Source organism: Labeo rohita, chromosome 4 (genome assembly GCF_022985175.1).
Source record: "Labeo rohita strain BAU-BD-2019 chromosome 4, IGBB_LRoh.1.0, whole genome shotgun sequence".
Classification (NCBI taxonomy): Eukaryota; Metazoa; Chordata; class Actinopteri; order Cypriniformes; family Cyprinidae; genus Labeo; species Labeo rohita.
Genome location: NC_066872.1, coordinates 31077117 through 31207599, shown reverse-complemented (window position 1 = coordinate 31207599; position 130483 = coordinate 31077117). Strand labels below are relative to the sequence as shown.

Genomic DNA, 130483 nt, shown 5'->3' with positions numbered 1-130483 from the left:
TCTTCGCTTGTGGAAGGATCAATAGCACATTATCCACTCCTTCTAATGTTCCAGGAAACCTGAAGCATTTTTTCAATAGGCAGAAAACACCTCCTCTGAAGTTAGGCTGTATGTTTACACACATCATTAGTTTGAGAGGGGTACATATTTAATTCACCCTTTGTTTACATCTAAGATTTCTTTGTTGTATTTGATAAAAACACAGTACAAACAGCACTATTCTAAAATCGTATTACAATTTATAATAACTGTTTTCTATTCAAATATGTTTTAAAATGCCGTTTATTTCTGTGATGGCATTTTCAGCATCATTACTCCAGTCTTCAGTGTCACATGATCCTTCAGAAATCATTCTAATATGTTGATTTGTTTACTAATGGATTCATTATATTATCAATGCTGAAAACTGTTTTTGCCGCTTAATATTTTTGTGGTATTTTCTTTTAGAAATCTTTGATGAATTGAAGGTTTACTCAACAGCATTTATTTGATATTTCTTCTGTAACATTATAAATGTCAATCTTAATTTGATCAATCCGATGTGTCCTTGCTAAATAAAAGTATTCATTCATTTCTTTCTCTCTTTCTTTCTTTTAAATCGTACTTACACCAATCTTTTAAATGGTGGTGAATCACAGTTCTAAAAAATATATTAAAGGAGTAGTTCACTTCCAGAATAAAAATTTCCTGATAATTCACTCAGATGTTAATGTCCTTCTTTCTTCAGTTGCAAAGAAATTACGTTTTTTGAGGTAAACATTTCAGGACTTTTCTCCAGTATAGTGGACTTCAATGGGAGGCATCAGGTTGAAGGTCCAAATTGCAGTTTTAATGCAGCTCCAAAGAGCTCTACACGATCCCAACCGAGGAATAAGGGTCTGATCTAGCAAAACGACAGGTCATTTTTCATGAAAAATACTAATTTATATACTTTTTAACCACAAATGCTTGTCTCGCACTAGCTTGACTTCATTACGTAGTCATGTTGGAAAGGTCACTCGTGATGTAGGCGGCCCAGTGTTTACAAAGCGAACGTGCAAAGAAAGTCAAACACCCTTTGCAAAATAAGGTGAAACAACGATGTTGGATGATTTTGAAGTTTGAGGAGAAAATGAGAATGAGAAATGAAATTTTTCACCCTAACTTTCCTTTTTAAACCGAAGCACACACACTTTAAACAACAATTTGTTGAGTCAACTTAAAATAATTTGTTACCTGGCTGCCTTAAAATGTTAAGTTCAGTCAACTCAAAAAAAGTTTATGCAACCTGAAATGTTAAATTATACTAAGTGACAACTTAGATATTTGAGTTGATTCAACTTAAAATTTGAAGGCAGCTGGGTTACCCATCTGTTAAGTTCAACAAACACAAACATCTAAGTTGTTACTTAGTACAACTTAACATTTCAAGTTGACTAAACTTATTTGAGAAGGGAATGCACCTCACGATCTACATAAGTGCGTCTATGTTCACGCAAATCATTTGCGATCCAGCTTCACTTACAGCAGAGGTGAGCATTTTTTTATGAATCTGCGCAATCACCTTTCCTAATAACGTGCTAGTTAGCAAGTTTCATGGCTAAACATGCTAAATGCGGCTAAAGTAAACAATCTTTCAAAGCAGCAAAGAGAAGAGAGGGGCGGGGTGAGCAGAGCTCATTTGCATTTAAAGGAACAATTCATCAGAATGGGATGATTTTTGCAGAGCTCATTTTGCCAGGGTAAAAAGGGTGTTGTTTTACACAACCATTGAGAATTTTTAACCAAAATATATTATAGACTTTTCATTAAGACTCTAAAGAATCATATCAACTTGTGGAAAATGGGCATCCGATGACCCCTTTAAATGTACTTCATTGACTGTCAATATTTATTAACTCAAACACAACATTATTTATTCTATTCAAAGCTTAAATATAGCTTCACTCTGTATTAGTTATATTTTCAATGTCTCTCTTTCTCAGGATGTGTGGTTTCACTCTGCCAGTTATTATGATTATTATCGTGAAATCTGTCCTTTAAACTTGATTGTTGGGAACTTTAGTGTCGACTGTGGGAATTTGTATTACGAATCTGATCCAGAATTCACTACATTTACCACCTTACAGGTGGAAAATGATCTACAGGTGAACATTAAGGTGAGTTTAGGGATACAGTGAATTTAACATCAGTGCACATCGGCATGTGAAACTCATAACCTCCAAACCATACTCTCTGTTTCTCAGAAAAGGGCAGATAGGTTGAATTTGAGTATGAGTGAGGTGAATGTGACGGGTCAACAGGGAGATCAGCAGTATCAGTGTGTTTTGGAGAAGATTGAGACCTATACTGTTATCTGTAAGATTAAAGGAGAATCTGGAGCCGTCCTAGAACTGGACTCACTCTACGTAAGTGTGTTTTTAATATTTTTGCATATGTTAAATTTACGGGAGAGAAAATCTCCTGTTTTCTTGATAATTGCTGCTAATCCTACACTGTTTAATGAAGATTAACATGAATCTTTATCAACTTTATGATATATTTTATTTTGAGTATTTCTTTGATTATAATTTCAGATCAGCGTTGGGAATTTTTATATTACCCTAAGTGGAGAAAGACCAAAGGAGTTGGAATTTTTTTCTTTAGTCTTTTCTTTAATATTCTTATTCTTTTTTCTTATCTTTTTCATTTTGTTATTCATTTTTCGTGTTTAACATAATATCCAATCTGTTTTTCCCATTAAGTGGCCAGTCCAACTCAGATATATACAAACATAAAGCCTTTATAAGTGTAACTGTGCTGTAAAGTTCTGTTTATATATAAGTCAGAGTAATATTCCTCTTATCTCATCTGGCATCCTTCTGACTGGTCACAAAAACCTACTGTTGAGCTGATCTCCAAACAGCAGATGGCGCTTTATGCTTACATATTATGATATGCTGTAAAAACATATGATATGCCATTCAAAGTTCCTACAGAGGACTGGTCTGTTATGTAGCACTGTGGTAAAATGATTTTGTATTAGAAGGCTTTGATTGTATCTTTTTTATTGTTCTCTTATTAATCTGATATTTTGATGTTATACTGTGAAACAAGGTATAATTAAATAAACATTTTCCATTATAATTTCAAAGGCCTATTGAGATTATTAAATGATTTAACTCAGCTATTAACCCTTTTAGGCATATTATTGGAATTGGTAATACATTTTACTACCAAAGTAACTCCTAATATATATATAATACAGAAAAGTGTTACTATATTAGACAGCAGTGCCATTATTGTAATACATTTTCAGTCTCCAACACGCTACTTTCAATAACACATACATACACATAAATGGCTGCAAAAATCACCCTTGTTCAATAGAGAAACTGCATGTACAACAAAAGCTCCTGTGTGCTACCTTACTAGTGCCTACAAAACAATCCAAATTTTACAAAGTGGAAATATTCCTTCTGAAAGGGTGATAAAAGAACACAAAATGAGCGGCAGAACAAAGAAAAACACCAAAATTCAATGCCTGCTCAGAATCTTTCTATGGCACATGATTCATTTAATGTTATACATAGTTTCTCTATTATTCTGCTAATAGAGTCACTGCAAATTACCTTTGAAAAGACGAACTGCTTCAAAGAACTCAATTTACCATAATTATTCTAGCAGAAAAGCATCACTAGTGCACTGATGATAGAGCCCACAAATACACAGAGATGCACACTCATACAATTACAGCTCATGCTTTGAGACACAATCCATCAGACAGTGATAAAAATAAAAGTATGGAGAGACTGCTATCGCTATAGCAACAAGATGAGCCGCATTCCTGAGTTCTTCGCTTGTGGAAGGATCAATAGCACATTATCCACTCCTTCTAATGTTCCAGGAAACCTGAAGCATTTTTTCAATAGGCAGAAAACACCTCCTCTGAAGTTAGGCTGTATGTTTACACACATCATTAGTTTGAGAGGGGTACATATTTAATTCACCCTTTGTTTACATCTAAGATTTCTTTGTTGTATTTGATAAAAACACAGTACAAACAGCACTATTCTAAAATCGTATTACAATTTATAATAACTGTTTTCTATTCAAATATGTTTTAAAATGCCGTTTATTTCTGTGATGGCATTTTCAGCATCATTACTCCAGTCTTCAGTGTCACATGATCCTTCAGAAATCATTCTAATATGTTGATTTGTTTACTAATGGATTCATTATATTATCAATGCTGAAAACTGTTTTTGCCGCTTAATATTTTTGTGGTATTTTCTTTTAGAAATCTTTGATGAATTGAAGGTTTACTCAACAGCATTTATTTGATATTTCTTCTGTAACATTATAAATGTCAATCTTAATTTGATCAATCCGATGTGTCCTTGCTAAATAAAAGTATTCATTCATTTCTTTCTCTCTTTCTTTCTTTTAAATCGTACTTACACCAATCTTTTAAATGGTGGTGAATCACAGTTCTAAAAAATATATTAAAGGAGTAGTTCACTTCCAGAATAAAAATTTCCTGATAATTCACTCAGATGTTAATGTCCTTCTTTCTTCAGTTGCAAAGAAATTACGTTTTTTGAGGTAAACATTTCAGGACTTTTCTCCAGTATAGTGGACTTCAATGGGAGGCATCAGGTTGAAGGTCCAAATTGCAGTTTTAATGCAGCTCCAAAGAGCTCTACACGATCCCAACCGAGGAATAAGGGTCTGATCTAGCAAAACGACAGGTCATTTTTCATGAAAAATACTAATTTATATACTTTTTAACCACAAATGCTTGTCTCGCACTAGCTTGACTTCATTACGTAGTCATGTTGGAAAGGTCACTCGTGATGTAGGCGGCCCAGTGTTTACAAAGCGAACGTGCAAAGAAAGTCAAACACCCTTTGCAAAATAAGGTGAAACAACGATGTTGGATGATTTTGAAGTTTGAGGAGAAAATGAGAATGAGAAATGAAATTTTTCACCCTAACTTTCCTTTTTAAACCGAAGCACACACACTTTAAACAACAATTTGTTGAGTCAACTTAAAATAATTTGTTACCTGGCTGCCTTAAAATGTTAAGTTCAGTCAACTCAAAAAAAGTTTATGCAACCTGAAATGTTAAATTATACTAAGTGACAACTTAGATATTTGAGTTGATTCAACTTAAAATTTGAAGGCAGCTGGGTTACCCATCTGTTAAGTTCAACAAACACAAACATCTAAGTTGTTACTTAGTACAACTTAACATTTCAAGTTGACTAAACTTATTTGAGTTGACTAAACTTAAAATTTTAAGGCAGCAGGGTAACAAATTATTTTAAGCTGACTCAACAATCATCTCGGATGACATGGGGGTGAGTAAATTATCAGGAAATTTTTATTCTGGACGTGAACTAATCCTTTAAGCAGCACATCTGTTTTCAGCATTTCTAATAATAATATATTTATAGAGCTCCAAATCAGCATTTTAGAATGATTTCTGAAGGATCATGTGATGCTGAAGACTGGGGTTATGATTTTGCAAAAACATTTTTTAATGGTAGTATATGATTACGGGAATATACTGATTAAGGTTTCATGTCTGCAAGAGAAACGCATCAGCTGGCAAGCCCTTCAAGGAACTCGAGCATCATTCACAGAAACATACTGCGCTCACACACACACACACACACACACAGACATAAATGCTCCCCTCAATCACAACAAGAAGCAGTCCTAAACTCTCAGAAATTAACCCTGCTGAGGCTTTTGGGAAAAGGGCATCTGCTTCCAATAAGCCCTGGTTAATACTTGTTATCTGCACATTCAGGGGTATGGAGATTTCTCAGAATCCTCGTCTGAACCGCCCCTCACAGATCCCACTCACAGACACAGCACCACAGCTTGTCACCACGTCCCTGAGCAGAGCCCAAAAGATTTACGTGCAGGAATGAAAACAGATATGGAAATATTTATTAAACTGAAAAATAATTATGGAATGACTGTAAATAGGTTTTATAAGCCTAACTAAACAGCGCTTGTGACGGCAGAGGACAAGGTGTTCTGTTTTTGTTGGAAGGACTGTGCATTTTAATGAGCTCGTTCACCAAGAAAGAGATCTTATTAAAGTAATACTATTTTCACATTCTTCTATAATTATGAAGACTTTCCGTTCTGAGCAAATTATATTTTTTTTATCTCCTATTCTTGTCATATAAACCATTTTCCACATGGGAACTCCACTCAATATAGGTGATTTTTAGTCACCATAATAAGCAAAACCTGACACACAAACACACATCTCACTTGTTAATTCACCTCTCCTATTTGTGTATGTGTGTATTAGGGTCATAAAACCTAACAGCCTAAACAGTTCACACAGGTGGCTATTCACCCTCTGGCAAACACGACAGGTGACAGCTCTGTGCAAAGGTATTCTGTTCAGCTCTTTGCACACAATCCGTGAGCAAACATTCTTGGAATTAAATGCTTCGTTAGATATATAGAAACAATCTGTGAAATCATTTCCACAAATTCAAATGAACCGTACTGCAGTGCTTCTGTTAGGCTCAGTTCAATATGGAGTCGATTCCCTCTGCCTGACTAAATACAAGTGCCAAAAGCATATGAAGACAGTAATCAGAGAAAGACTAAACTGTAAGGCAAACAAACCGGCTTCCCCAATGCTAATTTAGACTCAATAAATCTCATGTGACAAGGTGAGCTGAAGCGAAAGACTGAAAGGGAGTGAGAAACAATAGATCAGTTAAAGCACTGGAATTTTTGGAGGAAAAGTATGACATAAAATAGCCATGGATGACAAAAATGCTCCACATTAACAATTTGATAACTCTAGTCTCTTTTTATAAATATATATACATACACTGCTGTTTGAAAGTTTGGGATCAGTAAGATTTTTAAGATTTTTTTAGTCTCTTATGCTCATCAAATTTGAACAGAAATACAGAAAAATGTAATATTATGAAATATTGCAATTCAAAATAGCGTTTTTCTATTTTAATATACTTTAAAATACAATTTATTTCTGTGATGCAAAGCTGAATTTTCATCATCCATTACTCCAGTCTTCAGTGTCACACAATCCTTCAGAAATTATTCTAATATGCTGAATTATTATCAACGCTGCCTAATTTTTAGCTGCCTAATTTTTTTGGGGGACAGGTGATACTTATTTGTTTGATTCTTTGATGAATAAAAAGCTAAAAAGAACAGCTTGTATTCAAAATAGGAATTTTTTTTAACACTGTAAGTCTTTCACTTTTTGTCGTTTTGACAAATTCTTACTGAATAAATGTAATTTCTTTCAAAGAAAGAAAGAAAAAATGACTGACCTCAAACTTTAAACGGCAGTGTATACTGTTACAAAAGATTTTCATTTTTCAATAAATGCTGTTCTTTTTAACATTTTATTCATCAAAGAATCCTGAAAAAATATCACAGATTCTAAAATAAATATTAGGCAGCACTATTTCCAACATTAAAAATTTTGCATATTAGTATGATTTCACAATATTACAATTTTTCAGCCTTGACGAGCAGAAAAGACTTAAAACATTAAAAATCGTACTGATCCCAAACTTTTGAACAGCAGTGTATAATATAATAAAATAAATCATTCATGCTCCAGTCAATGCTTCACATTAATTCAATAATTATTAGAGTTTAAAAACATGGTTCAGTAATGAATGTAGACATAAACCTACAACTTAATAAGACTACAAAAAAAGGAACAGTCTGCTTATTTGAATGGCTGAACACCCAGTTTAGTCACAATCATTAAAACTAATAAATAATTTTACACTGTTGGCATTTTCATCTAATTTATGTCATTTACTGTGATTTGGAGCGCGATTAACCGAGGCTTTTCTGCGAATTCTCTTGATGATTGCAATGTGCAGCCATTTTCATTCAAGCGTTATCTGTACTCAAGTATCACGTGCAAGGCATGTTGCAAGTCTTAGGATAATGTCATTAAGATTATACTGATAATAATACAATGATACCATGGTAAGTGCATAAGTACCGTCCCTGAGTTAGCAAGCATTTTGACAGCGAGAAAGGAAGAGAGAGAGAGAAAGAGAGAGAGAGTATGCATCAGAAGGGGAGGAGCCGCTGATGGGTGATCCTACTTGTCTGGCGTTCTGCCACTTCGTTCTAATCACCACTTCCTAGAAATCCATTTCCTGGTGTGTGGAATTCTGGGAAGCCTGCTGTACTGTAGGTAATCCCAGAGAAATTCCTCTCATCTCTCATCTCCTTAGACCATGAAAGGAGACACTCTCCTGCCCTCACTCAGTGCACATCAAGGTTAAGTGTGCGTGCATGTGTGTGCATGTGTGTGTGTGTGTGTGTGTGTGTGCGCTGCTACCAGGAAGGCAGATGCCCTTCTGGGAACACATCTTTTGTTGCTGGTGGCAAAAAGTGGTGTTTCAGGAGGGAAAAGAGAACGTTTTTTTATTCATTATGCTCCGTCTATATGGTTTCAACCAAGCACAGTGATGTTGAGAGAAAAAGAAAAGAGAGACAAATGAGAATGAGCAAAGACAATTCTAACCACATGACAACCAAAACTATTAGTTCACTTAAAAATTACATAAACTGTAGTTATTTTTTGCACACCCATATGTTGTTCCAAACCAGATGCAGCGCAAAAGGAGAAATGTTGAACAATGTGCTAGTTGCTTTTTCACATCATTATAGTGAATGGGAAAGTTTATAATGCGAAAGCATTATAAACATATCATAAATAAAACATGAGCTGTATTCCAAGCCTTCATATATTAATATAGTTTTGATTGAGAGACAGACTGCAAGTTTACAGAAGTTAGAACGATTCAGTATGAATCGTCCATGCTAGTTTTATGAATCAAATTAGCTGAAAAACTTGGCTGAAAAGAATGACTTGTTTACATCAGACATTGCTGCTTCTCTCATGAATATTTTCTTTAAATAATGACCCAAAGCTATCACGTTGACTACTTTCACAATGTTTTACAGTGTTTTTGAATCCTTTTTTTCCATGGGGCACAAAAGGTGACATTTTTTATTCCATCGTAGTAGACTGGAGCTTTCAAACTTTAAAAGGGATGCAAAAGTAGCATAAAATGATCATAAATAATATTCATGAGCTGTAGTCCAAGTCTTCTGAAGTCATAGTCAATTAATAAAGAGTTTTTGAAATTTGTGAACAAATTGTTAACATACGTTTTGTGAACCAAATCTACCGATTCATTAAAAAGATTCAAAAGAGTCAAAAGAATGTCTTGTTCTTAAATCAGACATTGCTGTTTCTTTCATGAATATTGTCTTTAAATAATGACCAATAGCTATCATGTTGACTACCTTCACAACATTTATAGTGCTTTTGAATCATTTTTTCCATGGAGCACAAAAGGTGAAATTTTTTAATAATTTGCACATCACTGTTTTTCACTCCATTACAGTAAATATGGACTGGAGCTTTCAAACTTCAAAAGGGATACAAATATAGCATACAATTATCATAATATTTATGAGTTGCAGTCCGAGTCTTCTGTAGTCATATGTTAGTCAATTAATATGGAGCTCTTGAAATTTGTGAACAAACTGTTAACATCCGTTTTGTGAATCAAATCAACCGATTCATTAAAAAGATTCAAAAGAGTCAAAAGAATGTCTTGTTCTTAAATTAGACATTGCTGCTTCTTTCATGAATATTGTCATTAAATAATGACTCAAAGCTATCATGTTCACTACCTTCAAAACTTTTATAGTGCTTTTGAATCCTTTTTTCCCATGGAGCACTGATGGTAAATTTTTTAGTAATATGCATGTCATTCTTTTTAACTCATTTACAGTAAATAGGGACTGGGGCTTTTAAACTTCAAAAGGGATATAAAAGTAGCATAAAATGATCATAAATAATATTCATGAGCTCTAGTCCAAGTCTTCTGAAGTCATATGATAGTCAATTAATAAAGTGTTCTTGAAATTTGTGAACAGACTGTTAACATCCGGTTTGTGAATCAAACAGATTCATTAAAAACATTCAAACGAATCAAAAGAGTCAAAAGATTGACTCGTTCTTAAATCAGACATTGCTGCTTCTTTCATGAATACCGCCATTAAATAATAAACCAAAGCAATCATGTTGACTACGTTTAAAACATTTATAGTGCTTTTGAATCATTTTTTTCCCATGGAGCACTAATAGTAATTTTTTTAGTAATGTACTCATCACTCTTTTTCACTCATTTACAGTAAATAGGGACCGGGCCTTTTAATCTTCAAAAGGGATGCAAAAGTAGCATACAGTTATCATAAATAATATTCATGAGCTGTAGTCCAAGTCTTCTGAAGTCATATGATAGTCAATTAATAAAGTGTTTTGAAATTTGTGAATCAAATCTACTGTCATTAAATGATTCAAAAGAGTCAAAAGAATGACTCGTTCTTAAATCAGACATTGCTGCTTCTTTCATGAATACTGTCAGTTAATAATGACCCAAAGCTATCATACAGACTACTTTCACAATATTTTACAGTGCTTTTGAATGTTTTTTTTTTTTCATCGAGCACAAACTTTAATTTTTTTAATAATGTGCACATCGCTCTTTTTCACAATTATAGTATATAGGGACTGGAGCTTTCAAACTTCATAAAAGTAGCATAAAATTATCATAAATAATATTCATGAGTTGCAGTCCAAGTCTTCTGAAGTCATATGATAGTCAATTAATAAAGAATTTGTAAAAATGTGTGAATGAAATCTACCAATTCATTAAAAAGATTCAAATTAATCAAATGAGTCAATCAAAAGAATCAAAAGAATAATAGCTTACAAACTTCTTCCATGAATATTTTCAGTCAATAATGGCCCAAAGCTAGTATATTGACTATTTTCATATTTTTATGATGCTTTTGTGGTATTTCTTGATGCTTGAAAGCTTCAGGCCCCATTTATTGTAATTGCATGAAAAAGGGCAATCATCACATTCCTCAAAATGTTTCCATTTTTCCACAGAAGATAGAAAATCATTTGAGTTTGGAATGACATGAGCTTGAGTAAATGTTGACACAATGTTGATTTTCGATGGACTATCTCTTTAAGAAGTGCATGTGTGTGTGAGAGAGAAAAAGAGAGAGCGAGTGACTGACAGTGAGAGTGACGCTGGTAAAGCCATAAGGCGATGTGTTAAAGGTGTTATGTAAGTCTGTCTGCTCACACTCCAGCCTGCACTCTATGTTCACTGCTCACACACTCCATTTCTGCTCCTTTAGTTAAAAATAGCTGCTAAAGGTTAACCGTTGTGCATTATCATCAAGCTCAGTGCTGACCCACCGTGCTGCAGAATCAATGCTGTGTTGTTGCTTTCATCTCATATGCCGAGAGCCATGTGGATCTGCTCGCGTCGGCATAAACGCGTGGCTCATGCCAGGCTCACTGAAATCTGTTTCTGGACATATGGTGCTTTATTATCAGCTTGTGTTTGTGTGTGTGTTGCATGTCTGATCACACGAGTGTGGGAACACAGTGTCCAGTTGTGCTGCACTTAGTGTACCGAATCGAATAAACAACTGTCAATCAGAGGACGCACACACAGATAAAAAGATAGTTTTAGGGCTACTTTAAGATTTAGTTTCTCCTAGACAGCAGTAAGAATAAATAGTGAAATATATGGAAGCCTGTTTTCACCACTGAATAAAAAATAAAAAAGGCAATTGCGACTTTTGATCTCACAATTCTGACCTTTTTTCTCAGAATTGTGAGATATAAACTTCACAGACAAGGCTTAAGCCTAGTCCTAGATTAAAATGTAAGTCTGAGCTGTGTCAACTGAAAGAAATTTGCACTGAATGATCTTAAAATATATTAGTGCCTTCGTTTTGTTTTAAAATGCACGCCAGTAATGTTTTTTTCTAAGCATGTTTATAAAAATTACTTAAATGTCCTAATTGAACTATGGCCTAATCCTGGTTTAGTCTAAGCCCTGTCTGTAAAACCAGGCCATAAAGTCACAATTGTGACTTCTTTCCTCAGAATTCCTTGACATAAACTCACAATTGCAAGAAATAACGTTAAAAATCAAAATCAGATTTTTTTTTTGCAGGGTTGTGTTTCGCAATTCTGATTTTTTTCTCAGAATTGTGAGATATAAACTCACAATTGCAAGTTATAAAGTCCAATTTTGAGAATTCCTCAGAATTGTGTGATATAAACTCCAGTTGCGAGATTAAAACTCACAATTATGACTTTTTTTCTCTCAACTGCAGGTTGTATCTCACAATTATGACTTTTTTTTTTCTTTTTTTTTTTAGCAATTCTGACTTATTTTCTCATAATTCAGATTTTTTTTCTCAGAATTGTGAGATATAAACTTGCAATTGCAAGTTCTAAAGTCCAGTTTTGAGGGTGGAAAAAAAGACAACTCGCTATTGCGAATTTATATCACGTAATTCTGATTTCGCAATTGCGAGACATAAAGTCACAATTCTGACTTTTTTCCTTAGAATTGTGTGATATAAAGTCACAGTTGCGAGATTAAAACTCGCAATTCTGACTTTTTTTTTCTCTCAACTGCAGGTTGTATCTCATGATTCTGACTTTTTTTTTCCCCCGCAGTTCTGACTTATTTCTTGTAATTCAGATTTTTTTCTCAGAATTGTGAGATATAAACTCTCAGGGAAAAAAAAGACTGATATGTTCTCAGAATTGTGAGTTTATCTTTTCTTTCTGAGAAAAAAAAAGTCACAGTTCTGAAAAATAAAGTAAAAATTATGAGATATAAACTCGCAATTGTGACTTCCGACTTTTTTCCTCAGAATTGCGTGATATAAACATAATTGTGAGAAATAAAGTCAGAATTGCAAGATCAAAATTCACAATTCTGACTTTTTATTTCAATTTTGAGGGGGAAAAAAGACTGATGAGTTTATATCGCGCAATTCTGACTTTATAACCTGCAATAGTGAATTTCCATAATTCAATTCTGACTTCATTTCTCAAAAAAATCTGAATTACTAGAAAAAAAGTCAGAATTGCGAGATACAACCCACAACTGCGAGAAAAAAAGTCTGACTTTTTGTGACTTTATATCTCACAATTGTGACTTTACATCTCACAATTCTGGCTTTATAACTGGTAATTGCGAGTTTATATCTCACAATTCTGACTTTATTTCTCAGAATTGCGAGTTTATATTTACAATTTTGAGAAAAAAAAAGTAAATTGCGAGATGTAAACTTGCAATTGCGAGAAAAAAGTCAGAACTGTGAGATAAAAAGTTGCAATTACCTTACATTTTTTATTCAGTGCTGGATCTATCTTATATACTTTTTATGTTTATTTAATTAACAGCATGAATTAGCTCCTTTAAAGCTTTTTTTATAACAACTTCTAGACAGTAATTTGACGAATTGTCTGTTACAGCTCTTTTAGTTACTATAATTTTTTCTTATAACTTTAAACTCCTACTCTCATCTATTTTTAGACAAAAAATGTCAAATATTTTCAGAGCAAAAATGGTCAGACTTCCAAATTTCTTGAAGAAAGATATTATTTATGTTATATCAATACGTGAATGTTTCTCTATAGTCAAGCCTTCCTAGTGAATCTCAACATGTCATATAGCATTCAAATACCTGGATCAGCAAAATCGGAGTTGCTGTAAAACATGATTTACTAGGCTGGATTACAGTATCCGAACAGCCATAATTGTAGGCCACACTAGACAGACAAAGAAACGGGCAGGATATGGAGAGACACCTCTCAGCTATGTCATTTAGGGGCAAGTTAGTGGCCAAACGCACACACATTCACACAATACCCAGAGATGTTGTGGCTCTGGGACACAGTCTCACGGGAATACACACCGTTCCCTTCACACAAACACCCAGAGCGCACAGTGGCCACATTGACCCCTAGCGTAAATGCTAAGTGTCTCTCTCACACAAACACACATGCAAAGGATATGAACGTCAAGACCCCACCCGCTTATTACTGTGCGAGCAAAAACAACCACAGCTTAAGAATAACAGGACGTGAATTGAAGGGAGGAATCAGAATCTGTGAACACGACTGTAAGGAAACAAGGGAGGTTCCACTGTCTGGATCAACATGGGGAAAAAATGTTTATCGAATTAAAATGTAAAAATCAAACCTCCGGAATAAGGAAAAAACAACATTTATAAAAAAATTGAATTTACAGTGCAACTGCCAAATTCTTACACTCTTTGTGATTATGTTAGTTTTGTATATTTTTGAAGTATTTTTAGTGACCATCAAGAAGTCACTACTTCTACTAATAGTTATTTTTATTATTATTAATATGCATATTTTTCTTTTTTAATATGGCACAATATGACATTACATATTAAAGGAGAAGTTAAGTTCCAGGACAAAAATGTACAGATAATTTACTCACCCCCCTGTCATCCAAGATGTTCATATCTTCCTTTCTTCAGTCGTAAAGAAATTATGTTTTATGAAGCAAACATTTCAGCATTTTTCTCCATATAATGGACTTTATTGGTGCCCTTGAGTTTGAACTTCCAAAATGTAGTTTAAACGCAGCTTTAGAGGGCTCTGATCCCAGCCGAGGAATAAGGGTCTTTTCTTAAAAAAAGATCTTCCAAAAATATTTACAATTTATTAACCTCAAATGCTTGTTTTGTCTAGCTCTGCGTGAACCCTGTGCATTCCGGGTCATTACAGTTAGCGTTACTGAAAAACTCCCATCTCATTTTCTCCTCCAACTTCAAAATTGTCCTACATCACTGCAGAACTACCGACCCAGTGTTTATAAAGTTACCGTGCAAGGAGGGTCAAACATCCTTTACAAAGAAGGTAAAACAGCAATGTATGACGATTTTGAAGCTGGAGGTGAAAATGAGTTTTTCTTAAACCAGAATACACAGAGTTCATGCAGAGCTAGACAATGTTTGAGGTTAAAAAGCGTATAAATTGTCATTTTTTTTAAGAAATTAACTGATCGCTTCACTAGATAAGACCCTTCTTCTTCAGCTAGGATCGTTTAGAGCCCTTTGAAGCTGCATTTAAACTGCATTTTGGAAGTTCAAACTCACGGGCACCATAGAAGTCCACTATATGGAGAACATTCCTGAAAATTTTTCATCAAAGAACATAATTTCTTTACGACTGAAGAAAGAAAGGCATGAACATCTTAACAAGGGGGTTAGCAAATTATCTGTAAATTTTTGTTCTGAAAGTTAACTTTTCTTTTAAAAAGCACATGATATGTGTGATGATGTTTTCTTGGACATTAAAATTTTTGACAACCTTACCTACTATAAATGCTAATCTGTAGAGCCTTATGAAACCTGTTTTATTTTTTCACAAATTCTGTTTTATTTTATTTATTTATTTATTTTTTCCCATTTTCTAGACTGTTTTAATAGTTAAATAAAATTGTATTAATCAAAAAGCATGTCTAATTAATTGAAATCATGAAACTTACAATATTAAACCATTTTATTAAAAGTTTAACAAAAATTACATTTAAATCCCCTATTATTAATATTATTAATATTATTATTATTATTTTTCCCCAAATACATTTTTTTCATCACTTTTTCTGGATTCAATTTTAATAGTTTTATTAAATACTAATAATCAAAAGCATCTCTAATTAATTGATTTTATAACAAAAAAATACTGTGTTGTGTATTTATATTTTTCTGCTAAATAAATTCTGGTAAATATTTTCCGGTTTAATATTCACAGACACTAGTCCACATCGCATTTTGATCTAAGTGTACTGACCTACTTTTGATGTATCCTGCCAAATTCCATGAAATTCCGCATTATACAGTAAATTCCATTTTTATGACCGTATTCCACAATTACGTCCATATTTTCCACAACACGGAAATCATAGGGCCCTAAATCTGATATTTTAAAGACTTGACCCTAATAAACCCTCTGGGTGATGATGTTGTTTCATGTTTTATAATCACATAACAAAAAAAAGTGTCTTCTTTTGGCAAAATGCCATTATGCTTGCACAACACTAATTATGCAAGAAAGTTTTTGTTGCTGTTGTTGTTTTACCCAAATATTAATAATATTTTTATAACAAATAGTTTCACTACTTATTTTTTTAAAGAAACAACAAAAAGTAATTTTGATAAATTATTAAATATGCTTTTTTTAAAAAAAAAATTCAGCCTTGTAATTAGTAATTTATTTAGAATGAATTTAATAATCTTTAAACGGTTATTCCAGACATTTTATGTGGTTTATTTAAGTCATTGTCTGTATGAATTTTACATGTTTGATGTATTTACATTTATAGATCCATTACACTACACCCACAAAAAGCCCTGTCAGGTCACATGGAAATAGCATAAAATACAGGAGTAATGCTCACAATATGATAAGATGTACTAGCAAGGGTTTCTAAGAGGACAAGGCCACTGATGAATAACATGCTTATAAAATGCATAGTTTAGCATTGTGTCTACTGCATATAAGTAGCGTGGTATGCATTTCCGAGAAACATCTCTGTCGTGTATTAGGCTCAAAACAATAGCTACAGCGCTCACAGCTTATGTACAAATCTCAAGAGGATTATTTTCGTTGTTTAACATGGCACACATGGGCATAACAGCTGATTGCATAATACATTCAAATCCTAGTGACTGTTTATCGCTTTATTTAGCATACAGTGTATCTATACTGTACTGTATGGTTTGTTGTATATTGGCATGATTTACTGATGGCTGCTTTTGCAAAATAACTTGATTCACAAAATAGCTTAAAATAAACCTCAATCTGGTAAAGGGGAAACTCAACATTTTTCTTATCTTCTACTCAAGACTTCTTCCAATCAGATTGCTGCCTTTTACCACACAATCTTACAAAGACACAAAATCTCCCTTTACCTCAGTTTAATGTCTTTGAAACTGACATCTGTGCAAACACTGTGTGGCCTGAAACGCTACACTGCCGAACACAGGGGTGAGATCACTTCCACGGTAATGCTCAGAGTCAGATGACTGGGGAACGGCAGTCTAAATCTAAAGCTCAGACACGACTCTTTGTTCTTGCATTCATTCACTGCAGCTGTTAGTCTAGCTTTAAGGCTATACAATTTAACAGAGCAGCATAATGTTGAACAAGCTATGTCTGATCTTACTGGCAGCCAGAAAGATTATAAGTAGCAGTGACGTACCTTCTGTTGTTCTGTCCATCTGAAAAAAAATAAAAAATACAGTGGTGGTGTCAGTGTGAATACCATAGCGTTTTCATACATACAATACAATGATGGGCTATTTGACTGGTACTTCAATGTAGACACTACTTCAAATAAATAGTTACATGTCCACAACAGCACATGTCCAAAGAACTTACTTCTAAGGATAAGATGAGGGAAGATGTCTCTTATAAGAACAATTTTTGAGCGAGATGCTAACAGTCTAATCAGAGTCAATGATCTATGCTAAGCTATGCTAAAAGTGCTACCGCCAAACCCAGAGATCGGCTGAATGGATTTGAAAACGGTAAAACTCAACAGTTTAACTCTAGGGGAGTTGGACAACGAGCCTATTTTCAAAAAAACTGGAGTGTTCCTTTAATCTGCGGAGGATGATGATGATGCATCACCCAATGTGTTATTATAGAAAATAAATATAAACATTTGCTAATTTAAAATATTAAAAATCTTACTGTTCAAAAACTTTTGACTGGTAGTATGTCATAACAGCAACGATGTGATAGCAAATTTGATGATTTCAATTAATTAACCTATAAGTTTTAATAAAACCATGACTTTTACTCCATAAATCCCTTTACCAAATAGGCCCTAGACACAAAACCTTCGATATTCAAAATACAATGTCATAGATCAAGACCAATATTTTAATTAATAATTTTTAAACTGACTAAATCTCATAAATAATGATATGACAAAATCAAAAATAGCCTAGCCATTTATCAAAAGTGCTGAGATGAGAATTATGTGATCTATGGTAAAAATATGTCATCTATGGTCAAAAAAAATAAATAAATTAGGTGGCATGTCTAATAATAACTGTATGTGTGGTCTATCTATTTACAGGTGCATCTCAATCAATTAGAATGTTGTGGAAAAGTTCATTTATTTCAGTAATTCAACTCAAATTGTGAAACTTGTGTATTAAATAAATTCAGTGCACACAGACTGAAGTAGTTTAAGTCTTTGATTCTTTTAACAAAAACCCACCAATTCACTCTCAACAGATTAGAATATGGTGAGATGCCAATCAGCTAATCAACTCAAAACACCTGCAAATGTTTCCTGAGCCCTCAAAACGGTCTCTCAGTTTGGTTCACTAGGCTACACAATCATGGGGAAGACTGCTGATCTGACAGTTGTCCAGAAGACAATCATTGACACCCTTCACAAGGAGGGTAAGCCACAAACATTCATTGCCAAAGAAGCTGGCTGTTCACAGAGTGCTGTATCCAAGCATGTTAACAGAAAGTTGAGTGGAAGGAAAAAGTGTGGAAGAAAAGGATGCACAACCAACCAAGAGAACTGCAGCCTTGAGAGGCTTGTCAAGCAAAATCGATTCAAGAATTTTGGTGAACTTCACAAAGAATGGACTGAGGCTTGGTTCAAGGCATCAAGAGCCACCACACACAGACGTGTCAAGGAATTTGGCTACAGTTGTCGTATTCCTCTTGTTAAGCCACTCCTGAACCACAGACAACATCAGAGGCGTGGGCTAAGAAGAAGAAATGGACTGTTGCCCAGTGGTCCAAAGTCCTCTTTTCAGATGAGAGCAAGTTTTGTATTTCATTTGGAAAACAAGGTCCTGGAGTCTGGAGGAAGGGTGGAGAAGCTCATAGCCCAAGTTGCTTGAAGTCCAGTGTTAAGTTTCCACAGTCTGTGATGATTTGGGGTGCAATGTCATCTGCTGGTGTTGCTCCACTGTGTTTTTTGAAAACCAAAGTCACTGCACCCGTTTACCAAGAAATTTTAGAGCACTTCATGCTTCCTTCTGCTGACCAGCTTTTTAAAGATGCTGATTTCATTTTCCAGCAGGATCTGGCACCTGCCCACCCTGCCAAAAGCACCAAAAGTTGGTTAAATGACCATGGTGTTGGTGTGCTTGACTGGCCAACAAACTCACCAGACCTGAACCCCATAGAGAATCTATTAGGTATTGTCAAGAGAAAAATGAGAAACAAGAGACCAGAAAATGCAGATGAGCTGAAGGCCACTGTCAAAGAAACCTGGGCTTCCATACCACCTCAGCAGTGCCACAGACTGATCACCTCCATGCCACGCCGAATTGAGGCAGTAATTAAAGCAAAAGGAGCCCCTACCAAGTATTGAGCACATATACAGTAAATGAACATAGGCCAACAATTCACTAAAAAAATTTTTTTTATTGGTCTTATGAAGTATTCTAAATTGTCTAAATCGTCGAAGTCAGTCCGCGTTCACACTAGCATTCCAGCACGCAAAATTTCGTCAACACTGCAAGGAATGTGACGCTCTCTTGCGCCTGTTCAAAAATATTTTGAAGGCTCAGGAAACCTTTGCAGGTGTTTTTGAGTTGATTAGCTATTGGCATGTCACCATATTCTAATTTGTTGAGATAGTGAATTGGTGGGTTTTTGTTAAATGTGAGCCTAAATATCACAATTAAAAGAACCAAAGACTTAAACTACTTAAGTCTGTGTGCATTGAATTTATTTAATACATGAGTTTCACAATTTGAATTGAATTACTGAAATAAACAAACTTCTCCACAACATTCTAATTTATTGAGATGCACCAGTATCTATATATCTATCCTAACCTAACACAAATTTTCAGGGCTCATGTTGGAAAGCCTGTGATGTGTAAACGTAACCGTACTAGACAATGGTCACGTAAAGCAAAGCGAGAGTCACGCCTCATGTGTGTTTTGGTAACTCACAGAGACGGAGAAATAAACTGTGTGTCATCCGAAGTTTCTACATGCAGTTGCCGTCTTCCACTGCAACTTCCCCGTCAGTTTTGTTCTGTCTGTTAATTAAGATTTGTTATGGAATTGTTATGGTGTTATGAACGTGACCGTCAATGATATTTACTTTAGGCGCTGTTGTTATGGGTCTGCGGTAATTTCCGCGCCTAAAGTAAAAACAAAACAGTACTGACATCGTTTTGTAGTGGTTTGAATGCTGTAGTCTACCTATTTGCTGTTGAATGAACAGGACAAGTTGCGTTGTCAGAATAAACAACTCTTTTGAATCAGTTATTTTAATCGAATTTGTCTAAATCGTCGAAGTCAGTCCGCGTTCACACTAGCCTTCCAGCACGCGATATTTCGTCAACACTGCAAGGAATGTGACGCTTTCTTACGCCTGTTCAAAAATATACTTCAACATATCACAAATATTGATTAATGCACACTGTATACATTCTGCTCCATGTAATTATATAAACCTGGAAAAACTGCATAGTGATTGGGACCCATACCATCTTAAAACAAGCTAGCCAGTGGCATTTCTAAAATGTAAACGTCAGCTAAACGGAACATTTTGCATTAAGAGAGTCTGATGCTTTTCTCATGTTATGGGAACACAGCGTTAATCCATTACCAAGAGATAATACCTTGAGAGACTTCTTCAGAAGGTCACATGAGGATGCTATAGACTGTGATCCAGCCAACAGAAGAGAGGCTGTGACCTTTATCACTAATCTTTATGCTTCATTCATGAATAGACTATTAAGTCATACAAACACAGGATCAGGAAACGATAAGAGAGGTATCCGGATTTGAAGGTGTGGAGCTGTGATGGTTCGATCTGATAAAGTCTCCCCTGTGCATTTACTTACACAGTTAACTAGAGAAGGTTGATGCACAAGTTTAAATGTTCTTCCTGACCTCTTAATTTCACTATTATCTCACATATAATTTACTGCTGACGTCTCCGACCTCCGGCATCCTTCACTAGGAAGTGCTCAGGGTCTTTCCCTTTACATACAACATCCAGAACTTCCACATATTCAATTTTGTACATTCAAGTCACTGGCTTTGTGAATGACTAAATACTGCTAACTAGAACCTGTGAAATGAGCAGTGTTTTTATCTTGTGTTGATGTATTTGCTATTGAAACAGGAAGTTTGGGTTGGGCATATAGAAGCTAATTTACATCACAGAGTTGAACCATGATTGTGAACCATCAAAGGCAACTGATATTGAGGGGAAGGATGTTGTCATTCTGAAGAGTATTTGATTGGACAAATGTTTATATGCACCCCATCATCAGTTTTTACCAAAAGAGAAATGCATATCAGCTAAAAGTCAATTTGGTCAGCTTTAATGTTACTGTATTTCATATATGAACCTGTTTCCACCTCACATTAAATAAGCAACTTTGCCTCACAAATTTACTTGTAATCTTGTATATTTGCAATTTTATATCTGTAATTCTGACTTTATATCACGCAGTTGACATTTTTCTTATAACTGCGACTTTAAGTCTCTGAATGTAACTTAATATCTCACAATTGCTACTTTATATATTGCAATTGTGACATAGTTTGCTATAATTACTTTACAGTGTTTCACAAAGTGACTTTATATTTTGCAAATGCAACTTTGAATCTCGTAAGTGTGATTTTATATTGCACAAGTGTGACTATATCTCAGAATTGCAACTGTTTCTTACAATTGTAGCTTTACATCTCATAATTGTGACTTAGTTTCCTATACTTTACAGTACTTCACGAAGTGACTTTATATCTTGCAAATGTGATTGAATCTTGTCAGTGTGACTATATCTCACCACTGTGACTATATCTCACAATTGCAACTTTGTTTCTCACAGTGGCTTTACATCTCACAATAATGACTTTATATATTACAATTGTGACTTAGATTTTTATAATTACTTCACAATATTTCACAAAGTGACTATATTGTGTAAATGCAACTTTAAGTCTCGTAAGTGTGATTTTATATCTCACAGTGGCTTTACATCTTACAATAATGATTTTATATCTCACAATTGCTACTTTATATATCACAGTTTTCACTTAGTTTTTTATAATTACTTCAAAGTATTTTACAAGGTGATTTCATATCTTGCAAATGCGACTGATTCTCGTAAGTGTGACTTTATGTTTCACAACTGTGACTATATCTCACAATTGCAACTTTGTTTCTTACAATTCTGGCTTTACATCTCACAATGACTTTATATCTCACAATTCTTACTTGACATATCACAATTGTGACTTTCACAGTATTTCATAAAGAGACATATCTTGCAAATGCGACTTTGATTTTCATAAGTGTTTCTCACAATTGTGGCTTTACATCTCACACACTGTAAAAAACAAAAAAACACAATTTGTTGAGTCAACTTAAAATAATTTGTTACCCTGCTGCATTGAAATGTTAAGTTCAGTCAACTCATATAAATTTAGTCAACTTGAAATGTTAAGTTGTACTAAGTGACAACTTAGATATTTGAGTTGACTAAACTAAAAAAAATTGGTTTGTTAAACTTAACAGCTGTGTTTGCTACCTGGCTGCCTTAAAACTGTAAGTTGAATCAACTTAAATATCTAAGTTTTCACTTAGTAAAACTTAACATTTCAAGTTGACTAAACTTTTTTTGAGTTGACTGAACTTACAATTTTAAGGCAGCAGGTTAACAAATTATTTTATGTTGACTCAACATTTTTTTTTCAGTGCAATAATGACTTTATATCTCACAATTGTTACTTTATACAGGGGTTGGACAATGAAACTAAAACACTGGCCAATATAGTGTTGGAGGTTTCATGGCTATATTTATGCAGCCTGGTGGCCAGTCTTTACTGATCGCACATTCCACCAGTAAGAGCAGAGTGTGAAGGTTGACTTTGTGCACCCAATAGCTCAAACATTGTACCCTGAAGGTGGTGCCGTGTATTAGGATGATAATGCACCAATACACACAGCAAGACTGGTGACAAGAGTGATTTGATGAACATGAAAGTAAAGTTAAACATCTCCCATGGCCTGCACAGTCACCAGATCTGAATATTATTGAGCCACTTTGGGGTGTTTTGGAGGAGCGAGTCAGGAAATGTTTTCATACACCAACATCACATAGCGACCTGGCCACTGTTCTGCGAAAGGAATGGCTCAAAATCCTTCTGGCTACTGTGCAGGACTTGTATTTGTCATTCCCAAGATGAAATAATGCTGTATTGGCTGCAAAAGGAGGCCAAACGGCATACTAATTGTGGTCTAAACCCAGGTGTTTCAGTGTCACTGTCCAACCCCTGTATATCACAATAAAGACTTCTTATAATTACAGTATTTGACAAAGTGATTATATCTTGCAAATGTGGCTGATTTTAACAAGTGTGAATATATCTCAGAAACTTTGTTTCTTACAACTGTGGCTTTACATCTCACAATAATGACTTTATATGTCACAACTGTTACTTGACATCACAATGACTTAGTTTCACAGTATTTCGCAGTGACATTATATATTGCAAATGCGACTTTGATTCTCATAAGTGTGACTTTATATCTCACAACTGTGACTATATCTCACAATTGTTATTTCACTTTCTCATGATTGTGGCTTCACAGCAGATCTCACAAAGTGCCTTTACATCTCACAATTATGACTTTATATATCTCACAATTGATTTTTATAATTAATTACCTTACAGTATTTCAGTACTTACGTTATTCTTACAATTGTGAGTATATTTTTCACAAAAGGAACTTGGTTTCTTGTAATTGCGACTTTCAATCTCACAATTGTGAAAACATAAAGCACATTTACAAAATTTTCTTTTGTGTCAGAGTAACTTTATATCTCAAAATTGCGACTTCGTTTTTCGTAGTATCTTACAAAGTAGCTTTACATCTCACAATCGAGACAATCGTTTTACAAACATGCCTTTGTTTCTAATAACTGCAAATTCACATTTCACAAAATGACTCGCATCTTACACACTGTAAAAAAAAAACATAATTTGTTGAGTCAACTTAAAATAATTTGTTACCCTGCTGCATTGAAATGTTAAGTCCAGTCAACTCATATAAATTTAGTCAACTTGAAATGTTAAGTAGTACTAAGTGACAACTTAGATATTTGAGTTGACTAAACTAAAAAAAATGGTTTGTTAAACTTAACAGCTGTGTTTGCTACCTGGCTGCCTTAAAACTGTAAGTTGAATCAAACTACATATCTAAGTTGTCACTTAGTAAAACTTAACATTTCAAGTTGACTAAACTTACAATTTTAAGGCAGCAGGGTAACAAATTATTTTAAGTTCAACAATTCTTTTTCAGTGCAATAATGACACAATCTCACAATCGAGACAATCGTTTTACAAACATGCCTTTGTTTCTCATAACTGCACATTTCACAAAATGACTCCCATCTCAACTGTAGCTTTTATGACTTTCTGTCACATTTGATGTCTTTACAGTATATTTTACAAGTGACTTTCTAAAGTGGCTTCATATCTTGCAGTTGAAACTGCAACTTTATGTCTTAAAAGTGTGACTTTTCACTTTTTACTACATCTATATACTGATTTTATTTTAACTTTATCTCGCAATGTTTTATTACCCTAAGGCCATCCTGTGTCTCAAACAATACATGGCACTAGTAAAGCCAAGGTCATGGGTTTGATTCCTAGGGAATGCAAAAAACGATAAAAAGTGTACCTTGAATGCAGTCAAAGTTGCTTTGGATAAAAGCGTCTGCCAATGTACTAAATGTAGGCAGAATTGGACTTCCTTATAGCAATATATATGACCTCAAGGTTAACTAACATGCACTACACCTTTTTCCTCACTGGGATTTCAAATTTAACATTTCCTTTCTTCAAGCTACCTTGATTTACACAAATCTTGTTCCAGCAGGTAAAGAAAACAGCGACTGGTAGATAATCACAGCTAATTATCACTATGCCACAAAATGAGTTAAATTGCTAACGTTATTAAAATCAAACTAAAAGCAGGCTCAAGATAATTGCATTTTTTGTTACAAGTCAGCACCAGAAAAAAACACTCCTGTCTTAGCCTTCCCATTCAGACATCCATTTGCTGAGACCAAAAGAGGAATAGATACGCAGACCAACCCATCAAGAGCCCACAGGGTATAGAATGCCACACCATCCAAAACCGGTCTCCATGGCAACCTGCGCAGAGGAGCCCGCCACAGCATTTACAGCAACCCTCAAGTATATATTTCCTCTGGAGTTCAGGGGAAGGCGGGTGACCACCGCTATAATTCAATGGAGTGAGACACATCGCTCGCCGAAGAGCTGCTTTAACGCTTTGCCTTCGGCCACCTTTAAATCTAGAACAAACACGCTGTAAGCCCGTGGAGGCATTTTTATCTGCGGAGGAGATGCTTTAACGGGCCCTGATGCGTTTTTTGGCACCACACGTGAATTTTCTGAACCACTGGACCGCACACACATCATTTTATGGGTATGAATTCAACCGTCCCAACTGAAGGCTGCGATTACAATACCCTGCACATTTCTGAGAAACACCGGAACAAAAAACGTACGCTAAGCTGAATTTCAAACGCTTCCCTGGAATTAGGGAACTCAGAGGACAGAGGGCCTGTGTGTGTGTGTGTGTGTGTGTGTGTGTGTGTGTGTGCACGCAGGCGCGTGTCATATATCTCTGTGTTTGTGCACATTTAGCGAGATTCAGAAAAGATAAACAGAGGACATATGTAGATTACTTTCTAAATGTTTCCCACCAAAAGAAGATGAACATTCATCACAAACGATCAGATATCAGTTCAACACCGCAACAAGTTTTCTGTGATTTCATAAACATGACATTATTGGATCACCTCAGGGACAATGGGGCTGTTGATGGCCATTTATATTTAACTAGGTAAGTCAATTATACATCAGTGTAAACTCTTTCACGCTCAGATTCTAGGAAAGCATTCAAAGTCTCATAACGTGGTGGCACTGACACCTGGGAGACAAAGTAGAAAGCAAAAACGTGGCACAAACAAACAAGCGCACGCATAGGCCTTATGGATAGGAGCGGGAACACACAGCAGAGAAACGGATGCGCGCAAATGTTTACGAATGATGGCGCGTGTTACGCACACACACAAACACTCTCTGATTAATAAGTGAGAGATTAGGAAATGACCTGTGTCATATTACAAACACCTGATCTGTAAATATTGATTACGCTTTGAGTAAACAGCACTGAATAAAAACAGCAAGCGACAGATGGAGAGAAAAACAATAGAGAGCCGACCAGATGTACTAGCTTGAGATTACACTGAAAACAGCATTTTAACAACCATGTGTTATACAAAATGTAATTTTCTTTTTCAAATGTAACAATTCTTCTATAATTATATGTGTAGTTGAGCTTGTAGTAACTGTATAGTCAAGTTTTTGAACAGTAAGATTTTAAATGTTTTTATAGTCTCTTCTACTCACCAAGCCTGCATTTATTTGATCCAAAGTACAGCAAAAACAGTTAAATTCTTAAATATTTGAAATATTTAAAAATCTAAAAGAACTGTTTTCTATTTGAATTAGGGCTGTCAAATGATTAATTGCGATTAATCGCATACAAAATAAAAGTTTGAGTTTGCCTAATATATGTGTGTGTACTGTGTGTAATTATGTATATATAAATACAAACACATTCATGTATATATTTAAAAAGTATATGTATTTATTATAATTTTAATATAATTTATGTTATACATAAAAAAAAATTGTACATAAATAACATATTTCTCTTAAATATATACATTAATTTGTGTGTATTTATATATAGATAATAATTACATACAGCACACACACATATATTAGGCAAAAAGTTTTATTTTGATTATATTAATCAAGACAGCCCTTATTTGAATATATTTTAAAATGTTATTTATTCCTGTGATTTCAAAGCTGAATTTTTAGCATTATTACTCCAGTCGCATGATCTTTCAGAAATCATTCTAATATTCTGATTTGCTGTTTAAAAAAACATTTATTATTATTATTATGTTGAAAACAGCTGAGTACAATTTTTTCAGGTTTCTTTGATGAATAGAAAGCATTTATATGAATTAGAAATCTTCTGTAACATTATAAATGTCTTTATCATCATTTTTGATCAATTTAAAGCATTCTTGCTAAAAAAAAGTATTAATTTCTATAATTTCTTCCCCACTGAAGACACTGAAGACTGGAGTAATGCTGCTGAACATTTAGCTTTGATCACAGGAGTAAATTAGATTTATAATATATATTCAAACAGAAAGCAGTTATTTTAAATAGTAACAAAATTTCACAAAATTACTGCTTTTGCTGTATTTTTGGGTCAAATAAATGCAGGTTTGGTGAGCAGAAGAGACTCCTTTAAAAAAATGTTAAAAATCTTACTGTTCAAAAAATTTTGACTGGTAGTGTGTGTACATACAGTTGAGGTCAAAAGTTTACATTCCCCTTTCAGAATCATTAAAAATATTATTTTACTAAAATAAGACGGATCATACAAATGGCATGTTATTGTTTATTTAGTACTGACCTGAATAAGATTTCACATAAAAGACAACATGCATTTTGTATGATCTCATCTCTTATTTTGGCAAAATAATTAACATTTTTAATGATTCTGAATGTAAAATTTTGACCTCAACCGTATATATATATGTTTTAAAAGTATGAAAAAAGAATTGGCAACCAGTCTGAGAACATAAATCGCATGTGGGCATTTTTAGAGTGTTATTACTGTGTGGAATCACTGAGCAGAACAGCTTGTTTATGAATGAGAATGAAAAGTATGACTCCACTCTAACAACGTCACATGTATCAGCCAGCAGCTGGTAAATAGTTTCAAATAAAGATTGCATAAAGTGTCTTAACTCATCTCACCTCATCAAGGACACGTTATCTGGGACAGGAAACAGTGTTTACCAAAACATTACAAAACGGTGTTTTTCTCATAAATGAACATGAAATTATTGTACAACTATGGAAAAATTTGACCTCTAGTTCACCACTGGCAGTAACAAGGCAACATTTCCATTACAAAAATAGGTGTAAAATGTATTTCAGTACATTTCTGTGGCACGTCCAACAAAAATGGACACTTATATAAGACATTTCAAAAGCATGAATTATTCTAACTTTAATATTAAAAGGCATACTTATAAAAAACAGTGTGACAAGATCAGTTTCATCATTATTGTTCTCATATTTGAGTCTCACATTCCTGTAATAAAATTTTTAAAAAGTCACGTTAGGACACCGTCTCTCTTTCTTCAATGCTAATGTGTTTTCCACAGCTCAAGAGCAGTATGTTGAAGTCCAGAAAAGCACGACTTATTACATCACACAAACACCTGTTGGAGGACAGATGGCGGGATGTCTGCGGCCTGGAGGCTCTGGAGTAGTCGCCGCACTGTGGCTTGTCTTCCGTTCCTCTGCGTCCACATCACCAGCCCAGCGAGCACCTGACTCTGAACCGCGAGGGAGTGGTCGGCGCAGCACCGGTATAGATCCGCAGAGGACAGGCCCAGGTCCAGCAGCACAGACTTCCACTCTGAACCGAGACGAGCAGCCAAGCGGTTCAGATGCTGCGTGGTTGGAACAGTCGGAAGGATGTGGTCAGGAACGCCACACTGAACTGAAAACAAAGAAACAACTTATGATTTTAGAAGTACAGTAAGTCGCTCACTGTGTAACACAGGCACATCTCACTTAAGTAACTACAGCACAAAACCAAACAACAAATACTGTGTTGATCTTCGGAACACAAGTTAAGAAATATTGGATGAAATCTGAGAGCTGTCTGACCCTGCATAGACAGCAACGCAACTACCACGTTCAAAGCGAAGAAAGGTAAGAACTCTGTTAAAATAGTCCATTTGACATCGGTGGTTCAACCATAATTTTATGAAGCTAAGAGAATATTTTTTATGCACAAAGAAAACAAAAATAATGACTTTATTCAACCATTTCTTCTCTTCTGTGTCAGTCGATGTGCGTTCACAGGAGTATCACAACACATAGTTGCATTTCTGTCTATCCGGCGTCAGAAATCTTTCAGATTTCATCAAAAATATCTTAATTTGTGTTAAGGTCTTACAGGTTTGAAACAACATGAGGGTGAGTAATTAGTGACAGAATATTTATTTTTGGGTAAATATCCCTTTAAGGGCCCATTATTTACTCACCCTCAAGCTGTCTTAGGCATAACAAACCTAATTGGAGTTATACTAAAAAATGTCCTGGCTCTTTCAAGCTTTATCGTGGCAATAGGCAGGTGTTTCTCTTAATCCAATAAAGTGCATCCATCTATAATAAAAAAGTGCCTCTCACGGCTCCAGGGGGTGTCCAAAAAATATCCATATTCAAAACGTAATAACTACTTTAATCTAGCTTGCACCAACTGGTCGTACACAGAAGCAGCTCCAGGTGGATGACGTAGTACTACGACGTTGGGCTTGTGAGTCTTTGTTTACAGGAGCAAAGGAAGCATCCTTATTTCAGCAAAGGAAAACCAGTCTCCTCTTGGCTGTCGTAATCGTAATCGTAATCCTCCGACATTCTTTTTTTTTTTTTACGAATCCTCGTTTTGTACATCTAATTTGTGACCGTTGTTTTGTTTTGATCTCTCCACTTGCACGTCCGCGTTCGTCACTTTTGAGCAGCGCGTGCACAACGCCAAAGTGATTATTGCATTTTAAATATTTAAATATAAATATATATATAAATATTTTTCTTACAAAAATGCATCGAATCGCTACAGGAGGCCTTTATTCACCCCCCGGAGCTGTGTGAGGCACTTTTTATTATGGATGGATATGCTTTATTAGACTTGTTTTGTTCTAGAAAACAGAAACACTCAACCATGATAAGAGCCAGGACATTTTGTAATAGAACTCTGACTGGATTCATTGGAAAGAAGGAAGTCATATACGCCTACGATGCATTGAGGGTGAGTAAATATTGGGCTAATTTTCATTTTTGGGTGAACTAACCCTTTCACATTTCCCTTTGTGTTGTCCTTTTTGGTTGCATGAAACAACTAACATACAGCATGACTAAAGTTCTCCAATTCAAACAAATTGTTCTTTTGAACTAATTCACTAATTCACTTTGAAAAGACAAATGAGTATAATTTCAAAATCATATCAAATTATATTTAAAACTATTTTGGTATTGAGGTAATATATTTCAAATAATTTTGGTAAAGTTGTATATTGAATCAGAACTATTAAATTTGTTACGGTTCTAGGAAAACAAGCATAAACTGTGAAAGCAAAAGAATGTAAGGGAATAAAGTACAGCATGTTTTAATGTTTCACCGCACTTGAATGGTGACAAGCCATGCATGTGTAATTCTAACCTCAGTAACAGAGGGCCGAGGGGGCCGGAGGACAGAAAACAGCATCTCTTATATGACGTAAGCATATTTATTTGAATAACTCACACTGGCACTGCACCATGACCCTGAGTGGAACAGCTCAAACTGCTGAATAAAATTTTATATTGACAACAATCCAGCAGTGATCAGTCTCTATCTACTAGGGGAGTAACGGTACACAGATACGACAGTTCGGTACGTACTTCGGTTTTAACGTCACGTTTTGGTATAATTTCGGTTTATTTTTTAATTAAACAGTGGTTTACTGAACAAGTTTATCTTTCTTTAAATAAATTAAATTTTCTCATTGATAAAAATCTACTTCAGCTACATTACTATAAGGTTACAATTAACAACAGAGCCCAAACTTAAATTTAATTACTATTTATTTTTAAAAATATATATTTTAAAATATATATATTTATTGTTTTGAAATATATTCAGTTACACAGTGGCTGTCATAACTTGTTTTATAACACACTCAAAAAAATATTACTTGGTTACAATGAGCAGAAACAACTAAATTCTTGAAATTTTCTTACCTAACTTATTTCCATTATGTTCAGTCCACTTAAATTTGTAAAAATTAATTGAGCTTAATCATTTTGTGTTGGTACTACATGAATCATTTTTGTTGACACAACTAACTGAAAAGTGGACGTGTAGTTCCCAGCATGCTTTGCATGGGGTCACATTAAGAGGGAAATATGTTGACAAAAATGGTCATTTTAAGTGTTTTTAATGAAAGAAAATTACATGTTAGAGTTTTTGCACATGTAATGGTGAGGTTTGGAGATTAAAAAAAGTTTTGAGGTTACCACTGCATAAGAGCAGCTTCATTGTTTTTCAATTTCATGATTCATGCAATAAGCGATAACTGTAAAAAACAATTTGTTGAGTCAACTTAAAATAATTTGTAACCTGGCTGCCTTAAAATTTTAAGTTCAGTCAACTCAAAAAAAGTTTATTCAACTTGAAATGTTAAATTATACTAAGTGACAACTTAGATATTTGAGTTGAATCAACTTAAATTTTTAAGGCAGCTGGGTTACTTACCCATCTGTTAAGTTTAGCAGACACAAGTATCTAAGTTGTTACTTAGTACAACTTAACATTTTAAGTTGACTAAACTTATTTGAGTTGACTGAACTTAAAATTTTAAGGCAGCAGGGTAACAAATTATTTTAAGCTGACTCAACAAATTGTGTTTTTTGTTTTTTACAGTGTAGGAATGAAATTATCGTTAACATGCCAACATGTGTTTTTGATAATTATTTAAAAAATAGCTTGTCCGGTGAACATAATTAAATTAAGTAAATACTTTTCCACGCAATTAGTTCAGATACATACAACAAGACTAAATCATTTCAATTAAACAAATAATGTTTTGTTGAGCCAACTAACATTATCTGTTTATTTGAACTTGATGGCTAAAAAAAGAAGAGAAGGACTATTTAACTATTCAACATAAATTTCTAGGTGGCGACATCAACATCCAATCTTTCTGGCCCTGTGCAATAAAGACACGTCATTGTTTTCGTCGCAAGAGAATAGAGATGTGTTTTATTTGAGCAGTGGGGATGAATGGAGCAAAGGTCGGTTTGAGAGTTTGTTTTGAGTGTTCCCAAATTCTTCACAAAATCAAGGACGTCCATTGATTTCTGTCGTCAAGAGACAGGAGTGGCCACACCAGGCCATGAGAAAAACAACTCTCTCTCTCCAAGGCAGGACATCCACATTTTTAATAGCTTCTGAGAAGAATCTAAAACTCTTGTGAAGGATATTTCATATATTTTCTTCCAGACTGTTTAGAAGCAATCATTATTTTTGCAATTACACTTAGTGACACTAACAGGTGCAGAAATTGCGCACTTCAGCTTTAAAGGGAGCAATTCAATTCGCTTGACTGTTATAGATGCGCAAATATGCAGTGCAATGATTCTCAGTAATTCTCTCCCATGGATTCGGACACTTTGCGGTAGTTCTTTACAGCTTTAAAGCTTCTCGACACCAGAGACAAAGGAGATTAGTGTGTTAAGGTGGCCCAACCATCAGCAATAAACACCACAAAGAGGATTTCACACAGCGAGTGCTGGTTTAGAAAACAGGGTGAGCTGGGAAAGATCCAACAGAGCCATAACATGTCTGTGGCAATACTTTATCTGATTAATGCCACGCAAGAGTGGAGGTACACAAAAGAAACAAAACAGTCAGAGACAAAACGAGAATAAACAGGAGAAAGTGTAAAAAAGACATTAGGAAACAGGCAAGCAAAAGCTATCAGGGAGAGGAAAAATCAGTTTATAATAGTGGCCAAAAGAGTGGCCAGTGTTTGCAAGTGCAAGACAAGCATTTGTGGTTAAAACACATTTTTTTTCACTAGATAAGACCCTTATTCCTTAAATGGCATTGTGTAAAGCCTTTTGAAGCTGCATTGAACCCGCTGATCCCCATTAAAGAAGTCCACTTCCAGAACCAAAATGTACAGATAATTTACTCACCCCCTTGTCATCCAAGATGTTCATGTCTTTCATTCTTCAGTCAATAAGAAAATATGTTTCTTGAGGAAAACATTTTAGGTATTTTCTCCATATAGTGGACTTCAATGGTGCCCCCAAGTTTGACAATTTATATACTGATGATAGACGAGACCCTTCTTCCTCGGCTGGGATCATTTAGAGCCATTTGAAGCTGCATTTAAACTGCATTTTTGGAGGTTCAAACTTGGGGGCACCATTGAAGTCCATTATATGGAGATAATTCCTGATTTTTTTTTCCTCAAGAAACTTCTTATTGACTGAAGAAAGAAAGACATGAACATCTTGGATTACAAAGGGATGAGTAAATTATCTGTAAAGTTTTGTTCTGGAAGTGAACTTCTCCGTTAAAGTCCACTACATTGAGAATGTTTTCCTCAAAAACCTTAATTTTTTTTGCCTGAAGAAAGAAAGACATGAACATCTTGGATAACATACCAACAAGTAAATTATCAGTACATTTTAATTCTGGAGTGAACTAATTCTTTAACTTTTAGAAGCTTTTAAGTACAAAAAAAAAACAACTTTTATTTCACAGATTTCAGTCAGATTTATTTAATCACTATGATGGATTTAATCAGTTAATTCAGTAAAGCATTACATTAAATGGACTGTTTGTTGTGACCGATTTATTAAAACATCAGCCATAAAAGTTGTTAGTTCTGTGGTCATATTTGTTTTGAGCACAATTTCGCCATTGTACACAATATGTTCACAGGCATATTTATCACCCCTGTTTACTTTATTTTGCTGACAAGAATGTCTAATAATATATGGGTTACCAAGAAAAAGGCAGCATTTAGTAGCATAGCACAAAGTATCAAAATTGGCAAAACACGTAATTCGTGTTACAACAAACTAATGTAAAAAGTATAGCACAAGTGAAAACGAAGAAAAAAGATTCAGGAAATTGCTAAAGTAAAAGGGTTTTACTTGAATTTTTTCAGTCGAAATGAATTAATAAAATATTGTGTAGTAAGAAAGAAAGAAAAACAGAAAGAGAGAGAGTGCTCTGCAAAGAACATTGCAGCCTTGGTTTCGGCGAAATGCTTAACTTTTCTAAGAATTGCTTCTTTTTTATAGGATGGAGCATTCCAGCTTCAATTTTCATGCATACATGTGGACACTTAACTCCAGACTGCTGGAGGGAACAGATTGTGCACTTTAAGAACGTAAAGTATGCAGAAGACTTGATCTGAGGGGACGGTTACAGTACCTTAGTCTTAAGAGGCTGTAAGGAGACTCTGATGTACAGTATATATAGCCTATCCATCACGCTTTTGTTATAAGAAGTGTCCATGAGAGCGTGTTTAACTGCAGGAAGCATTTACAAAATTAATTAAACATCCCTGTGAGAGGATGCTGTAAATTTGAAGGAGTAGGAATGAGTTTTTTTTTTTTTTCAAAAAAAAAAAAAAAAGGTGGTGGGGGGGCAAAAAAAATAAAAATAAAGACATGAGCAAGCTAATATGTGAGTGTAAATTTCCTAAACCAGGCCACTCTGTCTCTCTAGGAAAAGTAAATTCGTTAATTTTGGGAAGGGTGCTAGTGAACCGCCCACACACAGGCCTCTAGGGAACAGCAAGCTGCGTCGTATCTCTGGAAAATTCCACGAAATCTCACAATAAACCCTGCTTTTCAGCAAGCGTGACGTCACAGGACAGGGCTTGTTTATCTGAACTTGAAAAGAGGGAAAGTCACAGGCGTATAAATCACTATAATATACAATATAAAGCAGAGAATTTCACATCTGTCCTCACATAAACCTGCAGGATACCATCACAATGTGACATTAATGTTCCTGTTTCCTTTTGAAGAGAGATGAGGACAGTAAAGATGGGTTCACTGAGGACATTTAGGCCCACTGCAGGTGCTCCATATATAAGCATAATTAGAGGGTTTTTTTTGGGTGGTTTGATGTGATTGGCTTCCTCTGAGGTTGTACTTTATATACGTTCAAACGTGAATTTAGTACATTCCATTTTTATCAGGGTTCAAATGTTTCATCTCATTCCTTATGAAAGCAGTTTTGCTGCCCGAGGAAGGAATTCCAATTGGGTAACTGGTTGTGCTCTAAGCTGAAAATACTGCAGACTGAAAGATAAGATTATACCTCTTTCCGATGGAAATGTCCAGTCAAAAATATGTGGCTTATGCATAATGGAATTGTGAGTTTATATCTCGCAATTACGACTTCATTCACAACTAAGAATTTATATTACACAATGCTGAAAAAAGTCAGAAATCCAGTTCTGACTTCATAAGTTGCAATTGCAAGTTTATTCTGACAAAAAAAAGAATGGAATGAATAATTTAAAAAAAGTTAAATTTATCCAAGAAAGTACAACCTTTATAAACACAGACACAAGGACTATCAGACCAAAGCTATTAAGTTGAATGAAAAACAATGAAATTTGTTATTTTTTATATAATTGTAATTAAAATAATTAATGATTAAAATAGTCATATAATAAAATCATACCAATGTACATAATATAAAGTATGTATACAAAATAAATCTAAAAAAATTATATATATATATTATATATATATATATATATATATATATTGTATTGTGTTTTGTATCATATTTTTATGAAAACCCTTTTCCACAACTGAAAAAAGAGATAATAAATTAGGTATAAAATATAAAAACAAGATAAAATATCAGTCTGTATCTCAAAACTTGGAGAAAAAACTTTTGCAATTGTGAATTGCGTATAGTGTGTATCTTTTAATTCTGAAATTCTGAAAGTTTAAATATCACAATTCTTATATTATGTAATTGCAAGTATATATCTTCCAATTGAGAATTTATACCACACAATTCTGAAAAAGTCAGAATATGTCGCAGTTCTGACTTCGTAACTCGCAATTGGGAGTTTATATCATGCAATTCTGAGAAAAAAGTCAGAATTGCAAGTTTATATCTGGCAATTCTGACTTCGTAACTCGCAACTGAGAGTTTATATCACACAATTCTAAAAAAAAAAGTCAGAATTGTGATTTTATATCTCGTAGTTCTGACTTTAACTTGCAATTGCAAGTCACAATTACCTTTTTATAAAAGTCACAATTACCTTTTTTATTCTTTTTGAGTAGCGGGCAGGGAAAGTACAAATCTGAACTGACTGGGCCAGCACAATAGCACTTATTTTACAGATGACTGACAATTAGTTGAAGTCATTAATTTAGCTCCATATAAATCAGAACGGCAGCAATATGGGCAAGCACAAAATCTCTCTGTTGTCAGACTGTAAAATATTTGCCTGAGACAAGCAACTTGAAACAGATGGTTTTGTGTTATGAAATGGCTCAAAATGTTCTAATGTAGCATAAATCTAAGACCTATTAATTGTCCCTAATAGACCCCATGTGTAAATTTTTGGCTTTGGGCACAAGAACAAAAAAAAAAGATCTTGTGTGGCCAAATTGGATGTGGATGCCCAGCATCTGATCTCGATTAACCTCCCAATCATCTCCAAACTGCACCAATATGAGAGTGTCATCTCTGTTGATCAATACAAAACATTCCTAACAGATGCAGCACATCAAGAAATCAGTCCGAGTGTAGAGGCCAGCTGGAACGGCCGAGCGCTGCAGACCGCTTCCACATTCTGACAGGAAGACTCTCCTCAAGCCAACGTTCCTGGAAATCAGACTGTACTAGCGATGGGTGGAGGGAACGGAGGAGGAGAGTCAATGTGATGTTCCAACACAAACAAGTGAACAGCACTGTGCTGGCTTGTTTCAAAAGCAAATTATTAAAAGTGCCTTCCTCCATCCGTCCGTGGGCGAGGCAGAGAGGCGGCAAATCGCACGAGGAGAAGAGTCCGGCTTAGCCGGCACTAATGTGATTGTTACTAGGAAAAATCTTGATGCATTTATAAATTAACTTGCTTATATGGTTTTTATCATGAACTAACATCTCAAGCATTCCATTAAGCATGTTTTCCTAAAATGATAACCCAATCGACAAATCTATTTTTTTGGCATGCAGTTGGACTGATCTGTTCAGTAAGTTCACTGTATATTATCTATCTATCTATCTATCTATCTATCTATCTTTATATATCTACATCATTCCATATAAGGATGCATTAAAGTGATATTTACAACAAAAGATTTCTACTTCATATAAATAGTAGACACTGAAGACTGCAGTAATGGCTGCTAAATATTCAGCTTTGCCATCACAAGAATAAATTACATTTTACAATGTGTTTATACAGAAAAGTTATTTTACATTGTTATAATATAACAACTGTATTTGTAATATATGTAGCCTTGGTGAGCTTAAGAGACTGCTTTCAAAAACTTTTCTGGATGATAATGTATATTAACATTATGTGTCATAATCATTCAGGGGCTTTAAAAAATCCAAATGTCTAAAAAACAGCCATGTAGCACACAAAAGACAAAATTCGGTGTTTCCGTTATACAGAAACACGACTGTATGTGAATGTTTTGCCATATGCATACCATATGCCGTCAAATTATATTATGCTCTGGATATCTACTTTAGTTCTCAAGCTTTTTTTATAGTCTTTGTGGGTGATACTGGCATACACTGTAAAAGTAAACACGTACAGAATGGTGCAAAAGCTCTTGAGATGAATCGGCAGCTGCTGAGTATTAAAGAGGCTGACTAACAACGTATAAGGGATTGACCTAAAGATATAAGACACACAAGTGCAGCTGTGCAAATAACAGATACTACAGTCATCTTGGTCTGATGACTGGTAGCACCAGTCTGGTAGACACATGTTACTGATCAGGTAGACCAGTGTTTCTCAACTTTCTCGATATTTGATAAAATGTCTTCTAGATCTGTTGTGATAGGGAATGTAGAAAAATGCAACATGACAACAATGAACATACAACTAAGTTTGAAAAACTATATATTATTTATACTGTATATAATATTAGCAATTTTAATCAATTTTCACTGTTAAGATTTGACAGTTCTTTGAATAAAAATGGCAAAGTAAACAACAAAACTGTTATTTTGCTTATTAATTTATATATAGACTATATACATGTATTATATTTTATTAATATCTAATGTTATTGGTTTTAATACATTTCCATTGTTGATGTTTGACAGTTACTGGATAAAACTGGCAATTAAAAAACAAAACAAAAAACTGGTGTTTTGCTAATGAATTGGAAATAATGAAAAAACTTCTTATGAATAGTAGTTACTTAACTGTGAATAATATACTAAAAATATAATATACTTCACTGTATGTATACATATATATATATATATATATATACATACAAAGAGTTTGGGGTAATGCATTTCAAGTAAAGTGATTTACGTAATCAGATTACTTTTTCAAGTTACTTGTAAAGTAACACATGACTTACATTTACAATGAAATATCGGAGTTACTATACACACACAGTGTTTGCGGTAACACATTACAAGTAACGTGAGTTATGTAATCAGATTACTTTTTCAAGTAACTTGTAAAGTAACACATGACTTAAATATAAAATGAATTATCCCAGTTACTATACACACACACACACACAGTGTTTGGGGGTGAGTAACGCATTACAAGTAACGCAAGTTACATAATCAGATTACTTTTTCAAGTTACTTGTAAAGTAACACGACTTACATTTACAATGAAATATCAGAGTTACTATACACACGCAGTGTTTGCGGTAACACATTACAAGTAACGTGAGTTATATAATCAGATTACTTTTTCAAGTAACTTGTAAAGTAACATGAATTTTACATTTACAATGAAATATCTAGTTTCTATATACACATATATATACACACACACACACAGTGTTTGAGATGGGTAACACATTACAAGTAACGCAAGTTAGGTAATCAGATTACTTTTTCAAGTAACTTTTTAAAGTAACACATGACTTAAATTTACAATGCAATTGCTGAATTACTATACATACACACACACACACACACAGTGTTTGGGGTAACGCATTACAAGTAACGTGAGTTACGTAATCAGATTACTTTTTCAAGTAACTGGTTAAAGTAACACATGACTTAAATTTACAATGATATATATATATACATCAGAGATTGTCCTAGACTTTAACATTGTCCGTTAATTTGACGGACAAGGTCGTAAAAATTCCGTCATAATCTATTATTACCCGTCATTTTAATTTTCATATTTTAATTAGAAAAACACATTTAATTGCTTTTATTTTTGTTAACATTTTCATTTTTAATCATGAACCTACAGGACGCCGCAGTGTTTCAAAACAACAAAATATGCTAGGGCTGGGTAAACAACAACAACAACAAAAATCGATTTCTCGATTTTAATAGATTCTTACTTTAATGAACCAATATTGATTCTTAAATGACAATCGATCTTTTGGTCTATGCTGTTTTCAGTTGATGAATGAACAGTACATAGTGCGTCTTCCTTCCAATCAATAGCAATAATAGGCTAGGCTTTGTGTTACGTTTGATATGAAACAAAGTTTCAGATTTCAAATTCTGTCCATTTCATTAGGAAATTCAAGCAATAAATACCATTTTGGCGCTCTTTAATGTGGCGTGATCATCGTTGTAGCTTCTATGTACTCGCCTGTGCGTAATCAAATGCATTAGGAAAACATTCGTGACAGTTTGGTTTTTGTCCTGGAACCCCTGCTCTGCTGCCAGACTGGAGCACACTTGCCACCAACTGGACAGGGGTGGGATTGCAGCTACAATTTACAATTTCCTCAGTGCAATCTGTCAAAATGACGGATGACCTTCAGATTTTTTCATCACTGATAAACAGTTTCTGTCAATGATGGAAAATTTTCGGTTAACGCGATCTCTGATATACATATACACACACATATACAAACACACATACACAGTGTTTGGGATAATGCATTACAAGTATAAGTAGAGTTACGTAATTATATTACTTTTTTCATGTAACTTGTGAAGTAACACATGACTTTTACATTTACATTTACAGCCTGAGGCTTATTAAATATAACTTTTGGTGTGCAAGGGCCTTAACAGTTGGCAAAATCGTAACTTCTGGGATTTCTGTCATTTAAAACAAACAAACAAACCCAGCTCAGGTGACAAAAAGTAACGCAAAAGTAACTAAGTAATGGAATATATATTTATATATCAAATTATTCGTTTTAATGCATTTCCATTTTTGTCAGTTCTTTGGGTAAAACTAGCAAAGCAAAGAGCAAAACAGCTACAAAAAAAAATGGCGTTTGGAAAGGAAAGCTTTCACAATGACTCACAACTGCACTAACAAGCAGTCACCAAGGGTTCAGTCTAACTTCTGCTATAATGGAAGCCAGTTGTGATAAATTCGTCTAGAGGACTGCCACAGAACATTTAGCCTTGTAAACAACTTAAAATTCGAAACCTTACAGCATCAGGTACGATAATTCCCGGAACCCGTAAGTGAAGGCTTAAGGAACGATTTGCATAATTTTCCTTAAAGCGAGCATCTCATAAATAAACATGCAAATGCACATGTCTCGCAGGTGTGCAAATGGCCTTAAAAACGAGGATATTGTCTCCCTACTTGACTTATCTCAATTCGAAAGCAGGTAATAAGATCATAAAAAAACGTACTTTGTTAAATTCAGCCAGAGCATGCATCTCATTTATTAGTGTGTCCGTGACACTGCAGATTCAGGGCCTGTCACCACCATGGAGAATGAAAGCGAGTTGAATGAAAAACACGTTCCCATGCCAACGGAATGACATCATTGATGTCAAGATCCAAATTCATAGTGACATGAATATTAATAATACGAGCAGCGGATGACAATAAACGCAGGAAAAGAGGAACAAAGCACCACAATCATTACTATCCCTAAACAGCCCCTAACAACTCAAACCTATTAAGCTAAGAAGAGCTTAAAATTGAAGCGAGTACTTAAGTGTGAAGAATGTTTGCTCAGAGTAGCGCTCGTCCTCGACTTCCTAGAAATTTGCAAGCACACGCTTCTTTTTTTCCCCCCATGTTTCTTTTATGCTTTCCCTCTAACCCCACCCCATCCCCCAATTTATTACCATCTGAACCACAGTAAGTCAATAAAATCTTCAGCTCAGTAACTGGAGACAGGAGGGAGAGGGAGAGCAGCCAACAAACGGCTTTGATTATATTTTTCCTAGAAAGGAGGATGCTCGGCAAGAGTGCTGGGCCGCAGAGCTAGTGCCAGGAATTAATGCAGCTTTCATGGAAAACCAGGGCAGCGCACCAAGCTGGCCTGGCCTTGAGAGACTCAAAACACAACTTCAGCCCTTTTTTTTCTTTTTTATACCTCGCGCTCCTTCTGTTTTTCTTTTTACGTCTTGTTTTTCTAGGAGGGAAGGGGTTGGGTTTTTTTCAAAGGTGTTCTGGGGTTCGTTTGACTGACGGAGCGTCGATGTAGGGTTGTTAGTGGGTGTTCCGCTCTCACAAGGGAAAACAACAGAAAGCAGATAATACGCCGCCTTTCAGCAAAACAGCAGCTGAAATATACGCAGTGCACGCAGAGAACTCCTTTGTTTTCAAAAACATCTGTGCAGCCGAAACCAGACTGGTGTGGATGTAAATAAGGCATTTCACAGACTGTAAATATGCAAAACATTAGTTTTCAAATCGTATGGAAATTTGATATGCTTTAAATGCATTTGCTGTAGGTTCTCTGCTAGAATTAGTAACAGAGGGTTTAGTGTAAGGGATTAGATGAAGGGCAATTAAAGCACTTGTTATTTAACCCTCCAGTCTGATACGGTAGATGTAATGGCTTGACCTCCAGCTTTCATAACCTCATCTCAATTAAAAAATGAATGGTTTCATTATGAGACAGAGAGTGAAATCAGGTGAAACAGAGAGGGAATGTGTGGGAACAGAAACACGTCTGACTACAAAATGTTTTACATATAGTGCAACTGATAGCTTGGTATGGCTTAGGATACTGTTCCATAAAATGTAAATGTATGTTATTTATATATTTTATTTAATTATATTTCATATTAGTGAAATTTTAAAATAAAAGCTATAGAATACAATTCCAACATAAAATTATTATTAACACCTATTCTATTTTATTAAAATAAAATCGTTTACAATAGTATTGTTTGTATCCCTGGACCATAAAACCAGTCTTAAATAGCACAGGCATATTTGTAGCAATAGCCAAAAATACATTGTATGGGTCAAAACAATCCATTTTTCTTTTATGTCAAAAATCATTAGGATATTAAGTAAAGATCATGTTCCATGAAGATATTTTGTACATTTCCTACCATAAACATATCAAAACTTAATTTCTGATTAGTATTGTGCATTGCTAAGAACTTCATTTGGACAACTTTAAATATTTCCTTAATATTTCAACTCTCAGATTTTCAAATAGTTGTATCTCAACCAAATATTGTCCTGTCCTAATAAATCATACATAAATAGAAAGCTTATTCATCAGCTTTTAAATGATGTATAAATCTCATTTTCAAAGGAGTGTCACACACATGAGACATGTCCCCCTTAATGTCTGGAGACATTTGTCCAAACAGTTTAGGTTTAACCTCTATCCACCTTATTTTGCAAGACGGAAGTAATGTAAACTATTTTCTTTGAATGTGCAAGACTTCCGACTCACAAGGAGCTATATATAAACAAACAGAGGAGTAACACTTAAGTGCATTAGGCTATACAAATCAGTGTGTTTATAATTTCTAAAATAATGTTATAACAAATACTGCTTTTGTATAAAAAAGATGAAAAACAAGACTGTTTTTTGTTACTAAATGACATAAGCCTCACACATTTAAGTTACAAATAACTGCACCCACTTATGTTAACAATAAGGTTCACACATGTTTTTGTGTATGTGTGTATCTGGTATTTCCTACGTTATGAGGATCATATTTCTCCAATACCGGGATGTTTTGAGCTAGTGGGGACATTTTTTTGGTCTCCATGAGAAAACAAGCTTATAAATCATACAGAAAATTTAAAACAGCAGGAAGTTTTGTTTAAGGGGTAAGTTTAGGAATACGCTTAGAGATAGAAAATACAGTTTGTACAGTATAACAAAAGAAACATTACGCCTATGGAATGTCCTCATAAAACAAGGAAACTAGTATGTGTGTGTGTCTCTGTGTTTGTAGACTGTGAGGATTTTTATTTTATATACACTACCGTTCAAAAGTTTGGGGTCAGTACATTTTTATTGTTTCTTTTTTTTTTTTAAGAAATTAATACTTCTATTCACCAAGGATGTATTAAGTTAATAATTAAAAGTTTATTAAAAGTTAATAATAAATAATTTACATTGTTACAAAATATTTATATTTTGAATAAACACTGTACTTTTTAAACTTGTTATTCATGAAAGAAAAAAAAAATTACCGGTTCCAAAAAATATTTGGCAGCACAACTGTTGATATTATCCAACATTGATCATTCTAATAATAAATCCGCATATTAGAATGATTTCTGAAGGATCATGTGACACTTAAGACTGGAGTAACAGCTGATAAAAATTCAGCTTTTCATCACAGGAATAAATTCTATTTTATAGTATGTTAAAATAAAAAACATTATTTTATATTGTAAAAACATTTTGCAATATTACTGTTTTTTTCTATATTTTTAATCAAATAAATGCAGCCTTTATGAGCATAAGAGACTACTTTAAAGGCTATTACAAGCAAACTTTTGAACAGTAGTGTATTTAGTTAGTTAGTTAGTGAGACAATGCTGTTTTCTATTCCCTAAACCTCACACAAAACTTTCATGCATGTTTTAATTTCCATTTCATTTCATATTGTAAGGACATGGTCCTCCCCTCATAAGCTTAGCTGTCCAAATGAGGACATTTAAGACATTTGCGCTTACTTGTACTTACTTATTCTTTGTTTATTCTATTTATAAATCGTTTCTTCAGTTAAAGACAGCCCAAGGGGATGTTCTGTCAGATTTAGCTCAAACTATATCTAAGTATACATGCACGCGTAGCGCGCTCACACACACGCAGGACTTACCTGTGAAGGACGGAGGAGGAGACTCGTTGTCTTCAGCACACAGTCGCAGTAATTTGTCTTTGATCCAGGGAAAATCTTTCTCTAATGACTGAATAAAGTGATGAAAGGCGCGCGAGCCCCGCGTGGGCAGGATATCCAGCAGCTTTAGCGTTTTTTTCCTATTAGACGACTCAGACTGAATCTCCTCTAAATGAAGCTCAGTTAAGATATCCTCTTGGTATAAATACTGTATGATCATGTCGTCGACTAAAAGCTCCTCGGACAGAAAAAGCCGCTGAGATCGGAGCAGTTTCTTGTGTTTTGAGTCCATATTTGAACCCGATGACCGAGTTAAACCCAGATTGTTAGCCTGACTGAACTATGAAGAGCTTAACATTACAGCAGCCGGGAAAACGCCAGTGAATTCTTCGCTAACATAGCAAAACTTGTTGGTAAATGCACGTAAAGTGATATTTGTCAATATATATTATATACATATAACAAGTTGTGTATTACATTGTGTATTACACATGAGTTTTCCGCGTCATGTCGCATTTATATCTACCGGCTGGAAACGAGGCGCAGGAGGAACTATTTTTTGGCACCATTGTTGTTTCCGCATGTCTGTAAATATATTTCATTATTTAGGCGAATCGGAAATTGTAATATAACCTAACACAGCTGTTTTTATGCTGTTCAGACACAGAGACCCCCAGCCAGAAACCATCAGTGTAAAGCTGGATTTTAACTATGGTTTTATTATAGTAAAAGTGTAGTAACCATTTGTATAACTACAGTTTTATTACAGATGCCATGGTTAAACTATGGTTAGTGTTTAAAGACCATGTTTTAACTATAGTAACCTTGTTTTTTTGGTTTTATTTGTTGTAAAACCATGGTTAATCTTAATACATTCAAACATGTTATTATTAGTGTTGAGGAAAGTGACTTTTAATTACATTACTTATTTACTTTTTATGGAAATTAATGTGTTAAGTTGCTTTTGTGTTACTTTTTAAATCTTGCTTGTCTGTTTTTAATATAAAACGTTGTTTTTAGCAAATGTAAAAGCCCTTTCACACCAAAAACAAGCCTCCCCTAGATTTAAAATGTATTTATTTTATACTAAGTATAGTTTAAGTCTATTAACATATTTACAGACATATTGCTTGAGACTTACTGATATAAAAATTGTAAAAAAGTTTATTTGTGATTCTGGACTAAGTTGCTGGGGTATATTTGTAGCAGTAGCCAAAAATACATTGTATGGGTCAAAATGATAGATTTTTCTTTTATGCCAAAAATCATTAGGAAATTAAGGAATGTTCCATGAAAATGTAAAATTCCTACTGTAAATATATCAAAACTTAATTTTTGATTAGTAATATTCATTATTAAGAACTTCATTTGGACAAACTTTAAGGCGATTTTCTCAATATTTAGATTTTTTTGCATATTCAATATATTCAAATAGTTGTATCTCGGCCAAATATTGCCATATCCTAACAAACCAAACCATCAATGGAAAGCTTATTTATTCAGCTTATTTATTCAGATGATGTATAAAGCTCAATTTCGTACAATTGACCCTTATGACTGGTTTTGTGGTCCATGGTCACATTTGGACTACTATTTGTGCACAATGCACATTTCTTAATATTAAGCCTAAAAATGTTTTAATATCACTGTCGATGAGGATTTTGTGATCTTTAAATAATATCGGTCTATAAATGCAAAATGCAATAGTTCCACTTTAGCACAATCTTTAGTATATCTTTAGTTGGACTTCAGCACTACTTCTGCACAATTAAAGTGCATTAAGTACAAAATTAGTTGTTTCAGTTTAGCAGACTTTAAATATACCAGTTTAGTATACTAAAAGTACAATTGCACAGTATTTTTATTAAGTACGTAATATATAAATCTATTTGTAGCATACTTACAGTAGCATGAAATAAATGTATTTAAATACATTTTAGTATATTTATTTTTCACTAAGGTCAGGCTGAAGGAAAAGTAAATTCACGTTTGTACAGCAGAACATAGGAGATGAAAGTTCAAAACTCTTCAGCAATAAAAAAATAAACACAAATGGTCATTTTTGATTATCAGTATGGTTAAATTGGATCATCGAAGATCAACAGCAAAAACACTGGTTAAAAATGGGATTAAATGCAAAATACAATTTGTGTTTTTAGCATATTTAATTATTGCACATTTGCATCATATTCTGAGTTTGTATTTCACTGTTTTTATAAATTTTGAGGAATATGTGAATCTGTGTTTTTTTGTAAGTGAGAGTCTAGAAACTAGAGTCTAGAACTACAGTATCATGTTATCATCATTTCTCTCTACACGGCGACTGGAGACTTGTCAGTCAATAAATGGGAAAACAAAATAACTGGTGTTACTTATTTAAAAAAATAAACTCAGATATTTTGTAAATTAAAAAGTAATGTTACTTTACTAGTTACTTGAAAAAAGTAATCTGATTACATAACGCAAGTTACTTGTAATGCATTACCACAACACTGATTGTTGTTATTGATGTACTGCATTTATATAAATATTTGGAACGTTTAATGTCTTTGCTTTTATTATGATAACAATTACTCTCTTTTTCTGCCTTCCTGTCTCATTGTGTAGAGCAAGTCATATTATTAAATGATGCTCTTGTCTTTCCAGTTTGTCCTGTGATGACTCTTATAAAAATATTGTATATTAAGCCGCATTGCTGACCTTGTCCTCTGAAGTTCTGTTATATACATTTTTTAGTCCTCATGACATTCAGTTAAACCACTTGTTTGAAACGCTAAGCTTTCTTTTGCCCATAAAGTGGCTTTAGGCTTTCAAACACTGACTATGATGTTGTAAAGCAAATGGTTGTTCCAGGAAGAGCGGATTATTTAAATTTCATGGCATTTAAGAGCTGCAAGAAGTTGGATGTATCTATGTAAATCCCCTTTAGTATTATTTGCATGGATAATCCTGAGGGTCCACACTGCAGCTCTCATTCCCGTGTCCTCATGCAAATAATGCCCTGTGTGTTCAATTCAATACATTTATGGTATGGCTTCTACATAAGACCTACCTTACCATCAAGCACGCTTTACACTAAGCCTTTTAAAATCTGTTAGCAGGGATTTTCCCTTCAGCGAATCCATTATTTTTAAGGCTTACAGACTTCAAACTAAATTGGAAGCATCTACAGGGCCGATTAAGGACATGGATATTTGCATCAAAATATATTGCATGTATCAAACACTTTAGATTTTTTGTTTCGTTTTTTTTAGAGTTAATCTGATTAAACTAATCTAATGTTTTAACATCTAATGATTGTAATCTGTTTTATAATTATCGCTCTTAGCTCTAAATGGTTTGCCGTATGTTGTGCTTCTGCACATGGCACCGCACCTGCCTCAAATTTGAATGAACAGTTTGATATTATCATCATCTGGTCTTGATAATGCCATACTGATACAAGAGGTGTTTTTGTCAAGCATGCTTTGCAATGCAAACATGCATTAGGCTGTGTTATTATCAGATGTACAGTAGAGCATGAAGACTTGGTCTGAAGTGGTCCATTGAATTGTTTTCTGTGCATGGGATATGAGGTGAGAGTTCAATAGCCCTCACCCCTGAATTGACCTTTCAAATCCTGTTTACTTGACCGCATGAGCTGTTAAGATGTTCGCCAAGCCAGTGTCAGGTCCGGTCATGTAAAGATATGTGAGCTCCAGAATATTCCTTACTAGGTCACTTAAGGTCCTCTTGCCCGCAACCATTGACAAGTTTCAGGTCAACATGTGACCGTGGACCACAAAACCAGTCATAAGGGTCAGTTTTTGGAAACTGAGATGTGTAATCATAAATAAGCTAAATAAATATGCTTTCCACTGGTTTGTTAGGATAGGAATCTGCAATCTGAGGGTGCAAAAAAAAATCTAAATATTGAGAAAATCACCTAGAAATTTCTTAGCAATGCATATTACTAACCAAAAATTAAGTTTTGATATATTTACAATTGGAAATTTATGGAACATAAATCTTTACTTAATATCCTAATGATTTTTGGCATAAAAGAAAAATTGATAATGTATTGTTGACTATTGCTACAAATATACCTGTGCTATTTATGACTGGTTTTGTGGTCCAGGGTCACATATGAGCATCTTTCTACTTGTATTTATTTATTTTTGTTTGTTGTTGTTTGGAAGATTTCTTCTGAAATTGCATCTAACTACACTGTAAAAACAATTTGTTGAGTCAACTTAAAATTATTTGTAACCTGGCTGCCTTAAAATTTTAAGTTCAGTCAGCTCAAAAAAAGTTTATTCAACTTGAAATGTTAAATTATACTAAGTGACAACTTAGATATTTGAGTTGAATCAACTTAAAATTTTAAGGCAGCTGGGTTACTTACCCATCTGTTAAGTTTAACAAACACAAATATCTACATTGTTACTTAGTACAACTTAACATTTCAAGTTGACTAAACTTATTTTAGTTGACTGAAATTAAAATTTTAAGGCAGCAGGGTAACAAATTATTTTAAGCTGACTCAACAAATCGTGTTTTTTATTTTTTACGGTGTACTTTTAATTTCATGTTTTGTCTTCTATAGTGTGGAAAAAATACCATTGAAGCCAGTGGGGACTAGAAAATGTTCAATTACCAACATTCTGCAAATTATCATCTTTTGTGTTCAGCTTTAGGGTGAGTAAATAAAACAATTTTCATTTTTTGATGAACTGTCCCTTTAAAAACACATTAACATTAGGTGACTTTATTCTCTCAGTCACTGATTTCTAATGTGTTCAGATTCTTCAAAACATGAGTAACATGCTTTAGGGCATAGTGAAAATAAGTTGGATAGCATTACGCTATCGTCTAACGTGCTGAAAGCCAACACTGACATGTGTTTGTGACTGCAGAAACTGTGACGGTGCACTTGTGGGGTCAATTACATCCAATTTCCATGTAAAAACCAATGAAGTTTAGATTACTTGGAAACCAGTGCTATCTCCACGTTATCTTTGACTAAACAGCTCTTTTGTGCTGTGACAAGGAGAACTCCTGCTTTTAGCAGCTCTTTCTTGGGAACAGTGTCAATATTTAACAGAGAAATAGTCACTTTCTTGCGCTGATCGAGTAGACGGTTGCCTCTCGAGGAAACGTCTGCAAATATACAGCCTTTGTACACACAAATTCACTCGAAAAATCCCTGGAAAATACGGAGTGACTCAAAATGTTTCTCAGAATTTCCATGCTTTGGAGAAAGAAAAAAAAAACACAGAGGGGGACCAGAAAAGCTTTAGAAATGGAAAACGGACTGTGCGAATTGGGAGTCAAACTTTCCAAATGAGGTGGCAAAGACAAAACACTTTCTCAGAGAAACGCTTGAAAACATTTACAACAAACATACTTATGAAGGACTAGCATACATGAAATCATGCAAAGCTGTAGGGAATCTTGCTATTAGCTGAACAACCAAACAAATGATTTTCAAACAAACACCAAAAACTGTATTTAGGATTATCTGTATATTTTCAGAACATTACACCCAGAACTCCATTTAGAATGTGGGTTTACTAAAGGTTTGACAGGTTGCCAGGTTGTGGGTGTGTGACCTTGATGATGGGTGTTATTATCAGTTCTGCACACGATTGGCTCATTTAGGGGCAGAAATAAGTGACTTTTTTTTCACTGCAATGAAATCATTTCCCCAAGTTCACTATCAGACAATAACAAAAGACAGAACAAGAATTAAAGCTACGCTTGCTTTTATTTCTCACTTTTTGGGAGACAATCCATTCACCCCTGATGCAGCACAATGTTGTAAAATGACATTAGTGGAATCTTGTAGTGGCAAAAAGATCATATCAGACTTACTACCCTAGATATACCATGTCCTCAAGGAAGACGACGAATAAAATTGACAATAGTATACTGGATGTGAGAGATGTTGGCGGAATTACTTTTTATTATGCTGATCTGAGATCAGCGTCCCAAATGAAATATTAAATAGGGAACTTCTTAATTTAAACATAATGGCATCAAGCCACCAATCTGTAATCATTTTCAATGCAATGCTTTTGAGATAATACTATTCGAATGCTTTAACTGAAAAACTAAGCGTAGAGAGAAAATGCAGGAATTTAGCACCCAAGCACAGTGGTGAATAGAATACACTGAGCGCCCATTCTTAAAGGATAAAATTATGTACGTTTCATTAAACCAAAATAGAAAGGAGGTCAGATTAGTGAGGAACTTCACAGGAAAATCCAATTTTTCTTATAATCTTTCCACGAATAGCAACGAGGAGAGAATAAAAAGCTTCTGACCTAGTACGTCCTTTTTTTTTTGGTCTGTGTTAAAAATTACGATTCAGTATAGAATCAAATATTCTCCGAATACGACCAATCAGCATGCAGGTTTACCACGACGCCCTCCTGAGGTAGGGTTAACACAGGCCAATCCTTGTTGACCGTATGCAACAAAAGCTGAAACAAACCATGCTGCTAAATTACCTCTTGGTTCAGAATGTGCAATAAAATACTAAGCCGGTGGTATATTTTATTTGCGAAAGTACGCACCCTTAAAGTCTGGGGAATGGCGAAGACTTGTTTAAGCAAGTTTGAGGTTTTAAATGAAAAGGTTTTTCATATACACTGCCATTTAAAAGTATAAATGAAAGAAGGCTGCATTCAAAAATCAAAAATACAGCAAAAAAGTAATGTTTAATAATATATTAGGGTAACCTTTGATCAATTTAATTTCTTTTTGCTAAGTAAAAGTATTAACAAATCTAACCCCAAACTTTCGAATGGCAGTGCGTGTTTAATCAATTGTTTAAAAATGGCTGTTTTTAAAAAGCGATATTTTCAATGTAATTTTTTCAGTAGGTATTACATTATCACAATGACACTTATTGGGATTTACAGTATATCATATCACAAGGTACTTGCCAGTTCCCAGCAGTTCCTTGGGCAACCATGACATCAAATGATCATCTATGACTACAGTACAAAAATATAACATGGATAATGAGCAAATAAAACATAGTCAAAAAGCATACAGTTTCAAAACTCCCATGTCTCAAACACAGGATGCAGAACATCTCAGACACCTGCTGCTACCAATAAAAGGCCAGTTCACCCAAAAATGAAAATTCTGTCATTATGTTACCCTCATGTTGTTCCAAACTCATATGGTTTGTTTTCTTCGGTGGAACATAAAAGAAAATACCTCGAATGTCAATTAACATCCCAATGAGGTTTGACGTCAGTGGATGTTTGTGCTGCCATAGTTAATGTGGTCTGCATTTGTGTGCTTTGATCAATGATCGGAAAGTAAATAACCCTTAAATTTCAGAAGATTTTGAATATGCCAGATGAGCCGTATGGATTTATTTCATGCCCAAAAATAAAGGACCTTTAAGAACTTCTAACATCCAAGGAACCTTTTCAACTGCACAAAAATTCTTTAGATTACTAAAATGCTCTTCACTGAAAGGCTACGTTTACACTAGTGCATTTTCGTTTTAAAATGCATCTGCAGTTTAGGCCTGTCGTTTGCACTACTCCTGCGTTTTTTTAAACTTTTGAAAATGCTGCATGAATGGTCATGTGACATGCGTTTTCGGTTGTATAGCATAGACAGAGATAGTTTCTGAAATGCAGTAAAAACGCCAGTTTAGATGAGGTTTTCATTTTAAAACGAAAATGTCCTAGTGTAAACTGGGCCTAAGAAGAAAAAAAATTTTTCACTGTAAGGCTACGTTTACACTAGTGCGTTTTCGTTTTAAAACGCATCACTTTTGCTACGGTTACACCTGCCGTTTACACTACTCCTGCGTTTTCGACCCTCATAAACAGAGCCTTTTAAAAACGCTGCAGACCCCATTTTAGTTTGAAAACTCCAGGGATGCGTTTCGGCGTAAATGGACAAAAACCGAGACTTTGGAAAACGAAGGTGTGGATGTCCACATTCGCTCTGCTTATCCTTGACAACTGTGTAAACAATAAAATCATGTTAATTGTTGTACCCATAGATATTTGTAGATAGATGTCTCATTCGACCACTCCAAGCATGTGGACGTATCCGCTATCTAAATATTAGGGAATATACCTATACATATCTATGGTTGTACCTGCATGAACGTCATTGGAGATCGTTTCTAAAACGCAATGAAAACACCAGTGTAGATAATTTTCATTTTAAAATGCTGTTTTAAAACAAAAACACACTAGTGTAAACAGGGCCTAAGGTTCTTTGGGGAACCCAAAATTCCTTTATGGAATAAATGCAAAAACTCCTTTTAGAACATTTCATTTTTAACTTTCATGTACTTTTTGGCGCTTGATAGTTTTCCATTGACTCTTGACTCTAATATATATACTGACAAAAACAGCTGTAGCATTCTACAAAATATCTTTTTTTATGTTCTACAGAATAAAGAAAATGCAAGAGTTTGGAACAATATATTCATTTTTGGCTGAACTCTTCCTTTAAAAGAGACGCATGGTCACACCGTGAGGCGTCCTGTGTATCTGAAGTGCGTATTACAGGTAGAAACCCACAGATGTCAGTGTAAGCCAATGCTCCTCACAGATACTACTCACTCGCTCATTAAAAATTGACTGTAGAATATCTACAGGCCATAAACTTGTTAAGTGCGCAGTGAAGGACACTTAACACTGTTATGATATTCTGTGTATTAATGGGGCAGTTCAGCCAGAAATTAAAATTCGGTCATTATTTGCTCACCCTCATGTCGTTCCAAACCTGACTTTAGTACTTCTGTGGAAAATGGAATATGTTTTGGTAAATTGAAAGTCAATGAAGAACAAGGCTCTTTTGGACCCCATTGACTTTTTATTACATGGACAAACCGGAATCTTCTCTTGCGTTCCACAGACGTTTTTAACGTCATGAGAGTGAGTAATTAATGACAGATTTTTCATTTTTGGATGAACTATCCGTTAAAAGTATTCCTTGGGCACAAGATGAGGGATCCCAGGCAAATGATCCTAAACGGGACATAAGCACCCATTTATCACTGGGTCTATGATCCATAGAACCTCAGCACTTATGGTCATCATTGTCCATCTGGTTCTATACATTATAACTGTAGTCTGTCAGGTAATCCTTTAGCCGGTTTGGCAAAGGGAGTTCTTGTACCCGCCGTGTGGTTTTATTGATGGCAATACGGCACAGATGCTGCAGAGACGGTGTGGCCGTGTACACCGGAGTCATGAGCAGCAGCTGCACGGTGCCATTGGATGGGGCGAGAGGGGTAGTCCTGCCTTTACAAGACGTCCGGGACAGCTGCACATAGTGCTCCACGAGGTGGACGACGCTGTCGAACTGCTTGAGTTTGGGTTTGACCAGCACCACGGAGTCTAGTTTGAACTTGCCGTCCTTGTATTCGATGCGCAGGTTGGTGGGTCCCGCAGATGTCATGGCGGAGATGGTGAAGAGGTAGTCCCTCTGAGAGCTGTCTCGGACCAGAAACGTCCCCTCCGATGTGTCCTGCAGGATCTCCTTTGCTTCATTGGCTGTCAGGCTGCCCCAGTACCAGCCTGCTTCCAAGAAAAGAAGACATAGAGATGGTCATACGTATCCTCTTCCACAGTATCTGTTTCAGTCGTTTGCTTGTGTAACATGAGACCCATAACGTGTCTCTCTAAAGACACGCTCACCAAAACCGACACAGCTACAGTCATATCCTGGCTACTCTGCTCAAACGGCTGTTGTTTTGTCAGGCATTTTCAGAGATTTTGGCTTTCAAAAGATGATGCAACACATCTTTCAACCTCTCAACTCTGTTAGCCCTGATTTACAGAGCTACCTCACATCTGATAATGCAGCAAAAACCAAGCACTTCCGAAACGAGCTGTTAAATGAACATTAATTGAAAACATTATGGTAACTGTGGTGTAGCAAGTCTAAACAAGATGGTGGAAATGTCAATAAAAACATCATATTTTTCCTGAAATACTGAACTAGACCATCTGACTGTTCATCTTGGGAGTATCTGACATTTTTGATGGCAGATGCTTGACAGATGTTCCCTTAAAGTGACTCACATTGTTTTTCTCAGCAACAAAAAACCTAAAAATGGATCTCGTTGCAGCATCATGACTGCATGTTGCATTTCTCTTTTAAACAGTGCAGTGCTAGACTACATTTGCTCATGCACTCGAAACCAGAAAGGGATGTGACAGAGACGCAAACTACTGGAGACAAATGTTCCAGCTCAGACCAGGACACATAACAAAAGCTTCATAGACATGATAATGTCACTCTTTTGTTGCACAAAAAGCAAACAGAAAATGTACACAGTAAAGGCTTTGTCAGGAAATTCACAGTTCCTACTTACATTCACTTACATAATTCATATCATATGTCACTGAAAGTGACAAAAAAATCCCCTGGAATTCCTTACGTGAGAGCAAAATAAGCAAATAATGCAAAAACTATGTTTTTGATTTAGTTCTTAATATTCCTTTGTAGTTGATGTTACATTTTATTTAAGTACACTTCATACATACGTTTTTAGACTGATGAATGTATTATATTCATACTGACATAAAACAGTTTAAAAAACCCTGTAGAAAAGGAAAAAATAAAAGACCTAAACATGGTAAAAAATTGCTTCTTAATGTGAAAATTAATTACTGGACTGTTGACATATACTTCTCTGATATTTTCATGCTTATGTTCTGCTCAAACAACAGCACCAAAAACAACATACCAAATGCAAATGATATCACACAAATGGACAAATACATTGCCAACAGTCCTGAAACAACAAATCATAACTGCTTTGAATATGTCAACAAACTCATGCCAAAAGCATGATATAGTGTGGACATGCTGTCCGTTTAATTTCTGCGCTTTATAGTACACTTAAATAGTTTATTGAAATTTTAATATTTAAGTTTAATCGACTATTATCCCTTTTAACAACAAATTTGACGCATTATGAAAATGAGGTCTATTTTTATAGAAACTACAGGCTGTGTTGCACACAACATTAAATCAGTTAGTGTTACAGTATCAAACGAAAAGAATATGTAAGTAAAACGAGCAGTAAACGTTTACCAGTGTTTTTAAGGTCTCTCATGGCAGTGGCAATGCGACTCTGCTCGGTCTCCGCGACTTGGGTTTCTGTTTGCGATCTCCTTTCATTCTCGATGCTTTCCGTGGAGTCGGATGAGTGACAGGTCATTGGAGAACGGCGTTCTGCATCCAGTCAATGTCTATAATTATCCTTCAAAGACGACTGACTCTTACAATCAACCAAAACATGTGAGAAGTCCTCCACAGCGTCCGTGGATTTTGTCTGCGTGCGCCGTTCTGAAAAAATAAAAACACAAACATGTTTCAGACGACGGAATGCGTTTCAATACATTACATCACACGTTTTGTTTCTCGCTTGTAAACGTGCTATTTCTGAAAACGATTATATATTTCCATAGGTGTCTGCTGCAAATTAAAGATGTTTGAAAACTCCAATGCTTATTAAGTACAAAGAGGTGCACCAATCTTCCACATTACCTGAATGCAACACTAGTAGAAAACGTGTACGTGCATGCATTTAAGCATTTGTGGTAATCAAATTTACGTTTTCATAATAATTATATCATCCTATTTAAACAATTAAATAAGCTAAAAGGCATAAAAACGTTTCAAAAAACGTGAAAATGTTTTTAGTCACTCACACAATTGTGATAAGCGTAGCAGCACTGTCCAGTTTTGTTCAATATTTGTGTCTCCAGCAGAATGGAAAATGTTACAACCCTTCCCGTCCACTCAGACGTTTAACACGTAAATGAAAAGCTTGTGTAAACGTTATCAGACTAAACAATAATGATACCAGTTCTCTCATTTATTATCATGAGCTCTAAGATAGATATGATTTTGCGTCTTACCTTGAAAATTGCTTTTGTTTTGTAAGTCCCTACTATTTTTTTACAGTCTTACAGCTTCTACTGTCACCTCAGGAGGGTGGTGCTCACATATGATAGTCATTTCACCCCTGTAGCTCATTTCTAATTGGTTATTTAAAATACTCTCGTAAAGTGATAAATGTAATGGCAGTTTCGTGTAAGAATAATCCAAAGGTCGGCTGCTAATAATTTTCCCCATCTTGTTTTTAATTGGATATAAGAACGAAATGACAATCTTCCTAAGCTTCATTAACATTACAAACATCCGTCTTCTGTGTGAATGGCTCATTGCGCACGTGTATGGGGAATAAAAACAAAGGCTGCCTTTAAGAGAATACGCGCAAAATTCGCAGAACTGCCTTTACTAGGAAACGGCATTGACAGCTCCGGGTAACTGATAGTTTGACAAATAAGATAAACGACTGTATTTCCTCCCGCACGCGTAAAGGAAGATAGTTATAAATGCGCAAATCACTTTCTGTAGCTGCTATATGAGACATAATGACTCGGAGGAGATATTTTAAACGTAAACTTGAGCCTGTCGGAGAAAGCGCACATCACTTACCTTTTGTCTAAGTGAAAGCAATAAGCAGCGCGTTTCACGTTACAGGCGTTCAGTGGCACCATGATTGAGACCCATCATTTATTAATGGGAAACACTGATCGGATAACTGTCAAACGACCAGCACGCCCTGATACCCAGCAGATCGGGACGCGCTTTTCCTTGTATTCGCATTGATTCGTTCAGGAGCGACACTCCGCAAAAGGCGACACTGTCTGTCTCGCTCTGTCTGCGAGCGCACCGCACGCGTCGTGCGTCCAAACGCGTTACAACGCGCGCCAAGCGAGCAGGACACATATAATTACTCTCTCAGGCAGTTTATTGATATTCCAGCGAATCCTTTTCCCCTCTGTCTCTCTCTCTCTCTGTATGTGTGTGCGCTCGTCGTTAACGACTTAATCCTCATTTAAAAAGACTCGTATACAAAAGACTAATTTCCAGGAACTTTCCAGGAATCGTATCACGTGGTCAGATGTGCGAGCGCTCTCTTAAGGTCGTGCCAACTGGCTATTTTGTTGTTTGTTTATTTATTTATTTTATTGAGATCTGCCAGACACATACTTATAACACAATTTACGCTGCATGTAATTAGAGTGTAATTACATTTAATTACATTAAGGTTTTCCATGTAAGGATGTTTTTCATTAAAGGCCTAATTATTTGTAGGGTAATTTTTTTATTACATGAAGGCCTAATATCACAGCCAGGGGTAGGCGAAATAATATACTGTCGTGTATTGAATAAAGCACATCCCAAATCTATTTTATTGTTTATTATTCGTTCTACGTTCTATTTCTGTAATAAAATGTTATTTCTTTTATAAAACACCTGTGATGGTGCTTTTATAGAATGTGTTATAGAATTCCTACAGTTTTTAAAGAAATTTACAGTTGTTGCTTTTTGATATCTGTGTGTTATAGATCTGTCTCTGTTATGCTCATCTGAGACAGTCACAGCATGACATGTGCCACCTTAAACCAGGAATTATTGGCTTGATATGACAAAACAAAATGTAAGAGCCTGTATGCTTTTGGGTTTTGTCTCTGTGTAAGAAGCCCCAAATCACAACAACAATCTGTATATCCACAACAAAGATGATAGACAGACAGACAGAAGGACAGATTGACAGACAGATACACTACCAGTCAAAAGTTTTTGAACAGTAAGATTTTGTATGTTTTTTAAAGAAATCTCTTCTGCTCACCAAGCCTGCATTTATTGGATTCAAAGTACTGCACGCACAGTACAATTTTAAAATATTTAAAATAACTGCTTTCTATTTGAATATATTTTAAAATGTAATTTATTCCTGTGATTTCAAAGATTAATTTTAGCATTATCACTCCAGTCACGTAATATTCTGATTTGTATTTTACAAAATGTATTATTACATTTTTAAACATTTATTATTATTACTATTATTTTTATGTTGAAAACAGCTGCGCAGATTTTTTTCAGGTTTCTTTGATAAATAGAAAGTTCAGTAGAACAACATTTATCTGAAATAGAAATCTTTTAACATTATGATAATGCCTTTATCATCACTTTTGGTCAATTTAAAGCCTCTTGCTACATGAAAGTATTAACTTCTAGAATTCTCTCACCTCAACTGCCCCATTAAAAAAATTATACTGACTCCAAGCTTTTGATTGGTATAGTGTATAATGTTACAAAAGCTTTTTATGTTTCTTGAACAGAAAATCAGCATATTAGAATGATTTCTGAAGAATCATGTGACACTGAAGAAAGAAGTAATGATGCTGAATATGTAGCTTTGATCACAGGAATAAATTACATTTTAAAATATATTCAAATAGAAAGAACTATTACTGCTCTTGCTGTTAAAAACCTTTAAAAAAAACTTTTGACTGGTAGTGTAGATAGATAGATAGATAGATAGATAGATAGATAGATAGATAGATAGATAGATAGATAGATAGATAGATAGATAGTCAATGGCTACTGTCAACTGCTTTAACACAGTGCTCAGAGCTGACTGTAAGTCTTATGCCTCAGATGACCTTGCTGACACAACTCTTATGAAGACAATTGGCTTGATTGTTAGTTTTATAGATGGATCATGTTACTTGTGTTTCTAAACCAATTAGTTGCTCCTTTAAAACAAATAACACAGTGGTTGAGCATCCTCCTCTTGAGATAAAATTAGCAGGACTTGGGAGGAAGATCTTCCACAGATGACACGTGGGACTGTGTCATCAAGCAGGTTCAATCATCATCAATGTGTGCTTGACAGTCATTTCAATTTAAAAGAGCACATAAGTCAAATGAGCCCAAATTTACCTATGTGTAATATTTGTCAGTGTGCTGGGGATGGTCTATTGTTAAGCCTCTTTCAGCAGTTCTCCAGCACAGGTTCCTCTTGTAGCATTATTTAGTGTTTCCCCAGGAAACTCATGGTTATCAGCATCAACTGGTAAAGTCCTTGCTTTTTCTTCCTTGTTAGAATGCAGAGCAGTACTACTACAGTGGAAGGAGGTAATTACACCCATCAGAGATATCAGAGATCAGAGATATAATCTTGGCTTCACCTTGAAAAGATCAGATACTTATTAAAAGGATCTGAAAAACATTCTATACTGAATATCTCCCTGTTACACCCTAAATAGATGTGAAAACAGTTTGTTTATTTGGAAGTCTGCATGTATATACATGTATACAAGTAAGTGTATGTGTGTATACATTCATTTTTTTTAAATTTCATTGAAGTAATCGCAGGGAATATTTACTCAAGCTTGATGGTTTGCGTTGAATTGATTTGTATTTGTAAAAAAAAAAAAAAAAAAAAAAAAAAAAAAAACCTTTGAGAACAAAATAAATGAAACTGCTATGAAATATAATGATTCAATAATCCTAATATTTTGTACTGTATTGTCCATACAATACATCTCTGGGCGTAAATACATTTTGTCTGTCTAAAAACTTTTGTCTGGCTGCCTTATAGCGATCTCTTCTGGCCATTGAAGACATTCACGTTATAAAGGAGCAGTGGGGATGTTTAAAATAAAAAAATAAAGATAAATAAAAATAATAAAAGAAAATAAAATAAAAGAAAATAAAAATAATTCTGGTGAAGTGAAAAGAATTGTTGCTGTTTTTTTTCTTTAAAAAAAAAATGAACTATTTGACAATTACTGACTACCTCATATGTAATATATATATATATATATATATATAAAAATATAAAATGAATAAAAAAAATATAAAAATATAAAATAGCATATACAAAAAAGTCCCAAATTAGTTACCTGTGGTCTCCGTGAGCATTTGCAAGTGACTCCTTCGTTCCTTCATCGCACAGGATGCAGACTATACGCCTCCAGACCGGCAGAGTGCAACGGTTCAGTAGACGTCCGGTGACTGCGTCTGACGTCAGTTACGTCACGGACGCGGCAAAAACAAAAATGACGTACGCGCGGTATTTCCCTAAAGTTTAGATTTTATGTTTTGGCGACAGAAACTGTATATTTTCTGAAATACACAATCAAGAAGTTATTTTTATCCAGCAACCGTTGCCTGTTCGCATACCAAAGGTAAACATATTGATAAATATATAACGTTACTATTGTCTCGCTGGAACTTTAGTGCTGTAAAGCTGTTACTGCTGTTTAAACTGTTTAAATTAAATATAGCTTATATTTAACATTGATTCTGAGTGGTTATAAAACTTCAGATTTAATGATAATGTTTATTATTATGCGTGTAAGTTAGTTATGAAACACCTAAGTTAGCAAATCTCGTGTTTACACTTGCTGTGATTAAGTAACAACGACATAACTGTTTCTTTTAATGTTTTGTAAACAGTCTTGTTTTAAATCATTGTTGATATTTTTGGTGGATGGTAATTATAAGTATGAATTATAACGCCTGGTGAAATTATGATTTGCAGGGTATTTTGGAAATACATGGTCATGGATTCTGCAGAGACGAGATATGCCCATCTGCTGCAGCCCCTGCGGGACCTCACCAAGAACTGGGACATTGACCTGGCCAGCCAGCTTGGAGAATATCTTGAAGAGGTAAAACAGCACGACAGACTGATCAAGAATCACCTTAATTCATTTAAATGTTCATTTTCTAGCTTAAGTATTATATTGTTGCTGTTGTGTTGACAGCTGGACCAGATGACCATTTCATTTGATGGTGGGAAAACCATGATGAACTTTGCAGAGGCTGCACTTTTAATCCAAGGATCAACATGCATCTATGGCAGAAAGGTAAAGTATTTGATGTTTTATGTATGCATTACAGTGGTTTCGTGATTTTCAATAAAATCAGTAAAAATAACCTCATCTAGCTTAGTAGTGCAAGGAAATGTTTGAACAGTGTCCTCATTTATTTATGTATTTATTTATTTTAGTTATTTTAACAAAAAGTTTTATGTGTGTCAGAAAGAAATGAGTATATTTCATATTTGTGTTTTATTTGACTTATTGTCAAATTGATTGCACAGATACTATTTGAACTGAACTGAGCTGGACGATGACATTCGTGAATCAGTGATGAACTGACTTTAATTGAAAATTGAGTGTTTACTGTTGTCCTTCTGCATTATTATGCACTATTTTTCCTAATTAATACTGTAAAGATGCTTTGACACAATCTGTATTGTTAAAAGCGCTATATCAATAAAGGTGACTTGACTTTAAATTTACACACCCTCAGGCCATTCAAAATGCAGGTGAGCTTATTTCTTCATCAGAACAGATTTAGAAAAATGTAGTGTTACATCACTTGATCACCAATGGATCCTTTGCAGTGAATGGGTGCCGTCAAAATGAGAGTCCAAATAGCTGATAAATGCATTATGGTAATCCACAGGTAATCCACACGACTCTAGTCCATCAGTTAAAATTTTCTGACAGAAGAAGCTGCATGTTCATAAGAAACAAATCCATAATTAATATGTTTTTTTACTCAAATCTGCTCTGGGAGAAATATTAAGGATAGTGTCACTTTCATATCACTTTCTCCAAAAAAGTCACTTGTTCTAAATCAGGAGTGACTTTCTGACTGGAGGTGGCATTGAATTATGAAATATTTGAATAATTTTTGAATTATTTGGGCTGGTATTTTGGCCAGAAACAATGGTTTAAAGCCAAAATACCTTTTAGCAGATTAGTAGAAGATTAGTTTCTTACAAGCACACAGCTTTTCGCTTTTCAAGACTTTTATTGTTTGACTGGAGTGATGTGGATTATATGTGGATTTTTTTTTTGACATTTTTATGAGCAGTTTGAGCTCTCATTCTGACGGCACCCATTCACTGCAGAGGAACCAGTAGTGAGCAAGTGATGTTATCAAATATTTCTCCAAAACTGTTTAGATTAAGAAACAAACTCACCCCTTGAATGGCCTGGGGGTAAGTAAATGCTTAGCAAGTTTTCATTTTTGTGTGAACTGTTTCTTTAATAACTCACAAACGTAGATTTAAGATGGCACAAAGACTTTTTCTTTACAAAATGATCTATTCTGAATATTTAGGTGGAGCTCCTTCACACTCTGGTGTTTCAAACATTGGACTACATCTCTAACAAAAACAAGAAGTAAGTGTTATTGCCCTGGACCTCCGGTTTCTGTTTATTCTGTTGATTTGGCAGTTTGTATGTTGTTATGCCGTTTGTTTGTTTTTATTTCGACAGACGTGACAAACAAGGTTCTTCGTCAGATGGTAACCAAGAAAAAGCCCCTTCAGGCAATGAAGGTGATGATTGTGAGGTGCGTAAATAAGTCTTGTTAATTTAAACAAAAATTAAAGTTGATCTGTGCTAATAATTGTTTTTGCTGCAGTTTGATGAGATTGAGCAGGATGAGAATGTCAACTCACAGAATATAACAATGAAAGATCCAACAGAGGTACGTTCGGTTTCACAACGTCAAAGTTTTGGTTTCTACAACTTAATGTGTATACTGGACATCCATGTCTTTTGACTGCACTTATATAGCAGCTGAAGTTAGTTTTGCTTATATTTTTTTAGCCGGTGAAGATTATCCGTCTCCCTCCTGAATCTCTAATTCCTGTAGAATCACTTGAGAAACAGAAATACCCCCTTCTCAGGTAAGGACACACTGACCCACGCAAACAAAGAAAATAGTTGCACAATCCTCACTGTTCCTTCTTTAATTTTATTGGTACTATTAGCCCAACTTGACCAATCCAGTCCTCTTGCTGTTCAGGAGAATATTTTCCGAACTAGTGACTCATTTGCTGGAAATTAAGTGTACACTTAAAAAAAAAAATACTAAGAATGCTTTACCGAAAATGTTTAATCATTATCTTCTAGTCTTAAAGGGGAGCTTCTTGGCAGCTGCAAGGATTTCAGAATTAATCATTTCACCATGGACGAATCGGGATTGATGCGTCTGGGTTCATCCCACGCTCACTTCCTCAAGGAGGTCGCAGAAATCCAGCACAACTTCTCTGTACATGAACCTGTGCCCTTAGACCACGGTAAGGACACCCACCCTCGGGAACTTACACTAGTATTTAAAAGTTTGAGATCAGATGATCAAAACAGATTAAAAAGTCACTTTATTGTCATCAAAGAATCCTGAAAAAATTAGTTACAGTTTCCTTAAAAACTATGAAACTGTTTTCAACATAATAAGAAATGATTGTTTCGCACCGAATCAGCATATTAGATTGATTTCTGAAGGATCACGTGACACTTAAGACTGGAGTAATGGCTGCTGAAAATTCAGCTTTATCACAAATAAATTACATTTTAAATTATATTAAAATAAAAAACTTATTTTAAGTTGTAATAATATTTCATAATATTACAGTTTTTTATTTATATTTAATCAATAAATGCTGCCTTTATGAGCATAAACAACTACTTTCAAACACATTAAAAAAATTATAATAGTCTGACCCCAAATTAAACCTGGACATTATTACTATTTAAAGACTAATAGATTACCTCACTGGTTTCTTTTGTTTTTGTCTGATCGTTGTCAGGTGAAGATGTTAATGAAATAGAGGTTAATGGTGGTCATGATGAAGAAGATAATGGTGCAGAGGATCTTCCACCACTGGAAGATCATGGGATGGAGGTGGAGTGTGAAGAGTGGGTGGAAAGACAACAGGTGCCAAAATCATTTGTGTAATTAAATATTGATATATTTGGTATTTGTTAAAAGATCTGTTGAATGTAATTGTTAAAGCTTTCCATTTTAAATTGATCTAGGCCCCCAGTGAGGGCAGGATGTTAAGACCAAGACCTGCAGTACAGCCAATTCCAGAGGAACCCAAGCAGCTCAAGGTATCCACCTTATTCTTTAACGCAGAAGCAAACCTATGGATGAGACTTCCGGTTCATTAGCCGCTATAGGGAAATAATGTTTGCACTACAAACCAGTGTGTTCATACTTAAGATAATACTTTAAAATAATATGGTAAGATACACTAATTTGCAGTATAAAACAGCAAAATGAGCTGTTTTGTACAGCTAAAAATAACTGGACGCAGATGAGACTGGAAACCAGACCTATAGAATTTCCAATTGACTGCGCCCACTCTTAAGAGAAGGAAAAGGAGGACATAAAATGGCCATTTTTCTTTTGCACTTACAGTAAATCAATCAAGTAACCACATTGATTTGTAGTACATTCTAAATTATCAGTATGATTTTGGTATGTTATGCTGGCATTCTGTATTACGTGTTGCCTTATTATATCCTGACAAAAGTATTCAATTGCATGTGCATATTTCAGGAAATTGTGGACCCTTGGAAATGGCATGATTCATATGCTACATTTGGAGAGGACAAACCTCTCAAAACAGGTGTGTGCTCAATCTGATGTACTTCAGGATGTGTCTTGATGGTTTTCCATTAAAACAACTGAATTAATTATTCTTTTCCATTATGGCTTTTTTGTTGCCTGACTTTTATTTTCCTTCTGAACTCTATAGGAAAGTGTTATAAAGTGCCAGCAGGTCTTGAGGAGTCTGGAAAGAGGAAGAGGAAGGGTGCTTCGAAACTTCAGGACTTTGGGAGCTGGTACTCTAAAGCCTGTAAGTTGTTATCAGGTTATTATTTAAAGAGGAATGAATGACAACTGTTTGGGTGACTAAGAAAAGTTTTTTTCTTTTACAGTTGAGACTGCAGATCGCAAGCTTAAAAATGGACCTACTTATCCTGGTAATACTTTAAAACCTTGTGCTATAAAAAATCACTAAGTAGTTGTAATTTATACAAATCAGGCTTTTTGTCTTATTGTAGACCTTAATTACATTTTTGTGAGTAAAATGGGTCAGCGTCTGAAAGTACAGAAGCAGATTCTCAGGAAAAGGGTAAGTACAATTTTTGATTTGTGTGTGTCAAAACTTTTGGGTTTCTTTTGACAGCAAAGATTAATGAAAGGGATAGTTCACCCAAAAATGAAAATTCAGTTTTGTTTGTGCACAAAATGTGTTCTTGTAGCTTTATAACATTACAGTTGAACCACTGATGTCACATGGACTAATTTAACTATGTCCTTACAAGCCTTCTGAGCCTTGAATGTGGTAGAACCATTGCTGTCTATTTAGAGTCAGAAAAATCTCAAATATCATCAAAAATATCTTAATTTGTATTCTGAAAATAAAGGAAGGTCTTCAGGTTTGGAACGGCATGAGGGTGACTAATTAGAGACAGAATTTTCATTTTTGGAGGGTAAATGTTTTTTTAAATTGATCTGAAGTGACATTAAAGACAATAATGTTGCCAAATATCCATATTTCAAATGCTGTTCTTTTGAACCTTCTGAAAAATCGTACTTACCCTAATTTGTAAACAGTAGCGTATTTGTGATATGTCATAGGGAGTTTTTGTCTCCGATGAGGAATTAAAGAAAACTTACTTGGAACCAGAGAATATCGAGGACCAGGTTGAGGTTGTCCGGCATCCAGACGCAGAGGGTGAGATGCAAACACTAACACAAATGCATTGAAAATCATCCAACCTTAGAACTTTTTCTTTCTTCTTCACCATTAATCAGTTAAAATTGAGCATTATTTGAACAGAACCACTTTTTAAAATGCACCAAACATAAACATTTTGTTGTATTCCTTGAATAATATTCAGGTGAGGACTTTTCAGATGAGGAGCATGACGACTTGGTTGATGATCTTGAACCTGTAGACCACCTTGGTGAACAGGAGCAAATTTTCAATGACTTGCATATGAGCCGGATGAGTTATGAAGATCTGGTCAAGAAGAGTGTGGTATGAAAGTCTAAGATCGATTTTTCGCAGGATAATGTTTAATGAATTGGACAGCGGTAGTTTATTCTTTTTGGTTTTTTGTATGCAGGACCTGTTTCTGGTGAACTCTCAGAAGTATGCGCAAGAGACTGCGTTGTCTCGAAGAGTCAAAGAGTGGGAGGATGGAATCAACCCTCATCTTGCTGATCAGGTAATGTGAGATTACTCTTGTAAGGTTTCTATAACATATTTCCAAAATGTTCAGAATAAAAACTAAATCGGTTGCATTTTAACCCCATTGAATGAGCATCTAACGTTTGTGTACAGGAAACCCGTCCAGCTTTTGACATCCATGAGTATGGAGACAGAATTGTCCAATCACTCTCTAGCGTGGGAGTGAAAAGATCATTTGCCTTTGTCGTCAAAGGCAAAGAGAACACAGAAGCCTGTAGATACATGCTGGCTGCGCTACAACTGGTGGGTATAAAAAGCAATGACTGCTAGTACTATTTACCTGAGGCTGAGAGTCTAGTTATGTGTTACCATTTAGGTTGTCTGTGTCATTTTGAGCAACTTCTATTCCTTTGACTGCGATTTGTGTAGACAATTGAGTTATTTGAAGGGATTGTTCACCCAAAAAAATCCAAATTCTGTCATTATCATGTCATTCCAAACCCGTAAGACCTTCTATCTTCAGAACACATATTAAGATATTTTTGGAGGGTCAGAAAGCTCTCAGATTTCATCAAAAATATCTTAATTTGTATTACAAAGATGAACGAAGGTCTTATGGGTTTGGAACAACATGAGGGTGAGTAATTAATGACAGTATTTTTGTTTTACGGTGAACTATCCCTTTAACTGAAAACATAACCTTTGAAACAAAAATGCCAGTTTATGACCTGATGCTACTTTTGTATTACAGGCCAATGATTACACAGTGGAGATTGACAAGAAGGATGGGCTTGAAGAGAGTGTAGACACTATGGAGCTAACATTACTGACTACACAGAGGGCTCATGAGCGTCTGAAAACCTACAATGCACCTTCTGCTACGGATATTCCTTGACCTTTTAGTTTTGTTTATTACTTATCTCTTATCTTTGGCCCCAAACAGAAGCTATTTATCACTGACCGTGTTGAAGAGATAAAAACACTTTCTATTCTAGGTCTTTTTTTGTCTGGTAACTCCTGTATTTTGATATCCAGCACTGCATTTAGATTTGGTCATTAAATATGCTTGGATGAATGTGAGTCCTGAGATGAAAAAAATAACAGGTGTTTTCACAGGTGTATAAGACCTGCGTTTTAAGATGCTTTGTGTTATATTTCATAGCTAAAATTATGATAAAAGTCTGTAAAATGGTTAAAAAGGTCTGTTTCTATGCATTTTCTGAGATTTTAAGATGATGGAGACTTTATCCCCCCCATTTTCATATCTAAGTAAACTGCATGTCTGTACAGTTTCTAAGCCATTTTTATAGAAGACAAAAATAAAAACATACTGCTGAGCTATTTAAAAACTCACTTTTGTGTGCGATGTGAGTAAATAGCAGGTGCAATTGACAATTAGTTTTTTGTGAGTTCTCTACCTTTTTTTTTTACTGAAAGAGTGGGCGCAGCCAATTGTAAATTTTATGGGTCTGGTTTCCGGTTTCATCAGTGTCCAGATATTTTTAGCTGTGCAAAACAGCTTGTTTTATGCTTGATATTGCAAATGGGTGTGTCTTGCCATATTTTTTAAATGTATTATCTTAACTAGGAACACACTTTTTTTGCAAACAGTTTTATCGTTTATTGCACATTGTTATTCGTCTCGTTATTTCCCCATAGCGGCTAATGAACCAAGTTGAATAGTTTGGATAAATAATTTTTAATTTTTTTTTAGTCTTTAGTTTTAGTAATCTTTAAATGCTGTTATAGCATTTATTAATATTTTGAATTAGATTTTTATATTTTCACTTTTCATCTGAATAATTTTTTATGCTTTTATTACTAAAATGTATTTTTATTTCAGTTTTAATTTATTTTAGTACTTAGTAAATAATTCTGTAGCCAACATTTCCAATTTTTCAGGTTTAAGATTTTCTATATAATTTATTTTATTTAATCTTTATTTCAGTTACAAAAAAGATAGTACTGTCGTTTAAGTTTTACTTGTAGTTAATTATGCACATAATGAACTAGGATGTGGTTGATCAGCGTTTTGAAATACAGCTTTATTGTGAAAACACGTTTTCCCCCATTTAGATCAATCTGGAAATAATTTAACATAGTTTTTCATGTGATTCCGTATACTCTCAGCAATCTGTACATCGTTTTTCATTCTATTGTAGTAGTCCAGAAACAGTCCGTCTGGGTTAACCAGGTAGATGATGATGGTGTGGTCCACAATGTAATCTCCATCCTCATCTTTAGGCCCAGCGCTGGCGTAGACCCTATAATCCCGTCCTGCCTGCTTCACTTCCTCCGCGGTACCCGTCAATCCAATCAGCCGGGGGTGGAAATCCTTTACGTACTTTGCCATAGCAGCAACGTCATCTCTCTCAGGGTCGACGGTGATAAAAAGCGGCTGGACAGGAGGCAAACTGGGATCTTTATCAAGAATACGCACCACGCTAGTCATTTTATCCAGCTCGTCGGGGCAGATATCTGGGCAGTGGGTGAAACCGAAGTATAAGAGCACCCAACGGCCTAGGAAATCACGTTTGGTCCTTCGCTGTCCTGTGTGATCCAACAGACTGAAGTCTCCCTGTCCGACTGCCACTTTTCTCAGCTGCTCCAGTCGCTGCATCTGGATCTTCTGTTGTTTTTCCTGGTGGACGTACCACCAGGTACCAATAATGCCACCTCCGAAAAGAAGCGTCACCACCAAGCGTGTACGCAGTTTGACACCTGCTGACGAGCCTGGGTTTGGTGTTTTAGAGGGGCCTTGAGAGTAAAAAGCTCTTTGTTTTCCAAATAGCCTTGGTGGACAGTAGTGTGATTGAGGAAAACCTGATGTTTTAAAGAGGAATGAAGGTGTGTTTTTGAAAGTTCTGCATGAGGGGAATGTGGTTTTTGGGAAATTATATGAAAGCTGACTTGTTTCTCTCGTTGTTGACCTTAGGATGCTCCATGAAGGACAATGCCAGTCCAGTCCTCTAAGGCAGCTGAGTCTCAACATCCTCAGTATAACTGATAGAGACAAAGAAGAAAAAAAGGGAGTGAGCTGAGCTCACAAGTTCAAATGTGCTTGATAACTACAATTACAATTTGATTCAAGGTTATGAATCCTGGAGATCTGCCTTCCTACAGAGGGACAGATTTTCATTTACAAGTGAAAAGACTTTGATTATCTGGTTTATCAGGTGTGTTTATTTAGGGTTTGAGCTAAACTCCACAGGCAGATCTCCAGAAACAGGATGATAATCTGTTTATTATGTATAATAAATTATACAGATCTAAAAAGAGGAATATTTAAAAACATATAAATCACTACGTAATATATTATAACTATTATATAATATATAATCATTATAGAATAATTATATAATATAAATATTCAATACTTAAAATCAATATATGTATATAAATAGCATTATTCAAATGTATTTTTTCCTGATACTGTTAACTGGATTTTCCCTTTATTGTTGTGATTTTTGTTACAGTGAAAACGAATAAGCCAAACAAATAAATAAAGACATTGAGGGATTCCATCCTGTACTGTATAGTAAATGCAATAGCTTTCTATTAAGGCAGGTCAATGACAATATTAGCAAAGCTAGCTCTACGATCAAATGTCTTTTATACCACTGTCTTTGGTCGGTGCAAATACAGGATTTGTGAACACACATATGAACACAAAATTACAGTTAAAACACGTTTAAATCTTACTAACCCTGAGGTTACAATCGTCTGTCCTTCTTTCTCCTTAAACTTGAGCTCCACATGTAACATGCACAACAGTCAGGCGGTGTCACACTTGAGTTTCGAGGTCGCAGATTCGTTTACAGCACTCAGTGTAGATTGAGTAGAATTGTTGTGATTTTAAATAATATAATCATAAATAAAATAAATATTTATTATTTAATATTACTAAGTACTATGTGTTAACATTTGCTACAATACATCTTGCGGTAGATTCGTCATTAACGGTCTAGTGCTGAACGGCCACTAGATGGCAGGTTGGTAAAGACTAAAATGATGAAACAGTTCAGTGGAAATATGTACATTGGCGGTCGGTTTTCAAGAATTATGTGTATACATATTGTATTGAATATAATTATTTTTTTAAATCGGACACCCAAGAAATAAAACAAGCACATAAGAAAACTGTTTATAACAGAGTCAGTGTGTTAAAGTCGATTTTGTATTAACAGAATTTTTATATATTAAAAATAAAATCAGACAGAAGATTGGCGTTACCTGGAACGCACGAACGCGCACAGCAGTGCGCGAAAAGAGTGCGCGCACGCGCGTCGTATCCATAACAACAAACTCAAACACTGAGCCTGACACGCGCAGTTTAAAACATGGACCCCGCACCAGCATCCTACTACGGACCCCTGGATAAAAACAACCCTGTCCTGTCAGCTTTTCAAATTGACCTAAAAGAGTTTAAAACGCATATAAAGAAGCTTTCAGGCTTAGCGAACTATGACTACCGTTTATACTCTAGAGGGTAAGAGATGGAGACGGAAAAAGGGCAAAAAAAACTCAAATTTTATTGGTGTTTTGTAGTATTTTTATGACTTATATCATTTTCTTGATGTTTAAATGTACTTAATTAACATGTAAATATTATTGTTAACTGACAGGTCCATAAAACTGTTTGAAACATGGAACAAGTATAAATGTCGCCTTCCTCCCGCTTATTTCGAAGAGCACCTGTTGCAAACAGCAGATTTCCTCTTTGACTCTAAGGTACATACAACAATGTATTTTCCTTTCCAGTTTTTTCCCACATCTATCTATCTATCTTCATCCATTTTTTGATATTATATTTCCTTTCATGTGAATATTCTTCATCATTTTCTATAAGCTTTACAGGCTTGCTCTCTGGCAAGGGTACAGACACTATCTGCAGCAGTTTTGCACACTAAGCTTAGAAAACATACGAGACGTGGAGCACTTCAAGCTGTCCTTCTTCCCAGATGGCTTTGATTCAAAAAGAGCCCGACTTACGGTTAGAGATCCTGCCTTAAGTACATTTATCTGTTGGTTTTAATACCATTTTAATGACCTTTGAACTGCGTATGTGTAGTTTCGTGCCCTTCAGGGAGAATGCCAGTGCATCTTCTATTTGGAGAAAGAGAAAGGTGCACTGCCAGACCAGAGTGGGGTTCAGAAGCTGCTGAGCATCCTGGGATTTGTGCGCATTCTCATGCAGGCTGTTCTACCTCATGAGAATTTATGCTGGATCGTGTACAATGGTACCTTCAGTGACTTCTCGGTGCTAGGCTTATTGTCAGTGTGCAGTTCTATCACACTGACAATGAATTGTGACTTGTTTTCTGTATTTTCTCAGGCTCGTTACACACGTACAACATATGCAGATTCCTGATGTCAGCAGGCCATGCTTCACAGGTTTGCAAAAACATGCTTTTATCTATGAGAAATGAAATTTTACAATGTATTAAAATAGAAAACAGTTGTTTTCAATAGTTATAATGTTTCATAATATTAAATTTTTACTGTATTTTTTAATCAAATAAATGCAGCCTTGGTGAGCGTTATAAATTAAAAAAAAGTTTTATAAAATCTTATCAGTCCCAATCAATTGAAAGATTTTTATGCAACTATGTTGCATAACATAGTTGCATAAAAATAACCCTAACCCTAACCCTAACCTAACCCTAACCCCTAACCCTAACATAGAAATAAGAAAATGGGGAAATATGATAGATATATATATAAAACAAAGCAACATGTACATTTCTATGAAACTTTATATTATTACTTTTTTATTTATTTATTTATTTTTTTTTTTTGCAAAACAAATTAAACATATCCCCTACCAGTCAAAAGTTTTTACATTTTTTTAAGAAGTCTCTTTTGCTCACCAAGCCTGCATGCATTTGAATCAAAGTACAGCAAAAACAGTAAAATTTTAAAATATTTGTTCTATTTAAAATAACTGTTTTCTATTTGAATATATTTTAAAATGTAATTTATTCCTGTGATTTCAAAGCTGAATTTTTAGCATCATTACTCCAGTCAAGCAATCCTTCATAAATCATTCTAATATTCTGATTTGCTGTTTAAAAAACAATAATGATGATGATTATTATTATTATTATCATATTGAAAACAGCTGATTTTTTTCAGGTTTCTTTGATGAATAGAACGTTCAGAAGAAAATCTTTGTTACAAAATGTTACAAAAGCTTCTTATTTCAAATAAATGCTGATCTTTGGTTCTTTCTATTCATCAATGTGCTCAACAGTTTTAAATATTGATAATAATAATAATAAAAGCAAATCAGCATATTAGAATTATTTCTGAAGGATCATGTGACACTGAAGGCTGGAGTAATGATGCTGAAAATTTAGCTTTGATCACAGGAATAAATTACATTTTAAAATATATAAAGCAGTTGTTTTAAATAGTAAAAATATTTCACAATTTAACTGCTTTTGCTGTACTTTGGATCAAATAAATGCAGGCATGGCAAGCAGAAGAGACTTTTTTTAATAAAACAATAAAAATCTTACTGTTCAAAAACTTTTTGATTTGATTTGTCTTTTTGTCTTTCTTCAGGTTTTAGAATACTTACTATGGGCATGCACATGCCTAGAGACCTCTGTTCCTTTGCTGGCTGCCAACTTCCTGCCATGGAGGGCCACACTTTACTGTGCTGTGTGTGAATGTTATTTTCATGACTGTGCTTCAGTTCAGGCAGAGGTGAGTGAGTTTCACATCAAAAAGTTAAATCAACTTCGTTTTATGACTGATTTCAAAGAGAACATGGGCAGTCTGTTCTTCTCGCCTCTTGTTGTGCAATATGTAGGTGTTTGCACGCCGAGCCCTTGGCAAGATCAGTGAACTGGCTAAGCTGGAGGAGATGACTGGCTCCCAAGTGTCATTTGAGACCCAACAAGCATATAAGCAGGCTACAATAAAAGTGAGAAAATGCAGCCTAAATGAAACATGTTGTTGTTTTTATCGTTCTTGTATTATAACTACCATATTTTCATGCCTGTCTTGAATCATGTTATTGCTCCAATGGAGAGAAGCTTGCAGTGATGGTGTTTAAGCGTTCGGTGTACGAGCCCCGTAGGAAACCGAAAGGCCTCTTCAGACCTAAACAGAAGAGCAATTTAAAAGAGCTACAGCTAGTGAGTATTCAATTTAATAATGTGCAATGCATCTTTTTCATAGTTCTTCTCTAGTATCTTCTTTTTTTCCCTCTATTTCTTCCTTTATATTTCTCTGTAGACTCCATGGCCTCGTACGCCAACCGAGCGTATCCTGATGGAGATGTTTGAAGGCAATGCTGCTCGGTTTCTGGCGGTGATAGAAGCTCTACGGGACAGCTCTGTCAGGCTTTTGCAGACTGGCATGCCTGAAGAATTCGAGGTCCAGGATGTGGTGCTGGAGCTCATTTCGGCTGGCACTAGCCTGTTGTCTGGTACGCTTTTGCATCATCTCTGGCTCTGTGCAACTGAATGTCACTTTTAGGCCTGTTCATGATAGCTATAACGATAAATATAACTATTAAGTTTTAATAGTCTTTTCAAAAAAACTTCACTACAACTATAACAATAACAAAAGAGATGAACAATATAATTGTTATTACTTTCTGAACATTTTTTCCCAGATATGAATGATAGAAATCTTGACAGCCAATCTTGAATCTATCCTACTTTAAAGAACTAAGTATTTAAAGTGACAGACCACAAAACTGCAGTGTGTGCTTATGATAAACAGAGCATTATGTGTATTGGAGTGGATGCTAATATAGTTATTGTTGTTAACAGGCATTTAGGATTTAAATATCCGTTCTTTTGCAGGTTTTGGTGATTCTGACCACACTTTTGATGAGAGTCTGCCTCCCTCTGTCAATGCAGTCACTCCAACCTTCTCTCTCTTTGACACAGCTGTCGCTGGTGAGTCGTTGGATTTAAAAGGATAGTTCACCCAAAAAATAAAAAATCTGTCATTAATTACAAACCTGTAAGACCTTCGTTCATTTTCGGGACATAAATTAAGATATTTTTGATGAAATCTGAGAGCTTTCTGACCCTGCATAGATAGCAACGCAACTGACACGTTCAGTGCCCAAAAAGGTAGTAAGGACATTGTTAAAATAGTCCATGTGACATTAGTAGTTCAACCTTAATTTTATGAAACTGCGAGAATACTTTTTATGCAGAAAGAAAAATAACAACTTGGACATGGACTATTTTAACAACATCCTTACTACCTTCTGACTTTGAACATGGTAGTTGCATTGTTGTTTGTACAGGGTCTAAAACCTCTTCGAATTAATCAAAAATACATTAATTTGTTTTCCAAATTTGTTTTTCATGAGGGTGAGTAATTAATGACAGAATTTTCATTTTTGCGTGAACTATCACTTTAACTTGCCAGGTATTCTCCTTCACTCTCATTTGTCTTTATGCATTATGTGTTGCTCAGGGTCTCTGTTTTGTGTCTCTCAGGAAAGAGTAAGATCGCAGTAGATGCTGCGGTGAAGTTCGTGAAGCAGCTCTTCAGATATGAACAGTGGAGCACGTTTAGTCCACTCTCTACTGCACTTTTGTCAGCGCTAGCTGTAAGTACATCTATGACGGGGCTGCCCAACCCTGTTCCTGGAGATCTACCTTCCTGCAGAGTTTAGTTCCAACCCTGATCAAACACACCTGTCTGTAATTATCAAGTGCTTCTTCAGATCCTAATTAGTTGGTTCAGTTGTGTTTGATAAGGGTTGGATCTGAACTTTGCAGGAAGGTAGATCTCCAGGAACAGGGTTAAGCACTACCTGATCTATGATATGGCTTAAAATGTCAGCCAGACTGCTATCTTGTTATTTTTTCTTGTACTTTTTACAGAATATGGAAAGCCGCACGTTTAGAAAGCATGAGCTGGAACTGAGAATTTTGGAGGCTGTGGAGCATTTGATGTCCACTCAAAGAGTTAAATTCATCATGAAAGATGCTGCTTTTGATGGTCAAGCCGGTACTAATCATACTTCACACAGCAATTTGATTCACTCATAGCAAAAGACAAACATATATAAAATTCTTTTTATTTTTATATAAACACAAAATTAACATCATCCCTCTTTTATTGTTTTCTTCCCTTACAGACAAGAACGTTGTGCAAGCAGTCATGACAGAAGAATTTTTCAATCTTATTCAGACACTTCATGCTTGCGTGTGCAGGACAGACAAGGTCAGGTCTTTCTCACACTCTTTGAAAAGCTCATGAAGCCTTAATCTGACATGTTTATACGTGTTTCCAAATAGGATATCCAGCCAGATGCAGACTTAGTGTTGGACATCGTGCTCTTCTTTTGGGCTAAATGCAAAACGGTCTTTCAAAGAGCACAGTCGAGACACTATGACCCTGTGCGATACCTAGGAAGGATGGCAAACCAAGAACAGGTTATTATTTAAGCAAACAATAAATCTAAAATGCTTATTATGAGAGACTTTGTACATTTTAAACATGTAATTGTGTGTTTTATGTTATTTGTTTGGTTCTAAAGTGGGTGGAGACCCTGCTTTTGCTGTGTGAAGTGGCCCATGAGCGCCAGCTGGCTGAAGTGGACTTCATATTAGTGACTGAAATGACTCAGAGACTGGCCATGGTGTTGGAAAGCAGCGCGGACGCCCCACCACAGTCTGGGAGAAAGACAGGTCAAGATTTCACACAGCAACCCCAGTCTATATACAAATTATTGAACTATTACAACATATCCTGTAAACATGACTCATCAAAGATTTCTTAAAAATGTGTCATGACTTCCACAGGCATATGAAACATCACAACTGTTTTCAAACCTGATAATAATAAGTTTCCTTAGCTCCATGTGAGCATATTAGAATGATTTCTGAAGGATCATGCAACACTGAAGACTGGAGTAATGATGCTGAAAAATCAGCTTTGCCATCATAGGAATAGAGTTTATTATTAACAGTTTCTTTAAATTGTAATATTTCACAATATTGCTGTTTTTGAATCAAATAAATGCAGTCTTTGTGAGCATATGAAAACATTTTAATCTGACCCATCCCAAACTTTTGAGCAATGGTTATTTTGCACATTTAGTTACATATTTAGACATATTTCTTTCTGTTTTTCTTTCTGTAGCCACCACTGAAGATAGCAGTGAAGAGTCCATCCCTGTTAGAAAATCTGCAAGCTCTCTTTTTATGGTATGTTGTCCCACAAATAGAAATATAAGATAGAACTAGTGTAAGTTATGTAGCATCAGATTTAACATTTAGAATATAAATAAGTACAATTCCCTTAGAATCTCAGATTGCATTTGATCCAACGAAATCTAATGCACTTTTATGGAATTGTGTCAGGGTTTAACCCTAATAAAACTATATTTTCAACATGTTTGCAGAGGTCGAGAACTGAACAGCTGCAGACTGCATTGGATTTGGTGGAACGAGGTGTGGACTGTGTGTCCAGAGGACGGGCCAGGTCACTTTATGGGGGTTCTGCTGTGTTTGACGAAGTGTTCATGCAGGCAAGTTTTGTTGCAAAACAAGCCCTGTTAACTTTCTGTTACTGATACAATAAGCATGCTTTATAATTTCTTATCCACAGAAGTTTTCTGACAATAAGAGTTCCAAGAGCAACAGAGTCCCAGGGAGCAGCAGTACCTCTGACCTTAGTGCCCTTTCCATGGATTTACACCTGGAGTTGCTGGTCTTCCAACACAGACTCGCGCTCAAAATATCTGACTCATGGCCAGGTCAGAGAGATGTGCAAACTTTCAGCATCTCAGTGAAACACATTGGAAAGCATGTCACTGAATTTGTCATATTTGTTTGTTCTCCTCAGACGAGATGAGTTTAATTGAGTCTAAGAAGTCACATGTTAATCGAGCACAGGCTTCAGAAACAAACAGACCTACAGGAGGTGAGTTTTAAAACAATATAACATTAACATATTAAAACAAGAGGTCAGTTTAACCCAAAATGTACTGTTTTTAACAGATGCTGCTGTGCTTGAGAAAATCAAGAAGAACAACATCTCTAAGTGTGTTTTCCTAGTGCAGAAGGCCTTGTTGGCATTCAGGAAGAACCAGATGAGCCGAGAGACCAAGAAGATACTTGAAGTCAGTATTTCACATCAACTCCAAACAGTTGGTGTCACATCAACATAACATGATGTAAACTCAAGATTTTTCAATCTCTCCAGGAGGCCATAACGCTAATGGAGAAAGCTGAGCTTGAAGAGAGGAGGCTGGTTAGTTGTGCTTTTCCTTCACAGAACACTTTAGGAATGGCAGAGAAGAGACAGCCACCACCAGCCCCAATACTTCTCTCACGCACCAACCGCTCCATGACCTTCATTCCTGCACCATACACACTGGAGACGGAGGTTGTCAAATCTTTTCTAAAAGCATTACTTTGACATCCGTCAAGTACTTTTTGGATTTATTTCCTGGTGTTTAAATGTAAATGCTGAAGAACATCACTTCACTTTGATTCTGGCTTAGGTTTGCTGGTACAGTATTTATGCAAGAGAAGCAGAAGGTGTCAACCTAAAAGTACGACTTAAAGACTGCTACTTGTGTGGGACTGGAGATGTGGTAGGGTTTTTGTACTCAGTCTATTTATATTGTTTTATCTTTCAGCCACAGTATCTGAAAAGAAATTTATGTTTTAACCAGACTCCCGCCAGAGGTGAACGTTTACTTCATGTAGACGGGTTGGAACCTGATAAGAAGTACATTTTTGCAGTGGCTGCTTTTAATGCTCAGGGTAAAATGGTGGGGGGTGCCATTGGAGAGACCACCAGGCCTCTACTGGCTTCTCTGCCTCTACCACTACTAACAACCTGGGCCCACATAGCTCAGGTACGCAGATCGAACCTTATTGTGTGCCGCCCAAAATAGCCAGCCACTTAATGTCAGATTTATGTTGTTTAGGTGGCTTATCAGACAGGACTCTACTCCATTGCCAAAAGAGCTTGTAATGAGCTTTGGAGCCACTTTACTCTTCCCCCAAACTCAAATCCTGAGCGTCCAGAGCCAGAACAAGAAGCATGTCTTGAAGGATTGGCTCAAACAAGGTTTGATTCAGTATAATATAATATGTGACCCTGGACCACAAAACCAGTCATAAGGGTCAGTTTTTACTCAGTTCAGACTGAGATTTATACATGCATACAAAGCTAAATATGCTTTCATGGTTTGTTATGATAGGACAATATTTGGAGAGAATTCAACTATTTGAAAATCTGGAATCTGATGCAAAACACATCGAAATATTGAGAAAATCACCTTTAAAGTTGTCCAAATTAAGTTCTTAGCAATGCATTTTACTAATCAAAAATTAAGTTTTTATATATTTATGGTAGGAGATTTACAAAATATGATCAAAATACACAAAATAAAAACATGAACTTTACTTTATATCCTAATGATTTTTGGCATAAAAGAAAAATCTATATTTTTGACCCATACAGTGTATTGTTGGTTATTGCTACAAATATACCTGTGCTACTTAAGACTGGTTTTGTGGTCCAGGGTCATATGTAAGTTCATGTGTCTTATCAAATATCTGTTCCATTGTCATCTGTTTTTATTTCATGCAGACTCCGCCCAGAGACCCTGCAGCTTTCTTCTCCTCTCCTACAGCAGCTGTTTTTCTCCACTGTCTTCATCCAGACAGATATTCACATCCAAGAGGGGGCATTATTCTGTGACAGTCTCTGTGATGGGGGGGCTTTGATCTGGGGCCAGGTTAGTGAAATCAGCCTTACAATGGTTTAGATATTTATTCAGAACTGATAATAAAACCCATTTATTCCCAAATAATTCACCCTAGTCCTTGTAAATCTGTTCTGTCTACCCATCCATCGCAGGAGGCCAGGCTTGCAGAGTGTGAACGGATGCTGGTGGCCATTGATCTTGCTCTGCACCTCAATGACAGCAGTGGCGCCCTGCAGGCTGTAGTGAGCTGTTACGGCCTTCTCACTCCTTTAATCTTCAACCAGATCCCTTCAGAACCTGTCATAGAGGTGACTAATTTTATAAATGTGCTTGATAATAAAAAAATGTCAGTGTGTCCACCTTTTTCTTTAACACAGAAGTAAGCCTATGGGTGAGACTACTGGTTCATTATCCTCTATAAGGAAATAATGAAAAGAATAACATTGTGCAGTAAACGGTTGAACTGTGTGCACAACAAACCAGTGTGTTGATAATTAAAATAATATGGTAAGACAAACCAATTTGCAATATCAAGCAGCAAAATGAGCTGTTTTGTACAGCTAAAATAGCTGGATGCGGATGAAACCGGAAAAAAATAAAATTTACAAGAAGAAAAAGGTGGATAAGCCTGTCTGTTCTGTCTTTTAGATTCTCTTCTGAAAGATTTGAATGTTTGTTTAGATTTGGTTGGGTCTAGAAAAAACGTTTGTCGTAGTTCTATAACTTCGTTATTAAATCAGCTGTTTATATGATGGCTTTGCCATAGCAAAGGTGAATATAGATGTTTCATTGCATCTGTGTGTTTCAGGTGCTGCTGAAGTGCTTTACAGTGCTGCTGGAGATTCCAGAAGTCCTCAAGCAGAAACGTCCTGTTGCCACCACAGAGTCCCTGGAGCACATGGTCGCCTGTATGACATACTATTTAGCCAAGGTAGTGATTATATATAACAAACTGCTCACTTGTTAAGGGGATAGTTCGCCCTAAAATCAAAATTCTCTCATTAATTTGTCAACCTCACATTATTCCAAACCTGTAAGATCTTCGTTCATCTTTGGAACACAAGTTAAGATATTTTTGATGAAATCCGAGAGCTTTCTGACCCTGCATAGATAGCAACGGAACTATGTTCGAGGCCCAGAAAGCTAGTAAGGACATTGTTAAAATAGTCCATGTGACATCAGTGGTTCAGCTCACAAAGACAACAAAAATGTGACCCTGGACCACAAAACCAGTGATAAGTAGCAGGGGTATATTTGTAGCAATAGACAAAAATACACTGTATGGGTCAAAATGATAAATTTTTCCTTTATGCCAAAAATCATTAGGATATTAAATAAAGATCATGTTACATGAAGATATTTTATAAATTTCCTACTGTAAATATATCAAAACTTAATTTTTGATTAGTAATATGCATTGCTATACTTAAACTTAATTTGGACTTAACTTTAAAGGAGATTTTCACAATATTTGCATTTTTTTGCACCCACAGATTTCAGATTTTTAAATAGTTGTATCTCAACCAAATATTGCCCTATCCTAACAAACCATACCCCAATGGACTAGTTTTGTGGTCCAGGGTCACAAATAACAAATTTCAACAATTTCTTCTCTTATGTGTCCATGGACTATTTTAATGATGTCCTTGACTACTTTTTTGGGCCTTAATCGTATCAGTTGCGTTGCTGTCTATGCAGGGTCAGAAAACCTTTGGATTTCATCAGAAATATCTTAATTTGTGTTTTGAAGATGAAGGTCTTACGGGTTTAGAACGACATGTGGGTGAGTAATTAGTGACAGAATTTTCATTTTTGGGTGTACTATTCCTTTAAGAAAGAATATTGAGGAAAAAAATTGTTCGTAACATTATAAATATCTTTCCTGTCACTTTGGATCAATTTAATGTGTCCTTACTGTATATAAGTTCAATTAATTATTTCTTCTTCTTCTTCTTTTTATTCTTGATTAAAAAACAACTGACCTCAAATTGTATGTGTTCATCCAGCATCCTGTAGATATCACCTTAGCAATGTTAGAAATGGCTATGTGTGCACACGTTGATGCATTTCTGTGTGCTTTTAGAGCTTGCACTCCACTCAGGAGAGTCGTATGGCATCATCTGTGTTTGAGCTGGGAATGAAACTTCTTCAGGAGATCACTGAGGCCTCACAGCAACCTGCCAAAAAAACATCATCAGTGGAGCTGGACGCGGTGTGTGAGGTGTCTTGTTTATCACAGACTCTCTGTGCTGCTTTAATAAATATTAATGTCTGTGCATGTGTGTTTAATTTTCAGAAGAAGACAGCTTCCATTCATGATGAGGGGCCAAATGAGCAGCTAAAGGTTTTAGAGGCCATTGGCATGAAAACCATGCATACAGAAACATCCTTTAACAAAACAGGTCCGTCTTTTTTTTCTCATATCTCAGATCAGGAAGCCAATGTGTAAACAAAAATGTTATAAACAATAAGTGAAAAGTATGTTATTTGGCCTTTGATGCAGAATCTGATGGATGTGAGCTTACTGGACAGGAAGATCCTGTTTTACTCTACATGGTGATTGAAAACAGCCCGCTCCAGCAAGCTTTCAAAGAAGGTATAACAAAAAAACCAACACATACTAGGAAAAATCTGATTCACTGAATAAGCTATGACACGCTCATTTTGCACATCTGCATTTGTGTGTGATTGATCTAGTGATGAAATTCAAGCATAAGGCTTGTTTTCTGGAGTTTGTTGTGCGCTTACTTCAGAAAGCCCTACAAGAAGATGAGCTGGATCTGGTGTTGCAATGGAAGCAAGACATCTTGAACTGGCTCAGCAGGTGTGTGTTTGTATAGTCTGTGCTTGCAGTGAGTGTGTAGGTGTTTTGATTTACATTTCTGTAATATTTCTAGACGTGATGAGGATTTGTTCGGGCTAAAGAAGCACTCAGGTCTACCAGGGGAGGAGTTTAAAGACTTCACAACCTCTGTGATTGAGTACAATACCAAAGTAAGCTTCTGTTTTGTAAAATTGGTTAACATATTGCAACACATTTACACACATTAAATTAATGTTCTCTCTGTTTATCCAGCTTTTTCTTCCTGTTAGAACGGGCGCAGCCATTTGTAAATTTTATGGGTCTGGCTTCCAGTTTCATCCGCATCCTGCTATTTTTAGCTGTACCAATCAGCTTGTTTAGCTGCTTGATATTGCAAATTGCGAAATACCATATTATTTTAATGTACTGTCTTAATTATGAACACACTGGTTTGTAGTGCAAACAGTTTTACTGTTTACTGCACACTGTTGTTTTTTTTCGTTATTTCTCTATAGTGGATAATGAACTGAAAGTCTCACTTTATAAGGTTACTTCCTCGTTGAAGAAAAAGGTGGATAATAACCCTGAATGTATGTTTCAGAAACAAAAAGGTGGCACATTTTGGGATGGCAGGAAGTTGCAACAGAAGAAACTTCTGATTGCATTCAAGAGCCAAAACTCTGAAAGGTAAAACAATATTCACCCTGCTTGCAAAATAGTAAAATATTCCATTTTTAAAATGCATTTTTATTGTGCAGTTGGTTACACTAACATTCAGTAATTTGGATTCTGTAATTTTTTTTAATGTTTATATCAGAAATACAGTAAAAATAATAATATTGTGAAATATTATTATAATAAGAGCTGTTTTCTATTTGAATATATTTAAAAATGTAGTCTATTCCTGTGATGGCAAAACTGAGTTTTTAACAGCCATTATTCCAGTCTTTAATGTCACATGATCCTTCAGAAATAGTATTATAAAGTATTTATTTCTTAAAACAAATGTTACTGACCCCAAACTTTTAAATGGTAGTGTATGTGATTTCATCTTTAAAATCTGAATTTGCTTTTGTGTCTCTCAGAGAGGTTCGAGCTGTGGACATCCTGCTAAATCAACTGGCTGCTTTTATCAGAAGACATCAGCGTCGTTGGAAGCTAAGACAGATGCGTTCTGAGGATTCACTGTGGCGGTGTCATGCCAATCTGAGTCTGGCTTGTGCCCACCTAGGCCTGCTGAGGAAGAATGTGGGACCACCTTCAAAACTCTGGTACTTGGTATCCAACAACAAAACTGAATAATGCCAAATTATCAAGTTGTCAAGTGATGTCATTTTGGGTTTTCAACCTTAAACTCATTCTAATGCAAGTTTATGTTTCTGTTATGTTAATACCTCTTGATTATGTTTTCTCTGGACCTATTCGATTGAAACTTGACCTTTTTCTATCCTTTCCAGTTTCAGTCAGCTTTCGCTGCCTTTCTTTTCTCTGGCTCACTGTGGAATGCTGATTATGTGGAAGAACGTTCCACAGCACATCAGGCCACCTGAACTGACACTTCCACATCCCAAAGCTGTACCCCATCCTAGACGGCGTGCTCACAAAAAAGAAGTGAAGCACAAAGTTAAAGACACTAATCAAGGTAGGTTAAGGTTTTTTTTAGCATGACAGCTCTACACTGTTGTGACAGAATTTACACTGTTCACATTGTTCACATTGTTCACTGTTGTCTTCAGTGTCACATGATTCTTCAGAAATCATTCTTACATCCTGATTTGGTGCTTATGAAACATTTCTAATTATTATCATTAGTGGAAGCAGTTTTTTAGGATTTTGTGATGAATAAAAAGTCATAGATTATGTAGAGGCAGTTTATGATTGTCCTGCTTTACACTACAATCCCAGGAGAACCAAATACCAGTGACGAGGAGTTCAACTCAGCAGATAGTGACGTGGAAGGTGAAGAGGACACCCACAACCCAAAAGCTGTTGGTGCTCCTGTTTATCAAACCACCTCTCAGTTACTGGACACACTTAACAAAGCCTCTGTACACATGCGCAGAGCTATGGTAAATGCAGTTTCCTTTGTAATAGGCCTCACCTACCATGCTCTTTATATTGCAGTTCTACCAACGACATCCCCCATTCTTTTCACCAGGTGCTGGCACATCGTTGGGGCCACTGGACAACTTTACAATGGGCGTGTCGGACTCTCTGGGACCAATCCAACACACTGGCCCTGTTAGTGGAGCGAGGCCAAGGCCCTGATGCCCATATCAGACGGCTGACGATAGAGCAGCTGTATACAGTGATCACTCCTCTACTAGTACTGGCTTCAGATCTTCTCATGGACATGATGGAGAAGCTGAAGGTTATTCAACATCACCTTTTATATTTTAATATATATATGTAGACCAAAGAAAGGTCTCCGCCGCTAAATAAAAAATTTAAAAAAGGTAATTGTGCCTTTTTTTAACCTTTTTCTCAGAATTATGATATAAACTTGCAGTTGTGAGTTATAAAGTCAGAATTGCAAGATATAAACTCACAATTCTGACAAATGAAGCCAAAACTGCTAGATATAAACTTATGTTTCTGAGAAATAAAGTTGCAATTCTGAGAAAAAAAGTTAAAATTGCAAGAACTGTAATGTAACCTCACAATTCTGACTTTTTTCTCAGAATTGCGACTTTATTTCTTGCGATTCTGACTTTATAACATGCGCTTGTGAGTTATTATGTCAGAATAGTGAGTTGCAAACAATGTAAACAAACCTTTTCCCTAACTTGCAGTTGCGAGTTTATATCTCACAATTCTAAAGAAAAAGTCAGAATTGGGAGGGAAAAAAAGTCAGAATTGTGAGATATAAACTCAGAAATTGCAAAAAAATCGTATTTCTTGCAATTGTGAGTTTATATCCCGCTATTCTGACTTTATAACTCAGAGTTATGAGTTTATATCATGCAATTGCGAGTTTATATCTCACAATTCTGAGAAAAAAAGTCAGAATTGTGAGATAAAAATATTTTTTTTAGTGGCGGAAACAGGCTTCCATAAATAAATAAATAAATTGCCAATAAATAAACTTGATCATGATTGGTCATTTGCACCATTCTGCAGTCAAATATTGTTAAAATGACAGCTAAACTGTAAAGATATCTTTCATATTTGTTTTCTTTTTATTCTCTAGCTCTGGAATGTTTATGATGATCAAGATGTAGAGCTTGAGGCCAGCTTGTACTTCTCTGCCCCAATGGATGATGGGACAGTGATAGATCTGCGCTGGCTGAGGACTCTGGTCCTGCACACATTAGAGCTTCTGTACTATCAGGCCAAGTGGGAGAATCTCGCCCACCTCGCCCTGCTTTTCAACACATATACGCGGTATGCTGATGACTCACTGATGTAGCATTAATTTGTATACTCGCTGAAAGTAAACAAGTAATCAAAATATTCACAAATATCATTCATCTTGCAAAAATGCTATTGAAATACATTGCGTAATGGTTTCAGGGAGCGCTACTCTCACATCGTCACACCTGTTTTGGTGCATGCACAGAGGAGACTGTTGGACAGGATCAGCTGTTTCGGGGGCCCTCCAGCCCCTCAACCTCACTTCACCTTCACTGCGATGATCTCTGGAGAGAAGGTAGACAGAAATGATCACATACACATCATTCTGATTAACTCTGACAAGCACTGCTTAACATTTTGAGTTCACAGCCTGTCAAATACAAACCTTTATAATGGATATTCCAGTTGTGCATCCATTACAGTTGGTAAAATGACTAGAATTTGTGACTGACAACCTTAGGTGACGTGTAGGAATTATGCAAGCAGACAGTTACTGTTTCCCTGTGGAGAAGGTCGGATTATGATCACTGCGAATGATGCTGAACCAGAGCCCAAGGAGCTTGCAGGTACAAAGAAGGGTTGCCAGGTCCCATTTATGTTCTGATTAATTTACCATTTTGTGCATTTTTCCATGGGTCATGTATAATGACCTGAATGTATAATGTATAATTTATTTTCTAAAAAGACCATATTTAAGTCTTACATGTGTGCTTTATAATTTATTGCAGATGTGAAGAGAGCCATGTGTCTGGTGTGTGTACCGTTGGATGTAGAGGACACACTGCACTGTTTCAGAGAGACTCTGGAGAAAAGAAATCACACACTGCTGACCTTTCAGCACAGCCGAACTCTACTTCTGCTGCTACTGGCTGACACACAGCACTGTAAGCATTACACAACGCGCTGAGCTTGGGGTTTCTTGAACGAAATCAATTCTTTATTTCATCAAGGGCTCATTCATTTGATCCAATGTGTCAGTAAAGACATTTGTAATTTCTATTCCTCAAAGAATCCTAAAAAAATGTATCATGTTTTCCACAAAAATATTAAGCAACTTAGCTGTTTTCAACATTGATAATAACCGTAATGAGCACCAATTTGGCATTTTATATTTTTGATCAAATCATCAGCCTTGGTGAGCGTAAGAGATTTAAAAAAATATTCTAAATTACTTAATAATTGTTATTTTAGGCCTTGGCCTCCCGCTGAAATTTCTAATTGTTTTTTAGAATGGTGGTTTTCAATTTGTGAGCAAAAGAAGGTCTGGTGAACATTATTTGAAGATACTTTCATATTAAATTACACATAAATACAATAAATTACATCCACAAACCTTATTTTACTTCTAAATTGGTTATTTTGAAAACCCTTTTGGGAACTCATAGCATTCAAAGTCTCTTCTGTGTTATAGGACTTTAAACTATAATGTACAACTGTCTATACTATATACACTGCCTTGCAAAAATTCGGGGTTAGTAAGATGTTAATGTTTTTTAAAGAAGTCTCTTATGCTCATCAAAATTCTGTTTTTTTGATAAAAAAAATACAGAAAAAAATTATGAAATATTATTGCAATTTAAATATTATTTTAATATACATTAATTATTCCTGTGATGCAAAGCTGAGTTTTCATTAGCCATTAAAGAAATCATTCTAATATGCTGATTTATTATCAATGTTGGAAACTGTTGAGCTGCTTAATTTTTTTTGGAACCTTTGATACTTTTTTAAAGATTATTTGATGAATAAAAAGTTAAAAAGTACAGCATTTATTCAAAATAGAAATCTTTTTTAACAGTGTAAGTCTTATTTTATCAATTTAACACATCCTTGCTCAATAAAAGTAATTCTTTCAAAGAAAGAAAGAATAAAAGAAAAATGTACTGACCTCAAACTTTGAACGGTAATGTTCCAAAAAAAATGTAAGCAGCACAACAACTGTTTCCAAAATTGATAATAAATTAACATATTATAATGATTTGACACTGAAGACTGGAGTAATGATGCTGAAAATTCAGCTTTGCATCACAGTAATAAATTGTATTTAAAGTATATTAAAATAGAAAACCACTATTTTAAATTCTGTTTTTTTAATTAAATAAACACAGCCTTGATTAGCAGAAAAGACTTCTTTAAAAAGCATTAGTTAAAAAGCCTAAACTTTTGAATGGCCGTGTATTACAGTGTTTTGTTTACACTTTCAATCACACCCTTTATATGTGGCCTCAGCATATGTTGAGGTGCCGTTCTCTAAAGAGACCAGCGGCGTTCTGCAGGGAAGAGTGGAATTCAGCATGGCGGCCAGCACCCCTCCAGGCGTCAGCCCTCCAGACCTGTCTGCGGAGGACTTCAGCTCTCTGGGCTCCATCTACAGCACCACCCTGCCTCCAACACAGATCCAGACTGTTTTCTCTTCCTACAACAATGCTATTAGTGAGAACTGATCTGAATTTGGAGATCTTACAAGCAGAATTTGTTCATGAACTAGCTTTTGCAGTACAGATATATATTGTTTTGTTGTTTCATGCAGAATATCTTCAAGCAAATAAGTTCAACTCCCTTCAGGCGCAAGCACTCCATGACCTTGGAAACCTGCATTTCTACAATGGAAATCGAAGGTATGATGTGTTCACTGCATTATTTTCCTACTTTGAATATTATTAACTAGAGAAGTTGTACTGTGTACACTACCAGTCAAAAGTTTTTGAACAGTAAAAGTTTTTTAAAGAATTCTCTTCTGCTCACCAAGCCTGCATCAATATTTAAAACAGTTTTTTTAGGATTTATCTGAAATAAAAAAAAACTTTTGTAACATTACCATTCAAAAGGTTGGAGTCAATATAATTTTTATTTATTTATTGGAAAAGAATTTATAGAAATTAATACTTTTATTTAGCAAGGATGCTTTAAATTGATCAAAAGTGATAAAACATTTATAATGTTACAAAAGAATTCTATTTCAGATAAATGCTATTCTTGTGAACTTCTATTTATCAAAGAAACCTGAAAAAAATTCTACTCAGCTGTTTTCAACATCATAATAATAATAATAAATGTTTTTTTGAGCAGCAAATCAGAATATTCAAATGATTTCTAAAGGATCATGTGACTGGAGTAATGATGCTAAAATTCAGCTTTGTAATTACAGGAATAAATTACATTTTAAATATATATTTAAATAGAAAAAAGTTATTTTAAGTAGTAAAAAATTTCAAAAATTGTACTTGGGATCAAATAAATGCAGGCTTAGTGAGCAGAAGAGACTTTGACTGGTAGTGTATGCTTACACTACCTTTTAGAATTATGTGGTTACTAAGATTTTGTAAAATTTGTGAAAGAAGGTTGCATTTATCTGATCAAAAATACTGTAAAATACAGTAATATTGTGAAATATTATTACAATTTAAAACAACTATTTTCTATTTAAATATATTTTAAAATGTAACGTAATTCTGTGATGGCAAAGCTGAATTTTCAGTAGCAATTATTCTGAAAATTGTGCTGCTTACTATTTTTGTCTATACTTTGTAGCGTTCTTTGATGAATAGAACGTTCAAAAGAACAGCTTTTTTAAAAAGAGAGGTCTTTTGTGGCATTACATGTTTGTACTGCTATTTTTGGTCATTTTAATGCATCCTTGCAAAATAAAGCTATCAATTTCTGTAAAATATATCTTACTGACCACAAACTTTTGAATGGTAGTGTAGGCATTCACATGTGTTGAATTCACACCATATAAGGACAAAATTTCATCTTTTATGAGTATCTGTTTGTTTATGTATAGATCTGCACACTCTTTCTGGAGTAAGGCTTTGGACTGTGCTCTGCAAAGCTCTGGAGTTCTGGAATCTTGGGATGGTGACTCATGGGGCAGCAGCTCCTTTCAGGAAATCCTGCGGCATGCTGGGATATGGGGCTGTCTCCAGGGGGCTTTGCTTTCAGCCAAGATTGCACAGTAAGTGAGAAACCATAAAGTGTATTTGTGATGGTGCTCCATTACAGCGGTTTGATTTCTCCTGTAATGACAGGCACATCCTTACTTCCAACATCGATCAGCGCACAAAGTGCTGCCTTCTCTCTGCCAAACTCTTCAAGGTCAGAATTGAATCACTGTTTTTAGAGTTGAAAAAAGTCCTCTGTTTTGAGTTCAGCTGAGGAAATTATAACCAGTAGCACCAATGTCAACACTATGCTCTGCAGTGCCTACTTATGGCCTCTATGCCCCATCCAATGACGGACCTGTCATACTCCACGTACTCTGTGGAAACGGAGTTGATCCCAGGTATCGACCTCTTCTCTGAGTCAGATCGGGGGAATCTCAGCACCACAGTTGCCAGTTTGTCTTTTCTCAGCCACTGGCTGTATAACTCAGGACACCTTCTAAAGGTACCAGAGCATTGACACTTATATTAAGATGGTTAGAGTAGCATTTTTGCTTTTTTCCCTTAATATTCAACACATCAAACTGCTTATTTCAGGTTCTTCCTTTGCTGTGCCTGTACCTGTATATTGCCAGAACAGTGTGTCGGGATCTTCACCTCACTGTCACATGCAGAATACTGAAGGTTTGAAAGACGTTGTATATTGTTATATCTTGTACATCTGTTTTTCAGTTAACGTACTTGTCTATTTAAGTCTGTTGGGTTTGTACTGAGTTTGTTTGCATATACAGGTAAAGGTATTGACAGAGTTGGGGGCCTTCACTCAGGCGTTTAAAGAACTCAGCAGTCTCACATTTGGCAGGGAAATCCCTGAACCTCATGGAGGTCACCACAGAGCGGAGAAACCGCCTTGGGTAAAGCAGCATTAACAATAAAAATACCCACTTGACAAAAGCAGTGCATGCAATTAACTTCTTTACAGTGAAGTGTAGAGTTGATATGGCTGATATAAAGCAATTTTAAGAGGGTATATATATCTATATACAGTGTTTATACACTATATACAAAGCTTGGGATCAGTAAGATTTTTAATGTTTTAATGAAATTTCTTATGCTCATCAAGGTTGCGTTTATTTGATCAACATACAGAAAAATTAGTGCAATTTCAAAATATCAGTTTTCTATTTTAATATACTTCAAAATATAATGTATTCCTGTGAAGCAAAGCTGAATTTTCAGCATCATTACTCCAGTCTTCAGTGTCACATGTTCCTTCAGAAATCATTCTAATATGCTGATTCATTATCAGTGTTGGAAACATTTGTGCTGCTTAATATTTTTTTGGGACCTGTGATACTTTTTTGTGATTCTTTGATAAATAAACAGTCTAAAAGAATGATGTTTATTCAAAATAGAAATTTTGTGTTACGGTATACACTACTATTCAAAAGTATGGAGTCAGTAAATCTTTTTTTTTTTTAGAATTTTTTTAGAAATTAATATTTTTATTCAGCAAGGATGTGTTACATTAATAAAAATGAGTGATAGTAAAGACTTACAATGTTAGAAAAGATTTATATTTTGACTAAATGCTGTTATTTTAAATTTTTTATTCATCAAAGAATCCTGGAAAAAGTATCGCAGGTTCCAAAAAAAATATTAAGCAGCACAGCTGTTTTAACACTTATAATAAATCAGCATATTAGACTGATTTCTGAAGACTGGAGTAATGACTGGATCTGAAGACTGGAGTAATGGCTGATAAAATTTCAGCACTGTGTCACAGAATTAAAGTGTAGTTTCAAACTACATCATTTGACTTCTGTCAATCATCATTACGAGGCTATATAAGCAGCTCTCATTGCATCCCAGCCTCAGTTCACCAGAACCCGTGAATTGTATTTTAAAGTATATTAAAAAAAGGAAACCAACATTAGAAATTGCAATAATATTTCACAATATTACTGTTTTTTCTGTATTTTTGATCAAATAAATACAGCCTTTAAGAGAATAAGATGCTCCATTTAAAAAAAATTAAAAATCTTACTGATCCCAAACTTTTAAACATCAGTGTATAACATATTTACAATTTTAAAATAGCATTTTATTTGCTCTTTACATGACAGATTACACATTTCAAATAAATGCTGTTCTTTTGAGCATTTTATTTTTTCAAAGAATCCTGAAAATGTACAGTTGAAGTCCAAAGTTTACATACACCTTCCAAAATGTTAATTATTTTACCAAAATAAGAGGGATCATACAAAATGCATGTTATTTTTTATTTAGTACTGACCTGAATAAGATATTTCACATAAAAGACATTTACATATAGTCCATAAAAGAAAATAATAGTTGAATTTATAAAAATGACCCCGTTTAAAAGTTTATATACACTTGATTTTTAATACTGTGTTTTTGCCTGAATGATCCACATCTGTGCTTTTTGTTTAGTGATAGTTGTTCATGAGTCCCTTGTTAGTCCTGAACTGCCCGCTGTTCTTCAGAAAAATCCTTCAGGTCCAACTAGTTTTTTGGTTTTTCAGCATTTTTGTGTATTAGAACCCTTTCCAGCAATGACTGTATGATTTTAAGATCCATCTTTTTACACTGAGGACAACTGAGGGACTCATATGCAACTATTAGAGAAGATTCAAACATGCACTGATGCTTCAGAAGGAAAAACAATGCACAATAAACTTTTGAACGGAGTCATTTTTATAAATTCACATAAAACCATCATTGCAATTTGGAATTATTGAAATTGCTATTATTGAATAACTATTATTTTCTTTTGTGGAGCAAATGTAAACGTCATTTATGTGAAATATCTTATTTAGGTCAGTACTAAAAAAATATAATATGCATATAATAATAATAATAATATATATATATTGTATGATTCCTCTTATTTTAAAAATAATTAACATTTTTCCGATTCTGCAAGGTGTATGTAAACTTTTGACTTAAACTGTATTACGGTTTGCACAAAAACATGAAGCAGCACAACTGTCTTCAACATTTGATAATAAGAAATATCAGAAATAAGAAATATGAAGTATCATGTGACGCTGAAGACTGGAATAATGGCTGCTAAAATTTCACATTAAACTCCACAGGCAACGGAAATATTTAATGATGGGAAACCACTGTTGGATCCTTCCAATCTTCAAGTAAGTTAACAGATCAATACGTCCAGTCATTGACAACATACTGTACTAAAAAGCATAATGCTGGTGTGATTGCTTTTTCAGGTGCTGGATGAAGTGATCAATAGTAGGCCAAGTAAAGACATGATGGCTCTTTATGGCTCAAGATTGACCAGGCAGCTCCTGATGGCCAGAGTTCATCTCATCTTGGCTATATGTAGTACTATACATGACCCGCCTGAAAAACTGACACCGGGTATCATTTCAGCACAATCTTATTATAGTTAATTACAGATTATAAATCTCCATAACACATTACAAAATTATTTTCTTTAACCCACAGAGTTATCCGAATCTCAGGAGAAATGCTCTGGCACTTCCTGCTCACCCGATGTCTCCAGTAGTGAGGAGTCCAAGGGTCTCCAGCTCAGTGCCAGGAAACTCACATTAGGAGAAGTCAAGGTGCTCCATTTTACCGTTAAAGCTGTCCAACTATCATTTCTGTTAAAGTGTTCTTCCAGATCTAAGCCTATAAAAGTGTTTTAACATAATTTGACCCTATAGCATTAATAGCTGTAAAGTAGAAAGTTATAAACACAAATATAAATGCATCTACCAAATGCCAAGAGCATTAAGGACAAAGTGAACATAACGTCTATTTATTGCCCCTTTCAGGCCATACTTCTAAAAGAAGCACATGCTTTGCTTAGTCCTGAGCTCTTCACCCCACATCCACTGAGCACCGATCCTGAAGAAATAGAGCTGGCAGTGGATATCAGACTGTTGATGTCCAATATCAACATGCAGCAGGGCAGAATGGCTGCCAGGTAGTGCAGAAACTTAAATCATGGGGAAGAGTGCATGTTTGTGTAGTTGTGTGGGTGTCTATATGAACAGTTTAGAATGCAGTTTAAATGGAGCTTCAAAGGGCTCTAAATGATCCCAGCCAAGGAAGAAGGGTCTTAACTAATGAAACCATTGGTTATTTTCTAAAAAAATATACAATTTACATGCTTTTCAACCTCAAATGCTTGTCTTGTCTACTCTGCGCACAAGATGTGTGCATGCATAGTCAGTGGAATCCAGGTCAATACAGTTAGGGTATGTCAAAAAACTCCCATCTCTTTTTTTCCTCCAACTTCAAAATTATCCTACATGACTATTTTACCTTTTTTGCAAAGGGCGTTTGATCTTCTTCGCATGTTCACTTTGTAAACGCTGGGTCGGTACTTCTACAGCGATGTAGGACGATTTTGAAGTTGGACGAGAAAATGAGATGGGAATTTTTCGACATACCCTAACTGTCTTGAACCAGATTACACAGACTATACATGCACATCACAGAGCTAGACAAGATGATCATTTGAGGTTAAAAAGCATATAAGTTGTCATTTTTAAAGAAAATAACCAATTGTTTCACTATTTAAGACCCTTCTTCCTCGGCTGGGATCAGTCAGAGCCCTTTGAAGCTGCATTTATACTTAAAAGAATTAAAAGAAGTCCACTATATGGAGAACATTCCTGAAATGTTTTCCTCAAGAAACATAATTTTCTCACGACTGAACAAAGAAAGACATGAACATCTTGGATGACAAGGGGGTGAGTACATTATCTCTGGAAGTGAACTTCTCATTTAAATTCACCGAAGAATCCTGAAAATATGTGTCCTGTTTTTTTACAACATTAAGAAACAGTAGGAGTAACGGCTGCTAAAAATTCAGCTTTGCCATCACATGTATAAATTACATATAGTCTTGGTGAGCATGAGACTTTCAAAAATATTAAAAACTGACCCAAATTTTTTTTATGGTACTATATGTTCCTGAGGATGCATATATGTTTAGATGTTTGAACTCACTGTATATCTAAATGTCTTTCTTCTCTATTGTAGTGCAGATATGTCAGTGTCTGCTCTGAGGCTCCTCCAGACATCTCCTGTGTTTAAAAATGATTTCCGCCCACTGCCTCCTCCTGGACCGCCCTCGTCTGCTCTCAGACGACCCAGAGCCAAAGCACATCAGGTACTAATCTGTCTCTGATTTACTTACATAAATTCAGTGCTTGAAGGAGAAGTTCACTTCCAGAACAAAAATTTACAGATCATTTACTCACCCCTTTGTCAACCAAGATGTTCATGTCTCTTTCTTCAGTCAATAAGAAGTTATGTTTTTTGAGGAAAACGTTTCAAGATTTCTCTCCATATAGTAGCCTTCAATGGTGCTCCCATGTTTGAACTTCCAAAATGCAGTTCAAATGCAGCTTCAAAGGGCTCTAAATGATCCCAGCCGAGGAAGAAGGGTCTTATCTAGCAAAACAATCAGTCACTTTTGAAAAAAATGACAATTTATATACTTATTCACCTCAAACACTCGTCTTTTCTCTGCAGTGTGCATGCAAACTCTGTGTAATCCGAGTCAATACAGTTGACTGGGAGAAAAACTCCCATCTTGTTTTCTTCTCCAACTTCAAAATTGTTCTACATTGCTGTTTTAACTGTTTTTGTAAAGAGGAACATCTTGGATGACAAGGGAGAGAGTAAATTATCTGTACATTTTTGTTCTGGAAGTGAACTTCCATCTCCATGTTCTTCCATGTTCTGTAGGACAGATTCAGTTTCATTAGACTTTTATCTCTCTGTCTTTTTCTCTACAGACAAGCTCCCTGGATGCAAAGTCTGTTCTCAGTCTCCATAGCGGAGATGTTCCAGAAGAAGTGGAAGCGCGAGAACGCATGGATCTCCTATTCTGGCTGCGCTGCAGGCTGGCTGTGGTTCGCTCCCTCGTAGGCCATATCCCTGGAAGCGCGATCTGCTCTGGTTAGCTGCTTTGCAAAGCTTAATGCAGTGGAAATGTTGTTGGATGTATCTGGTATTTGGTGTTTATTAACATCTTGTGCTTGTTTGTGCAGGTGCAGATAGCAGTGCAGAGGCGCTGCGGCTGCTGAAAGAAGGTCTGGAGGAGGCCGAGGCCTGGGGAGACCCTGACACTAAAGCCCTGCTGCTTCTACAAGCCGTCCAACTCAACACAAACCGTGGCAGACCCAGAGAAGACAGTGCGTCCATGCTACAGGTCAGTAGTTTGTTATGACAGTTGATTTTGATTTAGTGCTATTTCTTTTGGCTGATGACATGTGTGTCTGTTTAGGAGATTGTGAGCTTGCTATCTGGGCGCAGTGAGCAATCTCTGCGCTCTCAAATGACTCTAGCTGAGGCTGTGTTACTTCTTAGTGAGCTGAGAGGAACAGGAAGCCAGACTCTTCACCTGCTCACACAGAAACTTCTGCAGCAACAGGTTTCGGTTATTGTCATGCTCGAAATGTTTGTTGATGCATGATGCAAGAGTAATATTTATGTGAACATTACCTTTTTTGTTATCTAAAGTGTTTTAAGACAGTAAAGATCTGATAGATCAGGTCAAGAACAACATTAAATTTATGTTTTGCATATTTTGCATTGGAAATATTGTTCTTTGTTTTCAGCTCTGTGCCATTGGAGAGTCCATAGGTCTTAAAAAAGGAGGCGAGGTGGAACTACTAGCTGACCTAAAGAATATTTATCTTCCACAGCTTCTCCTTCTTGCAAAGACAACCATGCGGATTGGTATGACAAGAGCAAAAAGGCAGAACTGTATAGATATGCCTCCAACATTCTGGTTAGGGGTTTGTTCTATATGGAGGCCTGTTTACGCCACTGAATAAAAAAATGTTATTGCGACTTTTATCTCACAATTCTGACTTTTTTTTCTCACAATTGCTTGATACAAAGTCACAATTCTGACTTTTTTTTGCAGAATTGTGAGATATAAACTTGCAGTTGAGAGTTATAGAGTCAGAATTGCAAGATATCAACTTGCAATTCTGAGAAATGAAGTCAGAATTGCATGATATTAACTCACAATTGTGAGTTATAAAGTCAGAACTGTGTGATATAAACTCATCAGAACTGCAAGATATAAAGTCACAATTCTGACTTTTTCTTGCAATTATATTTCACAATTCTGAGTCCTGAGTCCAGAATTCTGAGTCCTCAGAATTGTGAGAAAAAAACTTGCAATTGTGGGTTATGAAGTCAGAATTGTAAAAAAGTAACAATTGAGATACAAGCTCACAATTCTGAGAAAAAAGTAACAGTTGTGAGATATAAACTCAGAATTCTGAGAAGTTTGTATCTCGCAATTCTGAAAAAAGTCATTTATTATTTCTGAGAATTGCAAGTTTATGTCTTGCAGTTCTGACTTTATAACTTGCAATTGTGAGTTTATATAAATCCGAGAAAAAACAGAATTGCGAGTTATCACAATTCTTAGTAAAAAATCAGATTTGCGAGTATATATCTTGCAATCCTAACTATTTTTCAGAATTGCGACTTTATTTCTTAGAATTGCACGTTTATGTCTCTGACTTTGTAACTTTCAATTGTGAGTTTATATCACACAATTCTTAGAAAAAATTCAGATTTGTGAGTTTATATCTCATTTCTGACTTACAATTGTGAGTTTATATTACTCAGTTCTAACTTTATTTCTCAGAATTGCAAGTCACAGTTCTGACTTTAGAACTTTATTGTGAGTTTATATCACGCAGTTCTTAGGAAAAAAAGTCAGATTTGCGATCACGCAATTCTTCATTTTTTAAATTGCATTTGCGGGTTTATATCTTGTAATTCTGACTTTATTTCTCAGAATTGCGAGTTTATGTCTTGCAATTCTGACTTTATAACTCTGTTTTGATGAAAAAAGAGTTTATATTAAAAAAAAAGGTTTGTATCACGCAATTCTGAGAAAAAGTCAAAATTGTGAGATGTAAACTTGCAATTGTGAGAAAAAATTCAGATTGTGAGTTGCTTTATTTGTCTGAATAAAAAAGCTTTATATTTTTTATTCAGTGGCAAAAATGGGCTTCCATAGTTCTAAACCCATAACTCTACATATTAAAATTGTGCAGTTAATTTAGCTACTTAATGTATAGAAATTTTGGTCTACTATTTGTTTTTAGTTCGACTTTGTTTGCTTGTTTTTTACTTTGTTTTGTTTAATTTAGACTTTTTGTTTGTTGCTTTTGGTTTTGGATTAATGCATTGAATTTGTCCATTGACTGAATAATGTTCAGAATTGAAACGTCATTTCATCTACACAGAACCAAAGGTCAAACATAAACCTAACCTAAAACTCAAATCTTTGGCTAAGCAAGCAACTAAATGCAAGCTTAGTTTGTACTGCAGTTTTGAAAGCTTAGGCAGATGTTGTTATGCTATGTATTGATTCTCTCTATTCCAGGTCACTCTTTGGCATTGCAGGCCTTGTCGAGCTCCTCTGAGGGAGGTGAGGAACGCTGGAGGTCTTTAATAGCTGCTCAAGAAGTTCTGCAGTCTGCGCTCAGCATCTCTCAGGCCTCTGCCAACAGAGATCGCCAGCTGGAGGCAGATATCCTCTACTGCACAGGTGACCAATAGAGAGTGATCTTTATTTTTAGCATCTTGTGTTGTGAACCAGTGACAAACGGTCGATCATTTGTGTTTGCAGGAGTGGTGGGCAGACATCTAATTTCCATGCAAAAATCTGATCCTCAGAAAGTCCTAGAGGCCTTTTTTGGATGTTTAACACCATTTAACCATACTCTTAACCAAAGCTTGCGGTAAGTAAGTTGTTTTACTACTGTAATGTTATCCTCTGGTTTAAACATGATTCAGATTTTTATATATGTGTGTTTCAGATTGACGCATAGATGCTACCTGGAAATGGCACTGATATACTTGCAAGAGTTTGAGCAGATTATCCGAACCTCTGAAAATCTGACTCCAGCTCTTGAAGAGACCAGCAAGGTGCTGTGAAATGTGACAGAGTTTGAGAATAACAGCAGAGTACTTCTATAATATTTATGTACATGTATGTATGGTTTTCTTAGGAAACAGTCAGAGACACCTGCCTACTGCTCTGCTGGATTTGTTTGAAGATAGCTTCAAAGGTCTGTATACACATCATCCGAACATCAGTATGGAGTGTGTTCAGTATAAATGATTTATCCTTGTGTCCTTTTCCTGTCTAGACATCAGAAGTTATTGACAAATGTGGCCGTTTGCACGGATTCACTGGAGTTACAGGCCCTGTACCACTTTCTTCAATAAAAGCCCTGCCTGATTTTGCATTGAATGATCTCTTCCACCCCTGTGGTAAACCTGTAACACAAAATCACTGCACACATGGCAAAAATGTATTATTTAATGCTGCGTTAGACATGTCTAGTATTGAATTCTTGTTATGATTGGCTGTTAATGTACACAAGTTTGAGGTTAGTAAGAATTTTTGATCTTTTTGAAAGAGTTAAAAAACATTATTTATATATATTTTCAATTTAAAATAAGTGATTTAATTTTGAATATTTTAATATAAATTAATATAAATACTGAATTTTCTGCATCATTACTCAAGTCTTCAGTGTCACATAATCTTTTAGAAATCATTTTAATTTGCTTAATTAATTTTATTATCATCAATGACTGTTTAAAAGAAGAGCATTCATTTCAGACAAATCTTTAGTGATATAAATGTTTTTATTGTCACTGTAAATCAAATTCATCCATCTTTCCTGAATAAATGGTATATTTCTAAATATGTACATGTGCTGATCTCATTGACAGGGGGGCTAGAAAACTCTGAGCATTGTATTCCCAGTCCTGAGGTATTCATGGACACTGAGCATGAGATAAACAGCAGGAAATGGCCTGAGCTGACCTGGGTTCATATGTCCCGCTACTACATGCACATAATCAACCTGCTACAGGTGTCTTCACAACCAGGTACAGTACAAGTAACTCTACTGAACTAGGGCTTCTTCATTCTATTCATTGATCAATCTACTATTTAAAAACATTTGTACTGTGTATATTTTTTTTATGTAATGATGGTGTCATTGGCTTAATTATTCAGGAGCAGTTGATGCTATTGATGGGCTGCTTTCCACCTCTGGTGATCCCAAACTTGCACTCAGACTCTCACAGTTACACATTTTCTTCAGCCATCACCAACCCTCATACAAAGAGCAGTGGGCCGTTCCTGATCCTCCTGCAGCTCGAATACTGAAGCCTCAGCAAATACAGGTTTCTATTTACACATGCATTAACTTTTTACAATGATGACAGGCAAAAATAAAATCATTATTGTTGTCTCTCTCCTAACTCCTGCCAGCATGATCAGCCCTTGTCAGATCTGCATCCCTGGGCCAGCACTGACATCCAGGAACTGATCATTCAGTGGCACAGACCCACATCAGAGGACAACACGGTAGTCCGACTTGTGTTTTTTCTTTTAGTCATTCAGAGTACTTTGATCTCTCAATCCTTTTATTTAAATTAAATGGTTCTCTCTGTTATAAATATGGGTTCCTGAACAGAGCTGTATTTGATCTTCTCAGATTCTGCTTCTCTTTGCTGTAAACAATGCTTCTCTGTCAGCAATGAGCCCAATTGCAGACGTAGCGGCAGCACTACAGGCTGGACAAAGAGCGATCTGTTTAGACAGGTAAATTTGATGTGTATCTATCCAAAGACAAACCTCGTGTTGGATACCACTCATGAACACAATAATTCTGTTTTTTCATTTTGTCTGATTTAAGTAGTAGTTAACTGAGTTTATTTTACTCTTGTTGCTCCATCTAGGCTTAAAGCTGTTCATGCCCTGCTGAGGACAGCATGTGTAGAGGTTGATGGGCATGTTTCACCCTCTACCAGCTCAGCCTCCTCCCTCAGCCCACAAGAAGAAAAGGAGCGGAGCAGAACGGCTACCTCCACCCCTCACCAACAGGTCTCTCTGAGCTTTAAAGAGCTATGTTGTATTTTTAAACTAAATCTAAATGTAGAGTAAACTGTATTTACATGTGTCTTCCATCTACAATGGCTTCTATAGGAAGTGCTTTTGGAGAAATGCACACACATCTACTCTGAAATTAGGAATTTACTAAAGCCTGATTTCAATTCAGCACCCATTACAGAGGTAAAGTTTAACACTGTCTTATCTTCTGAACAGTAATATGTGTATGCTGTTATAGAATTATATTATTTTAGCATTTTTGTTAAATGAACTGGTTTTACCTGGTTTTGGTAGTTTTTTATGAACTAGCTGGTTGTAGCTGCTTTAGCTGTTTTTTTGCTAAATCAACTAGTTATAGCTGAGGTTAAGCTGTTTTTTTCTAAATCAACTGGTTTACCTGTTTTTAGGCTGTATTTTATTTATTTATTTATTTTTTTTTTTTTGATAAAGCAGCTGGTTTTAGGTGTTTTTTTTAATTTTGCTGAATCAGCTAGTTTTATCTTAGTTTTAGCTAATTGTTGCTGGTTTTGGCTGTTTTTTTTGCTAAATCAGCTGGTTTTAGTTGGTTTTAACAGGATTTATCTGTTTTTTTTAGCTTTTTTTAAGTTTTTTTTGCTAAAACCAGCTAGTATTCAACTGGTTTTGGCTGTCTTTTTTATGAACCAGGTTTTAGCTGTTTTTATTTGTTAAACCAGTAGCTGGTTTATTGAGTTTTTTGTGAAATCAACAGGTTTTAGCTTGTTTTTGGCTGTTTTCTTTTTGCAAAATCACCTGGTTTTAGCTGGCTTTTAGTTGCTTTTTTCATAAATCAACTGGTTTTAGCTGTTTTTTTTTTTTTTTTTTTTTTTTGCTAAATCAGCTGGTTTTAGTTGGTTTTAACAGGATTTATCTTTTTTTTTTAGCTTTTTTAATGAACCAGGTGGTTTTAGCTGTTTGGTTTTTTTTTTTTTTGCTAGATCAGCTAGTTTTAGCTGGTTTTTGGCTTTTTTATTTATTTATTTTTTTTGTGATGAACCAGCTGGCTTTAGCTGTTTTTTAGCTGGTTTATTGCTCTTTTCGACTGTTTTTTTGTTTTAGCTGGGTTTTTGTTTTTTGCCAAATCATCTGGTTTTAGCTGTTTTTGCTAAATCAGCAGGATTTAGCTGGCTTTTAGTTGTTTCTAAATCAACTGGTTTTTAGTTGGTTTAGTTTTTTTTGCCAAATCAGCTGGTTTTAGTTGGTTTTTAGCTGTTTTTATTGTTATGAACCAGCTTGTTTTAGCTTCTTTTTTTGCTAAATCAGCTAGTTTTAGCTGATTTTTGTAAATCAACTGGTTTTAGCCCTTTTTTCTTGCTAATCAACAAGTTTGCAACAAGTAGCTGCCTTTTCTAAATCAACTGGTTTTAACTGATTTTTAGCCGTTTGTATTTACTAAATATGTTGGTTTTAGCTGGTTTAATGATTTTTTTAGCCGTTTTTCTTTTTTTACGTGAAATTAACTGGTTTTAGGCTGTTTTTTTTTCGATGAACCAGCTGGTTTTAGCTGTAACATGCAAGCACCATATAATCAGTGTGTTATATCATGTTACCAATGACAGCTTTAACTTATTTCAAAGCAATATTTGTACTTATTAAAGTTATTAAAGTTTAACGTTTATCTAAATAATTATATTTTAATTTATTTAAAACATTTTTAATAGTTTTAGATTTAGTTAACAATAGCACCAATTCCAAACATGTATTGTTATATGGGAGAAACCCTCCTGAAAGAGAAGGTGTGATTCTATCTCTGTATGATTGTACCCATGCAGATGCCCTTTGACCCAAATATGCAGACTCTGGAACGCTGCTTTAATCCTGCAACTGGTGGCACGCTGCAAGATACAGCCATTATAACATGGCTCCTCTCTCTTCTGAGATAAAACTCACAGCCTTGATCCACCCTGGATTGATGAGATAAAACAAAATACAAACTACATATATGTGATATGCTATAAAACATTTAAATGTTTTATTTAACACCAAATAAAGAAGACAGAACTAAAACAAGTATTAATTTATTTGTGTTCTGCTGAAAGAATGTCATTTATACATAATTGTTTTTACATCAGTATACTATTCATATTTCCTTTCAGTTCACTTTAAATACTGTAGCTCAGCTGATGTAGCATATTTCATTCAGTCTTATCTAAAGTATAACAGGTTAGTGCTTCCTTAGTGCTGCTTTGGGTGATTTGTCATTGGCTGAGCCAGGCTGAGCGGAGGTTAAGAAGGATCTGCACGTCACTAGGGGCCAGCTTGTAGATGCCTAGCTCGTTGAGCGCTGACTCTGGACTGGGCTGATGGTTCAGGATGCCCTCATCTTCCTCTGACTGCTTCAGGACATCACACAACAGCAGCGCCGGGCCGACCTTAAGAGTCAAGATGATGCAGGCCTCCTTCACGCTGAGATGAGGAAAGAGAGAAATTAGAGATAGGTTTTTCTAAATATAAGCTCTGAATTAACAAACTTACTGTTTGAAGAAGTTTTCAGGTCTCTTGCAGTAGTGTCCAAACAGAGGGAAGAGGTTTCTGGTCATATCGTATTGAAGCTGTGCCGCCCCGCCTTCATTGAAATGATTATACAGGATCAGCTAAAGGTGAGATAAAAAAAAAAAAATAGTCAGTTAATCCTGACTAAAATATGAAAGAAGTTTGAAGTTTTAAGTTTGATTTAAGGCTTGTAAAAACACTACTGTTAAAAAACTTTGGAGCCAGTAATACTTTTATTCAATGAGGATGATTTAAATTGATCAAAAGTGACAGCATTTGTAATAATATTTCACAGTATTACTGTTTTACTGTGTTTTTCATCAAATAAATGCAGCCTTAACAACTTTCTAAAGTCTTACAAATCAAAACGTTTGAACAGTAGTGTCAGCATTTGCTCATCTACATTAGTTTATGGTAAATTAGGGTTTAGTAGTGTAAAAGTTGAAGCAAGAGACTGACGTCTTCGTAGATGAAGCTGTCGAGCCTCTCAGCCAGGCCCTGCCAGAACATCTGAAACAGAGGAAGACACAACATCTGCTGCAGCTGGAGCAGGTGATCCCGTAGGCAAAGCATCATGGGACATGCAGAGCTGGATAATGACATAGTGGCTTGGTCACTCTGTGATGGCAAGGAGATCCACCTGAAATAAACCAGATTTACTTCATATACTGTACTTACATTTTAAAACCTGGTACAGAATGATCCCAGCTACCCAGAAATCTAATTTTAGTGAACTGAAGAGCCATGTAAGAGCTCTTGGGGCCTAAAACTAAAAACTATGCCCTGACAAATAGCACATACTCATAAGGATTCATGTAAATGTTCTGTTAACTGTTGCGTTTTTAGGTTATTTTCACCCGTACCTGTCCTTGCAGTATGGCTGTGCCTTCTCTTTGACGTCTCTCATGACTGCATCCAGTAATCGTCCCAGCATGTCTCCTCGTAGCCTTTCCAGCAGGGCCAACAGGGACTCAAACAAAGATCCTTCCAGAGAGGCCAGACGCCCTGACTCCATGACCCCAAGAGGACCTAGGATCTCATCGCCAACTGACACCGCAGCCTGCTGCAACTGCAAGAAGAACTGAGAGAAAACGAAAGGAAAGTGAATTTGTGCACATATGTCTTTCTGTTCTCAATCAAAACTTATATTCAAAATTCTAAAATATTTTAGAATTTGATTTATTAAAAGGTCAAGGACTAGTGAGAGTATACACAACAAAAACAAGGAAAAATCTTTTAAAAAATCTTTAAAATGTACTATTTGTATTTATACAGATTTCTTTCTTTTTTTTTGAGGAATTATTATCTAATAACTCTAAAAAAGTCATGTGGTTTAACCATTAAGTAAATAGTAATATTTAGCTCACACATTGAATACAAGTGAATGTACGGTACATACAGTACATAAATATATATTTATTTTTTCTGTTCTCAATCAAAACTTGTATTTAAAATTCTAAAATATTTTAGAATTTAGTCATTAATAGGTCAAGGACTAATAAGAGTGTTAACAGCAAGAATAAGGAAGAATCTTCTAAAAATTTGTATATTTGTATTCATGCATTCATAGATTTTTTGAGAAATTATGATTTAATAGCTCTAAAAAAATTAATGTGGTTTAACCATGAAGTAAAAAGTAATGTTTAGCTCACTCACACTGAATAGATATGAATGTACAGTACATATTATTATTTTTTTAATACATTAAAAAAAGAAATCTTATGTTTCTGCTCTCAATCAAAACTGACATTTAAAATTGTAAAATATTTTAGAATTTGACTTATTAATGGGTCAATAACTAATTTGAGTGTACACAACAAAAATAAGGAATAATCTTTTTTTAAAAAAAATCTTAATTTACTATTTGTATTCGTATACATTTCTTTTTTTGGAGAAATTATGATTTAATAACTCTAAAAGGTAATTTGGTTTAACTATGAAGTAAAAAGTAATGTTTAGCTCACACACTGACTACATGTGAATGTACAGTACACACTTTTTTTTAAATAAATAAAATAAAATATAAATATTTTAATTAAATATTAAATATAATAGAAAAAATAATATTAAATAATAAAATATTTTTGACATTGACATTGTACAACCTGAACTAACCTTTCCTTGTCATAAAAAGAAGACATATTCATGAGGGTCCTCAGGGGTCCTCCCTATTATTTAATGTTTTGCTGTTGTTGTTGTTTCTTTGTTAGTTACACCACATGACTTGGGTGATTTGGTGGACAAGACTTGTTCAAGTATTAATTAGCAGTTTTGGAAATCATCATAAAACTCGCTAAATGACTACTACTGCAAAAAACACGTCCCTCGTTACCCTCATACAGGGGTGTCCAATCCTACTCCTGGAGGACCAGTATCCGGCAGTTTTTAGCCCCAACCAGCTCCAACACACATGCCTAGAAGTTTCTAGTGAATCTGAAGACCTTGATTACTTTGGTTCAGGTGTGTTTAATTAGCATTGGAGTTACACGCTGCAGGACAGTGGCCTTTTAGGAACAGGTTTGGACATACCTACCCTTATACAAATTCCTGTTAGCCTCAGTGTGACTTAACACTTACAACATTGTCCCCCCAGTCACTGAGAACAGTGGAGATGTAGTTGGCAGCGTTGAGGATGGCACAGTAGCGAGGGCTCAGTGGCTGTCGGGACTCTTCCTTCATGACCTGCGTGAGGCGGATACGGAAATCATCCACCAGCTCCTTCTGCAAAGCCAGGAAACTGAGCTGAGCTCGTGGACACGGCAAAGAGCGATACCGTTCTAAGAGAAGGATGGCAGAGAGAATTAGAAACGAGAATCAAATATGAGGATGAGAATATTTGGGTTTTTTTTCAATACCTGTGATGACCAGCAGAAGGGTCATGAAGGTCTCGGCACAATCTGGTGCTTTGAGCTCGTCCATATCAGTGATGTCTTTGTACTGAGAGCTCCAGGCTCCTTCTGCAGACAGCATGGCGTCCACTTTTTCCACAGCCACTAGAGGGCAACATACACAATTTAATTTATCATAGAAACTGAAAATTTGAAAAAGTTCACACTTGTAGCATTTACACTCACTCTTTCTTTCCACACTGAGCCACTTCTGGAACACGGTCTCCTCCAGCAGTATGTGCAAGACGCCGGGGCAGGCACGCGGGTAACTATGGGTGCCTCGGAGCTCTTTTTCGAACTGCAGCACCTCATCCACTAGGTGGCAGAAAAGAGCATCGTCGTAGAGCATTCGCGGAGCGTCATGGGTGAGCTTCTCCTGTGCCAGAGTCAAGAGCCCTCTGCACAACTCCACCTGGAGGCCAGATTGATAAGACTTTTAAGTCTACAGATTGATTTGATGCACTTTTTAAAGTCGCAATAAAACAGAATTAGCAATATATATTTTTATTCATATTGTGATGTACAGTGGAGATCAAAATTAGAGAACAACCTGCAATTTCTGAAATTTTAAGGTCACCGCTTAGTCCTATTTGAAGTTATCCTAACAGAAGTAGAAGGGCAGTTTTTTAAGCATATTTCAGTTGTTTGTATTCTGAATCACAGTATATTATCAACTTTAATTAGATATTTAAAAAAGAACTCTAATCTAATTTAGAAAACACTTACAGATACCTCCATGTTTTTGGTGTTATTCTGGCACCTCCTGCTTATTTCCTTAATTATATGACAAACCATATTTAACTGGCAGCATTCCTCCAATTTCCATTGCGACTGCAAGGCTGAAGGCCAAAGGGATGACCCTTTCAGCCACTGCAAGAGCAGTTGCTCATTCAGTATTAGCAATTTCTTGAATATTGCAGGTTTACAATGACCCTACTTAATTCAAATCCCCCAAAGAGGCTGGTCGTCCATGTAAAACAAACCCACGAGAAGACAGGATAATCTCTAATAGACTCTCAGTGGGGAATTGGTTCAGCACTGCAGCTGGAATTGCTTGTCAGTTCAGTGTTAAACAGGGTTAGGATCGGTTTTGGCATATTTAAGAAAAGTCGGACTGAAAGAGCATTCTGCAGTGAGCAAGCTTCTCATCAGCAGAAAGATTCAAATGGCTAAGCTCATTTTGCTCAGCGTTAAACTGAGTAAAGACTTAAGCCCAAGTGTGTAAAGAAGTCACTAATTCATTCAAGTCCCCCAAAAAGGCTGGTTGTCCACGTAAGACAAACACACGAGAAGACAGGATAATGCAGAGACTCTCAATGAGGAAATCGGAATTGCTTGCCAGTTCTGTGCTGAACAGGGTAAGGATCTGTCTCAGACTGTTTAAGAGAAGTCGGACTGAAAGCACACTCTCCAGTGACCAAGCCACTCATCAGCAGAAAGAATCAAATGGTTAAGCTCATCTAAAAAAGACTGATCATCCACGTAAGACAAATGAACGAGAAGACAGGATAATGCAAGGACTCTCAATGGGGAATGGGTTCAACACTGCAGCTGGAATTGCTTGTAAGTTCAGTGCTGAATAGGGCAAGGATCTTTCTCTGCATGTTTAAGAGAAGTCAGACTAAAAGCGCATTATAGAGTGACCAAGCCTCTAATTAGCAGAAAAGAATCCTCTTTGCATGGATTAGGAGCATGTTGTGTGGAGAGAGGAGAACTGGTCCAAAGATCACTTTAGTGAGTAGAGCAAGTTTAATTTATTTGGGTCTAATGAGAAACATTTTGTTTACCATCAAACTGAGGAAAGACTGACGCCCAAGTGCGTAAAGAAGTCAGTGGACAGAGAAGGAGAAAGTGTCATGGTTTGAGGGATGTTGTGTGCGAGTTGGGTCTCTTATACAGCTGCATGGATGAGTGAATGCAAGTGTTTATCAGAATCTCCTTGAGCAACACACAGTTTTCTCTGCAAGCATCTTCCAATCAGCCTGCAATTTCGCCACCATCACACTGCAAAACAGTTGAAGCAGTTCACTGAAGCTAAGAACATTGAAATAATGAAATGACGGGACAGAGTCCTGATCTAAACCCGATTTAAACTCTCTGGAAAATCCTTGGTGACAAAGTTATGGCTAAGCCACTACAGTTACCAAACTATGGAAGAGAGTGGAAGAAAATTGGACCAAGATCACATCAGCGCAGTGTGAGAAACTGGTGATGCCCTGCTGCCGCAGATGTGCTGAAGTCAAAGCAATGGCCTCTTGACATCCTACTAATTTTTGACACCTCTAACCCTCTAAAATTTGAGTTGTCATCTTATTTCGTGCTACAGTGGTTACTGCTCTCTAATTCGGATCACTGTGTTTTACACAAAATAAAGGTTTTTGTTGAAATGCCTTGCATATTCTAATATTCCATCAAACTGAGTTATGGAAAAAAATCAACAATATGCATTTAGAATTAAAAATAGAATTTAACCAATGCAGTGATGAACATACCTTTGCGTTAACTTTGGCCCCGGCACGATCCAATATAGGCTGAATCTTCTCGTCCATAAAGTTGGAGCTGTTTCCCATCCAAATGAGGACTTGGGTCAAATACCACTCTGGCTGTAAAGGTAACAGACAATTTAAGTTAATATCATATCTTACTGTTGTACTTATGATTATTAGCTTGCCTATAGTCACACAACCTTTTCTACATAATGAATAAAGTTGAGCGACATGAAATAAAGGGTAAATGAGCAGTAAATGTGACCCTGGACCACAAAACCAGTCATAAGGGTCAATTTTTAAAGGTCAAAGCTGATACAATTTGAAAATCTACAATCTGAGGGTGCCCAAAAATCTAAATATTGAAAGAAATCGCCTTTGAAGAGTTCCAAATGAAGTTAGCAATGCATATTGCAAATCAAAAATGAAGTTATATTTACGGTAGAAAATTTACAAAATATCTTCATGGAATATGATCTGTACCTAATATCCTAATTATTTTTGGCATAAAAGAAAATACGATTATTTTGACCCATACAAAGTATTGTTGGCTATTGCTACAAATATACCTGTGGTACTTATGACTGGTTTTGCGGTCCAGGGTCACAAATGTGTAATCTCTGACCTTGCTTAAGTTGTTGGTCTGCCGATTTCCAGTGAAGTGATACCTGAACCTCTTACTAAGAGGAAGCAGCATGATCTGAATGGGCAATGAGAGCGGAGGAGTCTGGGACTGCCCAGGACGAGACGGTGTTTCCTTCTTCTCTGATATAAGGTCATCGCTTCAACACCTGCTAAGGAAAATGACCAGCTTCCCAACTTGGAATGAATATATATTTATTGCATTTTCTTTCAGAAGATCGAGGATACGAGGTCTGGAGAGAGAGAAGTTGAGAGACCAGGAGCTCCAGCTGGCTGTTGAGCTCCTGTGCGTTGGCTGGGGGAGAGAGGGTCTGTGTTGGGGGCGAGATGAACGGCCAGTGGAACTGCGTCAGGACTTCTTCAAAATCACTGAAGCAACCAAACATTTAGTGTCAGCTTTAAAATATTTGTTTTTAAACAGTACAGTTCTATATATTCTGTACAGTTCTGTAAGCCTTATACCTTGTCAGTTTATCTTTAAGTATCTTGTGCCAAAAACGAAGTGTTTCTCTCAGGAAAGCCTGCAGGTGGCTACAACCTGACTCCCTCAAACCCATATCCAGAGAGGCCATTCTGTCAATTGCACCGACCGCATCCCACACGCTATTGGTCATCAGATACTGCTGGATACTGTCACTAATGCAACACAAAAGAAGCAAAGTGCAGCCTATGTTAGATACCAAATGTACAGTAAGCCTCCAGTGCCTTCTAAAATATCTTACCTGAGTTCCTCAATACGAGCCAGACATTGAAGGTACTTCATATGCCTCTCTAATGTGTCTAGCTGACCCAAAACCTGCCCAATGCTGTCGGCCCAGACCTGTGCACCCTGCAGATGCTGCTGCAAAGTGTTGGTCAAAAGTCTCTCCTTTTCCAGTAAATTCTCCAGCTTTACTCGAGACTCCTCTGCTGCAGAGAGGGCGGCGGACACACGCAACGGCACTGAAGAGGACACAGTCAGCACCTGCGTGCAGACAAAAAATACTGCTGAACAGTTGTTTTGAATTACAAATAATAAAAAATAAATAAATAAATAAACAAATATTACAAAAATAAATAAATAATAATAATTAGAAATACATAAAAATTATACATTTATAAAAAAAATTGAGTTTTATATATATATATATACACACTACCGTTCAAAAGTTTGGGGTCAGTACATTTTTATTGTTTCTTTTTTTTTTTAAAGAAATTAATACTTTTATTCACCAAGGATGTATTAAGTTAATAATTAAAAGTTTATTAAAAGTTAATAATAAATAATTTACATTGTTATAAAATATTTATATTTTGAATAAACACTGTACTTTTTAAACTTGTTATTCATGAAAGAATCCTGAAAAAAAAAAAATCCAAAAAATATGGCAGCACAACTGTTGATATTATCCAACACTGATCATTCTAATAATAAATCCGCATATTAGAATGATTTCTGAAGGATCATGTGACACTTAAGACTGGAGTAACAGCTGATAAAAATTCAGCTTTTCATCACAGGAATAAATTCTATTTTAAAGTATGTTAAAATAAAAAACATTATTTTATATTGTAAAAACATTTTGCAATATTACTGTTTTTTTTTCTATATTTTTAATCAAATAAATGCAGCCTTGATGAGCATAAGAGACTTCTTTAAAGACTATTACAAGTCTTACTGACCCCAAACTTTTGAACGGTAGTGTATATATATAAAACTCAATTTTTAACAATTTTCAGAAATCCTGTTTTTTCATTGTGCATTAATTTCAATCAAACTGCAGTTGGGTTATTTTTATATTAGGTAAAAATGACAAAAAATACAGCTAACTAAAACAATAAAAACATGATAACATAATTAAAAACAAGATTTTTAAAATTTAAAAAAATTAACTTACTGTTTTTGCAAATAAATGTGTGACGATGGAACATTATTTCACCCATATGTTAACATTTTATATTCACAAAAGTTATTTGAAACATTTAATATACAGTTCATATGTTTTCTGAATCACTTTTGTAAGTGGGACATCTCATCTTTGACCCATATAAAGTACATAAACATATATAAACACAAAACTATATATTTATATTATTAAGTTAATTAATGGATAATAATTAATACATAAAATAACAAAATTACTAAATAAATAAATAGTACGTAGCCTGTCTCAGACTTTAAGCCAATCGTAATAAGTTAAAAAATAATACACATATAAGAAAATAGCTTAATACTTGTTTTTTCTTTACAACATTTAAATTATGTTAATAGAGTCTCTGTCTTTATTTACCTGCTCCTCCAGCTGCTTGTTTTCTAATGTCAGTTTCTCCAAAAGCCCTGACACCTTCTTCAGCGACTTAAGATCGCCACCTATTTCTTTCTGAACAAGTTCGACTACATCCTCCGTAAAGTTTCCATCCTCTGAAGAAGATTCAGATTTACTGCTGTCTGTACGGTTTAGATGAGAAAGATCATTGTTGCTGTTGTTGTTGTGCTCCATCATAGGCGCAGCCATGTTGCTCGACACGTCATCAGTGGAGTTTGTCTCCGCTCCTCCCTCTAGTGGCAGAAATATCTCAAACTGTATAACTACAGTTATTTCTTTATTTTTTTTATTTATTTTAAGATTGTACCTCCGCTACAAATTATATATATATATATATATATATATATATATATATATATATATATATATATATATATGTATATATATAAAAGCTTTTTCGCACTCTTTCATTAACAGAAACTAGGAATCACATTAATATTATGATAAGATAATATTAATAAACCATGGTTAACATCAAGTTTTTACTATTTAACAGTAGTGGACTATATTTTAGCATACGTAATATTTTATTTATTAAATACAACGTAATTAATTAACTGTAATAATGTTCTAAATTTTTAATCTAAAAAGAAGGTTTTGACTCATGAATATTAAAATGACGTAATGACGTGAGCAACACTCCACGCACGTAATCAAAACCGTTACTGTACTCTAATTGATATTCATGAGCTCAACCTTCGACGACGTTGTTTGTAGCGTTTGTAGTTTCTCCACCTGGTAAATGTGGATAAATACAGTAATTTCATAACAAAACGACACGTATGTGTTTAGAAAGCTGTATATGCTAACGTAAAACCATATAGTTGAAACAAAAGTGTAAGACAACGTAGATAGAAACAGCTTTTAAGCCTTAAATCTCAAGTCATCAAGACGTAACTGTTAAACAATGGAAAATTAGACCAATTGATGTGTGTGTTTTTTAGTAAACAACCATAAAATACAAATACCGCGGCATAGGTGCCACTATGTTTACATTTGGACCGAAAAGTGTCGAAATATTTGCCAAAGTATGCTTTGTTTGTGCGTTCCTGCATTGATAACATTTTGTTTGGCTTGCGTGCAGGCAACGGAGACACTACTTGTCACCACGTTTAATGCTGTAAAAGCAGTTATACTGTATTTCATGGCATTTCCTAGTATTGTGGTCATGCAAAAGACATAAATCGCCCAAAATGTTATTTCTTGGCTCATTTAGTTGCAGGAGGCGCTGGCGTAAGTGCCTGCAGGCCTCTTTGATACACTCTTCTGGTTTGAGGTTTCCTGACATGACTCTGACAGGGCTCTGCTTGCCTTGGATGGCAGAAAGGACATAAGTTGTTAAGGATCTTGAGGTTTCACAGTGTTTGCCAAAGTCAATTCTGGCCTGAGCAGCAGCTGTATGAAGTTCCTTAAACTGGCACATTGTACCAGTCCAGCTTAGCATGGTAGTCAACATCACACAGTGCCTTCAAGTTTATGTGTAGCACCCTGAAAAGTGGACCCCATCTTCTGTAACAGTACCCAAGATGAATATTGGTGAGTCTGTTGTGTGTTTTGGGCTTTATTAAAAAATAAAAAAATAAATGAAAAAGTACACACACAAACACATATATTAATAATAATAATAATAATATATGTTTTACAATAAAAAAATCATACATTACATACAGTGTAATGTGTGTGTGTGTATTTTTAAATAATTGTATATTATTTTAAATTTTGATTATGTATGTTTTAAAATATAAGTAATAATGTTTATCTGTATGTACTGTATGTGTACACTACCAGTCAAAAGTTTTTGAACAGTAAGATTTTTTGTTTTTAAAGAAGTTTCTTCTGCTCACCAAGCTTGCATTTGTTTGCTCCAAAGTACAGCAAAACAATGCAATTTTGAAATATTTGTACTGTGTAAACTATATCCACTTGAATTTATTTTAAAATGTAATTTTTCCCTGTGATTTCAAAGAAATCACAAAAGCTTTTTATTTTCACATAAATGCTGATCTTTGGATCTTTCTATTCATCAAAGAATCCTGAAAAAAATGGTTTTAAATATTGATAGTAATATAATATAATACAAAATGTTTCTTGAACAGCAAATCAGCATATTAGAATGATTTCTGAAGGATCATGTGACACTGAAGACTGGAGTAATGATGCTGAAAATGTAGATTTGATCACAGTAATAAATTAGATTTTAAAATATATTCAAATAGAAAACACTTATTTTAAATAGTAAAAATATTTCAAAATGTTACTGTACTTTGGATCAAATAAATGCTTTAAAAACATTACAAATTAAAAACCTTTCACTGGTAGTGTGTATTTAAAAATATTATGTAATACATATAATATAAAATAAATAACATTATTGTATAAATGATACATCTTTAAGTTTTAAAATGAATTATTATTATGTGTATGTATTTTTTTTGTCAAATAATTGTATATTATTAATTTAAATTTTAAAATATTAATTGTAAAATATAAATAATGTTTATGTGCCTATACTGTATGTATTTATTCAAATATATGTGTATTTTGTATTTGTATTTGATAATATTGTTATTTAAAAAAATAATTTATTATTATGTATTATTTAATAAATATAACAATATATATAAATAAATGTATTAAAATATTTTAATATTTAAAATTATTTATATTTAAATATATAAAGTTTATTTTTTTATTTTTATTATCATTTTAGAGTTTGATTTATTAAACAGCCTCTGAAAGCTACAAAAAGTGATGCATTTTCACTCCTTTTGAAAAACCTGTTTTTAAGTTTTAGTGTTTTAACTATGCACAATTGCATGGTTTATTATATTCATTTTTTTTTTTTTTTTCCCTTACAAGATCGTGACCTACTAGTGGAAGCACCAGTACCCTAAAGGCACTTGTAACATATCTGCATTTTCAAGCTGTCAGAAGAAAATGAAAAATGAGTCAGCCAAGTGAACTACAGCCAAACAGTGTTATCGTAAGAGGAGGTGTTGATCGAGAACATTGTCCCGGACCGTTGATGAGCGTAGCCTACTCATTTGGCCCCAGGGGAGTAATGGCCCACCCATCGAAATTTGGTCCCGGCCCCTGAGCATTTTAGCAATGGCAACGACAGAGTGACAACTTTGAGCTCCCAGTCTGAGTCAGGCAGTGCTGACAGCCCAGGAAAATATGAACCGACTAGGGATATGGGACTGTTTAGGAAAGCTTTTGCACCACCCCAACCAACTCAGCTCCTTTTGTACAGTTCAAACCAAAAACGTAGACTAAATTTACATTCTCAAAAATCTCAAGTTGTTACTGCAGTAGATGCTATCAGATGCACTGAGTAAAAAACGTGGGTGGCAACGAATCAGGACTTACCCGAGGCTGATATATCACTGTCTGTCACCATCCTTGATGCTGAAACAAGAACTGATCTCACTGTGAGATAAAGGTGTAACAGTCTTTTATTGTTATGTTTTTGTCAAGTGTACCCATGGATACATATCTCACGATTTCTTTTTTTTCTTCTGTTTGAACAGGTCCAGAATGCATGATATAGAGCCATATGCACCAACGTGAGGTACAGTAATCTCATTCACTATAGGACAAAGGTCATATTAATACAAACATCCAGCAGCACTCTGTAATCCCACGTTACAGTCTGTCTGTGAAGTATCAAGAGTGCCTCTGAATGCTTCAAAGTGGCAGTGGGTGACCAGTGAAGTTAGTGCTATTCAAAACAGAGCTGGGAGCATGTTTTTCCCACATTCCTCACCCAGCTGTTTGCGTGTGAATAGAGGGGCTGCACAAGTTTGCGTGAGAGATTGTGTGTGTGTGTGTGTGTGTGTGTGTGTGTCAGTGTCCTTGTGTGTCTGTTTTCCTGTGTCATAGTTTGGCATGTAAATATCACTGATTTAAATATACATTTTAAGTTTTGTTATACCCCACTCTGTGTCTCAAACGATGTTTAACCCTCAGAGACACACTGTAACATCACTGTGCAATCAAATAATCTCTATTTTTACTAAATGTAGCTCACACTCTGAAATACATTATAGTAACAATATAGCAAAAAAGTCTCATTTATGCACCTTTTTTTGCATAAATAGATAAATAATAATATATATAAATATACATACCTTGCCGTTCAAAAGTTTTGAATCAGTATGATTTTTAATGTTTTTTAAAGAATTCTGTTGTGGTCATCAGGGCTGAATTTCTTGATCAAAAATACAAAAAACAGAAATATTGTGAAATATGTAATATATTTTAAAATATAATTTATTCCTGTGATGCAAAGATTATTTTTCATCAGCCATTACTCAAGTCTTCAGTGTCACATGATCCTTCAGAAATCATTCTATTGTGCTGATTTATTACTTTTATTATTCATTATCAAAGTTGGAAACAGTTATGCTGCTTTTTTGTAACAGGTGATTCTTTTTCTGGATTCTTTGATGAATAAAGCAATCTTTTCTAACATTGTAAGTATTTGCTTGAACTTTTTATCAATTTAGCACATCCTTGGTGAATAAAATTATTAATTTCTTTCTTTCAAAAAAAAAAAAAGAGAGAATTTACTGACCACAAACTTTTAAATGGTAGTTTATATTGTTACAACAAATTTCTATTTTAAATAAATGCTGTTCTTTTTAACTTTTTATTTATTAAAGAATCCCAGGTATCACAGGTTTCAAAAAGTATCACAGGTTTCAACAACACCGCACAACTGTTTTCAACATTGATAGTAAATCAGCATATTAGAATGATTTCTGAAGGATCATGTGACACTGAAGACTGGAAAATTCAGCTTTGCATCACAGGAATAAATTACGTTTTACATTGAAATATTATTTCATAATATTACTGTTATTTGATTTTCAATCAAAGAAATGTAGCCTTGAAGAGCATTAAAAACATTTTTAAAAACATAAAAAATCTTACTGATCCCAGACGTTTGAACGGCAGTGCAATTTAATATAATTCTAATATTATTCTAATATAATTTGTGTAATTATTTATGCAATAAATTATTTATATACAGTCGTTGTTATTATATGTGCACTTTGCAATTAAATAATAATACCCATATTATTTAATTAATATTTGTATTACCGTATTAAGTGCAATTATTTTTTTATAAATATGGGTTAAAATTTCATACAACAGCAGCTCACACTCAGAAAAAGATTAAGAATAATAAGATTAAGAGCAATAAGAATAAAATCCTTAGATGTAGTATTTTGTCTCATTCATGTTAGTTTTTTTTGATGTACTTTATTTAAATAAGCAATGTAAAGAATTATTAATATGTGCACTTTGCAATTAAATAATTGTAATAAGTAATTTTTAGTGCAATTAATTTTCATTAAATATGGGTTGAGATTACTTACATTATGTAAGTTACATACAATAATTTATAAACAAACATATAATCTAAAATTATATATATATATATTTTATATCAATTGTTGCAGGAATGCAGGCCCCATCACCAGCTAGGTCATGTAAGCCGTCTACAGTGGACACGACAAAGTACCTGTTGCAAATAATTTGTCCTTTGTGTCAGTAAATCATAAAGGGAACGAGACAACAGTTTACTGTCAGTGATTTGTCACTCACATTGCACAGAATCACTGTATATCTCATCTCCGTCCAGCTGTTTTTAGCTGTGCAAAACAGCTTGTTTTGCTGCTTGATATTGCAAATTGGTGTGTCTTGCCATATTATTTTAATGTTTTATCTTAATTATGAACACACTGATTTGTAGTGCAAACAGTTTCACCGTTTACTTCAGGTTGTTATTCTTTTCGTTATTTCACTACAGCGGCTAATGAACCGGAAGTCTCACCCATAGGCTTACTTCTGCATTGAAGAAAAAGGTGGATAAACCTCTAAGTTTTAATAAGATAATACATTTTTGACTTTCGTCGAAACCCTTTTTATGTATTTTAAATGTCAATTAACAGACAAAAGTAAGGCGTTGAGGTCTCAGGAAAGCTAAAGAAAATGTACTTGTAAACTGATAACTGGCAATGATTTGCAACATTCAAGACTGTTTTTTTCTGAAATTCACTCCAAAACAAAATATGCTTTAAAGCCATTTACTAAAAACACTATCAATCTGAATGTCTCTGGGGATTGAGAAGTAATGGGGTCATTTTTCTTGATATGTTTGTGTATGTGCAGGGGTATCGTGTGGAATGTCTGTACATGTGTGTGTGTGACTGTGGAGAATTCGCTTTTGGGGGCAACAGTCACACAGGACGGTGGTAGAAGTTAGAAGCTCTCCCGTGGACAAGAGAAAGAAGGCCGTAAAAATCTCTAATAGTGTGGCCTTTTGATCTAGTGCTGCTTTGACATTCCAGTTTAGTTAATAAACAGTCCAAAACGTAACCATGAAAGCCGAAATGTCACAAAAATCAACAGTAAACTGTTTTTTGGTAATTAAAGTGTTTATTGTTGGAAAAAGCTGCTTTTTATTGGCTTGAATCACAAAGGTGGCGATGCCTCCTGTGTTTGTGGCAGTGCAGCTGTTTTATTGAATGTATCAATGGAATTTCTATTAACCAAAGAGTTTAAGCTGCTCTTCTGTGTACAAAAAAAATAGTGACAAGCCTGTATGTGTGTGTGTGTGAAGCCCGGCCCGTTGCTCTCCGCCTGCTCCCGGGAGCTTGTTTTCCCAGATTTGGGAGTTGCAGGTGCAGCGTCCAGCTGCAGCTCCGCTGCGCACGCCAACAGCATGAATCATTTTCCCTCCTTTCAGAGCAGTGAAATCAAAGCATATGGAGGACGTAAAAGAAGGGGGGGCATGTTTTATCTGGATCTTTACCATCACTCCATTAAGCTACGTTAGCAAGCCGAGTGTGGAAAAAAAGAGAAGATCCTGCATGTATGTAGGGCGCTTTCAGATAGGGAGTGGAGGGCAGTGAAAATCAAGCTCACACAGTTGAGTTCACAGCCCTGGCTTGATTGTTTTTCTTGTCTTGGCTCATCTTGGGCCGTCAGCGTTGTCATATTGTCCATGTGCATGGAGGCACACAGGCCCTGAGAGAAACAGAGAGGGACCACACATGGAGAGCGAAGCCCCAGGGAGTATCAGGCCTGTTTGGAGTGCTTTGCCAGGACCCAAGTCGCCTCACTTCACTGCTTGTCATTGGATCTTAGATCTGCTGATAAAATTTGCCCCCCTCTCCTCTTTTAAAGTGATGAAATGTCTCTCCTTACTTAGCCCACCTGGGTATAGGTGAAGAGGTCCAGTAAGTCCCTCTGAGTAAGTGTGGTCTGGACCTGAAAGCATGCTCATAAATGAAGTCGGTGTGGTCTGAAGTTGTCAGACTAGATGCATCCACCACCTCTATTTTCAATGCTCTGTTTTGTGTGCACAAGACAAACACACATGGATATAAATGGTAGAAGTGCACTCAGTTCTTTTCTTCTGCTGGTCACACAAATCTGTGGCCTTGATGATGTTATCAGCACCATTTGAAATAAAATGGATTTTTTTTTTTCAGACACTGATATACCTGGAACCTTTATATAATGTGAGTGTACGTCATATTAAACTAGGCTACTAGTAGTAGTACAGTTGGGGTGGGCGATATACTGGTAGATATGATTATCTGGTAGAAGTTTGTCAACCAGTAGAGATGTTTGACTATCGTCTCTATTGAGGTTACATGCTTACATGACGTTGCTGCAACGTAAAAAAAAAAAAAAAATCTTCAATTTATTGAGTCAACTTCAAATACTATGTTAACTGGCTGCCTTAAATTTCTGTGTTAGGCCTACTAGGTCAAGTTTAGTCTACCTGAAATGTTAAGTTATACTAAGTGACAACTTAGATATTTGAGTCCATTCAACCTAAAATTTTAAGGCAGCTGGGTAACAAATTATTTTAAGTTGACTCAAAAAACATTTTTTTTTTTTTTTTTTACAGTGTGTGCTACGTGGTCACATAAACATATTGTTTGCATGCGTTTTTAAACATTCCAGTTTAAAAACAAGTGATTTTAAGCTATTGAAATGCAATCAGCAGTGAAAGAGAACTCTTTTCGCTATATGCTCCCATTGTGTTTCTGAGCACTGTCAGAGAGGTGTTATTTTTGCTGCTTTGTAGGCCTTGAATGGATAAATACAGACACTTGTATGTGTCAAAATGCCCGGCTTTGCAAGTATCCTTGTAAACACAGTAATTTTGGTCTTAAGTGAAAGCAAACAGCTGAGAAAGAAAACATGTGTATAACAGTATATTGGGCAGCTCTTAAAGTGACTGCGGTCTAATATTCCTGCTTTTGTCATTTATGTTAATCAAACAACTGCTTTTTTTTTTTTTTGTTTATTTGTTCTACTGTAGTTTTTTGTCTAATTGCTTGTAATTAATTTTTTCTTTTTTAATCACTTGTCTTTAGTGAGCTTGAGATTTTAAAAAAAAAATGTATTTAGGGTAGGATTAGTTTTTTGTGATATTGACACCGGTGACAGGAATTGCCATTTCTGTGGTATCAAAAAATTTGATATCATAAAAAAGCTTATTTAAAATCAAAAATAACTATATCATTACCGCAAAATAAAATTACTCGTATTGTGATATAAGATTTTGGTCATATCACCCACTCATAAGTATATCAATACTATATCTGTTATTGCTAAAATTATTATTTTTTCCTTTTAAATTGTTGGCCGGTATTGTCTGTGCTATTTTAACATTATTACTGTATTATAGTATGTTTTATTATTCTGAATTAGCTTTTAGTTATATGTTTTCATATTTTTAATTTACAATTGTATTATATATATATATATTTAGCTTTAATGTATTTTCTGATTTCATTTTAGTACTTGTTTTATTTTAGTTGGATGCCAATTTAATTTAATTTTTTTTATATATAAAATTTAATATCTGCTTTATTTTAATTTATAATTGTTTTAGTTTTGGATAAGAATAACAACACTAGATATTGTTTATTTCATTGTGCATGCTCATTTCCCTAGTTTTAACATTTAGATCACCTTCACTGCCATTTACACTCAATTTATTAACGTTGGTTAATGTAATCTTTAGCAAATCTCTAAATTAATATCTGTTTTTTACTATTATTATGGTGCCTAAATTCAGTTGTTTTAGTGTTAGTTTTATGTTTTCAAGACAAAATATTAAAAATATTCTTATTTTATAAGATGGCTGCTTATCAGTTATAATCCATAATATGAAAATAATTTTCAGATTGTTTGCATTGTCCATAATTTTAAATTTATATTAATTACTATCTTTGTATAATCTTTTTATTTACAGCAGTCACCATTTGAAGTGGATCAAAAAAGTTCATCAAAGTTGTTCTAAGACAAGATCGGCTATTGTTTTGGTGTTAAGACAACTTTAATAAAAGGTTTCGATCCACTTCAAATGTTGACTACTGTAGTAAAAAATACTAATGCACACATTGTCATGTCAGCTTCAGGCTTAACCAGTGGTGTAAGTTTGTGCTGGAACTTCCTGTTTATCCAAACAGTGATAAGCATTTTTGAAAAACCTATTTTTTGTTGTATGGTTTACAGACTCTAACTTTAATATGTAGCTGTAAAACATAAAGCTCATCTGTGTCACAATATTCCTCACTCATTCATTGTACTTCATCAGAGTCTTGCATAGGATTATTTATAGTTGAATGAATAAGACAGACCTGTGAAATCACTTCTGGCCTCTTTGGTTTCTTTACAATGCCTGAAACATTATAAAGCCGTGTGAGTGACAGTTGCAGTCAGTTATAATGTCCATATGTTTCTCTCTTCTTCTCAATTACAAAAAACAAAACAAACAAATGGTTTTTGCCCCACAGTGCTTTTATCATCAAACAGGTTGACTGTACAGATGTCTGGCACCTGGAGAGATTAGAGTTATTTCACTAACGCTCTTGATTCAACAAAAGGGCGAATGACTGAACTGAAGAAGGCTGTAAATATTTGTGACACGCCACCAGACTACATGGCACCTGATGATGCCTGATAAGCCACTGCAGGTTGTGTTAATAGTTGTTAACGCATTGTTTTGTTTGTCATTACTGTGGCTGGTGCAATTTTTGGCCTAGAGGGTAAAAGAAATGTAACTATTCTTATTTAAAGCAGCATATTATCAGCTCCATTAGTCACTCGTTGCCTTAAGATTAGCAGCCCTCATCTGGGCTTATTAACTTTTGTGTGTATGTTTGCTCTTTACTTCTCTTCAAGTGACCTCATCTGCCCACGCCGCTCTAGACGTCCTGGGACAACAGTACTGTAAAGAGCGTGTGGCTGTCTGTCATCAGCAGGCGTCGCTTGGCTCTATCTGGCTCTTTCAGGCCTGTCACGTCTCTCAGCATACTGTTTATCTTCCTTCTAATAACCCTCCGCACATGCCGAGGTAAGACGTGCTTACCTTGAGTCTGCTGTGTGTTGTGTCTGCTGGCGTCCCACATCCACGAGCCAATCAGATGTGTTTTTCCAAACTATGATAAAACAGTAATTATTCACCTGAAATGTTTACAGTGATTTCTGTTAGCCAAAGGACCTTTGGCACAGTAACGTGCCTTAAAATCTCCCACTTGCTTTCTTTTAAAGTTAAACAAATCTTTGAGGAAAAATGGCTTGAATCAAATGTATTTCTGTAATGTTTGAAGGTATAACAGCTCATTTTTTCTTACATTTGGTTTCCAGAGCTGCAAGTGAAGTCACAACAACATCTCTAATCGCCGTCACCTGTGAATTCTGGGGCTGATGAAAGAAAGTAAACTTACCCACGCAAGCTGGAAGAAAGTCTGGTAGGCATATTCGTTGCCTTGATGCACCTCTTTGTAAGCATTTGACTGGTCAGTCGCGAAGCAATGGCTGCTGCTTGTCTGACACAATATATGAATATGAATATGTAAATTAAATACTACGGCCTGGTTTCAAAGACAAAGCTTAGACCAAGATTACACTCTTAAAAATAAAGGTGCTTCACGATGCCATAGAAGAGCCTTTTTTGTCTAAATGGTTCCATAAAGAACTTTAACATCAGAATCTTTCAGTTTCACAAAAGGTTCTTTGTGGTGAAAGAAGGTTCTTCAGATTAAAAAAGGTAAGAAAGAGATAGTTCTTTAAAGAACCTTTTCACTGAATGGTTCTTTGTGGAAACAAAAGTGGTTCTTCTATGGCATCACTGTAAAGAACCTTTTAAGGCACCTTTGTTTTTAAGAGCATAAGCCTTGTCTGTGAAACCGGGGGTATAAATTATAGCATATAGATAAATTAGTTATAGCATATAGATAAATTATAAATCAGTTATCTAATTAATTTAAAAATGCAAGTTTTCAATAGTTTTAGAACAAAAATCAGGAGATTTCATTCAAAAGATTAAGCTTAATGTAATAGAATGTTATATGTACAATATTATAATTAAAAAGTATATATTTATTTATACACACACACACACACACACACATATATATATGTAAATTTGTATATATACAGTGTCGTTCAGAGGTTTGGGATCAGTAAGAGTTTTCATGTTTTTTAAAAGAAACATTTTCTGCTCATTAAGGCTGTGTTTATTTGATGAAAAATACAGAAAAAATCTGAAATATTGTGAAATATTATTGAAGTTTATAATAGTGTTTTTCTATTTTAATATACTCTAAAATCGAATTTATTCCTGTGATGCAAAACTGAATTTTCAGCATCATTACTCCAGTCTTCAATGTCACATGATCCTTCAGAAATCATTCTAATATGCTGATTTATTATCAATGCTGGAAACAGTTGTGCTGGTTAATTTTTTTTTTGAACCTGTGATTCTTTTTTCAGGATTTTTTGATGAATAATAGGTTAAAAAGAACAGCACTTACTTTAAATAGAAATCTTTTGTAACAATATACACTAGCATTGAAAATTTGGGGAAAGTAATTTTCTTTCTTCCTTTTTTTCTTTAACAGAAATTAATACTTTTACTCAGCAAGGATGTGTAAAATCGATAAAAAGTGATAGTAAAGACTTATATTATTCGAAAATCTTTCTATTTTGAATAAATGCTGTTCTTTTTAACTTTTTATTCATCAAAGAAACCAAAAAATATCACAGGTTAATAAATATTAAGCAGCACTGCTTCCAACATTGATAATAAATCAGCAATTTAGAATGATTTCTGAAGGATCATGTGATACTGAAGACATCTTTATTTGACCTTCTAACTCTAGCACTCTCTATTCTAATTCTATTCTCAAAAAATGCCCCTTTTAGACTTTACTTACTAACTACTGTACTCGTTTTCTTAAAAAAAAAAAAAAAGCTAACACTAGCTTGTCGATTCTTTTATCTATTTGTTTTTCTTTTTATTTATTATACAGACTCTAACACTAGCTTGCTGTATTCTTTTTCTATTCTATGTTATCTATCTATATTAAAATAGAAAACATATTTTATAAGATTACTTTTTTCTGTTTTTGATTAAATAAATGGAGCTTTGATAAGCGTAAGAGACATTTTAAAAAACATTATTTTTTTAAAAAAATTCAAAAGTATTGCATTTGTTTGAAGTAGAAATATTTTGTGTCTTTACTGTCATTTTTTTTTTTTGGCAATTTATTGCCTCCTTGCCAAATGGAAAAAAAAACCCTTACTGACCTCAGACTTTTCAACAGTAATGTACTCTATGTGGAATGGTACACTGTAACTGCTCAAGTAAAAGCTTGCAACAGCATGTTAGTAGAGTTTCATCTGCTTAACCACTTGAGAAGGAAATGCGACATGTAGAATTTGATGACCACGCACTGCAGTTCTATCAAGGTCAGCATCCAGGAATCTCATCCACCACAGTGTTTTGCAATCGCAATCTGTTATGAGACAGTTAATTAAATGCATGCCATTGTGACAATGAAGGATGGGTTTTTTTTGCTCCTGTAGTATTAACTAGCTAAACTAAGGAGAAAGGAGACGTCTGAGGAACATTTTCCAAAGTGAATTATGAAGGTAATGAAAGTGTTTCTGTCCTTAGTACAGTATCTGGTGAAATAATGCAGTTAAAACCCAGGGGTGATGTCATGCAGACAAATGTTTCGTAGATTGAAAATCCATCAGTCCCGTGAAAAACAGGAAAAAAAGGAAGAAAGAAAATAGTGTGCGTTCAATATGTTTTCGCTTATAGGATTTGACAGGTTTGAGGCGAGGAGAAAGAGAGGAGGAGGAACGCACTAAAAAAAGTTGGCAGGGAAGAACCGCGAGCGCGTGGCAAAAAGATTCAAGTGCAACCGAGGCGGGTGAAGGGCTGATAATGGGGGGAGCTTCAACAAGAGCTGCTTTTTCATTTAACCCCTGCCTACCTCTTTACTTTGCTTTGATTTAAGGAAATGCTAGGTTTTGGAACGAAGACTTTGAACGTTAAAGATGATAAATGCTTTGGTTGGATGTCACTTAAGCTATAAAGCTATAATTTCATCCTTGGAGGTCTGCGTCTTTAAAAGTCCTTAAACATCTTGATGATTTTGGTCTCCTGCATGATCCTAAGATGATCTTGGAGAAGTCAATCTTGAGTTTGACCAACTGTACAAACTGACCACTGTTATTGTGGTTTTTTATTTCCTGTAATTTGTTTTGGAATTTTTCAAAATGCAAAAACCTTCTATTTATTTTCAGATTTAAATTGAATTTTGAATCCCAGACGTTGCCTCAGGCTTTTGGAAGCAGCTGTTTTTCTTCTATATTTGTCAGTTTGTAATCGTTGACAATCTTGAAATTCGTGGATCTGTTCTGGTAACTGATGCTGACTGTACTGTCCGACCTGTATGGTTGAAGAAAAATGTATCAGACAGACATTTCACAAACTGTCACTTTGGTTTGCTGATGTTTTGAATGGAGACCACAGGTGTTGTCTGCAAACTGGGTCGGTCGTGAGGAGCTTTAGTTCGATGGGAAGTGATGTGACACCAAGATGAACCGCAAATTGACTCATAGTCGGTCCAAAAAAAGAGAGCATTATTGTCCTTTCTTTTTCATTCCCTCAGGGGAAACAGACTGTGTACATCCATCAAAATCACATATTCCTACCATGAGAATTCCAGTTTTGGAAAGCCAAGCCATCGGTCAAGCCAAGTGAAGTCTAGGTCAGGCAGACAAGATCATATTGACTGATTCTGGCATTGGTCCATTTTCATGCTTTTTCTGTGGATTGACTCCTGTGAGTGAGAGTAAATGGGCTTACAGTGATTAGCCATTTTTGTGCAACTGTGAAGGACATTTTGACTGTTAAGTCAAACATATGAAATTTCAGATAATGGTCATTTATTTGTGTTCTGCAGGCCTTTACCTGTTGAACCTGGCTAGTTAAACACTTTGTCAATGTTAAAGTATCTCCAGATGTTTTTCTCCCTGGTGCAATTAATGTACATTTGAGGAGTATAACATGATTAATAGTTGGGTCATTGACATAAAATAAGCATTATGTTCATGTGTTTTTTTTTTTTTAAGTGCAACCTTAAAATAGGTATTTGCCATATTTAATCATATATAAATAAAAAAAAATATTTTTAATTGTAATAATTTTATACAAAAGCATTTAAAAAAAAAATATTAAAATCATCGTCATTTGGCCCAACAAACATATTGAAGGACACCTACAAACAACACCTTGCAGGACCCATCATAATGATGTGTTATGGACAATAAATCTCTCAAAATATCAGACAATTAGTCTTTTTATGACATGGCAAGGTTAGTTCAGGATATGTTTAGAAAAAAAATTAAGATCAACTTATTACTTTTTACTTTTTGGTTACACCACATGACATCTTTTATTGTGATTAAAGTCATTAAATTATGATTGAATTGAAATTGTCACAAAAATTGTGTTTTCAAGCTATTCGTAATCATATGGAACCAACACGAATATAAATGACATTGCTTAAAGTCACAGTATGTATGTTTTCACCACTAGAGGGTGCTTATTCAAAACAAACAACCAAACAAAGGCATAGTTTAATGACACCATGATTGAGTGTGGAATCATGGGAGTTGTTGTCTTCATCCCGTCAGTCCTTCGGAGCACAGTGGCGAAAGTTCAGCTAATTTGAACTTTAAAGGAGAAGTCCACTTCCAGAGCAACAAATTACAAATAATTTACTCACCCCTTTGTCATCCAAGATGTTCATGTCATTCTGTCTTCAGTCATAAAGAAATTATGGTTTTTGAGGAAAGCATTTCAGGATTTTTCTCCATATAATGGACTTTTGTTGCCCTGATTTTGAACTTCCAAAATGCAGTTTAAATGCAGCTTCAAAGGACTCTAAACGATCCCAGTGAAACTTCTTTTTTTTTCTTTTTTTCTTTTTTTTTTTTTTAAATGACACATCGTTTTGCTAGATAAGACCCTTCTTCCTCAGCTGGGATCAGTTAGAGCCTTTTGAGCTGCATTTAAATTGCATTTTGGAAGTTCAAAATTGGGGCACCAATGAAGTCCATTATATGAAAAAAAAATCCCTGAAATGCTTTTCTCAAAAACCATAATTTCTTTGCGACTGAAGACAGAAAGACATGAACATCTTGGATGACAAGGGCTTGAGTAAATTATTTGTAAATTGTTGTTCTGGAAGTGGAGTTCTTTAAGCGCGGCTTGCATGCCAGTGGTGCTTGCGCTTTGGTCGACGCAACAACGAACCGTCCTCGCGCGGTGCAAGCCATTGAAATTAATGGGTTTCATAGCGCAGCGCTTCCCGTGTTCAGTGTGAAAGCCGCTTCAGGAAGAAATCATGTCCATGAAAGAGCTAATGTATTAAATTTTTATTAATGTCACTTAGGGATGGAACGATAAATCAATTTGTGGATCGATTCTGAGATCTTCCAAATGCATCGCAGTTCTCTTTGGAATCGATTCTGAGCTTAGATTTTAACAGCAGATGGCGCGCTAATCTAGTTTTTATCTGTACACTCAAACGCTTACGAAGAAGAGTGCTAAAGAGTCATGTAATTTCACCTCAGCTCAGAATGCATTTATGACGCGAGATTAATGTAAACACAGCCTGCTGTGAACACCCTTGTAATTCGCTTCAACCTTTTCGAATTATATGAATGATTATTTTAGGTTCAAGTGCGTGTAAAGATTTGGAAGCAAGCAGAGCACGGCTGTTTCTAAAGCAAGCAGTGCCATCTGCTGTTAACTAAGCTCAGAATTGATTTGAGAAATAATTGCAACGTGTTCGGAAATCTCAGAATCAATGCTGAATCATTTCTCGATTTGCGTTGCAACAATTTATCGTCCCATCCCTAATGTCACTGTAGTACGAAGCAGGGCTGAAAGCCATAGGAACGAAACGAGGCCGCTGGAGCGACTGCTAATGAAGGACGGGCGTGATACACATTTGAATGCAACAGAGCTTTTATTATGCCACAGTCGACCACTTCTGCTTCTTCTGGTCAGGCGTATGTGGGGTAAAACAGCGCTGTTTTATCGTACTAGATACGTTTGAGTGTGTTGAAAGTTCTGTTATAATGCTACTCTGTGCGTTCATCACCTGTCTAATAAAATGCATAAGATATTAAACATTTGGGATAATGTAAGTACACAAGTCAGAAAAATGTAATACACTGTTCTAGTGGTTTTTGGATATTTTAATAAATAAAATCTTACATATTGTGCCTATAAGCTTTAAGTGTTTTAAACTAGAATTTTAAACATTCACTCTTCTTTATTTTGGACTCTTTTATTTGTCATTGACCCAATTATCAATGCCCATCCTTTCAAATTAAACTATATTATGGATGTGTATTCAAGCTCCCTGTTCTGTCAGAACATTGCATGTTGGCATCAGATGTTTATTAGGCTGTAGGGAGCATAAAGCCTTCCTTTTTATTGCATTTCTTTTATTTAACACATTTCATAATGTTTTGCGCTCACCGTAAAATCTTTGAAAGGCTCATTGGGACACAGTTTCATACTTGGAAGCAGGATACTATTTATTCAGTATGTAAATCATGATGTAACAGTGAAGAAAGCATTCCCTTATTGCCTATATATACTTGTATGCCTCTCTCGACTGTCCATTTATAATCTCGAGTGGCTCGCTGAGGAATAACAAATTGGAAACGTGAAGGAGAACGTTTACCGTACTAAATAACACCAAGGTCAGTTAAGCGAACATTAGATTGTTTTTCTTAGTGTTTGGAGGGAAAGACTGAAATGGAGAGGACTGCATTTCATCCTGCTGTGCTCTTCATCTTGTGTTACATAGATTCAGACAAAAAAGCCCAGGCTTTTTTTGGCCGAATCAAAGAGGGCCGCAAGATTCAAAACATCACTATGAAAATGCATGACAGAGGATGAAACCTAATTCCGTTCTAGGCCCTCAGTCTAAATCAGCTTTAGTTATGGAGAGGGCTGGCAGGGAGCTTTGGTTCCACAGTTCACGCCAGGCCTCTCGACACGCAAGCTCCTGAGGAGCGTTTGCCAGTGTCCTCGTCTGAACTAGCCTGCTGATTGATTTGCACCGAGGTTCCAGCCGCCCCTCTCCCCAGCCTCAGCAGGTGGTGAGTGTTTGTGACTTAAACCAGGGAGCTTATCAGGTTACATTCATTTCTTTAAAATATCATTGATAAATACAGTGGAATAGCTCAGAAGCATCCAACCTCATTTGTTGTACACATAGTGTCATAATCTTATTCTGGAAAAATAGTATGTAGCTGTGAAAACAGATGTAGGAAATTATTGTTTGGAACCCCAGACATTTTAAAAAAAATAACCAAAACATATTGTTAAACACCTTTTTTCTTGTGGAACACAAAAGAAGATATTTTGGAAATGTGTCTGTTTTACATTTCAGAATGTGGAAATGTGTCAGATATGTGTAAATGTATTCATTTAGCAAAAGCTTTTATCCAAAATGATTTAGAAATGAGGAATACAACAAACGGTCAATGGTCCAACTGTTTTAATGTTTTAATTAAAAAGAAACAATAGAAATAAAAAAACATTTTTTGAAGAATGTAGAACCTTGTAATTGTTCTTTATAAAATGTTCTTTGTAAATACTCTTTAAAATAAAGGTTCCAAAAGGTTTTTTTTTTCAGTGATGCCATAGAAGAACCTTTTTTGGTTACACAAAGAACCTTTGAGTGTTTTTGGTTTTTTTAGTTATATTTTTATGGGCTTTTTACACTGTTATTATGAGAGGACAGTGGAGAGTTGACAGGAAAGTACTGGGAGGAGAGAGGGGAACAGGATCGGCAAATAACCTCGGGGTGGGATTTGAACTTGGGTTGTGTCAATGCACTTACCACAAGGCTTTTTTAGTATGAAGAACATTTTAAAAACCTAAAGTAATTTTTACGCTATAAAGAACCTTGAAATGTTCCATATATGTCAAAGGTTTATTCTCTCAATTATTTCAGGTCAGTTGTCAAGCTGTTTTGATTTTCTGAGCAGTATGATGTCATACTGCTCAGGCCCCGCCCTCGATCGCTGACGGACTGTCCAGTATTTGCATATTTCTGCACTCAGCCAGTTGTACGCTCTCTGCCTCTTTGTCAGCGCTCAAGCGACAATAATGTCTCGTAAGCAATGCAGGCGTTTTGTAGTTGGATGTAAAGTGAACTATCAGAGTCTTCATTTTCTCACAACATCAGAACCACTGAGGACGCAGTGGATTAGTTTTGTTTTCCAATACACAAAAAAATGGAATAGAGGGGCGGGGTTATCATTTAAAGAGACATGCTCCAGAATGGGTTTCTGGCAGGGTGTCGTTTTACACGACCATTGTGGAATTTTAACCAAAGCCAACTTAAGACCAACTTGTGAAAAAAGGGCATCCAATGTCCCCTTTAAGAGTTTTAGGTGAATTACACTTTTAAAAAGACAAAATATCAATGGCACCACTGACTGACAATGTCAGTTATCAATAGTTTACGTACCACTTTTTGTGCGACAAGGTAATTTAGGCTGATTTATGGGCTTGCACTAGATTGTTCTTGTCTCGGGGAATTTATTGTCTGAAGATGCGGAAAACTCATGAATATTTCCACCACTCTGGAATGCTAATAGTCTTCAGACTTCATAACGATCAAGAGCGAAATCATTTATTTGCAAACTTCAGAGCAGATGCACCTGCGCAGTGTGTTTTTTGGAGGGCTTCCTAGAGGGTTAAGCATCAGGCTATTGGAACGTTTCGTGGTTTCGGGAAGCAGCGCATTGGAGGCCCGTGGAGGGAGGTGTGATTTTTAAAAGTCGCCTCTTTCATTCAGAAAAATGTCCGGCGGCTGGCCAGGTTTAAACACTTGTACAAACACGCCATCTCCTTTGCTCGTTTCCAGCTCTGTCAGGCCTTCCCGCTGGGTTCAGTTTCCACTGAAGAAGCCCAGTCACATCCAGAGCGTCTTTTGACACTGGTATTTGTCTAGTAGTCTATTTGTTTAGTCTACAGTCTAAAGGAACTGCTTTGTTGCCAGCAGCTGGGATCATGATTGTGCCGTAACTAAGCTGCGATCTTGGAGGCCTGCGTGCGCACCTTGGTGTGAGGTAGTGACTTTATGGCCGCTTGTGTTTTGTGTGACTGACTTGGAAGCAAATCTCAACAGCCCTCACACCTGTTGCTGCTGTTTTACTGCCATTTAAATCCAGCTGTGCGTTTTAAGGGTAATTACAACTAACAGGTACCCTCTCCAAACCGTGACTTGAACCTCATGGCATTAGCACACAACCTCACACAGCCTGACAGGCGTCCAATTAAAGTACGCCGTTTTCCATAGAAACTGCTTCTGTGTAACGTCAACGAAACAAATTGTGTCTGGCTCTTAATGAAGAGAAAGTGATTCCAAAATTGGAGATTTGATGAAATGAGAAAGTAATAGGCCAAGCTTGTCACTTTTGTGAGTTTTGTGATTGCCACAAGGGAGCGCTTATGCTACACAAGATATGATATGATGCACAGTTTGATTCAGAGTCTCTGAAATATGTGTGTTCATTAAATAGAGGTATTTTTATTTGGCTCAGATGACAAGGAAAAATTAATTTTACAAATGACTGCAGTAAATGTTGTTGTGATGCTTTAGGGAGAGTTGGCATGCATCGTTATATTTGCAATTAATTTACAGTGTGTGTGAAATATGAAGATATTATAAGAAAAATGCTGTGTAGAATGGCTGTTTTTTGCTTTTATTTACGAGTATATTAATATTCTACAACCATAAACGGTGAGAATGGTGCCTCACCTCTTCTGGGAAGGGAGG

The 130483-nt window shown here is 35.3% G+C and overlaps 6 protein-coding genes across 12 annotated transcripts; 2 read left to right on the top strand and 4 right to left on the bottom strand.

Annotated features, from left to right (window-relative positions):
• Positions 1–21065: 21065 nt before the first annotated feature.
• On the bottom strand, positions 21066–44175 carry cradd (CASP2 and RIPK1 domain containing adaptor with death domain). Of its 2 annotated transcripts, XR_007827536.1 has the most exons (3): positions 43866–44175; positions 24109–28583; positions 21066–22476 (listed from the first exon to the last, which is right to left on the bottom strand). XR_007827536.1 is itself a non-coding variant. In XM_051107101.1 (2 exons), the coding sequence occupies exons 1-2, from the start codon at positions 44173–44175 to the stop codon at positions 28288–28290; spliced, it is 606 nt and encodes a 201-aa protein (XP_050963058.1). In that variant the 3' UTR covers positions 21066–28287. The 2 variants fall into 2 exon arrangements, 1 of the variants encoding a protein (XP_050963058.1); XM_051107101.1 differs by having other exon boundaries at positions 21066–28583.
• Positions 30422–67085, top strand: ncaph2 (non-SMC condensin II complex, subunit H2). 3 transcript variants are annotated; one of them, XM_051107096.1, is made up of 20 exons: positions 30422–30521; positions 48469–48560; positions 60271–60400; positions 60497–60598; positions 61866–61927; positions 62024–62099; positions 62172–62237; positions 62360–62439; positions 62666–62832; positions 63343–63470; positions 63572–63646; positions 64098–64167; positions 64297–64398; positions 64481–64525; positions 64607–64677; positions 65187–65283; positions 65450–65589; positions 65678–65779; positions 65896–66045; positions 66494–67085. In XM_051107096.1, exons 2-20 carry the CDS (start codon positions 48508–48510, stop codon positions 66635–66637), a joined length of 1860 nt encoding a protein of 619 aa, XP_050963053.1. In that variant the 5' UTR covers positions 30422–30521; positions 48469–48507; the 3' UTR covers positions 66638–67085. The 3 variants fall into 3 exon arrangements, with proteins under 3 accessions (XP_050963053.1, XP_050963054.1, XP_050963055.1); XM_051107097.1 differs by lacking the exon at positions 30422–30521 and adding an exon at positions 44173–44296; XM_051107098.1 differs by lacking the exons at positions 30422–30521; positions 48469–48560 and adding an exon at positions 59744–59914.
• Positions 49611–56803, bottom strand: socs2 (suppressor of cytokine signaling 2). 4 transcript variants are annotated; one of them, XM_051107102.1, is made up of 3 exons: positions 56367–56803; positions 54954–55208; positions 49611–53431 (listed from the first exon to the last, which is right to left on the bottom strand). In XM_051107102.1, exons 2-3 carry the CDS (start codon positions 55078–55080, stop codon positions 52962–52964), a joined length of 597 nt encoding a protein of 198 aa, XP_050963059.1. In that variant the 5' UTR covers positions 55081–55208; positions 56367–56803; the 3' UTR covers positions 49611–52961. The 4 variants fall into 4 exon arrangements, with proteins under 4 accessions (XP_050963059.1, XP_050963063.1, XP_050963062.1 ...); XM_051107106.1 differs by having other exon boundaries at positions 49611–53428; positions 56367–56798; XM_051107105.1 differs by lacking the exon at positions 56367–56803 and adding an exon at positions 55784–56360.
• A 663-nt stretch (positions 67086–67748) lies between the features above and the next one.
• On the bottom strand, positions 67749–69574 carry LOC127163747 (protein SCO2 homolog, mitochondrial). The gene is made up of 2 exons (XM_051107100.1): positions 69449–69574; positions 67749–68745 (listed from the first exon to the last, which is right to left on the bottom strand). Exon 2 carries the CDS (start codon positions 68732–68734, stop codon positions 67820–67822), a length of 915 nt encoding a protein of 304 aa, XP_050963057.1. The 5' UTR covers positions 68735–68745; positions 69449–69574; the 3' UTR covers positions 67749–67819.
• Positions 69575–70082: 508 nt separating this feature from the next.
• On the top strand, positions 70083–101452 carry LOC127164386 (cilia- and flagella-associated protein 54-like). Its single transcript, XM_051108320.1, has 69 exons — positions 70083–70231; positions 70368–70473; positions 70592–70735; positions 70814–70982; positions 71078–71136; positions 72310–72453; positions 72560–72673; positions 72786–72887; positions 72988–73180; positions 73563–73658; positions 74214–74326; positions 74604–74730; positions 74861–74946; positions 75021–75158; positions 75263–75413; positions 75868–75932; positions 76130–76255; positions 76336–76483; positions 76573–76650; positions 76728–76849; positions 76933–77115; positions 77234–77326; positions 77408–77593; positions 77666–77808; positions 78334–78481; positions 78604–78759; positions 79260–79382; positions 80535–80663; positions 80748–80853; positions 80955–81047; positions 81149–81275; positions 81349–81445; positions 81856–81941; positions 82340–82525; positions 82712–82896; positions 83160–83323; positions 83413–83625; positions 84445–84638; positions 84768–84903; positions 85069–85174; positions 85337–85492; positions 86838–87041; positions 87139–87226; positions 88393–88563; positions 88637–88703; positions 88809–88994; positions 89087–89173; positions 89281–89403; positions 91609–91662; positions 91744–91894; positions 91982–92100; positions 92314–92465; positions 93530–93659; positions 94291–94453; positions 94546–94706; positions 94782–94928; positions 95116–95236; positions 96912–97076; positions 97158–97269; positions 97348–97456; positions 97540–97599; positions 97681–97804; positions 98273–98431; positions 98562–98731; positions 98820–98915; positions 99046–99152; positions 99290–99434; positions 99537–99623; positions 101231–101452. The coding sequence occupies exons 1-69, from the start codon at positions 70083–70085 to the stop codon at positions 101339–101341; spliced, it is 9009 nt and encodes a 3002-aa protein (XP_050964277.1). The 3' UTR covers positions 101342–101452.
• An 8-nt stretch (positions 101453–101460) lies between these two features.
• On the bottom strand, positions 101461–110481 carry rint1 (RAD50 interactor 1). The gene is made up of 13 exons (XM_051108321.1): positions 110238–110481; positions 108690–108931; positions 108430–108603; positions 108196–108336; positions 107951–108107; positions 107332–107442; positions 105026–105251; positions 104807–104944; positions 104529–104728; positions 102815–103032; positions 102411–102591; positions 101934–102052; positions 101461–101864 (listed from the first exon to the last, which is right to left on the bottom strand). Exons 1-13 carry the CDS (start codon positions 110460–110462, stop codon positions 101657–101659), a joined length of 2340 nt encoding a protein of 779 aa, XP_050964278.1. The 5' UTR covers positions 110463–110481; the 3' UTR covers positions 101461–101656.
• Between the last annotated feature and the right edge of the window lie 20002 nt (positions 110482–130483).

Bases quoted from the DNA above. Each gene is read 5' to 3' on its own strand.
- rint1 (XM_051108321.1), bottom strand. From the start codon at position 110,462: ATGGCTGCGCCTATGATGGAGCACAACAACAACAGCAACAATGATCTT. The intron at 108,337-108,429 runs GTATAAGGCTTA...TGGTTGCTTCAG, and splicing joins CTTAAAGATAAACTGACAAG to TGATTTTGAAGAAGTCCTGA. The intron at 103,033-104,528 runs GTAAGTGTTAAG...GTTTTCTCTCAG, and splicing joins GTGACTGGGGGGACAATGTT to TTCTTCTTGCAGTTGCAGCA.
- LOC127163747 (XM_051107100.1), bottom strand. From the start codon at position 68,734: ATGTTGAGACTCAGCTGCCTTAGAGGACTGGACTGGCATTGTCCTTCA.
- ncaph2 (XM_051107096.1), top strand. From the start codon at position 48,508: ATGTTCAATTACCAACATTCTGCAAATTATCATCTTTTGTGTTCAGCT. The intron at 48,561-60,270 runs GTGAGTAAATAA...TATGATTTGCAG, and splicing joins CTTTTGTGTTCAGCTTTAGG to GGTATTTTGGAAATACATGG. The intron at 64,678-65,186 runs GTAAGTACAATT...GATATGTCATAG, and splicing joins AGCAGATTCTCAGGAAAAGG to GGAGTTTTTGTCTCCGATGA.
- LOC127164386 (XM_051108320.1), top strand. From the start codon at position 70,083: ATGGACCCCGCACCAGCATCCTACTACGGACCCCTGGATAAAAACAAC. The intron at 76,256-76,335 runs GCAAGTTTTGTT...TCTTATCCACAG, and splicing joins TTGACGAAGTGTTCATGCAG to AAGTTTTCTGACAATAAGAG. The intron at 99,435-99,536 runs GTCTCTCTGAGC...TGGCTTCTATAG, and splicing joins CCTCCACCCCTCACCAACAG to GAAGTGCTTTTGGAGAAATG.
- cradd (XM_051107101.1), bottom strand. From the start codon at position 44,175: ATGGACTCAAAACACAAGAAACTGCTCCGATCTCAGCGGCTTTTTCTG. The intron at 28,584-43,865 runs GTAAGTCCTGCG...CTTTGTTTTCAG, and splicing joins TCCTCCTCCGTCCTTCACAG to TTCAGTGTGGCGTTCCTGAC.
- socs2 (XM_051107102.1), bottom strand. From the start codon at position 55,080: ATGACCTGTCACTCATCCGACTCCACGGAAAGCATCGAGAATGAAAGG. The intron at 53,432-54,953 runs GTAAACGTTTAC...TTTTCTTGGAAG, and splicing joins GAGAGACCTTAAAAACACTG to CAGGCTGGTACTGGGGCAGC.